Source organism: Lytechinus pictus, chromosome 6, assembly GCF_037042905.1.
Source record: "Lytechinus pictus isolate F3 Inbred chromosome 6, Lp3.0, whole genome shotgun sequence".
NCBI classification, from domain to species: Eukaryota; Metazoa; Echinodermata; class Echinoidea; order Temnopleuroida; family Toxopneustidae; genus Lytechinus; species Lytechinus pictus.
The window spans coordinates 856,229-1,000,407 of NC_087250.1; the positions used below are offsets into that span (position 1 = coordinate 856,229).

Genomic DNA, 144,179 nt, shown 5'->3' on the forward strand with positions numbered 1-144,179 from the left:
GCCAATATGAGCCCGGAATTTTTTTTCAGCCACACTCCCCGATCGGCCGCTCGACGTTGATTTTTGTTTGTATCTATGAAGGGGTAGTCATAGTCCCTTCTAAGCTTTATTCTTATAAATAAACATCAATGTATAATAATCTCATATTGTTTGAAGAGCGCGAAGCGCGAGCTATTTTTCGTGTATTTTATCCTAAAATTTAAACATTCTGGGCAATGTTTGTGATCCTAAACGAGATGTTTATCCAACTAAATAATCGCGCTCGCAGATATTTTAAATATACGTTTTGATCTGAAAAAAAAGATCTGTTAACGGCTTCTTGCAGTTAGCCATGAAGACGTTACATATTTCCAATAATCAAATAATGCGAGCGTGAAGCGCGAGCTGAAAATGTTGACATTTCTACCTGAAGAATGGAAATTCTAAGCACTTTTTGTAATCGAGAAAAGGATACGTATATAACTAATACGAACGCGAGCGCGAAGCGCGCGCGGAATAATTCGAGATTTACACCTAAAATTGGGACATTCTATTCATGTTTTGTAAATCACGAAAAGGATGAGTAATTGGAAATCTTCCTACATTACTAATGCGAGCGCAAAGCGCGAGCAGAAAATTTTTGATATTGTGATCTGAAACTGGATAATGATTTAAATAGAAAACAAGCTGTATGCGTATCTGAATAAACATGCTAGCGCGTGTTTATTCTGGGCATTCTAGACACCTTTTTTGTCATGAAAATCAATATAAAATATTCCGATCTGAAAAGGGTCAATGTCTGAATTTCAAGCACTTTGTAGGAAAATTGTGAGGTGGATATGGATCACAGTTGAAAAAGAGCTGATTTGGTTTATTATTATAAACGAGATTTGACATATTCAAATTCAAATTTATTTATTTCACTTCCATCAAACAAAAACAAATTGTATACCATATATAAACATAAATATTTGTATCCGTTGCAAAAAAAAATTAATAATAGTTGTGAAAAAAAAACACTTAGACAATTTTGGCAACACAATGTAGAATTATGTATACTATTTTTCAATAGAAATTAAATTAAGATGGAAATGGAGGGACCCACTAAAAAGCAATGCTTGTACAATGTTGGCCCCTCAAGAAATAGATAACACAACAAATAACAAAATAACAAAGTACAAATACAGATATATGTAATCAAATGAGAAAAAAAATGAGAGAGAAATAATACTCACAAAATAAATACGAAGTTATCAAAAAATTTATTTGATATAGGACAAAATAACCCTTCTTAAAATATATCCACCCTTTCCCACCCCACCCTCCCCCCCCCCCCCCCAGAAAAAGAGAAGAAAAAAGGGGAGAATGCCCTGAGAAGATGGATGGGTGCTGCTGAACGTAGGTAGAACATATGCCATCGTGGACTCAAGCAAACTGGATTCAATGATGTGTATAAAAGGAGAAAAAAATATACAAAATAACCTGGAAAGAATATAATGCACGAAAAATGTGATTGATGCCGTGAACAAATAACCGGTAAGAAGGCGGATAAGCGGACAGGAAAGAAAGAGAAAATAGAGGAGAGGATAGACACAATAATGTATGAGGTTCAATAACGAGCACATCTGAGAAGGACTTGTGTCAGATTTGTTTGTTTGTTTTTTCAATAAAAAAAGGATAATGATTATTTTATGTTTTAATTATAGTCTTTATAGTAATAATGATGACTTGACAGAAATGATGAATTAGACTTAATTTGGGAGTATATTATAAGATTTTAATAGAGATAATTTGAATTCAGTCTTAAAAGAGTTCAAAGATTTTGCAGTTGTTATATCATTATGAAGTGAGTTCCATAACTTCGGTCCATACTAGACCGGGACATTCTAAAAACATTATGTCATGAAAATGATGATTATCTTCCTTCGTTTTTCCCCTCTCTTCTCCGTTCTTTTTCTTTCCCCGGCTTTTTTTTTTTGCTCTCCAACTAGGAGGGGGGGGGGAGGGCGGGCCCCTCGGCCCCCCGTGATCCGCCTATGAGATGATTATATAACTTAAAAACTAAAACTAAAAAGTAAGGTCATGAATCATCGTAGGTCTATATAAAAAGCATGCTAATTAGACAGTAATAAGGCTAATTAAGGTCAAGTCCACTCCAGAAAATTTTTGATTTGAATCAACAGAGAAAAATCCAACAAGTATAATGCTAAAAAAATTCATCAAAATCGCATGTAAAATAAGAAAGTTATGATATTTTTAAGTCTCGTTTATTTTTCAAAAAATAGTTATATGAACAAATCAGTGACATGTAAATGAGAGAGTCGATGATGGCCCTCACTCACTATTTCTTTTGTTTTTTATTGTTTGAAATATACAATATTTTAATTTTTACAAATTTGACAGTTATATAGGGACCAACTTGGCTAAATCATAAAATGTTTTTAAAATGGTAATTCTGCATGTTCAGAGAGGAATAAAACTTTCTTTCACACGAAAATGAGGGGAAAATTTGAATATTTCATATTTCACAGTGGCGGATCCAGGGGGTGGCGCAGGGGGCGCGCCCCCCTAATATTTAGGCGCCGCTCAAAACAAAATAAAAGAAAAGTAAAAGAAAGAAAAGGCGCTGCTTGAAAAAATAAAAATAAAGGAAAGAAAAGAAAAAAAAAATACACTGATATAATATTAGCAACAGTAAGGAAAGACTATCCCCAGCAAAGTACAATCATATCATCTTCCTTATCTTTTCTTTTAACTTCCCTTTTCCCAACAACTTCGCCGGTTAAAAATAATCAGCAGTGCGCTGCCTGCATAAATTATAACTGGCGCCAATCAAGAATAATCGGCGCTGGACAAGAATAATCAGCGCCATTTGGTTATATAAATCGGCGCTAGTCGAGAAAAATCGGCACTGCCAGAGTCTTAACCGGCGCCGATCAAGGATAATCTGCGCCACCTTAATCTAACTCGGCACCAGATAAAAATAATCGGCGCCATCTGGTTATAAATCGGCGCCGGTGCAGAAAAATCGACGCTGCCTGAGTTCTTAACCGGCGCCGATCAAGGATAATCAGCGCCACCTATATCTAAATCGGGGCTGGTCAAGAATAATCAGCGCCATCTGGTTATAAATCGGCGCTGCCTGAGTCTTAACCGGCGCCGATCAAGAATAATCAGCTCCACCTAAATCTAAATCGGCGCCGGACAAGAATAATCAGCACCACCTGGTTAAAAATCGGCGCCAGTCAAGAATAATCGGCGCCTCCTGGTTCTAAATCGGCGCCAGTCAATAAATTATGAATTGCCGCTGCCTGAATCTCACGTGACGTCGGTAAAAATAATCAGCACTACTTGTTCTAAATCGGCGCCGGTCAAGAATAATCAGCGTCCCCTGGTTCCAATAAATAGGCGCCGGTATAGAATAATGAAGAAGGGCTATTGCCAACCAAATCTAGATCGGCGCCGGTCAAGAATGATCAGCGGCACCTGGTTATACATTTTATTGTTGAATGGTCATAACAAAGCTTATCGCATGCCCTTACAGAGTGGACTGGGGCGGGGCAGTTGCCCACAGAATGACAGATGTCATGAAATCTTTAATTTATTAAAAAAATCCTAGAATCATACAAAAGCGTATATATATAGAGCAAATCCTTTAATTTTGATCTTATTTTCCAATGCTTTAATAAAAAGAAGGTCAGTCACTTTTCTTCTTTACACATTGCACATTGTGCCACCTCTATGGCCTTTAGTTTAAGACAGATACTATAGTGTTTTACAGGGGCCGCGGAACGGTTTTCAAAGTGGGGGGGGGGGGGGGCTGACCATGCTAAAAATCACAATCATATGGTCAATTTTAAGTTTTTGTACACGGTTTTGGAAAAAAGTGGGGGGGGGGGGGCTGAAGCCCCCTCAGCCCCCCCCCCGGTTCCGCGGCCCCTGTTTTATGAAGATGATTCGATATTTTAGCCCAAAACTTTGCTAAAACCCGTTGCTAGTACCGGGAGTGTATAATTACGCAACCAGTCGTATATTGAGATTGAGCTACACAACTCGTTCTTTATTCATGCTATTTAATTAAAATCGTGCTTAAATTATCTGCTTCTCAGATTGGAATATAAAAAGTTTCAGCTCGCGCTTCGCGCTCGCATCATTTCTGTAGCAAAACCCCATACTTTTCATGATTAAATAGGTGAATAGAATGTCCCTTTTTCAGGACTAAACGTCAAAAGAACTCCCGCTTCGATTTGCAATAATCTTGTTCTTTATTACAAACGTCCATTAAATTGTCATTTTTTTCAGATCGAAATATCAAAATTTTAAGCTCGTGCTTCGTGCTCGCATCTATTGTTTTTTTTAGATACCCATCTTAATCATTGGTACCAAAAATGCATAAAATATCAAGCTTATTTCTGGTCAAAATATAAAGAAATTTCAGCTCGCCCTCGGCACTCGCATTATCTGTGTATATAGTGAGATATGTATCCTCCTCATGAGTTACTACACACAGTCCTAAACAGGCACCTTTTTCCTGTTTTCAGGTCAGTATACTAAAAAAATTCAGCTCGCGCTTCGCGCTCGCATTAATTTGTTGGTGAGATATGTGTTTCTATGTCATGAGTGATATAAATATATATTTATATATGCATATGTGTGTGTGTGTTTGTGTGAGTTTGTTTGTTTTGTGTGATATCGAGCGCCTTTGGAAAGTTGATTCATGATTTTGCCCCCCCCCCCAAATCTTAAAAAAGGATCGACGCCCCTGTGTATATGATATATATATACATATAGTAAAAAAAACTAGTATCTCTATTAATATACAAAAGTATTGGCCTCATCGCAATAAAAAGGGTTAATACACGAGATTTTGAAATCGCACATAACATGCATAATTTGTGTTACTTTTTGCTTGTTTATTTCTTTAATAAGTTTTTCAATCTCTCTCTATACATGTATATGTTTTAGAAAGATTATATGTTTAAATTGATGAATATTTTCTGTTATAATGAGATATGTTTAAGTGGACTTCATGGAATGGTCGTATACGCAGCAAGGGGGAAGGGGGGGGGGGGCACATTCGCGATCTGCTGTTGTGAAAAACTATTTTTTTCCCTTAACATTTCATGAAAACTATGAAAAATGTGCAAATGTGAGATGTGCACCAAATTTTCGAGTCTTGTGGTCATGCAAAATGGCATGACTAGAAATCCTACATTTGAAAAGAGCATTTGACAGGGTCAGACTTTACCCCTTTTTCAACATTTTTTTTACGGCGCCGGTGAAAATGTGTGCGCCGCTCGGCGGTGCGCCTCCCCTTTCGCCAGAAGCTGGATCCGCCTATGTTTCATGTAATAAAATACAAAATAAAAAGTGAGTGGATGATGTCATCAGTCCGATCATTATTTTGCATTATATACCAGGATGTGCATATAACTTTTTTGAGAAATTAAGCGAAATTTAAAACTGTCATAACTTTTTTATTTTACATCCGATTTTGATGAAATTTTCAGAGTCATACTTGTTGGATTTTTCTCATTCTGTTAAAAAGGGTCCTGCCCCCTACATTTGACGGACCCCCTAAAATTTCTGTTGTAACCCTTTTTTTTTTGCTTATAATTTTTTTTACCTGTGTCCAACCCTAAATTTCAGGTGGACCCCCTTAAATTTTTTGGCTTCCGCCGCATATGTTGACTTGCCCTTAAAAAAAAACAGCCCAATGTTGCTAAGGTGGCAACCTAGCTGCATGGAATTTACTTCAATACCCTTATAGAACATGAATAATAATTTTTTGAAAAAAGAATAATGGTTCCTGATGACTTATTTTGGTTTTCTTTCATGATTTGTCTATTTTTTTATATTTTCTGAGAAAATTTCATTTCATTGATAAATCAACATTCGCAATGTATGAATGCTGCTGGCTTTCGACGTCTAAAATCAAATTATTGAAATTCTAATAACTGTATTAATTAGATGGATTTTTCTCAAGCCTTCTGCAATTTTTCTGCTAGTATTAGACAGAATTACGGAGCTAGGCGCCAGAGGGCGTTTTCACTTGGCAAAATGGCTGTGAATGGCATGCTCGTGAAAGCTGACGACGTAGTCATACCGAAACTTGAAAAATTACTCGAAGTAGATCCTTATTTATCAAGTCACCAGAGAGAGTTAAGAAGGAGGTATGTAACTTGTCACCAACCAGTTAAGTCTTCGAGCTTAGGCCTTCTTATGTCATGGAATTCTGAATTTTCTTAGACTAACCGTGGTACTGGTTGCTGCAAAACTCGTACCATACAAACGAGTACGGGTGCAGCAACCGAGCTAACCAAGGGAGTTTCCGCTTCCCTGGGTTTACCGAGCGAGACCTCGACTCCCTCCCAGGCCAGCGCCAGCCCCCGGCCCGACCATCGCGTCGGCTAAGCCTTAGTCACTGGCGAGATAACACAGCACCGCACTGTATCATATCGTCGGCGGTCTTCCGAACAGTCGTATCACACATACGACGGTGCAAACCCATTTCAGAGAAAATCGACTTCAAAGTTTACTCTAAATTTCACATCTAGTTCCCCAGCCGTAGAACATATTCATTGCTCGAAAAATACATGGTTGGAAAGACCAAGACAATTACTTGACAATGGTATCCTTATTTTTACACAAAAGCAAGGATCAGAGAAAATATCGCAAATGAGCTACATGCTTGTAATTTCGGTTTGAGCGGTTTAGATTTCCCCCGTGCAAAAACGCCATAGGGAATTCAACAACCCTGACCGCGATTTCAATGCGCGCGGTCAGTCAAAACGTCGTATCGCTTTTCACGTGCAAAGTCAATGCAGTGCAGGTGGCCGATACGACAGTTTGACTGACCGCGCGCATTGAAATCGCGGTCAGTCAAAACGTCGTATCGCTCTGTCACGGTACACGTTTCCAATGGGATTTTCGCATTTTATTAAAAAAATGTATGGCATCGCCGTGAGAATCCTCTCATATCTCATAAAATAAAATAAATTGCTGCCTAGAAATTTAGTAATGAATAGAGTAGGACTTGTACTTTAATTTTCTGCAAAAATCTCAAAATCGATTATTTGACCAAAATTGACTGATACGACGGTTCGGATGACCGTCGACGATATGACTGCAATCCACAACCATGCCAGAACGTTGGTGATCATTTTGATTTTAAGTTGGGTTACTAACTTGGGTGTGCAAAATCATGGCATTCAATTTCACCGGGGTAAGGTTTTGGAGTGGTTCAAGAGCTACCTCTAGTCTCTGATAGAAAACAGTTTGTATTTTTAAATGGTGTTATTAGTCTTCTATGCCATAGGCCTACTATGCAGTCAATTACATGTGGAGTGCCACAAGGTTCACTCCTTGGACCTATCTTATTTCTCATTATTAAGGATTTCCCTCAGTCTTCAAAAATCCTTTCATTTATCCTGTTTGCAGATGACTCAAGCATATTTTTTTCTGAAAAGAACCCCTGCAATTTATTGCAAACTATCAATTCTGAATTGATTTCTGTTAACGAATGGATCATTGCTAACAGGCTTTCCTTAAATCTTGTTAAAACAAACTACATGTTATTCAGCAACACCCTAGCAACATTGCCAGATAATATTACAATCAGTGATGTTCAGATTACTGAAGTCTTGAGTACAAAATTCCTTGGGGTACACATTGATAGTAAGCTGAATTGGAAAGTTCACATATCTTATTTATGTAAACTTCTTTCCAGAAATTCAGGAGTCATTCATTGAAGAGTATATTCCCAAAAAATATTTTATGCATGTTGTACTCAACTCTCATTTTGCCTTACTTGAATTATTGCATCCTTGCCTGGGGTAACGCTGCTAAAGTTCATTTAGATGGGTTATTTAAAGTCCAGAAAAGGGTAATTAGACTAGTATGTGGAGTAAGTTCACGATCTCACACAAATATTTTGTTTTATGAAAACAAGTTCCTTAATTTACATGACATATTTGATCTCAACCTTGGTTGCATTATGTATCAATTAAATAAAAGAGAACTTCCACTTGCCCTTGATTCATTATGTGTTAGAAATGACCAAATCCATTCTTACTATACAAGACAAGTTTCTTTTCTCCACTTGCCATTGGTCAAAACTAGTTTTCGGCTAAATACATTCGTTTATACAGGGCCAAAATTATGGAACTCCCTTCCTTCTTCATTGAAGAAAACAGTTAGCCTTAGTGTTTTTAGAAACAAGTTAAAGACCGATTTACTGAAGAAATACTTAAATCAGTAAACGAATGCCTGCTTGTTATATCTCGTCTAACTTTATAAATTGTATTCTTCCCACAATTATCTATGCAAAAATAGAGCTCTGCCTATTTTCTTTATATTTTCGTCTTTTCTTTCTTCTTTTTGAATTTTAGATTCTTATACTTTAGGTCTAATAGAATGTTTGCATTCTGCATTTCACCTTTTTGTTACTTTTTAGTGTATCTTTTGTATTTGTATATCTGTACTTTGGTTATTTACTCAAATTTTTTGTTTGCTTGTTCTATGATGTTTTAAAATGATTGCTAATATAATTTTTTTAACATTCTGGTGGCCTATGGCCCACAAGCTAAGCTTCTTAGTAGGTCACCACGTTTCATTTCCGTCTGTTCTCATGGGTGTTATTAATGTTCCATAAAAAGTAGTGCATGTATTATGTATATTATCCTGTAATTATTTACTATTGTTCTTTGCTATTTACTTGTATCCCAATAATCTACTGTTGTTATTGTTGTTGCTTGATATTGGAATTGAAACGAAATAAAGATTCATTCATTCATTCATGCATGTAATCAGACAGTAACTTGAGTAAGGCCAAGAGAATGAAAGTTTTTAGATTTGCGTCCACCGCCCGCATGCTCCAAAAGTATAATTAAATTAAACCTCCCACATGAAAATTTCATTATTTAAAAAAAAAATTCATTTACTTGCTCTCCATCACGAAATTACAAGTTCCAAATCATCGCAGGGCAGTAAATACGCACTTACTACGTGCATACGGTATACCACTGCCACTGCAGCGCACCTTCGATCTTCGCACAGCTAGCTAGCTGTGGCAAATTGTCTAGACTATAGACTGTACAAAAAAAACTACAACAGATACTGTCTCGGCTCAGCGAATCAGAGATCGCTGATTGGCCAATCGCGCAGATCACGTCATGACTACGTGGTCGCCAAAATAATTCCTTCGGACTGCGTGCGAAAATATCGATAGCGATAACAATATCCGGTCACATTGTCTACGCGGGAAATGGTCTTGGTTCGTGATCGGATCGCTCCAGTATCGATCGAAAAATTATCGAGACTCGGCAATTCATGCATATTCACGAGACGCTCCGAAACCAGGAAATCAATTGACTTTGTACACGTTGCGATAGACTCTACAAACTCCAACGAACACGATGCCATATCGACGCTAATTCGTAAGATTTTGACCGAAAAGCAAGAAGTAATCGAAATTCACTTACCTGTGGCTGTGCGGTATCGGTGAGAAAATAGATCCTCCGAGAATACCTTTCATAATTCATATAAAATATAGGAAAGTGAAATTCTAGGTCGATTTTGGTACGAGGTGATAGAGAATTGCACACTTGTTTTGGTGGAATACTGTGTGGGGCAATGGAAGGCTTGCAATGCGCATGCTTACTATATTTTCATTCATAAATTGGCTCTCGGCAGTGGCTGGATGACATCATGTAATAAGCAAAATGTACACGCCCGCTAGATAATGAATAATGAAAAAAAGCCTCGTGTCATTTGAAAATTTTTCGAACGCATATCTAATACCTTACTTCTCATGGCCTAATGTATTCTGGGGAGGGGCGGGGCCCAGCCCCAGCCCCCCGGTAGGCAAAAGGGTTAAGGGGGGGAAGGAAGGAAAGTGTCAAGAGAGGCATTAGGCCTATAGAAAGAAAAGGGGAAACTGAGCTGGGAAAGAAAGACATGAAAGAGAAAAAAGAAGAGAAAGAAAACTCGGGAAGGGGGAGAAATAGAAAGGAAAGGAAAAAATAAGGGGGAGAATGAAGTAGATTACCAGTATTTTAAACTTAAATTCTTAAAATTTAAAGAGAAAGAAAGACAGAAAAGGGAGAGAAGAGGGGAAAAGAGAGGAAAAAAGGAAATAAAACATCAGGTGTGCCAATTTGATGCAATCGACCTGGGGGTGCCAAATTGATGTTCGACCTAGGGGGGCCAAATTGATGTTCGACTGAGGGGGCAGCAAATTTTTGTTGGCAGGGGGGGGTGCCGATTCGATGTTTGGCGGGGGTGCCGTATTGATGTGTGACCTGGTGAGGGGCGTTGAATTGATGTTTGACAGGGGGGGGGGGAGTGCGGAATTGATGTTTGACCACGGGGGCGCCAAATTGATGTTCGACCTAGGGGGTGCCGTATTGATGATCCAATGCATTAATATTTACATAATATTGACTGGCCTTGAGGGGAGCATCAAATATGTCGCCCGCAACAGAATCATATTGGCCCGAGTCTTTAGACGAGGGCAATATGGTTCTTTTAAGGGCGACATATTTGATGTTTCCCGAAAGAAGAGCCAGTCATTATTATTACCTAAGGCTGTACAATGTGTAATTCAACTTTCAAGCTACTATTTGGAACAATTTATATGCCTGTTTGCTTATCACTACTTCTGATTTCAGGTTATTCATGACCTTGGCAAAGTAATCATTAATAAGCAATTGTGACGTAATTGTTACCTTGCAGTCACGCATCATGCATGGCACACACATACACTTAACGCGTAGAAATCTACAATGCGTTGGTTCATAAACTGGTTCTAGCCAGATTTTTCAAATACTGAAATTAGCGATCAAATTCGGCTCCTACTGCGCAAGCGCATTGGTAGAAATATGGCCAATATTGCCCTCTGTTTTGTACAGGATTCGTATGGGCAATGCCCGGGGAGGGCAACATGGCAAATGTTTACCTCGTTGGTCTCGGATTGAAAGTAGCAAGCAAAATATGACTTTTATTTTTCTGCTAAAATGCCTTGTATAGGTAATATTGAGCCATATTTCTGTTGAAAACATTCATACACTGTAGGCGCAGGCTCATCCAATTAAGCTATTTACTACACATTGCTGAAATAAAACAATGTTTTATTAGGGAGGTCACATATCCTGGAGCTAAACCATGTTCATTAGAGTTTGTAGAATCTATCACAATGTTCACAAAGTCAATTGATTTCCGAGTTTGGAGCGTCGCATGAAATTGCAGAATCTCAATAATTTTTTATCGATGCTGGACCGATCCGATCACAAGCCAAGACCATTTCACGCATAGACAATGTGACTAGATATCGTTAACGCTAACTTCCGCATGCGGTCCAAATGAATTATTTTGGCGATCACTAGTCATGAAGTGATCTGCGTAATGAACCAATCAGTGGTCTCTAAATCACTGTGCGAAGCTGGGCTATCCATTGTGCACACTCAATGGGCGATTTACCACTGTGTTCAAATTTAGTCCTGACCGGAGTCACAAGGATAGCTCTATAATAATAATAATGATAAGATCTATTTACCCAGGTTAGCCACTTCAGTTTCGAAAACTGTTCTACCAGCGGGCCCTGCTCTATAGACTTTATTCTTGTTATTGTGAAAATTGAAGACTGGGACTGGCAGGAGTTTGTCTGGCAGTGCCAGTCCACCCAGTACCAGTCTACCCAGTGCCAGTCCGCCCAGTGCTAGTCCGCCCAGTGGTAGTCCACCCAGTGCCAGTCCCCCCAGTGGTAGTCCACCCAGTGCTAGTCCACCCAGTGGTAGTCCACCCAGTGGTAGTCCACCCAGTGCCAGTCCACCCAGTGCCAGTCCACCCAGTGGTAGTCCACCGGTAGTCCACCCAGTGCCAGTCCGCCCAGTGGTAGTCCACCCAGTGCCAGTCCCCCCAGTGGTAGTCCACCCAGTGCCAGTCCGCCCAGTGGTAGTCCACCCAGTGCCAGTCCCCCCAGTGGTAGTCCACCCAGTGGTAGTCCACCCAGTGGTAGTCCACCCAGTGGTAGTCCACCCAGTGGTAGTCCACCCAGTGCCAGTCTGCCCAGTGGTAGTCCACCCAGTGGTAGTCCACCCAGTGCCAGTCCGCCCAGTGGTAGTCCACCCAGTGGTAGTCCACCCAGTGGTAGTCCACCGGTAGTCCACCCAGTGCCAGTCCGCCCAGTGGTAGTCCACCCAGTGCCAGTCCCCCCAGTGGTAGTCCACCCAGTGCTAGTCCCCCCAGTGGTAGTCCACCCAGTGCCAGTATGCCCAGTGGCAATGTCAAGTTATAGACCGAGAAATCAGTCTATATCGGTCAGGGATATGCTTCGCAAAGACTTCATCTGGCTTAACGGCATCCCCCCTGTGCAATGGATGACAAAAAGGTCATAGGACTCGTAATGATGGAGGCTTCCTAACCCTCCTTGATTACTGCTTAATTCCCCATGTGATTAAACAAACAGGGTGTTCTTAACCCTAAATAGACTGGGCTATTTTGCTGCCTAGGAAGACTGGGGGGGGGGGGGGCTGATTCAGCTTTGTTCTTTGTTTTTCTACTTTTTGTTTTTTATTGTTTTTTTAATGGAAATTGTCCGCTACTTTATTTTGACCATAAACAAGATGAAATTAATTGAGTTTGATTAGTAAAATTGAAAATAATGATACATTTATGAATTTTGACTAAAAACACAATTTGCATTGGATTTGTACACAAATTCACGTTTTGAGCAATTTCGGGTCAACATGCACTTTCAAAATGTTGCGTAATTTCGGAACCACGTACCCGGGCGTCGCAAATTTGGTGTCAAAAGTTGCGCAAGACTTGAAAGAAAAAAGTCGTGGAATGGCGCGGCGCCAGCTTTTCCGCGTTACAGATTTATCGCGAAAAAAGTCGAGGGGGGGGGCTGAATCAGCCCCCCCCCCCCAGTCTTTTTAGGGTTAATATTATAATCAGCATACAAGCTTCGCGAAGTATGTGATATAAATTCTGAAATTTTTATTCCAAAGAGCTGTTGTCGGGTTTGTCGATCATTTGTCATGATTTTTCTATTGCAGCTTGAGCATACAAATCAGTGTTCACCTTTATCCATTTATGGTATAAAGATTTGATTGAAGAACCTGAAGTACATTGCAAGAAGTTAATCTAAAATTTTATTGGTAAAATGGAAGACCAACCTGCCTGGGCTCTGGCGCATGGGTCCTATGTGTTTAAAGACTGCTAAATCAATGGACCGCAACAAGTGATATAGGCCTATAGTCATTGAATCATTGCAATATCAAATGTATAAATTGTCATTATAGGCCTAATGCAAATGTTAAAAATCAATGTCATATGAAACAGAATTGATCAAGAAGTATGGTGAACATGAGTAAATAATGATACATGCTGTGGCTAGTCTACCCTGATCATTAAAATCTTAATCTTCCTGCTATACACAGGCGTCAGGGAAAAGAATTCCACGGGGGCTCGGGGCGATTTCTTTCTCCCCCAAAATGCTCAAAAGGGCCCAGATGGGGGACTTGGGGGTATGGCCCTCAAAATTTTCCCGACCAAGAAAAGCCGGAGAAAAAAGGAAAGGGAAAGGGATGCAGTATAATATTATTTTATGAAATTTAAATATCAAAATCTATCACAAAACTATATTTTTTTAATAAGGTCAACAATTTTGCTCTCTTGCTTCGCTCACTTGTAGCTTTTTAGAAATTTTTCCCCATGCGCAATGTCTGGTCCCCTCAAATTTCTTAGCTCATTACACTTACACTACTGCTGTTATACTACCCAATTCTTATTGCAGGTATGGCTGTTTTGAGCAGATCTTAGCTTCAATAGAGCAGAATGAAGGTGGCTTAGATGAGTTCACAGCTGGGTATAAGACACATGGCCTTCATAGGATGGATGATGGGGGAGTGAGGTGTAGGGAGTGGGCACCAGGAGCTGAAGCTGTCTATCTTAAAGGAGAATTCAGTGAGTACTTGATTCAAATAAGACAGGGAATTTTATATGATTGTATGTGTCTTGGAAGTAGTAGTATGTTTAAGTAGAAGAAGGAGGAGGAGGAAGAGAAGAAGAAAAGAAGAAGAGGGAGAAGAAGAAGAAGGAGGAGGAGGAAGAGAAGAAGAAGAAGAAAAGAAGAAGAGGGAGAAGAAGAAGAAAGAGGAGGAGGAAGAGAAGAAGAAGAAGAGAAGAAGAATAGGGAGAAGAAGAAGAAGGAGGAGGAGGAAGAGAAGAAAAAAAGAAGAAGAGGGAGAAGAAGAAGAAGGAGGAGGAGGAAGAGAAGAAGAAGAAGAAAAGAAGAAGAGGGAGAAGAAGGAGGAGGAGGAAGAGAAGAAGAAGAAGAAGAGAGAGAAGAAGAAGAAGGAGGAGGAGGAAGAGAAGAAGAAGAAGAAGAAAAGATGAAGGGGAAGAGGGAGAAGAAGAAGAAGAAGAAAAAAGAAAGAAATAAAGAGGAAAAAGGAGAAGGGGAGGAAGGAAAAGAAGGGAGGAAAAAATAAAAAATAATAGAACTCATTGCAGGGAATAAAAGAGCAAAAATTGCATTTAAAGAAGGAAAAGAAGAGAAAGAGGGAGCACGTTTAGTGTATTATTCATGGGATTTCAATTTTCATTTATCTTGATAGATGGTTGGTCCAGTACTGAGTATCCTCTTAAGAACACTGGTTTTGGTAAATGGGAAATAACTCTACCCAGTAAACCTGATGGTTCATCTCCTATTCCTCATAACACAATCGTCAAGGTAAGATTGGGGTTTGTGATAAAATGGTGATAGGGATCTTAATCAAATGAAATCTATCATGTGAACACAAAATTATTCTTAGTTAAAATTAAATATTTTTCTAATAATTAATTCTATTGACCGGTCTTAATTTTGAGGTAAGTAGAGTTTACTTTCAAAATAATACATTTTAACCATGTACTTTTGATCATCAAATTTCTTAAATCATTAATCAACACCTGGCGAACATTTGATTAGTGTAAAAAGTAGTACGGTTAATCACTGATTGGATGTACATTGTATCCATTGTTTGAGTTTTACTCCAAGGTCTAATGGGGATCTTAGCTAAACAGATATGAGAGCTATGATGATGATGATAATGATTATAATGATTTCTCTTCCTACTAACTTTATTATATATTTTATATTAATTATAGTTCTACATATTTAATAATAATAATAATAATAATAATAGCCAATTTTTATATAGCGCTTTTCCCAGAATGGCTCAAAGCGCGTTACAGCATATTATTACCCCGGTCATTGGATTCATTTCAATCCCGCACGAAAAGTGCACAATTTCCACTCCCTGGGGAGCATTCCTTGCATTCATCGCAGCCTCATAATGGCGCTGGCAAATTCAAACGTACAATATCTTTCGCATCCTACCGGATACCCATTTAGCACCTGGGTCGAGAATGGCAAAGTGTGGATTAACGCCTTGCCAAAGGACGCTAGACCGCGGTGGGATTCGAACACACGACCCTCTGTTTACAAGGCGAGAGTCAGAACCACTACACCACGGCTCTTCCACAGCTCTATTCCACCACGGCTCTATTCATATATTAATTTATTTATCTCTACATTGAGGGGATTGAAAACTACAAGCTCTACTTCTCAGCATTCCCCACCATCGTCAACATTTACTCACAAAGTCACTTTGATATCAAACGTATTGATTCTATGAGACTCGTGTATAATTATTATACAGTAGAAAAGAATAAATGAATAAATAAATAATGAAAATTACATTAAAAATATTAATTATAAGAAATAATTCTACTCATGTTATTATTATTATTATCAGTCTGGCAAAGTGCACCATTCACTGATGATAATGATGCTTGTCATTAATGTAGCCTTACATCTACTGTAATATTCATTATCAAAAAGGCATTTTTCATGACTGTTTATTTTTGTATTTCCTCCATAGCTTGGAATCAAAACAATGTCTGGTGAGATTGTGGACCGGAACCTAGCCTGGGCCAGTTATGCAGTCCAGGACCCTAAGACGTTGTTGTACCAGAGTGTATTCTGGGATCCACCTCAGGACCAGGTCTATCATACAAAGAACCCTAAACCTAAATGGACCGGTCAGGGTCTAAGAATCTATGAAGCTCATGTCGGTATCTCATCATGGGAAGGGAAAGTGTCATCATATGATCATTTCACTGATAATGTTCTACCAAGGATTAAAAGTCAAGGTATATATATATAGTAGGGAAGGTGTCATCATTTCACTGATAATGTTCTACCAAGGATTAAAAGTCAAGGTATATATATATAGTAGGGAAGGTGTCATCATTTCACTGATAATGTTCTACCTAGGATTAACCCTATCTAGGCCAGGGTATTTTTGGAGTTCATTTATTTTTGAGATCTCAGCCGTTGGCCGAAATGCCAAGAATTGGCACGCAGGTTCTGGGACATAATCTACAAAATTGCATAGTAATATATTTCATGCAAATTGCTATAATAATAATAATAATAAAGGTATATTTATCCAGGGTAGCCACTTCAGTTCCGAAAACTGTTCTCCCAGCAGGCCCTGCTATTAAGTGATTATGCTAATTTTTGCAAATTAGTTTGAGAAATCATAATTTTCCCTCTAACTCCCTAAATAAAGCTCCAAATCTTCTAATTTTTGGTATAAAAACTCTTTTTGGTGTTCTTAGCAAGTGTACATGAAAAAAATTGCGATATCAGACCAATTTCTTATGTATTGTTTTTTGCAATTTCTTATGCATTTCTTTGTTATTTGGACCTTTTGTTTTTCATTGTTTTTTCAATGAAATTTGTTGGGAACTCTTCTGAGATCGTAAGCAGCATAAAATAAATACATTTAGACCAGCAAAAGTAAAAATAATAATACATTTATGATCTTTGGTGGTAAACACAATTTGCATTGACTTCTCCACGAAATCACGTTTTTGAGCAATTTTTTGTCTGACATGCACTTACATAATGTTGTGTGATTTCAGAACTGCGTACCCGGATGACACAAAACTGGTCTAAAAAGTTGCGAAAGACTCAAAAGTAAAAAGTCAGTCCCCCCCCCTAGGGTTAAAGAGTCAAGATATAAGGATTAAGAGCTCTTACACATTACCAAGGACAAGGATTATCTGCTTGATCATATCATATGAAATTGGATTGTTCCAAGTTCCAGAGTGTTAATTCACTAAATACATGCCCAACTATAGTGTTGGGTTGGGCTCATGTACTTTCTTCGATTACAATATTAACATATTGAAGAAATTTTCAATTGCAATTACATTTTTTCAATTACAATTACCAATTACTTTCGTCAATTAGAATTTCAATCACTTTCCAGAAAAGTCGTAAATGAAATCAATTTAAATTGTGTGCATAGTACCACCTATTTCAACACAATTATAAGTTACAGAGATACTGACAAGATGAAGGTTTGGGTTAAAAAGCACAGATTCTGTTTGTTACTCTCTTTGATGCTGAAGCATTTGACATGAAAAAAAGGTTATTAAATTAAATCACAAATTCAGTAAGTTTGTTGTTAAAATATTGAATGATATCAAAAGTAATTGATAGTAATTTAATTCAATTTCATTTTTTTTTCCAATTACAATTTCCCTTTCAAAATTTCAATTACAATGACAATTACTAAAACTGTAATTAGTTACATAATTGATCAATTACCTTGTAATTGAGCCCAACCTTCTGTTGAACATAAATCAAATGATAATGTAAAAACAATATAAACATAAAGAATATTTTGCATGGAATGAACTGTTGGTTTTAACAAACTTATGGATGATACCAAAATTGAGTTATAGGGGAATTTAATTGATACATGTATGACAATTTTTTGGAGGGACTCTGTTTAATTGCAGTAATGCAACATTTGTCTTTGTGTCAAGCTTGCAGTCTATCGCTATTTGGAGGTAATACCATGAGAGAGAGTTGATTCCCATTCAGTATACATTCAAACTGGTGCTATAAAAAAAATACCCACACAAGGCATGTTAAAATTGTGTTTGAAATATAATATGTATTAAATTTGTTCTATGGCATGATAAAGTTGATTAAGATTAGATGAAGTTGCCCTAATTGGAGAGGATAGAATTTCAATGCTCTTTCAAATGTGCTTCTTGAAAAAAAAAAACTTGGGTGCATTACATTTTGAAACCTCAAAATCTCTTTTTTCCATAAAAATTTGCAAATTTTTATTCTCTTTTAACCTCTATTTCAGATACATAAACCTTAGAAGTATTTATTGCACAATAATAAAAATACTTGTTGTCAATTTGATGAAATATTTTGTTTTGCAGGTTACAATGCTATTCAATTAATGGCCGTTATGGAACATGCTTTTTATGCTAGCTTTGGTTATCAAGTTACTAGCTTCTTTGCTCCTTCAAGGTATGTACATTTTTCTACTCTTTCTTTACATTGGGTGACTTTAAGTTTGGTGCTAGGATTATGACTGTTTTTGGTTTTGCTTGTCAATTGTTCTTCACAGAATGCAACCAGGGGGGCGTTTCATCAACATTTTCGTCCGACAAGTTGTCAGATCTGACAACTTTCCTTGATAATGATTGGCTGAGAGTCACTGTTACAATAGTAACTGTCGGATAAAACAGGACTTGTCGGATAAAACGTCCGACAAGTCCTTTCATGAAACGCCCCCCGGGTCCTTTTGTTAGCAATGACAACATTTTTTTCCTTGCTTGTCAAGTAAAAAAAAACAATTACAATAGATCATATTATACAGTACCTCTTGCTAAGACTAATCACTGATTGGTCAAACTACATCATGTGATGTTGTTCTATTTCGTCTATCATCATCTCAGGGTTTTTACTTGCTTTTGATAAATCAAGAAAATCTAAACATGCGATACGTAAATTAAACAAAACAAAGATAATATTGATTTATTTTACAGTCAGAGATATCTTGAAAGTTTCTGCAGGAATTTGATTTTGCTTTTTTTTTATTATCCTTATATTACATGTCAAAGATTAGGATCTTTTTATGTGAGATTTTTATAATGTTAAATTAACTTCTTTTTTTATCTCTGACAGTCGCTGTGGAAACCCAGAGGGTTTGAAACGATTGGTTGATAGCGCCCATGGTATGGGAATCTATGTATTCTTAGATGTGGTTCACAGTCATGCTGCTAACAACGTCTTAGATGGTCTGAATAACTTTGATGGTACAGATAGCTGTTACTTTCATTCTGGAACTAGAGGACGTCATATGTTGTGGGATAGTAGACTCTTTGATTACAACAAGTAAGTAGAAGATATCAAATTATTTTTGGGGGCTCCATGATAAATGCAAGCGTTATGTGAAAAAAGGTTAGCTTTCAAACAATTCACAAACACTTAATTGTATATTGTAGTAAGGTAAGATTACTTTCTGAAATATTTGTATAATAATAGCCGCTTAATAATATGTAACAGTTATATTGTGCTTACTACAATGTTCCAATCACTGCATACTATTACCCCGGCTTTAGCTCGGCTATACTGATCAGATGCTCGAGCATTCAAGGAATTCCTTCATACCGGGTACCCATTTACTACCCTGGGTGGAGAGTGGCAAATGTAGATAAATGCTATGGTGGGATTCGAATCCCGGACCTTGTGGTTCAAAGTCCGGAGGCTAATCCACTGAGCCATAATACCACAATACCCCTACTAATTAACAATTAAGAAGACTGCTATATTCATGTATCCATTTTAATAAAAACACCTCTCCCTTCAATGAACACTTAAAGGTGGAAGAAATTTATGAACCATGGGGGGGGGGGATTTAATTGTACATTATTTGCAAGAGACTTAAAGGACAAGCCCTACCCAACAAAAAGTTTATTTGAATAAAAGGAGAAAAATCCAACAAGCATAACACTGACAATTTTATCAAAATCGGATTTAAGATAAGAAAGTTATGACATTTTACAGTTTCGCTTAATTTCACAAAACACAAAACGGTTAAATGCACATCCTTGTCGGTATGCAAATGAGCAGACTGATGACGTCACCCACTCACTATTTCTTTTGTATTATTAGGAGTGGGCTATAAATGGGTGATTTTTGGTTTTATTGTGGGAACAGTTTTTTTGTGTTCCTTTTACCTTATCTCAACATGAAATGACAATATTTTTTGTCTCGGGTCCGAGAAAAAAGTGTGCCAGGCCAAAATCCAAAATGGCCGCCAAAACCCCCCAAAATCACAGTTTTGGCCACAACTTTTTTATTTGGTGGTCATTTTCTCTGGTTTTGGTGTCTATTCATATGTTTTGGGGGGCAGGCAATTTGTTTTTCCTATAATTAGTACTTTTAAACCATTATTTGTAGAGTTAAAAGGTAATTATACCTAAATTTTCCAATTTTTGTAGCCTTTTTTCAGCCAAAAAATTGGGTTTTATCATCCTGGGGTTCTGGGATATTAGATGATACGAGGTCAACAATAGCAAGCAGCTTCATATAGCTATATTGCTTTTATTCCTCCACTTGGGTTTTACGCATATTTGCGAAATATATCTTATCAAATAAAAGAAAATGTAATTTATCCATAGGGGCTATACGGTGTACAATGCACTGTACATACTACACTGCATATATTAGTAGACCGGCCAAAACGATTTTTTATACTTTGGACGGCAAAATTTGTTAATGCTTGCTAATGCTTGGCATCCCAGCTAATAGTCTTGCAAAAATACCCAGGAATGGCGTACGGCCGGATGCCAAGCGCAATTTTGCGTGAACGTGTCATTTTAGCGTAAAATCTGAAAGAATGTCGAAAATCACGCATTTAGATATTTTGACGGATTATCATCATATTTTTTATTATCTTTGATATGAAATTATTTTTATTCAGAGTTTCAAATTATAAGTCTCATAAATATGCATTTCAAATTTGAATATTACACACACACACATGGCACAGGGAAAAATAAAACCGCGATTTCCTCAAAATATAAGTTTGTGAAAACTATCAATAGTTCAAAGTTTTTTACGCAAATTAAATTCTTCGATTTAAATGCGTTTCTCAATCGAATATATAGTAAATGTCCTAATGCCACAAATATTAAAAGAATTTTCAAGTAAGATGGAAGATATCTCACTTTATGTTATCCGAAAGGAGACAATGTGCATTTTACCAGGTGCGCATTTTGAAAGAAAAATTGAAAAAACCGTACATTATGTACATTATTACATGTATAAGTACATACTAAAGCGAGTTTTTAATTACATGTATATGTACACACTAAAGCGAGTTTTTAATTGAATAGCACAATTTGTCAATTCTTTGCATCCCAGCTCAAATTCTTGCGGAAATACTGAGGAATAACGTACGGGCGGATGCCAAGTGCACTTTTGCGTGAAAGTATCATTTTTAGCGTGAAATCTGAAAGACTGTCGAAAATCACGCATTTTGATATTTTGACGGATTATCATCATATTTTTGATTATCTTTGATATGGAATTATTCTTATTCAAAGTTTCAAATTATAAGTCTACTAAATATGCATTTAAATTTGGAATATTACACACACATATATGGCAATACGACATAAAAAATCGTGATTTACTCAAAATAGAAGTTTGTGAACACTATCAATAGTTCTAAGTTTTTTTACAACTTAAATTCTTCGATTTAAATTGGTTCATCTATTGAATATCGATCGTTTCTAATGTCACAAATATTAAAAGAATTTTCAAGTAAGATGGAAGAAATATTTTCCGAAAGGGGGTATGCAAAATTTAGCGGGGAGGGGGGGGGGGGCATTTTGAATGTAAAATTGAAGATACTGTAAATTATTAACATAATTACATGAATAAGTACATACTTAAAACGAGTTACAAAATTTATGACCGCAACTGCCTCTTCCCCCCCCCTCCCCCGCTGCCTAAGGTCATGTGTAGTGTCCGAAAGGATTACATGGAGCTGAAAGTATCCCGTTTTCAAGATAATATACCACTAGCGTAAAGGGGGGGGCAGACTGCCCCCCCCCCCCTGACGATTTTTTTTTTCTGGTACAAAATCCTTTATTTGTGGTTGAAAACCTTTTTTTTTGCTTGTAATTTTTTTTCGCGGACGAAATATCCTCCAAAAAATTGCCCCCCCCCCCCTTTGGAAAATCCTGGGTACGCCGCTGTAATATACCCAAAGTATTCTACTCGCGATTCGAGTGTATATTTTATTGTGGTTTAGTGAGATAGGCACCCTACACGAGATTACAAAAAGATGGCAAATAAATTTTTCAACTCGAGCTTCGCGCTGGCATTAATATATGAGATAAACAACTTGCTATCTGTTTAAAAAAAACCTTGCTTGAAGTGTCAACTTCTCAGAATCCAGTCGCATCCAGTTAATTATTAAATAAATGTGAATACTGTATGTCCAATCTTTAGCTCTTAGTCTCTCCCAATTTTAGCTCGCGCTTTTGCGCTAACGTTTTTGTTAAGTAAGATATTCATCTTTTTCTACATTAAAAACATGTTTAAAATCCTTCGTTTAATTCGACATTTTCAGTTCACGCTTCGCGCTCGCATCAAATGCTATAATTAGATACTGATCATTGTTCATGATTTGACGATTTTTGTTTTACCTCATTTGCTAAGAAAGCGTGAATGCTTCTAAGCAAGCAACCAGATGACCGATGGCTTAAGGTACTCTCCGAGGGACCTATAGGACTAAAATGCCTTACTACCATTTAAATGCCATACTTGGCACTAGCGCGCCAAGTGGGAATCGAACCCAGGCCACCGGAATCCGAAACCCCCTCACTACCGATTGAGCTATCGCGCCTTCGAATGTTTCGTTTCTAATTAAAAAAAAAGCAAGCTCGGCTTGTGCTGGATTTTTTAAAAAACAGATACATAACATTCTTTATTTCAAAACGTCATCAAAATGTCCAGTTTACGGATTGGAATATAAAAATCAGATTGCGTTTCGGGCTGGCATCAATAGCCTATATATCATTTTTTTTTAAATATGTATTAAATGCTCCGTTTTCACGTCAGAATATTAAAAATTACTGAAATTTTTAACATTACAATAATGTTCGTGATTACACTTACGAATTGTGTAACTTTCTAACTTTCAGCTCTAAATTTCATGGCATATTATAAAAATGCTTGCGCTTCGCGCTCGCATTATTCAAATGGGCCTTGTCAGATACTTAATCGTGCTTGTGAGAATAAAGCTAATATGTACTTAATAATAAATACTTGATGAATCAATCTATTTTGGTACCCCCTGCAAAATACCAAGCCCCGCCCCCGTGCTCCTCTGCTGACAAAATCCTAGCTACGCTGCTGGCGAGTGAGCTGACTGACCAAGTCTTTTAAGCAAAAGCCTTAATTTAGGGAAGAATTTGTGTTTATTAATTTAAAAAAAAAATGTTTAAAATTACAATATTTACATTCAATTGAGGTTATAATGAATAAATAAATATGTATAAATATATAAATAAAAGAATAAATAAATAAATAACTAAATGACCCCCTCCCTAACAAGCTTTCTATTATTTTGCTTCTGTTGTTTTATGCCTTTTCTTGATTTTTTTTGGGGGGGCAAGTTTCCCCTCCCCCTCACTTCCATGCATCTTCTTTCAAAAGGCTTATGTCAGTGTCCGTAGCTCATTTTCCCAATTTTAGAATGTAGAAGGCGTTGTTTCATGCAAGTGCGGTCTCTTTGATCAGTTAATAAATTGAACAGTTCATTAGACCAGAAATTAAAATAGATCGGTCAATAACAATTTGCATGAGCTAAGAGTTTTCATCTGTGGAGAATGATGTTTGAAATACTAAAAGAGTAGGTTCTTTAAGTTCACATTTTAATTCTTAAAGCTCATTTCATCACATGTATTGCCATGTTGGGAAATGCAGTCGCACGACCATTATGACAAACAAATCTAAAGGCTAATGACCAGCGTCCAGCGCAGATATTCTAATATATAGATTGCATTTCCCAAATTGGCATTGGCAATACATACATGTATGTCTAGGGCTGCCCAGGGTCGGGCTGTCCGGCCCCCGTCTTAGACTACGATATAACAGCATGGACCTATGATATTAGCAAACGCGAAAACTGTAATGAAGCAAAATGAATTGAATGGAAATTATAACTTGCAATGCAAAAGACCAAATAACATTTATTATTCATATTTTCACATAATAATTATAGCAGCAGAACTTTGGAAACAACTGAAACTAATAATTATTCACAAAAGCGCCATTCATGTGATAATAAAATAATAAGCTCATCGAACCTAAATGACGTATAACCTTGATCATGTGAACTGAAATTTGTGCAAAATGATCCATGATACTTTAATACCCTTATATTCAAGTTTAATCATGAACTGGATCAATAAAATTCAAAAGTTATGATGACATTAAGAAAAAATACCCCCATATGGCCAAAGTTCAGTGACTCTAAATGACCTTTGACCTTAATCATGTGATCCAAAACTTGTGCAAGACGATCAGTAATACCTGAATACTGTTATAAGTGTCATTAATTTTTTTCTATACGTTCAAAGTTGTATCGAAATTTCGAAAACGTAACCTTGGTTAAGATTTCAAGGTTAATATGACGCTGTTATATCAAAACTACCGTCGCCTCCGCCGGAAAAGTGGCTCCTTTAGTCCTGCTCTGCTATGCATGCAGGCGAGACAAAAAATAGGTATTGCCGTGGTAACGGCCATATTTTTTTAGACTTTGATAATCCAATAATTGAAGTAAAATGTAGATTGACAGAGTAGTTTAAAAATGCTAATTCGATCGTTTTATTCATACATGTATATTTTCTATGCACTAGCGTACCTACGGGGGGAGCAGAGGGGGCAGTCTGCCCCCCTGACGAGTCCCAACCCATGCAAAAGACGTATCCATGCCCCCCCCCCCCCCGACGAGCTTGAAGACCTTTTTTGCCCCCCCCCCCTGACGAGCTTGAAGACCTTTTTTTTTGCTTGTAAATTTTTTTGGCCGACGGTTTTGCCCCCCCCCCCCTGTGGAAAATCCTAGGTACGGCTACTGTTTCTATGGTTTTGGATATAGATATTCCTACAAAATTAATGTTACCATGGTAACGGCAAATTAAATATCAGACCTATTTATGAATATCGGCACAGGTAGATTTACGTTCAGCACCAATTAATTCGCGGAAATAGCAAGAAGATCGAACTCTACAAAAGTAAACATAATCCTATATAAGATCATGACGAGTATCGCACTGATTAATATTAGTATGTGCAATATATAATATAGATGTAATATTGTGCGCTGTTTGTATTTTATCAGAAATGCGCATCCGATAAATGTACATTGTTATCTTTCGCATATATAACATAAAATGATATATCTTGCATCTTATTTCAACATTTGTTTTCACTATATGTGCCATGACAACAATTATTATGTATTTATTCGGTTAGCGCTAAAATTGACGAAATTGAGATGCGGAACACAAACATTATACTATTGATAGTTTTCACAAACTATTACTTTTAGTAAATCACGATTTTATATTTCATATTGCCATATATGTGTGTGCAATATTCCAAATTGAAATGCATATTTACTAGACTATAATTTAAAACTCTGAATAAAAATAATTCCATATCAAAGATAACCAAAAATATGATGATAATCCGTCAAAATATCAAAATGCGTGATTTTCAACAGTCTTTCAAATTTTACGCAAAAAATGATACTTTCACGCAAAAGTGCACTTGGTATACGCCCGTACGTTATTCCTCAGGATTTCCGCAAGACTTTTAGCTGGGATGCAAAGAATTGACAAATTGTGCTATCCAATTAAAAACTCGCTTTAGAATACACTTATACATGTAATTAAAAACTCGCTTTAGTATGTACTTATACATGTAATTATGTACATAATGTACGGTATTTTCAATTTTTCTTTCAAAATGCGCACCTGGTAAAATGCACATTGTCTCCTTTCGGATAACATAAAGTGAGATATCTTCCATCTTACTTGAAAATTCTTTTAATATTTGTGACATTAGGACATTTACTATACATTTGATGGATAAACGCAGTTAAATCGAAGAATTTAAGCTGCGTAAAAAAACTTCAAACTATTGATAGTTTTCACAAACTGTTATTTTGAGGAAATCGCGGTTTTATGTTTCCCTGTGCCATATGTGTGTGTGTAATATTCAAATTTGAAATGCATATTTATGAGACTTATAATTTGAAACTCTGAATAAAAATAATTTCATATCAAAGATAATAAAAAATATGATGATAATCCGTCAAAATATCAAAATGCGTGATTTTCGACATTCTTTCAGTTTTTACGCTAAAAATGACACTTTCACGCAAAATTGCACTTGGCATCCGGCCGTACGCTATTCCTGGGTATTTTTGCAAGACTTTTAGCTGGGATGCCAAGCATTAACAAATTTTGCCGTCGAATCCTTATCTAGAGCACTTTTTTACTTTTGGCCGGTCTACTATATCCAGCCTTTTCCAGTTGCCTTGGAACAAGGCCGTTTCACTTGGCGCCACAACAATGTATTACATCATATCGTTGAGGTCGCCAAGTCGGGTATTGATGCGCACAGTGAATCTGTATCGGGTCCTGTCATCCAAAGTGATCTCGCAGGTGACGCGCGGTCTGTCCGGTCTACTGTACCTCTTGAATGCACCCAAACAGACTTAATCCCAGATATGTGCATATTTCGGAAACGGGATAAGAAACTTGCAATTATTGAACTCACGGTTCCTTTCGAAACAAATCTGATCAGGGCAAATGAACGAAAATCAAATAAATATGCACCTATGATTTCGGACATAGAAGCCAATGGTTTCGATGTGCTTTTCTTTCCTATAGAAATAGGTTCCAGGGGCTATATCAATAACGACAATTCACAAAAGCTGAAGAAATTTCTCTCGTTATGTGGGAAACCAGTGCCTTTTAAGACCTTTCGGGATAAACTTGCGTCACTTGCCATCACTTCTTCATTTGTAATATATTCGGCCAAGGAGGAACCCGTATGGGAATGTCATAACCCCACTAATGTAATAATGTAATAATAACCAAATACCGTAAGACAAAAAAATACACTCTCGGGGATATTTTGTTCAATGTATTGCCGTTGGTGGGCGTATGGGCCTTCCGACTGTTGATTGATAAAATGCATTCTTTTCGTGTGCAATTATCTTTGCCCAGCGGTTGGTGGATTCATGTGTTGACCAGCCCAATGCTTTTTCTTTCTTCTTTCTGAGAGTGTATGATGTGTGGAGGGAAACAAATATCCATTTATATGTATCCAAGGAAGACAGAAACGTAATCTGGTCATTTGCCTGTGTCGGGGTATAATTTTGTGCAATCATTTGAATTTATGTAATGCCTTGGAAGTCACATGTTGTTTTTCTTTCTCTTTCTCTCTCACACCCCCCCCCCCCTCTCTCTCCCACCAGCCCTCACCCTCTCACTCTCTCTCCTCTCTCTTTTACTCTCCCCCTTTCTCATTCCTTCTCTTCTATTTTTTATTTCACCTTTGTATGTACCATCTCTCCCTTCTTTTATTTCTACCTCTCTTTTCTCAACTGCTTTAGTTCCCGTTTTTCTTCTACATACTGTACTTCTTTATAATAATTTCATGCTTGTTTTAATACTTTGATTCGGGGTAATTATAGTAATGTATTGTATACGCTATTATGTTAATATAATCTATGTTATTTATGTATGCCCTGCTTGTTCTGTTACTCAGATATGTCCCTGGCGTTCCTTTCTTCTATGTTTGTATATATTTTATTCCTTTGTTTGAACGATTTGAATGTTAATAATGTGATGAATTACTATGCATTGACCACCATGGCATATGACAAGGCCTGTATATATACTTAAGTGTCAAAGAAATGAGCTTCAAAGGTTTAGAATTAGATTGTGAATTTGATTCCTTGTCAGCTGATGTACATGGTGAAACCAGCAACGTAAATTACACTTACATGTAAATATCACATACATGTATATATACGTACATCACATTTTTAGCCATATCCTATTATTTGGAGGCTTTTTTTAAACCTGGTTCTGGTGTCTAACTGGCCTATGTTTATGGGGTCAGGTAACTACCAGTATCATGGTAACGCTGATCAACAGCCAATCAGAATAAAGGATTGCATGCAAGTTACCATTAAGTTAAGTTAACATAATGGTAAATTTTTATATGCAACGGGGCCCAGAATAGCTACAGTGTAAATTACCTCTCTCCGCCCCCTAAATTAGCATATTTGACAAAACATGTCCTCAATTTCTGAGACAAAACATATCTTCAATTTCTGAGGCATCTAATTCTAAACATGAGAGCTCATTTCTATGACACTATTGTTTATACAAGCCTTGTTATCTGTCATGGTGGCCAATGCATTTATGCAGTGCAGTATGTATGTACAGTACATTGTACATATGTATACTGTTTAGCCCCAATGGATAATTGACATTTTTTTATTTAATAAGATATATTTCACAAATATCCGTAAAACCCAAAGTGGAGGAATAAAAGCAATATAGCTATATGAAGCTGCTTGCTATCGTTGACCTCGTACCATCTAATATCCCAGAACCCCAGGATGATAAAACCTACTTTTTGGCTGAAAAAAGGCTACTAAAATTGGAAAATTTAGGTATAATTACCTTTTAACTCTACAAATAATGGTTTAAAAGTACTAATTATAGGAAAAACAAATTGCCTGCCCCCCAAAACATATGAATAGACACCAAAACCAGAGAAATTGACCACCAAATAAAAAAGTTGTGGCCAAAATTGTGATTTAGGGGGTTTTGGCGGCCATTTTGGATTTTGGCCCGGCACACTTTTTTCTCGGACCTGAGACAAAAAATATTGTCATTTCATGTTGAGATACATTACAAGGAATAAAAAAAACTGTTGTCATATTGAAATTACAAAAAAAGTATTTTTGACCCATGTATAGCCCACTCCTAGTATTATATGAAATATGAAAAAAAAAAAAAATTCTCCTAATTGTCATGTGTAACAGAATTTTATTCCTCACAGGACATGTGGAGTTACCATCATTTAACAGTTTATGGTGAAGTCAAGTTGGGCATTATTGTCAAATTTTTAAAAATTTAAATATTGTATAATTCAAACAATAAAAAAAAGAAATAGTGAGTGAGGGACATCATCAAATCTCTCATTTGCATTTCACTGAGTTTTGTTAAAAATAAGCGAAAATAAAATCATAACTTTCTTATTTTACATCCAATGTTGATGAAATTTTCAGCATTATGCTTGGTTGATTTTTCTTTGTCGATCTCTTCATTGTGCAAGTCTGTCAGACTAATGAGATAAAAAAATCAGAAAGCACAAGTTTGACCAAACTCGGATCATTGCCAAAGTTCTCAATATTCCTTAGTATTATGATATTACTCTAATTGCCTCTGTAAGATTGTTGATTTCTTGCATATCATTCTAATTGCTTCTGTAATATTGTTGATTTCTTTCATATAGCTGGGAAGTATTAAGGTTCCTCCTCTCTAACCTTCGTTGGTGGGTTGAGCAGTTTAATTTTGATGGTTTTAGATTTGATGGTGTGAGTTCAATGATCTATCATCACCATGGAATCGGTAAGCATCCTTAAATTGGCAATACTACTAAGGGAGATGCCAACTGGTCTTTTTTGCAGTATTTTAATCGTAAAAGGACTGGGCTATTTGAGATTTATTGAGGACCGGGGGGGAGCAGGATGCCCCCCTTCTGATTGTGCCGAAATTCGGCACCCACATTCTTTACCATATAAACTACAAGCCTATACAAAAAAATTCTGAAAAATTATAATTTTTTTATTTATTATGAATGAAATTTGCAAATTTATTCATGAAAAACATTATTTGCAAATTTAACAACCAATTTCACTTCAAATTTTCTTATTTTTTCCAGATGTCATCTTTGTAATCTAATTTAAAGGTTTCCACAAAGAAAAAGCAAATTTTTTCCTTATATATTTCTTTTTTTTTTTTAATTTAAATGTATTTCTTATTTTTTTCATCTTTTCTTTTTCATTTTTTTTCCATGGAAATTATTACAGACCATTTAAAACCTAAATTAATTATTAGAATGAAAAATAATCACCCTTTTATGAATTTCATCTCCCATAGACTTTGTGCACAAAGTATAAAAATGAGCCATTTTCGGCAAGACATTGTCTCGTAAAAAGTCATGTGGCGTCGCGATGCTATACTCGTATGTCGCAAATTTGGTCTCAAAAGTTGCACGAGACTTCAAAGAAAAACGTCTTTAAATTTTGCAGTGCTATCTTTCTGCGATTTGGAAATATCGCGCAAAGCATGGGGGGTTACCCCTTGACATTTTTCGCGACCATTCTGCTGCAGGAATTTTTTGATCGCGCAGCTCGCTGACTTTTTACTTAGAAATCTTATGAGACCAAAGTTACAATGCTTGGGTATGCGGTTGAAAAATTACCCAACATTATGTGAGTGCATGTCAGACCCAAGATTGGTACTAAGTCAATGTAAATGGAGTTTTCTCATCTGATTTATAAATATATGATTATTTTTACTTTCATCAGCTGAAATTAATTGATTGTAGCATAATCATGCTTCAAAAAAGGTAATCTGCTATAAATTTGGCGGAAAAAACAACGCAAAACAAAAGGTCGAAAAACAAAGAAATACATAAGAAATTCATAAAACAGTAAAATTCATAAGAAATTTTTTTTTCAAAGCAGGATTTTGTAATTGTTAGCAATGGTATTCAGAATATTTACACCAAAAATTTGCTTCCTGGGAGCTTTTTTATAGTGAAATAAAAAGTATGATTTATGCATAAATTAGCATTATTAATTCATATAAACAAAAATCTAATTTTGGAGGAAGAATTAACCATACAGCCTTGTAGATTACATCCCACACTATTATCATGCCAATTTTCACGATGTTTGCGTGATTGGCAGCCGAGATCTCAAGGGGGAGTTGATTCAACCCTCCCCTGGTTTTCTAGCACCAAAAAAAGCCCGGTCTGGTTAAGGTTTAACTTCTTAGAAATACAAATACTGCAGGGTTTTTTTTTTCCTGAAAATTATGTTATACGTCGGTCGTAGAAAGTTGAAAATATTCTCTTCGGCAAAAATGCTTTTTCATCCGGTACAAAAACCCAATTCCTTTTACAGGGTTGGCATCCCTGATGATTCTCCCTTCAATGTTTTCTGTTTCATTCCTCCTGTCCAGTCTGTCATAAATTTTAAAAATATTTTTTGTGTTAATTGTGTTTCCTTTCTTTTCTCACATTTTGTCATTCCCAAAGCCTCATTTACTTCCTGTACAGCCAGTAATTATGTAGATTGAATTTTATTATCAATTTGTATATGCTCTCCAATCGCATTTTGACAATGTGTTCTTCTTTGCATCTATTTTTTCTTAGTACAATGACGTCTTGTTTATTGTAATTCATCATTACATGCCATATTTTACTTGTCTTGAGAATAATGTTCTATCATTTTCCTCTGTCAATGGTGTGGCTAGAAATGTGCAATAATTGTTTAAAACTAGATCAGTATATTTCTACCATGTCACTTTCCTCATTGAGTAACTATCTCCTTGTTATCCCCTCCCCTCAATCTCCCCATCCATCTCTCTCTCTCTCTGTCTGTTGATAGGTACTGGTTTCAGTGGTGATTACAGTGATTATTTTGGTCTTACTGTTGACACTGAAGCATTGACCTACCTTACCTTAGCCAATCACATGCTCCATACGTTCTACCCTGGGATCGTCACAATAGCTGAGGTAAAAAAAACAATTTTAACAATATTTCCTCTTCCAATTTCTTTTTTTAGTGTAGTAATTGTTTTCCTATGGATTTTGAGTGCCTGATTTATTGATATTGAAAATCATTTGAATGTAGACCATCTCAATGACTTTTTTACTTCTAGTAAACTAACATATGTGATGGGGATGGTAGACAAATGGGAGAAATTTATGAATAAATCCCCAACAGAGATTTTCTTGTCTAAATAGAGATTCTAAAATGCAATGATACTTTAATATTCAGTACCTGTCTGTTCCAATGCCAAAATGTTTGCTTGCTGCACTCAATTTTCTATTTATCAAAAAAAGACGAAGTTCTCTTTGTGATCCCAGTGAGGTACAGCTTGTATTCTTAGCACAAAATGTATTATAGACACAAAATATGTTGAGTTATTAACTAAAAGCTAAGCAGTACATGTATCTTGTGATATAGAAAATGTATTTTATTTTTGTGTAAAACACATTGCTCTGTTGGAATGGTATATCATTATGGTATGTTATTAAAATCAATAGCAAAATAAACCCTAAAAAGACTGGGGGGGGGGGCTGATTCAGCCCCCCCTCGACATTTTTCGTGATAAATCCGCTGCGCGAAATTTTTTGACCGTGTCGCTCGCTGACTTTTTACTTTCAAGTCTCGCGCAACTTTTGAGACCAAAATTGTGACCCCCGGGGACGCGGTTCCGAATTTACGCAACATTTTGTAAGTGCATGCAGACCTAAAATTGCTCAAAAACGTGAATTTGTGTACAAATTCAATGCAAATAGTGTTTTTAGCTAAAATTCATAAAATGTATCATTATTTTCCTTTTACTGCTTAAAATCAATTAATTCTATCTTGTTTATGGTCAAAATGAAGTCCCCAACAATTTCCATTGAAAAAACAATAAAAACCAAAAAGTCGAAAAACAAAGAAATACATAAGAAATTAAGAAAACATTAAAATACATAAGAAAATGAATGTGATATTGACATTTTTTTAAAATAAATTTGATCAGATGCCTATAAAGAGTATATGATACAAAAATTAGCATTTTAGGGGCATTATTTTGTTAATTAGAGCAAACTTATGATTTTACGCATAAATTAGCATAATAAATGAGAAATGAGATTTTTCGCAGAATTTGATATTAGATTTTTTTTGAAAATGCCATGGGTAATGCGCGTGCCAATTTTCGTCGCGATCGCGCGATCAACGGCCGAGATCAGCCCCCCCCCCCCCCCCCCCCAGTCTTCTTAGGCATCGAAATAGCCCAGTCTATTTAGGGTTAAGGCTGCCTTTTGGTAGATGAACTTAATTAATAATATAAGCATTCATAATGATGACCAGAAACCATGTTTCATATACTTAATTCTATTCATTTTTTATAGGAAGTGTCTGGAATGCCTGCGCTCTGTCGACCGGTTGAAGAAGGAGGAAATGGTTTTGATTTCAGATTAGCTATGGCTATACCCGATAAATGGATTAAGGTAATACCCCTTTCATAAACCCAATAAAACCTATCCTCCAATTAGCCGCCTAAGAGTAATGCGGATAATTCAATAAAAATTGCGTTCACAAACTCCGAATATTATCCGCATTATTTTTACGAGCGCCTGTCCTGAAAAAGGCGGATAATCGTCATGACAACTGGACACGCCCCCTCCGATGCGGTTGTGTTGGAAAAGGGTGACCTTGTGACTGCACCATGGCAATTATCCGCATTATTTGGAAATGTTCATAAACTCAAAATCTTGTCCCGATGCCGCTATTATGCGGATAATAGCAGCATCAGAATAATGCGGATAACTCTTGTCCTCCTCTGATTTTACGACCAAATTATGCTGCTATTAGCCGCATAATTGGGTTTTATTGGGTTTATGAAAGGGGTATAAGTCATTTGGAGATAACATTTCTTTAAACATTTGACCAGCCACCCCAAAGTAACCAGGAGAGTTTCTGTTTAAATCACCAAAATAGTTAGTTTGTCTGGGTGCTAATAATAAGCCATGACAGGATGATTAATTTCATCTTTTTTATTAAGATTCTCTAAGAAATTATATCTTTCAGACATTTGTAGAATATTTCTTGAATATTTGAAAATATTTTCTTACATTTCCACATAAAAAAAAAATTCACTTAAAAACGTTTCTTGAATATTGTAAAAACATTTTGGAAAATGGTTAGTTTGGGTAGGTGCTACAAATGAGATATTGAAGGATTAATAATTTTATCTTTTTTATTCAGATTCTTAAAGAAATAAGAGCATTTCTAGAAATAACAGTTCTTGAATGTTTTGAAAATGATTTTGTGTTGGCATGGGTGCTCAAAATGCATGTTCAGTCAAGTTATGTAAATCTATTTTGATTTTTTTTCCAGCTTCTGAAAGAAAGCAAAGATGAAGACTGGAATATAGGTGATATTGTCTGGACATTGATCAACCGTCGCCATGGTGAACGAACAATAGCTTATGCTGAGAGTCATGATCAAGCTCTTGTTGGTGATAAGACGATAGCATTCTGGTTGATGGATAAAGAGATGTATACAAACATGTCTGTCATGTCACCTCAAACAGACGTGATTGACCGTGGGATGGCTCTTCATAAATGTATAAGACTTATTACACATGCTCTAGGAGGAGAGGCATGGCTTAACTTCATTGGTAAGTCTGCTTTAGTTTTATATTATTGGGACAGTCCCCAGTTTTGCTGGAGAGCGGGCCACTACAACTACTGTGTCCTTATTCTTGTCATAAAAATCTGTCTGTACTATAATTAGAATGTCCCTATTTTTCATCATCTGTATTTCTAATTGTCCATCCTGCTCTACAGGTTGGTAGTTAGTTAGCATTCAGGCAAATCAAATTCCTTACTGTTCACTTGACCGGTTTCATTACTATGGTATCAATGCAGTTTGAGGCTAAACGAATAATTAATCAAGCTTAACAGTTAAATTCCATCAAATTCTAAAACTAGGGTAATAATATGACGGTCCTTTGGAAGCGCATAGGGACGTTATATCATAATGTGATGGGCGCTATATACAAGAACTGTGCTTTTATCATTTCCAGATTTATGAATCTCTGTTAACCAAAATCTGCATCTGTTTGAATCTGCATTCACATTCATTTACAATAGAGAAACATTACAAAGAACACAATAAAGAAATTTTATTAAGCCGTGATCTTGATTATGTAATTGAAATATCAAACTCTTCTTACACATCAATCCATACATTCTGTATAGGTACCACAATGAAGAAAAATAAACAAACTTTATAATGATGTATGTAAAATAAGAAAATTAATTGGAAACCTTGATTTCCATTTTTTCTGGAACGGACTGTAAAATATGGTAAAATTTACACATACCGTAATGAAACCTTTCTATGGCTACTTTTTGAGCTCACCAGCCATATATCATGGGCTCTGTTTTCTAGCCCTGAGTCCCTTGCTAATGTTTCCCAGGGACCGGTTGCATAAAAGTTACTATTATGGTACCTTTGCCATACAGAGGTAACTGTCATGGAATCCTTGATTCTGATTGGATGTTGAGCATTGTTACCATGGTAGTTACCATTGGATGGCAATATGCAATGGGTCCCTAGTATAATGTTTTATTGTTCTTTTTACAGGCAATGAGTTTGGTCATCCTGAATGGCTTGATTTCCCCAGGCCAGGTAACAATAATAGTTATCACTACGCTAGGAGACAATGGAATCTAATTGATGATAATCTACTCAGATACAGGTTTCTTAATAGCTTTGACAGAGCCATGAATCATCTTGATGACAAGTTTGATTGGTTAGCTAGTCCACAGGTTAGTAACTTTAGCCAGTTAATAAGTTATTAACAGTTTTAGTTGGTTAGCTAGTCCACAGGTTAGTAACTTTAGCCAGTTAATAAGTTATTTTGATTGGTTAGCTAGTCCACAGGTTAGTAACTTTAGTCAGTCAATAAGTTATTTTGATTGGTTAGCTAGTCCACAGGTTAGTAACTTAAGCCAGTTGATAAGTTATTAACAGTTTTAGTTGGTTAGCTAGTCCACATGTTAGTAACTTAAGCCAGTTAATAAGCTATTAACAGTTTTAGTTGGTTAGCTAGTCCACAGGTTAGTAACTTTAACCAGTTAATAAGTTATTAACAGTTTTGGTTGGTTAGCTAGTCCACAGGTTAGTAATTTGAGCCAGTTAATAAGTTATTTTGATTGGTTAGCTAGTCCACAGGTTAGTAACTTTAACCAGTTAATAAGTTATTAACAGTTTTAGTTGGTTAGCTAGTCCACAGGTTAGTAACTTGAGCCAGTTAATAAGTTATTAACAGTTTTAGTTGGTTAGCTAGTCCACAGGTTAGTAACTTGAGCCAGTTAATAAGTTATTAACAGTTTTAGTTGGTTAGCTAGTCCACAGGTTAGTAACTTGAGCCAGTTAATAAGTTATTAACAGTTTTAGTTGGTTAGCTAGTCCACAGGTTAGTAACTTGAGTCAGTTAATAAGTTATTTTGATTGGTTAGCTAGTCCACAGGTTAGTAACTTTAGTCAGTTAATAAGTTATTTTGATTGGTTAGCTAGTCCACAGGTTAGTAACTTGAGCCAGTTAATAAGTTATTAACAGTTTTAGTTGGTTAGCTAGTCCACATGTTATTAACTTGAGCCAGTTAATAAGTTATTAACAGTTTTAGTTGGTTAGCTAGTCTACAGGTTAGTAACTTGAGCCAGTTAATACGTTATTAACAGTTTTAGTTGGTTAGCTAGTTCACAGATTAGTAACTTAAGCCAGTTAATAAGTTATTAACAGTTTTAGTGGGTTAGCTAGTCCACAGGTTAGTAACTCTAGCCAGTTAATAAGTTATTTTGATTGGTTAGCTAGTCCACAGGTTAGTAACTTTAGTCAGTTAATAAGTTATTTTCATTGGTTAGCTAGTCCACAGGTTAGTAACTAGAGCCAGTTAATAAGTTATTAACAGTTTTAGTTGGTTAGCTAGTCCACAGATTAGTAACTTAAGCCAGTTAATAAGTTATTAACAGTTTTAGTGGGTTAGCTAGTCCACAGGTTAGTAACTCTAGCCAGTTAATAAGTTATTTTGATTGGTTAGCTAGTCCACAGGTTAGTAACTTTAGTCAGTTAATAAGTTATTTTCATTGGTTAGCTAGTCCACAGGTTAGTAACTAGAGCCAGTTAATAAGTTATTAACAGTTTTAGTTGGTTAGCTAGTCCACAGGTTAGTAACTTGAGCCAGTTAATACGTTATTAACAGTTTTAGTTGGTTAGCTAGTCCACAGGGTAGTAACTTTAGTCAGTTAATAAGTTATTTTCATTGGTTAGCTAGTCCACAGGTTAGTAACTTGAGCCAGTTAATAAGTTATTAACAGTTTTAGTTGGTTAGCTAGTCCACAGGTTATTAACATGAGCCAGTTAATAGGTTATTAACAGTTTTAGTTGGTTAGCTAGTCCACAGGTTAGTTACTTTAGCCAGTTAATAAGTTATTTTGATTTGTTAGCTAGTCCACAGGTTAGTAACTTTAGTCAGTTAATAAGTTATTTTGATTGGTTAGCTAGTCCACAGGTTAGTAACTTGAGCCATTTAATAAGTTATTAACAGTTTTAGTTGGTTAGCTAGTCCACAGGTTAGTTACTTGAGCCAGTTAATAAGTTATTAATTTTTCTATCTAATCTAGTAAAGAAGTTATGTGAGCTATTCACTAAAGAGAAAAAATCATTTAAACACATCATACATAATATTAGGAATTAAAAAGGTAGGTCTTAACCCTAAGGGGAGGGGGGGTCAATTTGACCCCCCTCGACAAATTTTGTCACTACGCCGTCGCGCAAATTTTGTTGACCATGCCGCTCTCTGACTTTTTACTTTTAAGTCTTGTGCATCTTTTGAGATCTAATTTGCGACCCCAGGTACGCGATTCGGAAATTACGCAACATTTCATAAGCGCATTTCAGACCCCAAATTGCTCAAAAACGTGATTTCGTGTACAAAGTCAATGCAAATTGTACGATTATTTTGAATTTGTTGGTTTAAATGGATTTATATTATGCTATTTATGATAAAAAAGGGTCCCCGACAAATTTCATTGAAAAAAACAATTAAAAACAAAAGGTTGAAAAAACATAGAAATACATAAGGATTAAAAAACAATAAAATACATAAGAAATTAATTTCATTTTGGCAATTTTTTAATCAATATTTGTTAGGAATGTAAAAATTGATACTCTCACCAAAGAGTAAGCATTCTACTAGTTATATAAAGTGAGTTAAAGGCAAAAAACATACACATAAAAACCGAAGTTAGAGGCAATTTCATATGCTTATTTGCATAATTAATTACAGTTTACATCCGCCTCTTAGCGCGTGCAAATTTTTGTGGCGATCGCGCAATCAGTGGCCGAGATCTGGGGGGGGGGTCAAATTGACCCGCCCCCTGTATATCCTGGGCTCTGTAAAACAAAGATTTGCGATTAATCGCTAATTTGAAAGAACGATTCTGATTGGTTCCTAGTCAGTCAACTGAGCAAAATGCGCATGCAACGAAGGTCTTGATAGGTCAGTTCATTTAGCGATTAATCGCTAATCTTTGTGTTACGGAGCCCTGGTCTGAAATAGCCTGGTCAAAATAGGGTTAAGAGAGCTCTTATGTCGAGAAAGGGAAGATATATTGCAGGTTAGGTAGACCTCAGATATGATAGCATTGTTTTCATGAACATTTTCTTTTGTTAAGTGTAAGGAGTGAGTCACTGATTTAGTTTTCTTTTATCACAGGCCTATGTAAGCTGGAAGCACGAGGATGATAAAGTAATTGTCTTTGAACGATCTCGGTTGCTATTTATCTTCAATTTTCATTGCTCTAAGAGTTTACCAGACTACAGGGTTGGTGTAGATCTACCTGGAAAGTATCCTTTACTAAACAATTCATTTCTCATGTTAATTAGAGTTTTTTCATGAGATATTAAAAAAGGATAAGAAAATCATGGGTTATGAATCATATTAATGATGATAAAGTTTTCAACAGTTTTAAAAAATTGCAGTCGTTTTACCAGAGGTACCCATACTCCTTTTTCAAGTAGTTTGTATTGTTATTTGTGATTTTCAAACAATTCCTTTTCCCCAAAAATCATATTATACACATGCTGATTGCAGAAAAGATAAAAATAGTTTTTTTTCCACACAAAGATAATTGTTATTATTCTATTCCTATTCTATTCATAAATGAATTTCTAGGCAAGCAATTTATTGACGTTTGTGAGATATGTGGGGATTGTCACGGCGATGCCATACAATTTGTTGATATAATATGCATATCCCATACAAAACGTGTACTGTAGCAAAGCAAACAACAGCTGCGTGCACTTACTATGCAAATATTTATATATTTAACGATATTTATTTATGCTTACCTATGATAATTTGTATTGTATAATATTGTCTGTATTGTATAATATTGTTTGTACTGAGTTGTTGATTTTGTTGAAAATGTGAGATGTTGTTGATATGAAATAAATAAACCTTGAAACCTTGAAACCTTGAAATGCCAGTCAGTCAAACCGTCGTATCGGCACTGCATCGACTTTGCACGTGAAAAAGCGATACAACGTTTTGACTGACCGCGTGCATATAAATTGTGGTCAGGGTTGTTGTATCGCCTAAGATTAGGCGTTTTTGTACAGGTAAAATCTAAACTGCTTAACCCGAAATTACAAGCATGTAGCTGTTTTGCGATATTTTCTCTGATCCTTGGTTTTGTGTAAAAATAAAGATACCAATGTCAAGCAATTGTCTTGGTCTTTCCAATCATGTATTTTTCTGGCAATGAATATGTTGTAAGGCTGGGGAACTAAGCGTGAAAATTATAGTAAACTTTGAAGTCGATTATCTCTGGAATGGTTTTGCACCGTCGTATTTGTGATACGATGGTTTGGATGACCTCCGATGATATGTAGGGTAGAGATAAGTCTTCCATTTGCTCTGAAAACTCAGATGTAAGCAATGTAGCATTGAAATGGGGTGATTTTCGGTATTTTCCATAATTTCATTTTTATATGCATGAAGGGGAAGGGGGTTGAATCGTTAAAGAATTTTGTCTACATCTATTTTGTATTATTTGTGTTATCTTTATAACTAGTTATAAAGCAACTAGTACCAAATTGGAACGTAAAAAAAAAATCATAATATCTTTTTTTTTGGCAAAACAGTGTTGAAAATTAATATGAGGGTTAAAGTGGCATAAACATATGTGCATACTTGATGTGATCTTTGACCTTGACATGATATTTGTAGATACAAGATGGTATTGAATTCTGATTGCTCAGAGTTTGGAGGTCACAACCGACTTGACCCTTCTGCTGTACACTTTACGTCAACTGATGGTTACGCTGGAAGAAGACACTCACTACAGGTATGCTTGTCATTCTTAACTTCTATCTTTCCTTTCAAACACAGGTTTATTCCATCAAAAACTGCACCTCATGAATATTCATGGCAAAAATAGTTACATTGACTGGTTGCCAAATAATGAGAACCCCTCCCCCCCCCTATCACAGTCACTAATCGTAAAGCTATAGAGTAATTTGCAATGATTGGATCATAATGAAATCATGATGTTATCCTTGCTCTTACAATTGCAAAGTTGCGGGTTCAAATCCCAGTATGGGTCAAACTTAATGTGTAGATTTTCTTCCTTTGAGGTAAGACTTGAAAATATACAAGAATTGTGGTCTGATTCAAAGACTTCAAAATAGGTTATGTGTGGTACAGAATAAAAAATTGAAAAAAAGTTGGAAGAAAAAAAATGTAGCCACCTGAATAAATGTTTATTGCATGGTCTGTGTACATGAGGTGATTCTTACTTGATTAGAGTACTAGTCTATAGAGGTACATAAAAGTACATAAGAAGTACATAGAAGTACATAAGAAGTAGGGGAAGGCGGGGTAAGTTGTGACACTTTTTGCTTTTTGCATGTTAGAATTGATATAATTAATGATCTTGTAGAAATAAGTACCTTGCCTTAAAATCTAATTCTTCTGAAATATTTTTCACCTACATATAACTTTCTACCCCCACACTGAAAGTCACTGTCACCTTTGAAAAAATAGATGTCAAATGGCTCAACTTGCCCCATCTGTGGGGTAAGTTGAGCCACCTTCTGGGGTAAGTTGAGCCACAAAAATTATGTACAAAATGTATGGGGGAAGAACCAGCATGTCAATTATTTAATGTCTTTTCACTCGCTTATTCTCTATAAATACCAACATCCTCTAAAAGGGAAAGAACAGTCATGTAAATTTGCTCCTTTCTGCATGCATATCGAAGGCTTTTTAAGGTTTGTTTGTTTGTTATATGCATTACCATAAGAATTACCATGGCTCAACTTGCCCCATGTTGGTTTGCTCAACTTACCCCAGTCCTAACTTAATGCGATAATTTCGCATCCACACATTTCTTATTCATCCATCATGTAAAAAAACTACGACAAGAATGAAGATCCATACCTGGACTAACAATGTTGCTCTTATGTCTTTATTATATTTGAAGCCGTGTGCGTGTAAAAAGCACTTATCTATTTCACACCCTTTTTTTACTTTTTTGGCTGAAATTTGTATTTTTCCCTCTAAAAAGTACTTTTTGTTTCAAAGTTGAAAAAATGTGGTGGGGTTAGGGGTTATGCAATGGGTCATCAATACATGGCACCACCACGATGTCCAACTCATTCATTATTGGAATGAGGGTGGTGGCTCAACTTGCCCCTATGCTCAACTTACCCCGCCAACCCCTACATAAGAAGTACATAGAAGTACATAAGAAGTACATAGAAGTACATAAGAAGTACATAAGAAGTACATAAGAAGTACATAAGAAGTACATAAGAAGTACATAAGAAGTACATAAGAAGTACATAGAAGTACATAAGAAGTACGTAGAAGTACATGAGAAGTACGTAGAAGTACATAAGAAGTACGTAGAAGTACATAAGAAGTACATAGAAGTACATAAGAAGTACATAAGAAGTACATAGAAGTACATAGAAGTACATAAGAAGTACGTAGAAGTACATAAGAAGTACGTAGAAGTACATAAGAAGTACGTAGAAGTACATAAGAAGTACATAGAAGTACATAAGAAGTACATAAGAAGTACATAAGAAGTACATAAGAAGTACATAGAAGTACATAAAATATGTTGATATTTTATGTAAAATGTTAAAGGTCCCAGCAGACTTGAACGTTTTGTCATTTATCTTTTGTTTTATTAGGTGTACATCCCAAGCAGGGTTTGTATAGTACTTGCATCGGAGGATGATATCATCAAACATGGATTATAATCTTAACCCACTTACTACTGCAACTCACTCATTGTGTATCAAGGCTATGGGCTTTACACAAATCAGTATTCAAGGGAATAGTTGATGTAAAGTTTAGGGTTTTAGTGTTGTGTTTAGTGTTAATCAAGCTGTGTAACAATTCTACACTGAACTGACCATCGCTGTTATAAGGCTATGTGCTTTATATTTCTCAGTGTTAAATGGATTAACACCCTGGGTGTTGGTGTAGGTGTTAGATTTTCAATGTTCGTGCATGTAGTGTACATAAGAGAGAAATATTATATCATATTATTGGGACCATGATTGTCAAATGAATAGACCACTCAATTAGATCCAATAAACCTGATTGCTAGACTTAATTGCTGTTCATCTTTGTGTAATAGGATCCAGTTTTCAATAATCCTTGATGTTTTCTATTCTGAACAAATATGAAAAAAATTTCATCTTCCAGTTACATGTACATGTATATTACATAAAGAAAGAAATTGCTTTGAAGTGAATTATCAACTTGCTCATTTCTTATCGTTAAGAAAAACTATGAAATATTATTTACATTGAATGTATTATTAATCATGTACTTTATATCTCCAAGTTATACAATTTGTTTTAGATACATTTTGAACATTCAGCGTATATTATTCAGAGTGTTTTTAGAGTGATTTTTAAAGTAAAGTCTGTTTTACTCTTGTGTAAATCAAGACCTCCATAGTGATGATAAGTTCATATTCAGAGTGCTCTTAGAAGTTCACATTGTTATTCATTTCTCTTAACCCTATTTCATCTGGGTTATTTCAGACCAGGATATATGGGGGTCAATTTGACCCCCCTTCAGATCTTGGCCATTGATTGCGTGATCGCCGCAAAAATTTGCACCCGCGTAGACCCGAATGTAAACTACAAGGCTGTTTAGGCGAATAAGTGTATGAAATTGGCCCTAAATTTTTGTATATGCATTTTCCTTTAACTCACTTTATATAGCTAGTAGAATTTTTGGTGAGAGTATCAATTTTTACATTTCTAACAAATATCTACAAAACAATTGCCAAAATATTATTCTCATGTATTTTATTGTTTTTTAAATTGTTATTTCTTTATTTTTATTTATCTATGTTTTTTATTGTTTTCTTCTGTTGAAGTTTGTCGGGGACCCTTTTGCGATCATGAATAATATAAAATAGATCCATTTAAACCAACAAAAGTAAACATAATCACACATTTATGATTTTTGGTTGAAAAATACAATTTGCATCGACTTTGTACATTTTGGGTCTGATATGCACTTACAAAATGTTGCATAATTTTGGACCGTGTACCCGGGCATCGCAAATTTGATCTCAAAAGATGCACAAGACTTGAAAGTTAGCGAGCGATGCAGTAAAAAAATTCACATGGCGGAGTAGTGACAAAATTTGCGGGGAGGGGGGTCAATTTGTCCTCCCCCCAGTTAAAAAAGGGTTAAGATAGATATGAAAGTAGACGTCCATGAAATAGCCACAAAGTCTTCCACATTATCAGAGAAATTGCCTATTATTATTTTTATGACAGCTTTGCATGAAAACTATAACACATACTTCCTAATGTTTCTTACATGTAGGTATAGTGTGTTTAAAGCAGTCAGACCCAAACATGTTTATGTTTCTGATATGATGTCATTGGGAATAGCTCAAAGTTCATTAGGGGAAAACATATTTAATTTTCAGAGGTTATTTTTCACTACCTACTACAACATTGGATTAGCTATAACATTGAAGTGAATGGGGATTCTCCAGGGCTATTTCAAGCATTTCGGGGGAGAATTCGCCCCCAGCCCCCGTGTAATTCTCTCCCTGCATTACACCATGTGGTGAGTTCTACAAGTGAATAGAGGTTGACTGTTCGTCTGACACAGGCTAGCTTCAATAATGTTTACTAAGCACATGTCAATAATTAAAAGATTGGTTCAATAACAAACAGGCTGTAGCCCTCAAATCATTTTTTCCCGGAAAAGTCACAAAATGGAAGAAGAAAGATCAGTGAAAATGTGATGGGATAAAACAAACTTACCAGTTTATTATTCACAGTATGACCATCAGCATGTTTAATTGATTGCCTCAATAACTAAGAAGTTACAGGGAAATGAAATGAACATTTTAAACACACCTATTGAGGTCAAAGAAGCATAATGTATGAATGAACTCAATAGCAGTCAAGAAAAAAATGGCCATGTGGTGTAATCCCATTTTCCTTGGGTGTTTCTTTTGCCATTTTGTGACTTTGGATTTCAGAACCAATTCATTTGAGGAGCTACAGCCTCTTAGCAATTAAACCAATCTCTTAATTATTGACATGTGCTTAGTAAAGATTATGGAAGCTACATGTAGCATGTGTCAAAAATTTTGTTTATTTTGACTGAGTGAAATTTGTGTAGTGTGCTTGTGAAGTTTGATAAGTTTCTTTTGTAACCCAGTTTAGTTATGCTGAAATGTCACAATTTATGCCCAAAGTTTGTGGAAAGGCCCATGTATATGCAGGCTCATTCACTAATTGATAAAGTACATGTAGGCTGTAAAAATGTGTCATTTAATCATGAAATGATCAAATTACTGAAATAATACAACTTATTCATGCAGTCCATGGGACCATGTAGTTAGGCTTGAATTCTCCTGACCCCCCCCCCCTAACTATTGTGAATGAACAAAACATTTGCAACTTATTTGCTCTGATTCTTAGATGTGTCAACGAATTTCTCTCTGTTCCTCAAACTCTTCCAGTCAGTCGGCAAGCCCTGAAAAAGTAGCTTCTTTTATCCAAGTGATATTCATGACTAGAGGGTTTTTGCATAGTTAATGAGCTTGGTGCGAACCAAAACTCCTCTTTTTATTCGGCCATTGCTGCTCTAAATATTGACCAAATTTCATGTTTTTGGTATCTTTGTAAAGAAGAAGAATCATTCTTTCAGGTCATGTGTTTGGATTTTTAAAAGGATGTTGTAATATAGGGAAAACTTTTGATCTAAAACATGAAACAAAATAATTTTTTCATGCAACAAAAGTTGTTTTCACACTTAATTTCTGTTTGAGCACAAATGATTTTTAAATCATGATAAAGCTGAATATCTAAGCTTTAATATATAATTTTTATAAGAAGATGTATTTTAGATGGGTCAGCAGCCAGCTTTTCATAGGCCAAGTACATTTAGCAGCTCAAAAACAAGAATACTGCGCTCTGATTGGTCATAGAGACCACACACCCACGCAAATTCCAATGTTCCCCTCACTGGGCCTCTGCAAGGTCACACTCACCATGTGGTAATCTCTTCAAATTACCCGCGCCTGTTGTGTTGAAAACATTTTTCAGCCAATCAGAACTCTGGATTTTATGTTACTCAGAAATTACAGAAATCTCATCTTGCATCTTGATGGAAAAAGCTGGCTGCTGACCCATCTAAAAATGCCACATATCAAGAGTGACATTGTAAGAAAGTATAGAGTTTGAGCTTTCTGATGATATAAGTAATGTTGGTGCCTAAAACACAAAATGTTGCACAATTTGCAAGTGAAAACAGAAGAAGAAAATTCTGTTTGATGCATCTTTTCAGGTAAAAAATTAACTTATTTATCAAAATATTTCATTCAAAAGAAATGACCAATATAAAAGAGTGACATTTACTCTTGCCCATGGTACAAAAATAATCAATATTACTCAAGGAGAAAGTGGTTAAATTCTTTGAGAAAGAAAGTCTCACAATTCACGAGATTTTGCAGGGACATGAATTCAGCCACGAGAGGACTTGGATAAATCTTGCTCATTAACACAGGGGCTTGCCGACTGACTGCTTCTACATTGCCTACCAAAGTTCCCTTATATTGTATTGACAATCTTCCAATATAAAAGGAAATTTTTTATGTTATATGTTTATTGATAATGTGCTCATTGAGCATTTTCTCAGTGAGGTCATTTATAGCCTTCCTTGAGGTTCAAGACCCTACATGCACACACTATAAATGCCAGTCCTAATAAGAGAAGACATAGGCCATGCATGCAAATGAAGTGAATATGGTAATTTGATATATTCTTGTATCAATGTTTGATGAGTTTTTAGCTGTAATGTTCGGCATGGAGATATGAAATTTGCTGCAATTATCTAAATTTTTTATCCTGCCAATTGTGTTAACTATTGATAAATGAGATATTGTGTGTCAGATTCAGCATTCAAAATGATGAATCATTATATTGTTTGAAATCATGTATTTTATCAAGATGATATCATGAAATGATTTGTTGTGATGTCAATAATAAAGCAGTTGACAGTACATTATTATGTAGTTACATTATGTTTGTTATATGTGAATTCCAGTATTTTCAGGAATAACAAATACACTAGCCCCTATTTCCAAATTAAGTTCCAAAATGGTATTCCTTTGATTAAATTCAAATTAACAATTTATTGATCTGCATTCAATTGCAACTAAACTTTTGTGCACTCCACACTACATCTTGGTTGAATGACGGAGGGGAGAGATAACACCTCTCAGAAACACTGCCCAGTGATTGATTCATCATCCCCCTTTATTCGTTGGGTATGCAAGGTCATTCAAGGCAAGATTTTCCAGTAGAAACAAAATGTTGGGTCTACCGAAAGGATCGAATTTTAGCTGAAATTGTTCCAAATGGAGCAGTGTTTACAAGCCCTAAATTTGTGACCTTATTTAGCAATAAACAACAGTTCTTGTATAGTGCGTATCACATGATTATAACGTCTCTATGCGCTTCCAAAGGACTATGATATTATTAACCCAGCTTTAGCTTGGCGGCTGTAATTACAGCAAAAAAATATATGTGTGTAAATTTCAAGGAATCCTTTCCTACCAGCTACCCGTATACATCACCTGGGTCAAGTTTTTTTATTTTCATGAAAAACTTTCTTTGAACATTGCATGACCTTGCATTTTTTGGTAGAAACACATGTATTCACAAAGGAGGTTTAGTTAGTGCATGGTCTATTTTTGTTTTAAAACCTAATGTTTAAACCATGTTTTAGTTTGACCATCTTTTGTGAAACACTCTGAGGCTTAGACCATGGTCTAAAACTTAGCCAGTGCTAATTAAATTAAACCATGGTTTAAGTTTTATCTAGGGCTAACTAAACCTCCTTTGTTAATACAGGCCATGGGTTGTAGTGAAATAAGAGTATGATGCAGGATACAAACTAGTGAAAGAAAGTAGGAATATGAGCGTAGGAAGAGGGAGTACAGGAATGAGTTGATCAGGGTGAGGAAATAGAGGAATGAGGTGATTAGGATGAAGGAATAGAGGAATGAGGTGATTAGGATGAAGAAATAGAGGAATGAGGTGATTAGGATGAAGGAATAGAGGAATGAGGTGATTAGGATGAAGGAATAGAGGAATGAGGTGATTAGGATGAGGGAGTAGAGGAATGAGGTGATTAGGGAGTAGAGGAATGAGATGATTAGGATGAGGGAGTAGAGGAATGAGGTGATTAGGATGAGGGCGAGATGAGGGAGTAGAGGAATGAGGTGATTAGGATTAGGGAATAGGGGAATGAGGTGATTAGGATGAGGGAGTAGAGGAATGAGGTGATTAGGATTAGGGAGTAGAGGAATGAGGTGATTAGGATTAGGGAGTAGAGGAATGAGGTGATTAGGATGAGGGAATAGAGGAATGAGGTGATTAGGATGAGGGAGTAGAGGAATGAGGTGATTAGGATGAGGGAGTAGAGGAATGAGGTGATTAGGATGAGGGAGTAGAGGAATGAGGTGATTATGATTACGGAGTAGAGGAATGAGGTGATTAGGATTAGGGAGTAGAGGAATGAGGTGATTAGGATTAGGGAGTAGAGGAATGAGGTGATTAGGATGAGGGAGTAGAGGAATGAGGTGATTAGGATTAGAGGAATGAGGTGATTAGGATGAGGGAGTACAAAAATGAGCTGATCAGGGTGAGGGAATACAGGAATGAGGTGATTAGGATGAGGGAGTAGAGGAATGAGGTGATTAGGATGAGGGAGTAGAGGAATGAGGTGATTAGGATTAGGGAGCAGAGGAATGAGGTGATTAGGATGAGGGAATAGAGGAATGAGGTGATTAGGATGAGGGAGTAGAGGAATGAGGTGATTAGGATTAGGGAGCAGAGGAATGAGGTGATTAGGATGAGGGAATAGAGGAATGAGGTGATTAGGATGAGGGAATAGAGGAATGAGGTGATAAGGATTAGGGAGTACAAAAATGAGCTGATCAGGGTGAGGGAATAGAGGAATGAGGTGATTAGGGTGAGGGAATAGAGGAATGAGGTGATTAGGATGAGGGAGTAGAGGAATGAGGTGATTAGGATGAGGGAGTAGAGGAATGAGGTGATTAGGATGAGGGAGTAGAGGAATGAGGTGATTAGGATGAGGGAGTAGAGGAATGAGGTGATTAGGATGAGGGAATAGAGGAATGAGGTGATTAGGATGAGGGAGTAGAGGAATGAGGTGATTAGGAGTAGGGAGTAGAGGAATGAGGTGATTAGGATTAGGGAGTAGAGGAATGAGGTGATTAGGATGAGTAGAGGAATGAGGTGATTAGGATGAGGGAGTAGAGGAATGAGGTGATTATGATTAGGGAGTACAGGAATGAGCTGATCAAGGTGAGGGAATAGAGGAATGAGGTGATTAGGACTAGGGAGTAGAGGAATGAGGTGATTAGGATGAGGGAGTAGAGGAATGAGGTGATTAGGATGAGGGAATAGAGGAATGACGTGATTAGGATGAGGGAGTAGAGGAATGAGGTGATTAGGAGTAGGGAGTAGAGGAATGAGGTGATTAGGATGAGGGAGTAGAGGAATGAGGTTATTATGATTAGGGAGTACAGGAATGAGCTTATCAGGGTGAGGGAATAGAGGAATGAGGCGATCAGGGTGAGGGAATAGAGGAATGAGGTGTTTAGGATGAGGGAGTAGAGGAATGAGGTAATTAGGATGAGGGAGTAGAGGAATGAGGTGATTAGGATGAGGGAGTACAGGAATGAGCTGATCAGGGTGAGGGAATAGAGGAATGAGGTGATTAGGATGAGGGAATAGAGGAATGAGGTGATTAGGATGAGGGAGTAGAGGAATGAGGTGATTAGGATTAGGGAGCAGAGGAATGAGGTGATTAGGATGAGGGAATAGAGGAATGAGGTGATTAGGATGAGGGAGTAGAGGAATGAGTTGATTAGGATTAGGGAGTAGAGGAATGAGGTGATTAGGATGAGGGAATAGAGGAATGGGGTGATTAAGTTTAGGGAGTAGAGGAATGAGGTGATTAGGATTAGGGAGTAGAGGAATGAGGTGATTAGGATTAGAGGAATGAGGTGATTAGGATGAAGGAATAGAGGAATGAGGTGATTAGGATGAGGGAGTAGAGGAATGAGGTGATTAGGATGAGGGAATAGAGGAATGAGGTGATTAGGATTAGGGAGTAGAGGAATGTGGTGATTAGGATGAGGGAATAGAGGAATGGGTGACTATGAGGGAGTAGAGGAAAGAGGTGATTAGGATTAGGGAGTAGAGGAATGAGGTGATTGGGATGAGGGAAAAGAGGAATGAGGTGATTAGGATTAGGGAGTAGAGGAATGTGGTGATTAGGATGAGGGAATATAGGAATGAGGTGATTAGGATGAGGGAGTAGAGGAATGAGGTGATTAGGATGGAGTAGAGGAATGAGGTGATTAGGATTAGGGAGTAGAGGAATGAGGTGATTAGGATGAGGGAATAGAGGAATGAGGTGATTAGGATTAGAGGAATGAGGTGATTAGGATGAGGGAGTAGAGGAATGAGGTGATTAGGAAGAGGGAGTAGAGGAATGAGCTGATCAGGGTGAGGGAGTACAGGAATGAGGTGATTAGGATGAGGGAGTAGAGGAATGAGGTGATTAGGATTAGGGAGTAGAGGAATGAGGTGATTAGGATTAGGGAGTAGAGGAATGAGGTGATTAGGATGAGGGAATAGAGGAATGAGGTGATTAGGATTAGAGGAATGAGGTGATTAGGATGAGGGAATAGAGGAATGAGGTGATTAGGATTAGAGGAATGAGGTGATTAGGATGAGGGAATAGAGGAATGAGGTGATTAGGATGAGGGAGTAGAGGAATGAGGTGATTAGGATTAGAGGAATGAGGTGATTAGGATGAGGGAATAGAGGAATGAGGTGATTAGGATGAGGGAATAGAGGAATGAGGTGATTTGGATGAGGGAATAGAGGAATGAGGTGATTAGGATGAGGGAGTAGAGGAATGAGGTGATTAGGATGAGGGAGTAGAGGAATGAGGTGATTAGGAAGAGGGAGTAGAGGAATGAGCTGATCAGGGTGAGGGAGTAGAGGAATGAGGTGATTAGGATGAGGGAGTAGAGGAATGTGGTGATTAGGATTAGGGAGTAGAGGAATGAGGTGATTAGGATTAGGGAGTAGAGGAATGAGGTGATTAGGATGAGGGAATAGAGGAATGAGGTGATTAGGATTAGAGGAATGAGGTGATTAGGATGAGGGAATAGAGGAATGAGGTGATTAGGATGAGGGAGTAGAGGAATGAGGTGATTAGGATTAGGGAGTAGAGGAATGAGGTGATTAAGATGAGGGAATAGAGGAATGAGGTGATTAGGATGAGGGAATGGAGGAATGAGGTGATTAGGATGGAGGAGTAGAGGAATGAGGTGATTAGGATTAGGGAGTAGAGGAATGAGGTGATTAGGATGAGCGAATAGAGGAATGAGGTGATTAGGATGAGGGAGTAGAGGAATGAGGTGATAAGGGTGAGGGCGAGATGAGGGAGTACAGGAATGAGGTGATTAGGAGGGAGTAGAAGAATGAGGTGATTAGGATGAGGGAGTAGAGGAATAAGGTGATTAAGATGAGGGAGTAGAGGAATGAGGTGATTAGGATGAGGGAGTAGAGGAATAAGGTGATTAATAGCAGGTAATAATAGCAGGGCCCGCTGGGAGAACAGTTTTCGGAACTGAAGCGGATACCCTGGGTAAATATACCGCTATTATTATTATTATTATTATTAAGATGAGGGAGTAGAGGAATGAGGTGATTAGGATGAGGGCGAGATGAGGGAGTAGAGGAATGAGGTGATTAGGATGAGGGAGTAGAGGAATGAAGTGATTAGGATGAGGGAGGGATTGCTGGGCTTCATATACATATATATTTTTCCATATGCGTGGCAATTATGTTATCAGTTAATTCTGATTCGTATTTTGCTATTCCCCCCAATTCACGCCTCAATTTTTTGACAACTTATTTGCAGCGGGATAAGAATATTTAATTGATGAATGAGTTGACAACTGGCATTCCGTAAAAGTGTGATTTAAGTTAACCCAGATTTAAGCAAACCATGGTTATTAGAATAAAAGGCTAGAAATTCCAGGTGTTGCAAGAAAATATTTGCAATCAATTGCAAATTGCTGTTGCTCATTTGCAATCACTAGATCAATGCAATCATAGTGAATGAATTTCATCATCTTGTTTCAAATTGTACCCGGGAATTAAATTTCAATACTTTACGTTTAATTTGTCATTTGTTACCTCTGCCAATTATTGCTCCTACCATTTTTACACCAGATGTTGGGACCCCAAAGTGACATGAAATTCCTTGCAACACTCCACAATACTTGTAAGGTGAGCATTAGCAGTGAAAGGGCAAAGATGAAAGTGGAGAGAAAAGCTTGGAAGTCGATTTTCATAAAGCTGTTTGTAAGACTTAAATTACAAGTTATTTCTTCAAACAAAATCACGTTCACTCCCATTTTGATTACCATTGACTATTTAAAATCCAATTTTTTAGATTAAAATTCTCGTGCAACATTTAGATGCCAAGTTTATCATTTATAAAAACTTGACAAAGATTGTAGATCTAGTTCCACACAAGAGAAATTTGATCTGACTTTTCTAGCACAAGAACATGTTCCAGTAGGTTTTTCCAGCACATTTGAACAGAATTTAAAAATATAAGCGCAAGGTTTATGTTTACTTGGTACATGGCTATCTCAGTTGACCTACACAACTATGGTGTATAACCTGCCTAATCTAATACTCATAACAGGGAATGAAACCTTTGGAATAAGTAGGCTTGTGTCGAAACAGAAAAATCAAAGAATAAGAACAAAGAAAGTTTGAGAAAAATCTGACAAATAATAAGAAAGTTATGAGCATTTGAATATTGCAATCACTAATGCTATGGAGATCCTCCCATTGGCAATGCGACAAGGATGTGTGATGTCACATGTGAACACCTTTCCCTTTGATGGACTATAAAATACCCTCAAAGTGTCTCTTTTTGCTTTTTCTTATGGTGATACAAACTCTTTACATTCTTTAAAAATCTTTATTACATGCCCTCCTATGGAAAGAACACATGATCTACTGATAGATGTAATAAAAGAGGCAATTTAAGTGAAATATATACTCAAGTTATGGGGAGAGTTGTTCACAAGTGACATCACACATCTTTGTCGCATTGCCAATTTGAGGATCTCCATAGCATTAGTGATCGCAATATTCAAATCTACTTTCTCATTATTTGTCCCATTTTTCTCAAACTTTTGTTGATCTGTTTCTTTGATTTTTCTGTTTTCACACAAGCTATCTTGTTCCAAAGGTTTCATTCTCCTTTAAGATGTCTTTGTGATTTTGTATCAACAAAGTGTGATTTGACCTGGTCTGGGGGATCAAGTTTTGACATGGTTGATGGTCAAGTTTTGTCGAACTGGTTTGGTTCTCATCGCTAGCATTCAGTAATTGGGCCATGAAGCTTGGCGCTCGCACCCCCGTTCTCATGCTCGATACTCTGGGATCAGGCACACTTCTTTGAAATACGTAACCTCTCATATTTTTATTACTCAAAACTTGATCTTCTATATTTTATTTTTTGTAAATGTTTTTTATATTGTGATTCATTTTCTCTGTAATTTATCTCTGTTGCCCTGCATGTAATTTATTAGTTCATGACCTGGGCTTATTTCCTTTTAAAATTGTGTAGACACCTATGGCTTATGCTCCTTTGATTTTGAATATTGAATAAAGTGATGATTGAAAAAAAAAAAAAAAAAAATCACTTTTAAGCAATCTCACACACACCATGTTCATAAGCCATTCTTCTGTTTCCAATAAACAATACACATTGACTTTATATGTGTGTGATCATTCCATGGCTATGCAATTATATGTGATAATAGTGTGACATCAATTTTCACGTTTTGCATATCAGCAGCGTTTTTGATACTATATTTTGTTAGAGCATGTTGAAATAATTCCACAACCAAAACTTGGTGGGAATTGGTTCTCTGAGGCCTTAGATATCAACTCATGAATTAGCCCTATTGAAGAAAATGTATTATTGACCTGGTTTTAGATATTAGGAACCAGGCCAATAATACATTTATTTCACTTTTGTAACGATTCGCAGCTCTGGTGCTGATCTCGTAAAGGGATACAACTACAATGGTAAGAGGGCTCAGCAGCCAATCAGTTAAGGATCCAGGGTAGTTACAAAAGTTGTAAGTCTATGAAACTGGCCCCTCTTCAAGTTTTATGGTATATGGCTTGATCAACACAGACAATGATGACACTAAGAAGAGTATATACCATGATTCCTGTATTTTATTGGGGCTGTACTTATACCAGTATGAACTTATCAAAACCAAGAGTTCTATCATTGTCAGTTTTGGTAAGTCCTCTGTTTATACCATGGGTTCTCGTGAACCGAGTCATTCCAATTCCGATTGACAGAAGTGAGTGAGGAAACAACTTGATCTGCATGATACATTGATGTCTTGATCTAATAATAAATCGCTATCCAGGGTGTGATTGAGAGACGTGCAGACAAAGTTCAGATAACTTTTGAAATGAGTTTGAAGATTGATGAGGTGTCTAACGATATCTTCTGAGACGGAGAAGGTTTCTTCGTTTCCAGGAAGCCTTCCTGGATCCACCAGATGTTTGCTTGTAGAGATGACCTTTGCCAAGACCACGACTCTTCTTGCCTGGGTGAAACAAACACAAAAAGACAATTGTAATCAGACAATGACAAAGTTTGTTGTTAGACAAGAAGGAAAGGGAAATGAAACTCTTGTTGTTCAATGAATATCACAGGGTCCCACCATCTTAACCCTAACTAGGCCGGGCTTTTTTGGCTGCTCTGTGGCCGGGGGGGGGTTGATTCAACCCCCCCCTGAGATCTCGGCCGCCGATCGCGCGAGCGCCGCAAAAATTTGCACGCTGGTAGTGTGCGATGTAATCTACAAGGCTGTATGGTAAAATTTTCAAAAATGAAGAGATTTTATTTTATATGAATTAATTATGCTAATTTATGCATAAATCATACTTTTTGCTCTAATTCACTAAATAAAGCTCCTAGAATGATGATTTTTGGTAAAAATATTCTTTGTAGCATTCTTAACAATGGCAATTGAAAAAAACTTCGGTTTGGAAATCAATTTCTTATGTATTTTATTGTTTTATGAATTTCTTATGTATTTCCTTGTTTTTCAACCTTTTGTTTTTCTTTGTTTTTTTCACCAGATTTATTGCACAACCTTTTTAAAGCATAATTATGCTAAAATCAATTGCTTTCAGCTGTTTAAAGTAAAAATAATCATACCTTTATGAATGAGATGAGAAAACTCAATTTGCATTGACTTTGTACACAAAATCACGTTTTGGAGCAATTTTTGGTCTGACATGCACTTACAAAATGTTGCGTAATTTCAGAACCGCGTACCCGGGCGTCGTAAATTTGGTCTCAAAAGATGCGCAAGACTTAAAAGTATAAACTCGGCCAGTGGCGCGGTAAAAAAATTTTGCGCGGCGGAATGATCGCAGAAAATGTTGAGGGGGGGGTTGATTCAACCCCCCCCCGGCCATTTTAGGGTTAAGAACACAGAATTCCCTGATGAAATCTCAAAATTATATGATTATTTCAACTCGTTTCCAGTTTGTTTTCTAAGTTGTTGCAGGGAACTATTTGTAATATAAAACACTATGGATCTATCGAAACTGGGTTCCAAAACACACTGATCAAATTTTACAAGGACACTGTATAAAGTCAAAATGAAAAATATTTTTACAAAGGCTAGATTCAATAATCTACTAAAATACGTGTCAATGATTAAGAGATTGGTTCAATTACAGAGAGGCTATAGCCCCTCACCTCAAAGTCACAAAATGGCAACAAAAAAAGACCACTGGAAATGAGATGGGATTAAACAAACTTCCCACTTTATCACAAATGTCTTTCAGTGATTGGCTCGATCACAAAGAAGCTACAGTAAGTTGAAATCAAAATTATAAATGAATGGATCACACAGCCACACACAGATCCTGGGAGTGTCTTGGTAATCTGAATACTGTGTTATCTGTGTGTGGCTGAGTGAAATACACACAGACACGGTGTTCAAATTATCCCACCGCTTACTAGAACATCCCCAGGACCTGTGTGTGGCTGTGTGATCCAGTCATTTATACTTTTGATGTTAATTTCCTGTACCAATCATTAAACATCCCAGTGAAGGACATGTGCAATAAATTGGGAAGTTTGTTAAATCCCATCTTATTTTTATTGGTCTTTCTTTTGCCATTTTGTGACTTTGGGTTCTGAAACCAACTGATATGAGGGGATATCACCTCTCTGTGATTGAACCAATCTCTTAATCACTGACATGTGCTCAGTAAAGATTATTGAGTGGAATTTGTGTAGTGCCCTTGTAAATTTTGATCAGTTTCATTACTTTCAATTTTTGGCCAATCAAAATTCCAGACTATTCCCTGATTTGAGGCATTTTCATCAAATTCTCTTAATTTTCCTATACTGGATAAAGAAGTGAAATAAATTCCCCTGATTGGATGGGAACTCAAGATTTGAGCCATGAATGTGAAGGTTTACGAGAACCCTCCCCACTGAATATTTTGCAATAAATCTGTAAAGAGAAAAGCTTCCAATGCTTTATCCTTTGAAGATTTGCGCAACATTTCAGAACTGGGAAGTCAAAGTCTATGAAAAAACTATGCTCACAGCAAAGAAACTGCTATTCTGAACAAAAAAACATCCAAACAATTCTCATTTACACTCTTCCTAGAATTTTGATCAAGAAAAAACAAGAAATTTGGTTATCTAGTTTTCTTTTAGATTCACCATGGTATCTCTTGGTGATAAATGGAGAATTCCATCTAAACACTGTCACTATAGAGGGTACATCTATTATCAAATTACAATCCAATAATGGAATTTCAAATTGAAGTTTGAAATCTTGATAGTCAATGTAGCCAGTTCAAGATAAATAATATCAACATTTGAAATGTGTCAGTATCCATCATGAGATGATGAACATGGAAGACAAGAAAGGAAATGGAAAGAAATTTGTTTACTAGAAAGCTTGTCTGAATAACCAGGCTTTACTTAGCTTTTGAAGGTGCAAAGAACTTAGGAAAAACTTACTTGCAGATGTAAGTCCACGGCATTCACGATGCTTGTGAACAGACTTTGTAATCCATTGTGTGTCTGGATTACGTCTGATAGCTTTGTGCATTGGATCAACAAGAATCACCTGTATAAATAAATGAATCAATTAATATCATCTTAGGGGAAGCAAACTATACAGGTCTCTTATTGACTGTGTGTTATCTTAAAATATACATTTTGAGATATCTATCAAGAATACACAGAATAAATTAGCCTACAATTTCATTTGTAGAGAGAAAGTAAATTGTTTTGAAAGGACAATGTTCACCTGCTAGGTAACAATTATTACAATATTACAAGTCTACACTGCTCATAATATAGCATTATGATTACGGGTAAGCAACCTGGCCAGATGTGCATAGTTTATGAGGACTTAAGAAGGCTGCCAAAGGGCAAACTTAACATTTTTTCAATGTTCAACCACTATTATTCTCCATTCTTCATACTCTTCATGATCTATTCAAGCCATAATTATTTCAGGTACTCACTTATCAAGGCATTAAAACTTTTCATACAAACTATAAAAACAGACAAATAAATTCACGATGGTCAAAAATGTTGGGGTCGATGTACAAACCACATATTATGGTCAATAATATAAACCAAAAAGAAAATAAGGGCAGCTGTCATTACTGAAATTTGCAAGTATATGATCTCTGCATCATGAAATAAGTTCAGTAGAATGCAATGCTAAGATACACCACTTTGAAGTCAATTTCGTTTTTTTTTGGGGGGGGGGGGGAGCGTGGGACAAGGTTCAGTAAGTTAGGGTTTTGAGAAGCATCTACAGGGGTCATTTCAGAAAAATAAAATCTAGCTTTATATAACCCTACTGAAAATAATTTTCTTGGAATACATACAAGGCGATGCTTTGAAAAATATTTCCTACTTTGATAATAAAAACCCTGTTATCCATCCTCAGAAGTTACAATTGGTAAAGTCTAAGACGGTTCATTTTGAGTATATCAAGTAAGAAATATTGAGTTCATCCAACAAGGATTTTGGTTATGTTTTTCAGCCCTGTTAATCTTTAATGGCTTCAATATAATTTGTTAATTAAAAGCAGCACATTTTTCCCCTAAATCATCTTGGCTTTGGTGCAACAGAATCCAAATGAAGACAGTGGGGTTCTTTTTATTTGGCAACCATTCAATTTGACCATTTTTGCGATACGTAGCCCAGTGTAGTCTCTTGACTGTCAGTGGGTTGCAGGTTCCTAGCCATGGTCCTTCAGCCAAGAACTTGGTTCACATCGTGCTGAACTCAACCCATGTGAGGTTAATAGGTTACCCAGCAGGATTAATTCCTTTAAAGAACCTAGCACCTTTAGCAGCTGGAGCTAAAGCCATGGTTATATTGAATCGAATAGGCAACTATGTAATTGGTGCCTCATAAATGCTTATAGTGGGTTATGTGCGAGAGGGTCCAGATGAAGATACATCTTACCTCAAAGTACTTGTAGGTAGAGTCTTCACAGATCCAGTAGCTATTGAGAACTCTTAGAGCACCACATCTACGACCAACACGTTCCTCAGCAGTAGACTGCAGAGACTTCTGGTATTTGAGCTGGTTCACTCCCTGGTTGGTTGGCTTGCCATAGGTGGCGCCCTTTGGCACAGGCCTCTTTCGTCCTCCGCGACGAAGACGGATGCGATAGATCACGTAACCTACAAGGCAAAGAAATTCATTAAACTTCTGAAACAAGGTAGATCTTATCAGTGGATCTGTAGAATGAAATAACGCTTGAAGTCAGTTCAAAAGTACAAAACTTTTCCAAGGTCTAAAACCTCAGTCACATTTTCCAACGGCGCGTGTACAGCGAGTAAAAAACAGCCACCTATATGGACAGTGGTACAAAAAAAATGTTACAATGGCTGTTTTCAACTGACCGTATGGCCACCATAGGGGGAATAGGACTAAGGTCTTAAATATGAATCAGTCTTGTGCTCAAATTGGCAAGAATTAACATTCCACATTCCCAAGTAACATAAATTAGTTAAAGTGATTGACAATACCAGATTATAATTAAAAACTGTGAATTTTTATTTTCAATAAGGTTATTATTTTGCAAACTTAGAAAGTGAAATGATTAGTTTAATTCAGGAATGGAAAAAAAACTTACTGCACTACCAGAGACATAATAATGTATTTCAACATTTGTCTCTTGATCATATTCAGGAGGAAGATAAAAACTGTAAAAGAAGAGCCACTGGGCCTCTACAGGTAAATCATCAGTCATAAGAAGAACTATTTTCATAGCTCTTTATTATTCGATATATCAAAATCTTGAAATTCGTTTTGGCCCATTCATCTTGGGTTTTGAGCTATGTGAACCCAAAGCAGATAGTTCATTTTTCATTTTCTGGGGCTATTCACAAACTATTGCCGAACACAGCAACATAAGACAAGCTTTATCATAACAGTCACATGAATTTTAGGGCTTCTTTTGTATTTTCCAGCATTTCAATGTAGAAATGAACCCTAGCCCCTGACAATACTGACCTTGTTTAGCTCTGTACCCCATACTACGAGCCTTGTCAGGTCTCATTGGTTTGGTAGCTCTGTGAATAGAAGAGAGCTGACGAAATTGCCATGTCCTTACACGGATGAGAAACCTCATCACATCACTCTGTTTCTTGCGCCATACTTCTTGCATATACTTGTAAGCCCCCATGGTGTATTATGTTCAGAGAGTGGACCTGCCAAAGAAAGACAATATTCTTCAATTCACTTGGACACACACACACAAAAATTACACCAGATTTCAATCAAATCAAGTGTTAACTTCTTTGAGATTCTTTTTAGCATTGAGGTTAAGATTGTCTTTCTTATAATTGATCTTGCACCACTTGTGATATTGATGACCTCTATAACGTGTCATACATTTATGTAGCTAGGCTACAATTACATAGAGACATAAACTGTGGCGAGTACATGGGCTTTTATCAGGGGTGAAAGTTTCATTTAGGCCCAAATGCTTCGGTCTTGATATAGACCCACGCCCTGGCTGCGGCGGCCGTGGCTATACATGAACTTGTGATGAATGCGATGTTTTATAATCGGCAGTGTATTTATAACGAAATAGTGGAGTACATCTTATAGATTCCTGGTAATTTAATTTTTTTGCATTAATTAGTCTAGAGTAATCTGCCTGAAGTTTGACATTAAGCTTTTCTGCAATATCCTTTGTTCTAGACCCTAAATGTCTTTTCACAAAATGAAGTTTGCTTCAATGTTTGTTAAAGTGCCCAAATATTGGACGGAAATGACTTCAACTCCCTCCCCACAACTAAAAGGACCCGCAAAGGGGGGGGGGGGGACTTGCATGTATGTCATATATGAACATAACTGCTATTGAACTGCGCAGTCTCGGTTGTTGCTAAAAAAAAAATCTCAGGAGTTAAATCCAGGGGTAAAATCCATGATTTTGACTTCCAAAGATTCTTATGGACTCCGAAAGATCGATGACTGAACAAAATCTTGTGGGGGGGGGGGGGGGAGTGATTTTTGCCGGAAATATCGCCACCGAGACTGCACATATTCGATTTATCACAAAAAAATCTGCAATGGCCACCTTCGGGAACACCCGCGGCGGCCATTGCGCCCTTCCATATGGCATTCTCCCAAACATCGGATAATATTGGCCGACTGAATTGGATATGCATGCTGTTGACACGTAGTAGACTTGTTAAGAGGTTGAACGCTGCATTTTTGAGTACAAATGTCCCACTTGGCACAAATGTTCCTTGAGTCAAAAGAAAAGGATTCATCCAAAGAGACACGCTGTATCTATGCAAATAAGCAAGTAATTTGCATAAATTTGCATATTATGTCGATATAGTAAAAACAAGTATTTCAGAATATATTTTTAAGCAGAACTGCCCTAAAATTGGAAATAAAGACTTAGGGTAAGAAAGGGAAGAAAATTGTCATAAAATAATTGGGATATTCTTGTTTATTATTACCTAATTTACATAAATTAAGCAAATTATAATTCAAAACAGAGTATTTTTTCATGAATCCTGAACTGCTTTTAAAAAACAGCAACTAATACACAATGTCAACATTCTACATGAAAGAGAATATATTAGCGAAAACATCGATATGCTTCATGACAGTATTAGTGTCTTAATTTGCTTAGAAAGAGGGCAAATATGTCAAAATGTATGACGTGATATTGCGCTAAAACGAGACCAAAACAAACTCTATGTCACAGTCACACTCACGAATCGGACAATAAAGCGATCAATGGTATGTCATTCGAGATAACACAATCTCAACACAATAGCTTCCATCGGCTTCTCGTATCGCTTTTGTTGGTGTGTCTGCCACACCGTAATCTATGATACATACGGACAAAATGCATTTCGGTATCGGTAAAACACGATTAATTTTGTTTTATTTGTTTCTAATTTGTTTCTCTTGGAAAATTTACAGGAGACATTGCTTTGCAGGTTACTGCTTTAATGAAACTCTGGCACATGAATCATGACGAATGTATCCTACCTCAATCCATATTTAAACTTTATTAAAATATATATCTTTTTGGAGACCCCGAGGTGGCAAAACTGCATCCCCCTGCATTCCCGCCACTTTACAAAACCAGTTTGACTTGTATAGTCGACTTGGAAAAGACAGATGTATGAGACATCAGTCAACATGTTTCCTGAAGAAATTGTTTTATCTTTTTATTTAAGCCTACGCCAACGGTAGTCCTCCGAATTTACCCCATCCCCTCTCCGTATTTCGACTTTAAATAAAAAAATAGCGTGTTTTAAAACCATCGGCAAGGCAAATTGCGTTTTTTGGTATAATAAAGCAACTTTTATATCTATATTTTTATATTTACATTCATCATTATTGATATTATTATGATTATTATTAATATTATTATTATTATTATTATTACTGTTATTATTATTATTATTATTGTTCTGCCATTTGTAATAGTGCTCTCGCACAGTAAAGGCTATAACCCAACAAAAGCATGCCTAGGATACACTCTCCCTTTTTGGTTTTATGTATTCAAACATAGTTTATTGTCTTTAGAACTCTTAAAAGATTACTTTTGTTTGTATTTATATCTTGGAATAGATTGAGGAGAAAAGACAGATGTATGAGACATCAGTTAACATGTTTCCAGAAGATAGTTTTGTTTTTTGTTTTTTAAGCCTACGTCCATGGGAGCCCTCCGAATTTACCCCATCCCCTCTCTGTATTTCGACACTAAATAAAAAAAAATATCGTGTTTTAAAGCCACCGGCAAGGCAAATTGCGTTTTTGGTATAATAAAGCAACTTTTATATCTATATTTCATATTTATCTATATTAATATTATTATTATCATTAATATTATTATTATTATTATTATTATTGTTATTATTATTATTATTGTTGTTGTTTTGCAGTTTGTAATAATGCTCTAGCACAGTAAAGGCTATAACCCAACAGGAGCATGCCTAGGATACCCTTTCCCCTTTTGGTTTTATGTATTCAAAAATATTTTATTGTCTTTAGAACTCATATCTTGGAATAGATTGAGGTGAAAATACTCTACAATTGACATGTAGAAGAGCTGTGGTACATTGAAGAAAATCCACACGTAAGCTCTAAAATACCCCTTTATTGATTCCACTCTATGTTAAATTTAAATTCGGAAGAAATATACATTTCTACTACACACAGTAAAGCCTCTTTACTCTCTCCTCTTGAAAAAAAAACATAGAAGGCATTGTTTTATATCGCATAAAATAAGTTCGTGTACATGACGGTGGCCTGTCGAAGTTGCCCAACCCTTTATTTTGTTTTGACAATATATATTTAGAATATCGTCTAAATGAAGCCCTCATCTGGAAAAGGGCACTTATTAAAGGCAGCATCTACATTATATAGAGGAGGCCCTGGCACTGGGAAGAGGGGGCTGAAGCTTGTTAAATTTCTTCGGACCAAAGTTTTATATTGAAACTTTTTTGCTTTTCAAATTTACATCAAGAAATTTAACAAGCAAATAAACAAAATGGATTGCACTATAAAATGAAGGGTTTTTTTTTTTGGTAACGTTTCTTTTTTTCGTTTTGTCACATCTGCCGGAATTCCAGGGGGTGCTGTCTATGGAGAATAACACACGCAGCACAGCCCCCCCCCTTCAGAAAAATCTTGCGGGTGCTTCAGCCCCCGCTTCCAAGTACCAGGGTCTCCTCTATATAATGTAGATGCTGCCTTTAATAAGTGCCCTTTTCCAGATGAGGGCTTCATTTAGACGATATTCTAAATATATATTGTCAAAACAAAATAAAGGGTTGGGCAACTTCGACAGGCCACCGTCATGTACACGAACTTATTTTATGCGATATAAAACAATGCCTTCTATGTTTTTTTTCAAGAGGAGAGAGTAAAGAGGCTTTACTGTGTGTAGTAGAAATGTATATTTCTTCCGAATTTAAATTTAACATAGAGTGGAATCAATAAAGGGGTATTTTAGAGCTTACGTGTGGATTTTCTTCAATGTACCACAGCTCTTCTACATGTCAATTGTAGAGTATTTTCACCTCAATCTATTCCAAGATATGAGTTCTAAAGACAATAAAATATTTTTGAATACATAAAACCAAAAGGGGAAAGGGTATCCTAGGCATGCTCCTGTTGGGTTATAGCCTTTACTGTGCTAGAGCATTATTACAAACTGCAAAACAACAACAATAATAATAATAATAACAATAATAATAATAATAATAATAATATTAATGATAATAATAATATTAATATAGATAAATATGAAATATAGATATAAAAGTTGCTTTATTATACCAAAAACGCAATTTGCCTTGCCGGTGGCTTTAAAACACGATATTTTTTTTTATTTAGTGTCGAAATACAGAAAGGGGATGGGGGTAAATTCGGAGGGCTCCCATGGACGTAGGCTTAAAAAAAAAAAAAAAACTATCTTCTGGAAACATGTTAACTGATGTCTCATACATCTGTCTTTTCCAAGTCGATAATACAAGTCAAACTGGTTTTGTAAAGTAGCGGGAATGCCGCGGGGAATGCAGTTTTGCCACTTCGGGGTCTCCAAAAGATATATATTTTAATAAAGTTAAAATATGGATTAAGGTGGGGTACATTCGTCATGATTCATGTGCCAGAGCTTCATTAAAGCAGTAACCTGCAAAGCAATGTCTCCTGTAAATCTTCCAAGAGAAACAAATTAGAAACAAATAAAACAAAATTAATAGTGTTTTACCGATACCGAAATGCATTTTGCCCGTATATACCATAGATTACGTTGTGGCAGACACACCAACAAAAGCGATACGAGAAGCCGATGGAAGCTATTGTGTTGAGATTGTGTTATCTCGAATGACATACCATTGATCGCTTTATTGTCCGATTCGTGAGTGTGACTGTGACATAGAGGTTGTTTTGGTCTCGTTTTAGCGCAATATCACGTCATACATTTTGACATATTTGCCCTCTTTCTAAGCAAATTAAGACACTAATACTGTCATGAAGCATATCGATGTTTTCGCTAATATATTCTCTTCCATGTAGAATGTTGACATTGTGTATTAATTGCTGTTATTTATAAAACAGTTCAGGATTCATGAAAAAATACTTTGTTTTAAATTATAATTTGCATAATTTATGTAAATTAGGTAATAATAAACAAGGATATCCCAATTATTTTATGACAATTTTCTTCCCTTTCTTACCCTAAGTCTTTATTTCCAATTTTAGGGCAGTTCTGCTTAAAATATATTCTGAAATACTTGTTTTTACTATATCGACATAATATGCAAATTTATGCAAATTACTTGCTTATTTGCATAGATACAGCGTGTCTCTTTGGATGAATCCTTTTCTTTTGACTCAAGGAACATTTGTGCCAAGTGGGACATTTGTACTAAAAAATGCAGCGTTCACCCCTTTTTTTGCAGTTAACAAGTCTACTAACGCATCGTTTTCAGAATGAAGTCGCTCGAAGCTGAGCGAAGACATCTGATGCTTAGAGCCGAAAGAGGTCCATTTGGTATGTAAATAATCATCATTTACCAATTTCTATATCAAAATAATTGATAGCAATAATTAAAATCGGCACTTGTGCAGCTGAAATAAGTTATTTTCACATCAAGCCACTATTTTGGGGTTTGAGGCGATATTTAAATTGGCGAAATTGACCGCGGCGCACAACTCTCAATGTTATGCGTCCGATATTTGGCAAAAAAAAAAAAAAAAAAGCTTCTGGTAGTAAGTAAATAAATTCCGTGTAGACTCTACCATATTTTTTTCAAAATTTTCTAATTTTTTACAACAGAAAATGGCACTATAGTCTTCACTCTAACTTTAGGCTTTTCAAAAAATCTTAACAAAATAGGCCCAGATTTTGGGCGACATTATTACACATTCAGGCTCTCGCACTGTACTACTACCGTTGGTGAATGGGGATGATAGTAAAATGTCAGAAATTGTAAACAAATAAATCCCCAGACATTCCAGAAACGACGGTTATTATTCCTGTCAAACGAATGACATGATCAGTTCAGGTTTCAGCCCCCCCCCCCCATAACACTGTACAATCAGTCGCCCATTCAGTTTCACCCTGCACTTGCAATGCAAACAAAATAGGATTAGGAAAACCAAGTTTTTAACTTGGCATGTTTAGCTAGGAGGCTCATACCACTGATGTGCTTTTAAAATCTCAATGGAGCCAGGAACAGGATGCCATTGTGCTACACGTAACGAGTATTTTGCCAACAATTAAGCTGCTCAATAAGAAACACATTTTCTTTAGGGTTTTGAGCCCAAACTTATGTAAATGGGCTACAATATCATTTGGCCAAAAAGTAGGTGTGTGCCGCGGGCGAGACAAAAAACGGGGGCCTTGGAGCGGGCTTATTGCAAAAAGGCAGTTTTTCACCAAAATTGCGACCGGAACGGCGTAGGCCTAACAGAAAATATGTGAAGCTTTGGAGCGGATTTCTTCCTTCTTTTTTTCTCGCTAAGAAAATGCTACGCTTTGGAGCGGCTTTCTTTGTTCTTTTTCTCAAGAAGACAAAAATGCTATGCCTTGGAACGGAAATGTGAGTGTAAAAATGAGGGTACCCTCCGCGGCACATACCCACTACTATTAATGCTAGGCACTAGCCTATATACTGTCTGAGACTGAGTGCCTCTTCTTGGCAAACAAAAGTTAAAAAAACACATGGCAAATTTTAAAAAAATTTTATCCTAAATCATTTAGAAATTGTTAAAATTTTTCATGTGTTTTTTCAACTTTTGTTTGCCAAGAAGAGGCACTCAGTATATATTATTTTATAAAATAGCTGTATTATTTCAAGCATCGCGATTGGTCAATACGCGTCACATGACATCCAACTTTTTTTGTGCACTGCACGGTAGTGCAAAAGGTGTGCAACGAAAATTGACATTGCACGCTCGAGCAAACCAGTGCGGTAAAGTCCAACAAAACTGTACTGTAACTTTTTAAAAAATTGTTTCTGTGTTGCTATTTTATAAAACAAATAATGCACTTGATCTGTCGTGCGTAAAAGTAAATGCAGAGAAAGCTCGGTTTCTTCAGAAGTTCAGATGGAGCACATGGGCACTCGCCGCAAGCGTCTCGTGCACAGTGCGACTCCTATCTAAAGAAACCTCGCGTGCTCTGCATTTCCACTAACGCACTCGGCTGCATGCATTATTTGTATAATAATGCATAGTGCCGTGGGTATGTGCAGCGGAGCCGGAGAGGACCCTCATTTTTAAATTTTAGTATTTTTACACTCAAATTTCCATTCCAGTAATATGGCAAAGCAATTGAATTAGCATTTTGACAAAGCGAAGGCGTAAAACTAAAAATAAAAATATTATTTCTAGGCCTAAAGAATCCAATTTCATGATGAAGTTACACAAGACTAATCGTCAATTGTTCTACCCTGCTAAACTCCTCAGTTTCAAGGTACGGTCGGGATTCCTTTTTAATTAGAACATTAAAAGGTTAGTTTTCACATTTTGTGCAATCAGTCTCGGGTCTAACGTGAGATCTACATCATAACTATGCAGTGGATGGAGCACGTAGTGCGGTAACGTACGGTACATAGCCATTAGCACAGGCAGACTTGATATGAACCGAATCCCGACAGGGTTACCAAATAATGTCATGTAATTCAGCTTTAAAATACAAAATACATAAATACAATTCAGTTTATTATAATCTTGTACTATTATTATACAATCATATCGACATCTTCAGTTTTCATTGAAGGATTGCGAAAATTTATGCAGATTTCATTTCCCATTTCTCACCAATTTTAGACCCCTCTACTGATGTTTCGAAAGAGGCCGTAAGAGGGCGTAATTAGTCTCGATGAAAATCGCTAAATATATAGGACTCTAGTGACATTTGCAAGTAGATGTCTGATTTCAATGAATTTTTCTAAATAAAATTCAAATAAAAATATTATTCTATTATGATAAGTGTATATATTGAAAATATCAAAGATTTATAGATATAAGGTAGTGAAAAAGCAAGGTTGGAAGTCAAACTCTTTCCAGTGTTTTGACAAACGTCTCAAATTTTAGACTACGTTTCATAGCATACAAAGCTAAGTACCCTATACCCCTTGAAGAACATACTACGAATTACGTGGCATAATTTACGTTGATAAACTTGATATAATTCTTTTAAGCTTTATCAAATACCAAGTTCATCTAAGTATTATTATTCCATAAATACTGCTCTCGTAGATGTACGAATTTGGGCGTTTAGCTGTAAAATTTAGGGAAGACGATTTACCAGGATCGGGATTGGCGAGTCTCGACTCGAATCACCACGGCACAGCCGGACTTGACCGGACCTCGGAGAGACAGGATCGCAAGACTGTCGGCGGGGCTGGGGCCGCCTCGTTGGCTGGGTGCTGCATGCTGCCGGCATAGCCCATGCCATGCCAGGTAGGTACGACAAAAAAAAAACGAAACGGCGTTTCTACTAAAAAGCATTACCTTAATATATTCTTTATTACAATATTAGCATTATTAGGGAAGAGTTCCATATGCTCCCCCCACCAAAAAAAAAAAAAAAAAAAAAAAATTGTTGAGAATGAGAGTTTGACTTTGAGACTTCCGAAGTTCTGGTTCATTCACCTCAGAATAGTTAGTAATTAAAATACTAATTAGTATGTTGATACAGATAGAAAAAATCTGATTACATACTGTTCTAGTGTTCATAATCATAGATCAATCTAGTCTTAGTACTAGTAGGCCTATATTACCGAGGTTTTTTACCTGACTGCTAAGAAAGCACGAATGCCTGTGAGTGTGAGTGTCGAGTGTGTGAGTAATCAACTAGCAGTAGAGGCGCACGGCCAATATGGGAGACTCTCTCCAATAGGGGAGACAATCTCCCACATTGGAGACTTGCTTTGCAAAAGGACAAAAGAAACAACACCAACAAAAGCATGATTTCTTTCACCCAAAATTTTGTCTCACTGAGGTCAGAAGCCCATTTGTTTTGTGTGTGATTGACAACAAAAATCCTTATCAAAACAAAAGTAGGCCTAGACGGTGAATTTTTAAAGTAGACGGTGAAAAGGGGTAATTTTTAGTGCATGAGTGATGTCATAAGTCCCCTCATTTGCATACCGACTAGGATGCGAATATTTTCTGTTTTGTGAAATTATGCAAAACATTTTTAAAATGTCATCACTTTCTTATTTTACATGTGATATTGATGAAACTTTCAGTGTTAATATGCTTGTTAGATCATTCTCTTTTTATTCAAATCAACTTTATGTTGGGGTCGACTTGTCCTTTAAAGTTTTTCTCTTTTTTTTATGATACTGTATATTTTAGAATTTTCAAACAACATAAACATCACAATGTGAATACATACCTGATACCATCACATGTTTTCTCAATTTTTTTCATCTCTCACAGTATGTTATCGGGATAATCATCAGATGCTGAAACACACATTCTACCATTGACTGTGCGAGTGGTTAATAATCATGCCTCAGGTGGCAGGTTTGATCTACATTGTGTATGGGACCTTCTCTGGTCTTGTGACAGCATGTGTGCTGCTGACATTAATTTCTAAGAGGCTGAGCGGTCAGCAGCATAGCACGGGTAACAATCCAACATTTGTGCAATTCCAGAGGAAATATTTCTTGGCATACTTCCTTGCCCTTGCGGCTGATTGGCTTCAAGGACCTTATCTTTATAAACTCTACAGCTACTATGGTTTCCTGGAGTCACAGATCACTGTGCTTTATGTCTGTGGATTTGCTGCAAGTGTAGTCTTTGGGAGTCTAACCAGCACCTTGGCTGATCGATTTGGTCGCAAGAGATTGTGTATAACCTTCTGTATAGTGTACTCTGTATCATGCTTCATGAAGCTTTCAAGAAGCTATGGACTTCTTATCATTGGTAGGATTCTTGGAGGTGTGTCAACATCTCTTCTCTTCACAGCGTTTGAGGCATGGTATGCGCATGAACACCTTGAGACGCATGACTTCCCAAAGGAGTGGCTCTCTGTTACCTTCTCAAAGGCAACCGTTTGGAATGGAGCTCTTGCTGTCGGTGCAGGAATCGTTGCAAACATCATCGCTGGGCCGTTCGGCTTGGGCCCAGTCTCGCCATTTCTTCTAGCCATCCCTCTTCTCGTTGCTTCGGGACTGATCGTGGCTACTTCATGGAAGGAGAATTACAGCGAGCAACGTGTCAACTGCTCTAAAACCTGCGGTGAAGGAATGCGACACATCGTGAGTAGCCGACGGATGATGCTGATTGGTGCAATGCAATCACTCTATGAGAGTGTCATGTATATCTTCATTTTTATTTGGACACCAGTCCTTGACCCCTACCAACTTCCACTAGGTCTTATCTTCTCTAATTTCATGTTGTGTATCATGATTGGATCATCCGTCTATCAAATCCTCACCAGCTTCAGACATTCTCCTGTAGTTCTTGTCAATGCAGCTATCATTATAGCACTCGTATCAACTCTTATTTGTGTAGGTTCTACTAAACCTCTTCAGGAGCATCCAACGGTGTCCTACTTTGCCTTCCTCCTGCTAGAGCTGGCTTGTGGGATTTATTTCCCTGCGATGGGTTTCCTTCGAGGCAAGATCCTTCCCGAGTCCCATCGAGCTGGAATAATGAACTGGTTCCGTGTTCCACTCAACTTAATAGCTTGTATTGGTCTCATGGTACTTCATGATGAACCTACTAAGGCTGGTACAAGACATATCTTTATTATCTGTTCAGCATTATTAGGTGTTGCTCTGTGTTGTGGAGTGCAGTTTGGTTCAATTACAAAGAATGACTCAACTCTTACAGAGGATGGTGAAAATAGTGATATCGCATAGAGAGGCATTGAACTTTGTTATTCCATTTTGTGTTTTCTATTACTAATAAAGGGGAATCGAACCCAAATAAACTGTTCTTTTTATCAGAAGAAAAAAATTCAGACAAGTACATGGGTGAAAGTGTGGACAAAATCGGACAAACTTTGAGAAAGTCATGAATTTTTAAAAGTTGTAAAAATCAGCTGCATTGGTGATGTCATAGTGATAAAGGCAAGGACTGCTCTCCCATATACTCCATAAAATTCTTATATTGTCGGGGGAGGGGGGGGGGGTTAAGTTTTATTTCAAAAATTAAAACTATGAATTTTTTTCATTACAATATAAAGCATTATACTACATCAGTTATATTTGGATTACTGCCCCAAGGGAATAGGTCTTGAGAGAAAACCACAAATCCTTTTGTACATGGCCTATGACTATTGAATAGTTGTCATTCACACTTGTGATTTACTTACCCAGTTGCCAATTTGAAAGTTACATAGTTTTAGGGATCTCAATTTTAAAACAGTCATAACTTTCTTTATCCCAATTTTTTTTTCTCAATCTTTAACCATTCTGTTTTTTCCTATTTTTCCTCCTTTTCCATGCAACATTTTATGAGATTGGATTCCCCTTTCAGTATGATATGAAGTACGAAAATTCAACATTTTAAGATTGATGAAACACTCCCCCCTCATTCCTGCTCTTAAATAATAATGAAATTATAAAAGGAAATATTTATGTGTACCCATTTGCATGTAGTAATTTAAAATAGATTTTTGAAATTTGTTTACAATGTATATTTGCAGTTTTTATGTATATATATATCTAAAGGTCTAAAGGAACTGTTGTTGGGCTAGTCCCACGAGTATATTTGATGCGCTTAATAAGATATCACCGTCATTATTATACCCCCGCCAAACAAAGTTTGAAGGGGAATATAAGAATCGGTGTACGGTTGGGCAGGCGGTTGGTCCGTCTGTTGCAAATCTTGCGCATCGAACTACTTCCTCAGTTTTTAACCAATTCTCATGAAACTTGGTACAGATATTGGTGTTGGGGTAAAGATGTGCAAGACACTTTTTTGTATGTGTCAGAAATTGTGTTGCCATTGTAACAGTATATTATGGCAAAAAATGAAGTAACAATCTAGCAGTTCGAATAACATGTACTTCCTCAACTTTTAACCAAATCTCATGAAATTTGGCACACACATTGTTCTTGAGGTAAAGATGTGCAAGACATACATGTATATAATGTGTGTGTCAGAAATCATGTTGCCATGGTAATTACATATTTTATATTATGGCGAAAATCTTGTGGTTTGAATTACTTCATCAATTTCCACTAATTCTCACGAAATTTTGCTGACGCATGAATTTCAAGGTAAAGATGTCCGAGACGCATATTTTTTGTGTGTCAGAAATCAAGTTCATATGGTAACAACATATTATATGCCCAAAATTAGGTAATTAAGTAATATACTTCCTCAGTTTCCAAACAATTCTCGTGAAATTTGGCTCACACATTGATCTCGAGGTGCAGAGCATATTTTTCCATGTGTTAGAAATCATGTTGCCATGATAACAACATAGTGTCAAAAAAGTAGGCAAAATCTTGCAGTTTGAACTACTTCATCTGTTTTTAACCAGTTCTCATGATATTTAGCTCACATATTTTTCTTGGGGTAATACTAGGCAAGACATATTTTTTCCATGTGTTGTAAACTGTTGTCATGGTAATGGCGGGGGTATTAATCACCATCAGTGATGGTTCTAGTTTCTTCTGATTCTTGTAACTTTAAAATTTGTGTAAATAAATGGGAGTATAATATGAACGACCTAATGATCTTAAAATAAACTGAATATTTGCTCTTTTTTAGTTTATTGTACTCGATAAACTAACCCTAACCCTAGTTTTTTTTACAAAAAGAGAAGATATCATCTGGATTAAGTATTTGGTCTCTGTGGTGTACACAAATATTGGTGGTACAGGGATATGCCGCTTTGATGACCCTTTTCAGTTCTCTAGATACCGTACTCCCGTTATGAGACATCTCAGTTCCCGAGCCCTGCCAAATTTGCAAAGCGCGAGCACGGCATGCGAGAGATGCATGTACGGCTTCGCAACTCCCTACACAACTAGTAGGCGCTACATGCATGGCTAGTGCATGCACAGCGCTATGGTGCAACGTACCTACAGTGCCGTGATCCCGTTCCGCCGACCCTGTTTTTCACACCACACAGAATAGTCAGTTCCTTAGACCCCCATTTCAGAGTTTTGTGAGGCACACCCCTATCAAAAAATCATTTGAGTGCCCCCCCCCCCCCCCCCCCCGGGGTACATGTACCTGTAAAAAGTTAATAATCTGGGCAAGTTATATATTTTTATGTTTTGGTTTGTTCGTATAAGTTTGTCTGATGCTTTCTTCTTGGTTTTCTGTTCAAATGATGAAAAGTATACTAATGAAATAGTAGTTATATTCTTAAGGCCTTTATTTTGATGTAAGCTTTGATATTTGGGTTATTCTATCGGGTTAGGGTCACAAAGTGTACAAGATGTTCATGTATCAAATCAACTATTTTATTTCACAAAAAATGGACCAAACCCGATGGATGATGTTTTGATGTAGTCAGACAGATCATAACTTACAATTAGAATTTTCATCTACATGTACATATTGAAGGGAGAGGAACCCCCCCCCCCCCCATGGCTACAAGGTGATTTACATTTGAGACAGTGTTTTCTTGTAAACAGGATTCATTTGAAAGGATATTGCTTTGTTACCTGAAGTCTTAGATTAAATAAGTCTGTCATTCAGAACAAGTAATTTTTTACAAAGGCCTACAAGGTCAATAATTTATCTCACATTATTGGATTAATAAAACAGAAAGATTCCATGTATATTGTAGATACTCCATGAATATTTTTACTTGTCAAATATCATGAAGCTTTTACTTCTTCAGAATTACCAGTGCTTCCTGTATAAATTACGCTTATTTTACCGCGTATAATAACAAATTTTCAATACTGATGCGCGCTTTTGTCACAGTGCGCCAAATTGACGCCTGTTAGCGTGGTTATCCACGCTATTTTATTCACGAGTCCACTCTTCAAACAATGGACTCGTGAATAAAATAGCGTATCTAACCATGGTAACAGGCATCTATTTAGCGCACTGTGACAAAAGCGCACATCAACATAGGACTTTCTTTATTCACGCGCCTGATACGCGCTAAATTAAGCGTAATTTATACAGGAAATCTGCATAAACCATGGATTCAACCGTGGGTTTTCAAACCCACCTTTTTAAATTCGGGCCATAAAGTTTCCATGTACATGTATACTATAGATCTTTAGATACACCGTGAATATTTTTACTTGTCAATTATCATGAAGCTTTTACTTCTTCAGAATTACCAGACCACATGAATTGGTCTACATATACACATGAAGATTAGACCTTAATACTAGTCAGAAATATATTATGTATTTTATTGCTAAACATGATTGCTAAACATGATTGATATGAATAAATACAAATAACATCACATTCTTGTTTGTATAGTACTTTGTTCTTGTGTCAAAGCAGCTTTTAACTAAATACTGTACATTGGATTTCTATAGCTCCATTTTCCATTTTGATTAATGGGTTATTGTAAAGATTCTCTGAGTCTAATCTAGATGGAGGCTGCTATTACGAGTCTGATGTGGCAAGGTCATTGTCTCTTCTCTTACAAGACTACAAATTATGCTCTGGTTGTTAAGTGTACAAAGACATCTGCACCGAATCATCGATAAAAGAAAACTAAAATGACGAAGGAAGAGAGTGTATGCATCAGACCAGACCTGCCAACCTCTGGGAATGAAAAACTGTATTCTGTGATACAAAAAACTGTATTTTCCCCTAAAAAAGTGTATTTCATAATAAAATGCTTGGCGCATTCGCCCATCACGGCGCTCAAGCTGCATGCAAGCTAAAATGGGCACTGCTCTTGCAGATGAAAAAAAAAACCATTGAAACTTGTGTATATCTCGCCCTGGTTTTTACAAAATGATTGAAAAAAAAGTTACCTGAAATTACATTGATCTAATAACCATATTTGTGTACGTTTTATGAAATAGAGACATATAGAGATGATTTTTCTCAATAAATTATGATTTTGTTTTAAAAAAAACAAAAAAAAAACGTATTTTTAAAAGAAAAAACGTACTGCCGTATTTTGGTTGCAAAAATGTACTAAATACGGCTAAAACGTACTGGTTGGCAGGTCTGTCAGACATAGTTGCAGCCTCCATCTATATTTTAGGTTGTTCTAGTATGCATGAATCAATGTCATTGGCCCATATTCTGAACTTTAATTTTAATAATATAAACTGTAATTTTGACATGTTTGGCTTCCCATTAACACAGAGTTAAGCCACAGCCTAAGTTAACCCTAAAACTCCTGGGGTATTTCAAAGCTTGTGTTTAATGGGGAGGGGCCATTATACCCCCCCCCCCTGAGATCTCGGCCATGGGTCACCCGATTGCCTCAAAATTTTGCATCAAGAATTGTCATCTACAAAGTTGTATAGCTATATTTACCAAAGTCATTTTTTTTTTTTTTAATTAATTCATGGTAATTTACAATGTATGCAAGAAATCATAGATTGTGGTAATTCTCACTAAATAAAGCCTCAGCTAATAGCAATTTTTTGTACAAATGTCTTTCATAACTCCCTAATCAGTTCCTGAAAGAAAAAAGATAGGTTGTGGTAATTATTTCTTATGTATTGTAATGTTTATCAATTTTCTTATGTATTTCTTTGTTTTTTGTCAAGCCTTTTCAGATGTGTGGGTGTTTGGTAATCATTTACACTATTTGAAACAATGATGATACTTAATAGAAAAGTATTTACATAAAGTGAAAAAACTCCTGATTTTGCCCATAGGGTTATACAGTCATATAGAGAAATAGCGAAATTTCAGTGACGTGTTCAGTAAACGCAATCTGACACCCGCACGGTTGGTCCATTTGCCATAAATTTGGTATCAAAATGTGCAGGAAGGATCAGAGAAAAATGTCATGAAATTTTGTTTCGAAATATAATAGGAAGTACTGACAAATCTTCGACAGGGTGGGGGCATAATCCCCCCCCCCTGGAGTATTAGGGTTAATCCGGGCTTGACTTCAGAAGACTGGGTCATTTAGTTAGGTTCAATCAGTTTCTTGTCAGACACACAAAAGGAAGGGACCAGTGTATTTGGAATGCTGTATTGTACGTGTTTGTGTTACGATCATGACTTTAATTAAAAATATAAGGAGAATATACATTACAACCAAACGTTCCTAGTGAAACTCGGCTCATTTTGTATTGGAAATAACCTCTTTGAAAAACATATACGGTACCCCCTCAATAAAATAAAATGATAATTCTCATTCATTTGTTTTCAACCTCAATATTTCCTTCTCTAGTTCATTTCCAACACTCCTACATTCTTCCCCATTCATTTCTTTTCAAACCTCTTTTTTTTCTCCCACTCTTGTTAGTCGGAAAATTGCCAATTCGTCTATTGCCAACTCATATCACATGGTCTACTTTCATTTAGTCTAATGATATTACCTCCATCAATATTTCATCTCCCTCTTACGTCCCTGTTTCATCTAACAACCATTTGGTCCAACAATCACTTCGTCTATGACCATTTCGTTTCATAACCAGTTGGTCTAATACCTATTTTCTTTTCATTCATTTCCAGTCCAACTAGACCAAATGGTATAGAACTAAAAAGCTATTGAACCAACTACATGTAGTTATTAGACGAAACGGTGAGTGAACGAAATGGCAATTAGACTATGTGGATAATGGACAAACTGATGGTAGACCAAATAATAGACGAGTTGGTAATTGGACGAATTGGTTTTAGACCAATTGAAAATAAACCATTCACTTCATCCAACCACTCTATCTTTCTTAATCCCTCCTCACTCATTCATACACTCTCTCACATAGATGTACACACACATTCTATCTCCTCTCTCCTCTCTGTTCATTTCGCGCCCCCTCCCTTCATTTTACTCTCACTTCTTTCACCCGATGAACATGCAACCCTAGTCTAGTTCTAGATGATTTCAATTTACTTTTATTCTCTGTCGTATCGTACTATCCTGTGCGTATGTCCAAGCCGAGTGAGCGCGCAAATCCGACAACCTGTCCGCCACCAAAAAATTTGGGCAGACGGGTTCCCGGATTTATGGCTTGGACGTATGCATGGGATAGTACGATACGACAGAGAATAAAAGTAAATTGAAATCGTCTAGAACTAGACTAATGCAACCCTGAACCAGTTCCTAATAAATTATAATGCACCTTGCTGTAAGTTTTATACTCTATATCATTCTTTTGACAGGGCGGCTCTGCAGTCCTTTATAAACCCTTTTTATGTACATCATAATTGCAATAGATTGGCTGAGCACAGCTTACTATTTATTACAAGTTTTCTGAAATACAGTCCAGTCTATTTTCTCATTTGGTATAGAATCAGAACCCCTAATATAACCTGTTTCATTGGCTTTCTACCTGAATTTAGACCAATCGAACGAATACAAACAGAATCTATTTACACTGATCAAGCATTCAGTCTTGAAATCATATGTTTTTTGCCTGAGCATCTTTTCAGAGTATTGTGAACTAATTGATTGTGTGTTTAAAGTGATTGGTTAACATTGGTTTGACTTTTAAAAAATCTGAGCTAGAAGGTCACACTTGTCACCTGTGTCTGTGATATGTTACAAAAATGAGGCCCAGAAAAAATTGCGTTCGAAAATAATTATTTAGTGCTTCAAAAATTGAAATATAAAGTGACCGAAAACACCATCTTAATTTCATCCCATACACTTATGTGTACTATTTAGGCGTCTATAAGACGCCTATTTACAAATCGGGGTTTGCCTTGTAGTTTTAGCTTTTCATTCTCAATAATGGTTGTTTTCAGGGTTTATTAGTTCTAATACATGCACTTGTACACATGTTTCATCTTGGTTTGAGAATTTTTTAAATCGGCTGCTCACAAAGTTAAACAATACCTTTATATACCACGCTAAACCCCTATAGGTCCTCATACAAGAGAAGTGACCAAAATATGGAGAACAAAAATCATACTTTTGTTATTCTTGATTAACAGGTTTTTTTTTTTTAAACTGTCCAACAGTAACATCATCACCTAGACATGTTAAAGATTAAAAGAAAAATATGACGGGGGGAATGGTAAGCTTCATTTTTTTTTATTATACTTAAAAATATACGTATTAATTTAAGATATACAGTCCAACCTCACTTATCCGGACACGTTGGGACCAGCACCAATCCGGATAAGGGAGTTATCCGGACCTGGGAGACCCAATATTAAATACACGCAGCTGCCTCCCTTATGGTAGCTACACGTAATCTATTGTAGTGGGCGTACACAGACAGTATTCACTGCAGTGTCAGGTGCAAATTATAGACATTTTTTTACAGAAATTAAATCAATTGGTTGCCAAAACTCTTGGATAATTTATCTGCTGAAAGGGTTGAGTTATACATCAAGCATACCTCAAGAGAAAGAGAATGACTCGATGAAACTAAGTTATAAAATTGGATCATCACGGCGAGCATCACAGCTTCGCCATGTCAGCCATTGTTATGACTGTAGGCTCAAACATGATAGATGGCGCCGTCCGTATCGAGGCCGAGCGCTAGCTAGTGAGACATGTGTTGTTTTTTCTCGGAAAAAATAGAACGTGATAAAATGGTTGCGCTGTGCCCTGATTTACTGGAAAATTATCCTGTCTAAGTTCTTTCGATGATTTGGGCAAGATAATTTCATAAAAAATAATGTGGTTGTAGGTAGACTATATTGGAAAATGGATGTAATAAAAGTGAGTATGCATAGGAATTTTGAATTTACATTGAAATCTCATTTCCACACGTACTAGGCTGAAAAAAAATCTCAGCAAGTGTGTTCCCGGATAATAGAGAGATCCGGATAAGGGGAGACCGGATATTGAGAGAGGTCGGACTGTATCTTTTCTTCTTCTTCAATCCCATCCAATAACTAATACAGATGTATAAAAAAGAACAGCTGAAATATTTGAATTGTCCACTTTCATGTAATTTCCTATTATTTTTGGTAATTACCAAACCTATATGGTATTTCAAACCTTCCCAATTACTTTAAAGCAGGTTTGTGTACCCTCCACTTCTTGGGGGTTATTGAAGCCTACTGCTAATTTAGAGGATAAAATATCACTTTCCAGTCATTGGAAGTTATATCCTCTGCAAGATGTATTTGCATTGTCCTTTCCAAGTCTCAATATCATAGTTGATGTGCCTTTTCTTCCTGTAGAAAGAAAAAAGGATAAAGGTTGAAAATGAATAATAACTAGATTTTAATTCGTCATGCGGACGAATTAGGTGGTCTGTCATGATTTTTCATTCATTGTCGGCTAATGTTGTATAAAATGAATCCCGGGAATGAATCATTCAGATATGATTGATAATCTTGATCATAGACATCAAAGGAATAAATTTTGACCATTGCTAAATGTGATTATAAATGTAGTGATGACAATCGTGATGATTATAATGATGGTGGTGATAATGCAATATGTTAAATACGAAATAAAGTTAGGAGCACGTAAAATGCCGGCTTAAAAACTCTCCAAAAATCTCAGACGATTTTACCGAAATTGGCTTTCCAAAATTGCGCAATGAAAGGCGCCTTAATTTTCACAGCAGCTAATTTTTAATCGACAGTTTGATGTTTTTTATGCAAATTCTTGTTAAAAATTCTTTGTACTTTGAGCATTTTTTTTTTAATTTCACCCACTGACATTTCACAATGTCAGTGGGTATTAATTTCACAGAATACTTGAAAATTCATAGGTGATACTTTTTAAAAGCTAAAATATCTTAAATATTTTTGTTCAAATTTTCTGCTACATTTCAATAGATTTTAATGAGAAGTTTCATAATGCTATAATTTCACAGCATTCACCTCAAAACTCATGAGTGATGTATTTGATAAAAGAACCAGATTTTTTTGTAAATGTTTGCCAAATTTCTGAAAATTTTTAAACATTTCAAATAATATTTTCCGTCAAAAATTTTCAATATCCATTTATTAATTGTGTATGACTTTGACATTTACTTGAAAATTCTTTCTTGATGATTTTTACTGAAAAAAAGTCAGGTAAAAGATTCAAATACTGGCAATTTTCCCGCAAAATTTCGGGAACATGTGTAATTAACTAAATTGCACAATTTTTTCATTTCACAGAAGGTACCTGAAAATTTGTTATATGTTATATTAAGTAAAAATGAACAAACAGAAAAAAATCCAGGAATTTCCGCAAAATGTCCGGAATGAAAATTTTCAACCCAATAGCGTTTAAATATTGCAGCGTTTACTAAAAAATACATATATGATGTTTTACAATGTTAAAATTGCCCCTTAAAAAGTTCCGGCAAAATTACAAAAATTGTCCTACATAAAAAAATGCAAGGCAAGTGGGCTTGAAATTTTCAGGAAGACTGTACAATTGGTTAATAAAACATTTCTCTAAAGAATTTCTCAAAAATTACGTCCAGAAAAAATTTGCAAAAATTTCAACACATCATAACACATTGATGCTGTGGTCAAAAGTCAAAATTATTCACACGTTATTTGTAGAGAATTGTCTTCACTATACGATATCAAAATTTGGAAGAAAACTGACCAGTAAAAACGAAGATACGGTCAAGTCATTGACGTTTGTTGCGGAAATATGTAATTTTCACTAATAACTTAAAATTGACGTAATTACAAAATCTCCAAATGAAATATTGAATATATAAAAGAGTGAGAAAAAATTTGGGGTCAACGGACTCCCTGAAGAGCTACAGTGAATTTTATATAGGCATATTTTAGCCCATTTACGCGCGCGTAATGCAAATTTGAATGGACGCGCATTCCCGTATTATTGGTCGTAAGAGGCTGAATGAGGTATCAAATTAATCAGAAGATAATGAACAATGGAAAGACATGAAAGAAATGATGACTCGAAGATGCATAACGATGGTAGGTGCAAGAACGCGCACGCATACCTGTGCGCGCGCAAATTCTTGACATGCTCAAAATGACCAGAAACGTACCCAAACTTGACCACGGTCGATTTGGGGAAATTTAAAATTTTGACGCGCGCGTACGTGCGCGTCGTGACCTTTGCATGACCTCTGATGATATGTCCTGATGACCTGTCACCTGAACTTGATATGATGCAAATATGGATGATTTTTTATGATTAGTTGCGATGATATGATCAATCATTTAATTTTACAAAATGGCGCCTAGATGACGTCATCATGATTTGATAACCTTGAAAAGTTTCCATTCCCATGTCCATAATGATGCCCATACATGACATGAAAATCAAGGAAATTGACATGCCCGATTTTGAGATAGAGGTGGACAAAGATTTGGCAATAAAAATAAAGAAAATTCTGACGAATATAATAGGTGATCTGTCATCTTAATGACAGACCACCTAAAAAGGACCAAAAAAAAAAAAAAAAAAAAAAAAAGGGGGTCCAGCGAGGTTTGAACCACCGAACCCTGGTATACCAGTCAGGTGTGTTATCCAGTCGGCCACAGTGTGTTCGACAAGCACAGAGAGCAAAATAGGAAACATATTGTCAACTTGACATTGAATGTACATTCTTGCAATTCCAAATTGGCATGATGACAAAACTCTACAAATTCTAGTTTTGAGAATAGTACAAGCTTTAAAATGAAACAGTGGAGATATTGTCTAAAGGATACATTCTAAGCTAAAACATATTGAAAATTTTGCGAGAACAGACCAAGATTTACGGAATTAAAATCAATTTAAATGACTGTGGTGACATCATGAAACAGAAAACACTTGTTCTTAGTTCCGACGCCATTTTGATGACGTCACGATGTAATTAAGAGTCAAATGTGGCATGAAATCATATCTCCTATTCATACTCTATTCGAATATGAAAAGAAAAATTGGGGTCAACGGACTCCCTGAAGAGCTACAGTGAATTTTATATAGGCATATTTTAGCCCATTTACGCGCGCGTAATGCAAATTTGAATGGACGCGCATTCCCGTATTATTGGTCGTAAGAGGCTGAATGAGGTATCAAATTAATCAGAAGATAATGAACAATGGAAAGACATGAAAGAAATGATGACTCGAAGATGCATAACGATGGTAGGTGCAAGAACGCGCACGCATACCTGTGCGCGCGCAAATTCTTGACATGCTCAAAATGACCAGAAACGTACCCAAACTTGACCACGGTCGATTTGGGGAAATTTAAAATTTTGACGCGCGCGTACGTGCGCGTCGTGACCTTTGCATGACCTCTGATGATATGTCCTGATGACCTGTCACCTGAACTTGATATGATGCAAATATGGATGATTTTTTATGATTAGTTGCGATGATATGATCAATCATTTAATTTTACAAAATGGCGCCTAGATGACGTCATCATGATTTGATAACCTTGAAAAGTTTCCATTCCCATGTCCATAATGATGCCCATACATGACATGAAAATCAAGGAAATTGACATGCCCGATTTTGAGATAGAGGTGGACAAAGATTTGGCAATAAAAATAAAGAAAATTCTGACGAATATAATAGGTGATCTGTCATCTTAATGACAGACCACCTAAAAAGGACCAAAAAAAAAAAAAAAAAAAAAAAAAGGGGGTCCAGCGAGGTTTGAACCACTGAACCCTGGTATACCAGTCAGGTGTGTTATCCAGTCGGCCACAGTGTGTTCGACAAGCACAGAGAGCAAAATAGGAAACATATTGTCAACTTGACATTGAATGTACATTCTTGCAATTCCAAATTGGCATGATGACAAAACTCTACAAATTCTAGTTTTGAGAATAGTACAAGCTTTAAAATGAAACAGTGGAGATATTGTCTAAAGGATACATTCTAAGCTAAAACATATTGAAAATTTTGCGAGAACAGACCAAGATTTACGGAATTAAAATCAATTTAAATGACTGTGGTGACATCATGAAACAGAAAACACTTGTTCTTAGTTCCGACGCCATTTTGATGACGTCACGATGTAATTAAGAGTCAAATGTGGCATGAAATCATATCTCCTATTCATACTCTATTCGAATATGAAAAGAAAAATTGGGGTCAACGGACTCCCTGAAGAGCTACAGTGAATTTTATATAGGCATATTTTAGCCCATTTACGCGCGCGTAATGCAAATTTGAATGGACGCGCATTCCCGTATTATTGGTCGTAAGAGGCTGAATGAGGTATCAAATTAATCAGAAGATAATGAACAATGGAAAGACATGCAAGAAATGATGACTCGAAGATGCATAACGATGGTAGGTGCAAGAACGCGCACGCATACCTGTGCGCGCGCAAATTCTTGACATGCTCAAAATGACCAGAAACGTACCCAAACTTGACCACGGTCGATTTGGGGAAATTTAAAATTTTGACGCGCGCGTACGTGCGCGTCGTGACCTTTGCATGACCTCTGATGATATGTCCTGATGACCTGTCACCTGAACTTGATATGATGCAAATATGGATGATTTTTTATGATTAGTTGCGATGATATGATCAATCATTTAATTTTACAAAATGGCGCCTAGATGACGTCATCATGATTTGATAACCTTGAAAAGTTTCCATTCCCATGTCCATAATGATGCCCATACATGACATGAAAATCAAGGAAATTGACATGCCCGATTTTGAGATAGAGGTGGACAAAGATTTGGCAATAAAAATAAAGAAAATTCTGACGAATATAATAGGTGATCTGTCATCTTAATGACAGACCACCTAAAAAGGACCAAAAAAAAAAAAAAAAAAAAAAAAAGGGGGTCCAGCGAGGTTTGAACCACCGAACCCTGGTATACCAGTCAGGTGTGTTATCCAGTCGGCCACAGTGTGTTCGACAAGCACAGAGAGCAAAATAGGAAACATATTGTCAACTTGACATTGAATGTACATTCTTGCAATTCCAAATTGGCATGATGACAAAACTCTACAAATTCTAGTTTTGAGAATAGTACAAGCTTTAAAATGAAACAGTGGAGATATTGTCTAAAGGATACATTCTAAGCTAAAACATATTGAAAATTTTGCGAGAACAGACCAAGATTTACGGAATTAAAATCAATTTAAATGACTGTGGTGACATCATGAAACAGAAAACACTTGTTCTTAGTTCCGACGCCATTTTGATGACGTCACGATGTAATTAAGAGTCAAATGTGGCATGAAATCATATCTCCTATTCATACTCTATTCGAATATGAAAAGAAAAATTGGGGTCAACGGACTCCCTGAAGAGCTACAGTGAATTTTATATAGGCATATTTTAGCCCATTTACGCGCGCGTAATGCAAATTTGAATGGACGCGCATTCCCGTATTATTGGTCGTAAGAGGCTGAATGAGGTATCAAATTAATCAGAAGATAATGAACAATGGAAAGACATGAAAGAAATGATGACTCGAAGATGCATAACGATGGTAGGTGCAAGAACGCGCACGCATACCTGTGCGCGCGCAAATTCTTGACATGCTCAAAATGACCAGAAACGTACCCAAACTTGACCACGGTCGATTTGGGGAAATTTAAAATTTTGACGCGCGCGTACGTGCGCGTCGTGACCTTTGCATGACCTCTGATGATATGTCCTGATGACCTGTCACCTGAACTTGATATGATGCAAATATGGATGATTTTTTATGATTAGTTGCGATGATATGATCAATCATTTAATTTTACAAAATGGCGCCTAGATGACGTCATCATGATTTGATAACCTTGAAAAGTTTCCATTCCCATGTCCATAATGATGCCCATACATGACATGAAAATCAAGGAAATTGACATGCCCGATTTTGAGATAGAGGTGGACAAAGATTTGGCAATAAAAATAAAGAAAATTCTGACGAATATAATAGGTGATCTGTCATCTTAATGACAGACCACCTAAAAAGGACCAAAAAAAAAAAAAAAAAAAAAAAAGGGGGTCCAGCGAGGTTTGAACCACCGAACCCTGGTATACCAGTCAGGTGTGTTATCCAGTCGGCCACAGTGTGTTCGACAAGCACAGAGAGCAAAATAGGAAACATATTGTCAACTTGACATTGAATGTACATTCTTGCAATTCCAAATTGGCATGATGACAAAACTCTACAAATTCTAGTTTTGAGAATAGTACAAGCTTTAAAATGAAACAGTGGAGATATTGTCTAAAGGATACATTCTAAGCTAAAACATATTGAAAATTTTGCGAGAACAGACCAAGATTTACGGAATTAAAATCAATTTAAATGACTGTGGTGACATCATGAAACAGAAAACACTTGTTCTTAGTTCCGACGCCATTTTGATGACGTCACGATGTAATTAAGAGTCAAATGTGGCATGAAATCATATCTCCTATTCATACTCTATTCGAATATGAAAAGAAAAATTGGGGTCAACGGACTCCCTGAAGAGCTACAGTGAATTTTATATAGGCATATTTTAGCCCATTTACGCGCGCGTAATGCAAATTTGAATGGACGCGCATTCCCGTATTATTGGTCGTAAGAGGCTGAATGAGGTATCAAATTAATCAGAAGATAATGAACAATGGAAAGACATGAAAGAAATGATGACTCGAAGATGCATAACGATGGTAGGTGCAAGAACGCGCACGCATACCTGTGCGCGCGCAAATTCTTGACATGCTCAAAATGACCAGAAACGTACCCAAACTTGACCACGGTCGATTTGGGGAAATTTAAAATTTTGACGCGCGCGTACGTGCGCGTCGTGACCTTTGCATGACCTCTGATGATATGTCCTGATGACCTGTCACCTGAACTTGATATGATGCAAATATGGATGATTTTTTATGATTAGTTGCGATGATATGATCAATCATTTAATTTTACAAAATGGCGCCTAGATGACGTCATCATGATTTGATAACCTTGAAAAGTTTCCATTCCCATGTCCATAATGATGCCCATACATGACATGAAAATCAAGGAAATTGACATGCCCGATTTTGAGATAGAGGTGGACAAAGATTTGGCAATAAAAATAAAGAAAATTCTGACGAATATAATAGGTGATCTGTCATCTTAATGACAGACCACCTAAAAAGGACCAAAAAAAAAAAAAAAAAAAAAAAAAGGGGGTCCAGCGAGGTTTGAACCACCGAACCCTGGTATACCAGTCAGGTGTGTTATCCAGTCGGCCACAGTGTGTTCGACAAGCACAGAGAGCAAAATAGGAAACATATTGTCAACTTGACATTGAATGTACATTCTTGCAATTCCAAATTGGCATGATGACAAAACTCTACAAATTCTAGTTTTGAGAATAGTACAAGCTTTAAAATGAAACAGTGGAGATATTGTCTAAAGGATACATTCTAAGCTAAAACATATTGAAAATTTTGCGAGAACAGACCAAGATTTACGGAATTAAAATCAATTTAAATGACTGTGGTGACATCATGAAACAGAAAACACTTGTTCTTAGTTCCGACGCCATTTTGATGACGTCACGATGTAATTAAGAGTCAAATGTGGCATGAAATCATATCTCCTATTCATACTCTATTCGAATATGAAAAGAAAAATTGGGGTCAACGGACTCCCTGAAGAGCTACAGTGAATTTTATATAGGCATATTTTAGCCCATTTACGCGCGCGTAATGCAAATTTGAATGGACGCGCATTCCCGTATTATTGGTCGTAAGAGGCTGAATGAGGTATCAAATTAATCAGAAGATAATGAACAATGGAAAGACATGCAAGAAATGATGACTCGAAGATGCATAACGATGGTAGGTGCAAGAACGCGCACGCATACCTGTGCGCGCGCAAATTCTTGACATGCTCAAAATGACCAGAAACGTACCCAAACTTGACCACGGTCGATTTGGGGAAATTTAAAATTTTGACGCGCGCGTACGTGCGCGTCGTGACCTTTGCATGACCTCTGATGATATGTCCTGATGACCTGTCACCTGAACTTGATATGATGCAAATATGGATGATTTTTTATGATTAGTTGCGATGATATGATCAATCATTTAATTTTACAAAATGGCGCCTAGATGACGTCATCATGATTTGATAACCTTGAAAAGTTTCCATTCCCATGTCCATAATGATGCCCATACATGACATGAAAATCAAGGAAATTGACATGCCCGATTTTGAGATAGAGGTGGACAAAGATTTGGCAATAAAAATAAAGAAAATTCTGACGAATATAATAGGTGATCTGTCATCTTAATGACAGACCACCTAAAAAGGACCAAAAAAAAAAAAAAAAAAAAAAAAAGGGGGTCCAGCGAGGTTTGAACCACCGAACCCTGGTATACCAGTCAGGTGTGTTATCCAGTCGGCCACAGTGTGTTCGACAAGCACAGAGAGCAAAATAGGAAACATATTGTCAACTTGACATTGAATGTACATTCTTGCAATTCCAAATTGGCATGATGACAAAACTCTACAAATTCTAGTTTTGAGAATAGTACAAGCTTTAAAATGAAACAGTGGAGATATTGTCTAAAGGATACATTCTAAGCTAAAACATATTGAAAATTTTGCGAGAACAGACCAAGATTTACGGAATTAAAATCAATTTAAATGACTGTGGTGACATCATGAAACAGAAAACACTTGTTCTTAGTTCCGACGCCATTTTGATGACGTCACGATGTAATTAAGAGTCAAATGTGGCATGAAATCATATCTCCTATTCATACTCTATTCGAATATGAAAAGAAAAATTGGGGTCAACGGACTCCCTGAAGAGCTACAGTGAATTTTATATAGGCATATTTTAGCCCATTTACGCGCGCGTAATGCAAATTTGAATGGACGCGCATTCCCGTATTATTGGTCGTAAGAGGCTGAATGAGGTATCAAATTAATCAGAAGATAATGAACAATGGAAAGACATGAAAGAAATGATGACTCGAAGATGCATAACGATGGTAGGTGCAAGAACGCGCACGCATACCTGTGCGCGCGCAAATTCTTGACATGCTCAAAATGACCAGAAACGTACCCAAACTTGACCACGGTCGATTTGGGGAAATTTAAAATTTTGACGCGCGCGTACGTGCGCGTCGTGACCTTTGCATGACCTCTGATGATATGTCCTGATGACCTGTCACCTGAACTTGATATGATGCAAATATGGATGATTTTTTATGATTAGTTGCGATGATATGATCAATCATTTAATTTTACAAAATGGCGCCTAGATGACGTCATCATGATTTGATAACCTTGAAAAGTTTCCATTCCCATGTCCATAATGATGCCCATACATGACATGAAAATCAAGGAAATTGACATGCCCGATTTTGAGATAGAGGTGGACAAAGATTTGGCAATAAAAATAAAGAAAATTCTGACGAATATAATAGGTGATCTGTCATCTTAATGACAGACCACCTAAAAAGGACCAAAAAAAAAAAAAAAAAAAAAAAAAGGGGGTCCAGCGAGGTTTGAACCACCGAACCCTGGTATACCAGTCAGGTGTGTTATCCAGTCGGCCACAGTGTGTTCGACAAGCACAGAGAGCAAAATAGGAAACATATTGTCAACTTGACATTGAATGTACATTCTTGCAATTCCAAATTGGCATGATGACAAAACTCTACAAATTCTAGTTTTGAGAATAGTACAAGCTTTAAAATGAAACAGTGGAGATATTGTCTAAAGGATACATTCTAAGCTAAAACATATTGAAAATTTTGCGAGAACAGACCAAGATTTACGGAATTAAAATCAATTTAAATGACTGTGGTGACATCATGAAACAGAAAACACTTGTTCTTAGTTCCGACGCCATTTTGATGACGTCACGATGTAATTAAGAGTCAAATGTGGCATGAAATCATATCTCCTATTCATACTCTATTCGAATATGAAAAGAAAAATTGGGGTCAACGGACTCCCTGAAGAGCTACAGTGAATTTTATATAGGCATATTTTAGCCCATTTACGCGCGCGTAATGCAAATTTGAATGGACGCGCATTCCCGTATTATTGGTCGTAAGAGGCTGAATGAGGTATCAAATTAATCAGAAGATAATGAACAATGGAAAGACATGAAAGAAATGATGACTCGAAGATGCATAACGATGGTAGGTGCAAGAACGCGCACGCATACCTGTGCGCGCGCAAATTCTTGACATGCTCAAAATGACCAGAAACGTACCCAAACTTGACCACGGTCGATTTGGGGAAATTTAAAATTTTGACGCGCGCGTACGTGCGCGTCGTGACCTTTGCATGACCTCTGATGATATGTCCTGATGACCTGTCACCTGAACTTGATATGATGCAAATATGGATGATTTTTTATGATTAGTTGCGATGATATGATCAATCATTTAATTTTACAAAATGGCGCCTAGATGACGTCATCATGATTTGATAACCTTGAAAAGTTTCCATTCCCATGTCCATAATGATGCCCATACATGACATGAAAATCAAGGAAATTGACATGCCCGATTTTGAGATAGAGGTGGACAAAGATTTGGCAATAAAAATAAAGAAAATTCTGACGAATATAATAGGTGATCTGTCATCTTAATGACAGACCACCTAAAAAGGACCAAAAAAAAAAAAAAAAAAAAAAAAGGGGGTCCAGCGAGGTTTGAACCACCGAACCCTGGTATACCAGTCAGGTGTGTTATCCAGTCGGCCACAGTGTGTTCGACAAGCACAGAGAGCAAAATAGGAAACATATTGTCAACTTGACATTGAATGTACATTCTTGCAATTCCAAATTGGCATGATGACAAAACTCTACAAATTCTAGTTTTGAGAATAGTACAAGCTTTAAAATGAAACAGTGGAGATATTGTCTAAAGGATACATTCTAAGCTAAAACATATTGAAAATTTTGCGAGAACAGACCAAGATTTACGGAATTAAAATCAATTTAAATGACTGTGGTGACATCATGAAACAGAAAACACTTGTTCTTAGTTCCGACGCCATTTTGATGACGTCACGATGTAATTAAGAGTCAAATGTGGCATGAAATCATATCTCCTATTCATACTCTATTCGAATATGAAAAGAAAAATTGGGGTCAACGGACTCCCTGAAGAGCTACAGTGAATTTTATATAGGCATATTTTAGCCCATTTACGCGCGCGTAATGCAAATTTGAATGGACGCGCATTCCCGTATTATTGGTCGTAAGAGGCTGAATGAGGTATCAAATTAATCAGAAGATAATGAACAATGGAAAGACATGAAAGAAATGATGACTCGAAGATGCATAACGATGGTAGGTGCAAGAACGCGCACGCATACCTGTGCGCGCGCAAATTCTTGACATGCTCAAAATGACCAGAAACGTACCCAAACTTGACCACGGTCGATTTGGGGAAATTTAAAATTTTGACGCGCGCGTACGTGCGCGTCGTGACCTTTGCATGACCTCTGATGATATGTCCTGATGACCTGTCACCTGAACTTGATATGATGCAAATATGGATGATTTTTTATGATTAGTTGCGATGATATGATCAATCATTTAATTTTACAAAATGGCGCCTAGATGACGTCATCATGATTTGATAACCTTGAAAAGTTTCCATTCCCATGTCCATAATGATGCCCATACATGACATGAAAATCAAGGAAATTGACATGCCCGATTTTGAGATAGAGGTGGACAAAGATTTGGCAATAAAAATAAAGAAAATTCTGACGAATATAATAGGTGATCTGTCATCTTAATGACAGACCACCTAAAAAGGACCAAAAAAAAAAAAAAAAAAAAAAAAAGGGGGTCCAGCGAGGTTTGAACCACCGAACCCTGGTATACCAGTCAGGTGTGTTATCCAGTCGGCCACAGTGTGTTCGACAAGCACAGAGAGCAAAATAGGAAACATATTGTCAACTTGACATTGAATGTACATTCTTGCAATTCCAAATTGGCATGATGACAAAACTCTACAAATTCTAGTTTTGAGAATAGTACAAGCTTTAAAATGAAACAGTGGAGATATTGTCTAAAGGATACATTCTAAGCTAAAACATATTGAAAATTTTGCGAGAACAGACCAAGATTTACGGAATTAAAATCAATTTAAATGACTGTGGTGACATCATGAAACAGAAAACACTTGTTCTTAGTTCCGACGCCATTTTGATGACGTCACGATGTAATTAAGAGTCAAATGTGGCATGAAATCATATCTCCTATTCATACTCTATTCGAATATGAAAAGAAAAATTGGGGTCAACGGACTCCCTGAAGAGCTACAGTGAATTTTATATAGGCATATTTTAGCCCATTTACGCGCGCGTAATGCAAATTTGAATGGACGCGCATTCCCGTATTATTGGTCGTAAGAGGCTGAATGAGGTATCAAATTAATCAGAAGATAATGAACAATGGAAAGACATGCAAGAAATGATGACTCGAAGATGCATAACGATGGTAGGTGCAAGAACGCGCACGCATACCTGTGCGCGCGCAAATTCTTGACATGCTCAAAATGACCAGAAACGTACCCAAACTTGACCACGGTCGATTTGGGGAAATTTAAAATTTTGACGCGCGCGTACGTGCGCGTCGTGACCTTTGCATGACCTCTGATGATATGTCCTGATGACCTGTCACCTGAACTTGATATGATGCAAATATGGATGATTTTTTATGATTAGTTGCGATGATATGATCAATCATTTAATTTTACAAAATGGCGCCTAGATGACGTCATCATGATTTGATAACCTTGAAAAGTTTCCATTCCCATGTCCATAATGATGCCCATACATGACATGAAAATCAAGGAAATTGACATGCCCGATTTTGAGATAGAGGTGGACAAAGATTTGGCAATAAAAATAAAGAAAATTCTGACGAATATAATAGGTGATCTGTCATCTTAATGACAGACCACCTAAAAAGGACCAAAAAAAAAAAAAAAAAAAAAAAAAGGGGGTCCAGCGAGGTTTGAACCACCGAACCCTGGTATACCAGTCAGGTGTGTTATCCAGTCGGCCACAGTGTGTTCGACAAGCACAGAGAGCAAAATAGGAAACATATTGTCAACTTGACATTGAATGTACATTCTTGCAATTCCAAATTGGCATGATGACAAAACTCTACAAATTCTAGTTTTGAGAATAGTACAAGCTTTAAAATGAAACAGTGGAGATATTGTCTAAAGGATACATTCTAAGCTAAAACATATTGAAAATTTTGCGAGAACAGACCAAGATTTACGGAATTAAAATCAATTTAAATGACTGTGGTGACATCATGAAACAGAAAACACTTGTTCTTAGTTCCGACGCCATTTTGATGACGTCACGATGTAATTAAGAGTCAAATGTGGCATGAAATCATATCTCCTATTCATACTCTATTCGAATATGAAAAGAAAAATTGGGGTCAACGGACTCCCTGAAGAGCTACAGTGAATTTTATATAGGCATATTTTAGCCCATTTACGCGCGCGTAATGCAAATTTGAATGGACGCGCATTCCCGTATTATTGGTCGTAAGAGGCTGAATGAGGTATCAAATTAATCAGAAGATAATGAACAATGGAAAGACATGAAAGAAATGATGACTCGAAGATGCATAACGATGGTAGGTGCAAGAACGCGCACGCATACCTGTGCGCGCGCAAATTCTTGACATGCTCAAAATGACCAGAAACGTACCCAAACTTGACCACGGTCGATTTGGGGAAATTTAAAATTTTGACGCGCGCGTACGTGCGCGTCGTGACCTTTGCATGACCTCTGATGATATGTCCTGATGACCTGTCACCTGAACTTGATATGATGCAAATATGGATGATTTTTTATGATTAGTTGCGATGATATGATCAATCATTTAATTTTACAAAATGGCGCCTAGATGACGTCATCATGATTTGATAACCTTGAAAAGTTTCCATTCCCATGTCCATAATGATGCCCATACATGACATGAAAATCAAGGAAATTGACATGCCCGATTTTGAGATAGAGGTGGACAAAGATTTGGCAATAAAAATAAAGAAAATTCTGACGAATATAATAGGTGATCTGTCATCTTAATGACAGACCACCTAAAAAGGACCAAAAAAAAAAAAAAAAAAAAAAAAGGGGGTCCAGCGAGGTTTGAACCACCGAACCCTGGTATACCAGTCAGGTGTGTTATCCAGTCGGCCACAGTGTGTTCGACAAGCACAGAGAGCAAAATAGGAAACATATTGTCAACTTGACATTGAATGTACATTCTTGCAATTCCAAATTGGCATGATGACAAAACTCTACAAATTCTAGTTTTGAGAATAGTACAAGCTTTAAAATGAAACAGTGGAGATATTGTCTAAAGGATACATTCTAAGCTAAAACATATTGAAAATTTTGCGAGAACAGACCAAGATTTACGGAATTAAAATCAATTTAAATGACTGTGGTGACATCATGAAACAGAAAACACTTGTTCTTAGTTCCGACGCCATTTTGATGACGTCACGATGTAATTAAGAGTCAAATGTGGCATGAAATCATATCTCCTATTCATACTCTATTCGAATATGAAAAGAAAAATTGGGGTCAACGGACTCCCTGAAGAGCTACAGTGAATTTTATATAGGCATATTTTAGCCCATTTACGCGCGCGTAATGCAAATTTGAATGGACGCGCATTCCCGTATTATTGGTCGTAAGAGGCTGAATGAGGTATCAAATTAATCAGAAGATAATGAACAATGGAAAGACATGAAAGAAATGATGACTCGAAGATGCATAACGATGGTAGGTGCAAGAACGCGCACGCATACCTGTGCGCGCGCAAATTCTTGACATGCTCAAAATGACCAGAAACGTACCCAAACTTGACCACGGTCGATTTGGGGAAATTTAAAATTTTGACGCGCGCGTACGTGCGCGTCGTGACCTTTGCATGACCTCTGATGATATGTCCTGATGACCTGTCACCTGAACTTGATATGATGCAAATATGGATGATTTTTTATGATTAGTTGCGATGATATGATCAATCATTTAATTTTACAAAATGGCGCCTAGATGACGTCATCATGATTTGATAACCTTGAAAAGTTTCCATTCCCATGTCCATAATGATGCCCATACATGACATGAAAATCAAGGAAATTGACATGCCCGATTTTGAGATAGAGGTGGACAAAGATTTGGCAATAAAAATAAAGAAAATTCTGACGAATATAATAGGTGATCTGTCATCTTAATGACAGACCACCTAAAAAGGACCAAAAAAAAAAAAAAAAAAAAAAAAAGGGGGTCCAGCGAGGTTTGAACCACCGAACCCTGGTATACCAGTCAGGTGTGTTATCCAGTCGGCCACAGTGTGTTCGACAAGCACAGAGAGCAAAATAGGAAACATATTGTCAACTTGACATTGAATGTACATTCTTGCAATTCCAAATTGGCATGATGACAAAACTCTACAAATTCTAGTTTTGAGAATAGTACAAGCTTTAAAATGAAACAGTGGAGATATTGTCTAAAGGATACATTCTAAGCTAAAACATATTGAAAATTTTGCGAGAACAGACCAAGATTTACGGAATTAAAATCAATTTAAATGACTGTGGTGACATCATGAAACAGAAAACACTTGTTCTTAGTTCCGACGCCATTTTGATGACGTCACGATGTAATTAAGAGTCAAATGTGGCATGAAATCATATCTCCTATTCATACTCTATTCGAATATGAAAAGAAAAATTGGGGTCAACGGACTCCCTGAAGAGCTACAGTGAATTTTATATAGGCATATTTTAGCCCATTTACGCGCGCGTAATGCAAATTTGAATGGACGCGCATTCCCGTATTATTGGTCGTAAGAGGCTGAATGAGGTATCAAATTAATCAGAAGATAATGAACAATGGAAAGACATGAAAGAAATGATGACTCGAAGATGCATAACGATGGTAGGTGCAAGAACGCGCACGCATACCTGTGCGCGCGCAAATTCTTGACATGCTCAAAATGACCAGAAACGTACCCAAACTTGACCACGGTCGATTTGGGGAAATTTAAAATTTTGACGCGCGCGTACGTGCGCGTCGTGACCTTTGCATGACCTCTGATGATATGTCCTGATGACCTGTCACCTGAACTTGATATGATGCAAATATGGATGATTTTTTATGATTAGTTGCGATGATATGATCAATCATTTAATTTTACAAAATGGCGCCTAGATGACGTCATCATGATTTGATAACCTTGAAAAGTTTCCATTCCCATGTCCATAATGATGCCCATACATGACATGAAAATCAAGGAAATTGACATGCCCGATTTTGAGATAGAGGTGGACAAAGATTTGGCAATAAAAATAAAGAAAATTCTGACGAATATAATAGGTGATCTGTCATCTTAATGACAGACCACCTAATTATCAATACTTATATTACACTTTCCCCATAAGACCCAAAGTGCTGATAATCAATTCATGGAATGGAATCATATCATCTTTAAAGCTACAAACTACAAATAGAGATGGATATTTCATGCTTTTCTGAAAATTGCTAGTGATGGAGATGTGGTGTTTATTCTCGTATTTTGAAGCTAACACAGTAAAAGTTCTATCACCGGATACTGTACAAGTTAATGAATATGTGAGACGAATTGTCAGCTATCTACATACACTGTCAAGGGGGGGAGGTCTAGAATTTAAAAAAAAATAGATGATTACTTATACATACTCTGAGTAGGGTGGATAGCTTGGAAAGTGCTTCACTGTAAGATGGTGTGAGAGCTTCAAGCTGATTGGATGAAACTGTGTGTCGTTGGATGCCATCCTTCCCAGCATTCCTCAGCATATGCTTGAATTTGTTGACCTTTAGGATAAATTACATGAGTGAAAGCAACATGTTATATATTATATGTATGTGATGATTGTGATGGTGATGATGATGATGGTATATATATATATATATATATATATATATATATATATATATATATACTTCGGGCATTCTATCCTTGTATAGAGTGCTCGATGTCCTTCACAGGAAGAGCTTTGAATAATAAACACAAGTTCACAAGGTTGACTGGAGGTTCATCAAATTTAGTTGCAACTCTGAGTTTCACGCAACCTACGTGAGGTGCGATCTTCAGGCAACTGATAAAACTTTTCAATACCATTGAACAATGCATTATATATATATATATATATATATATATAAAACATGTTTCTGTGACAATGATTTTTCTCAAAACAGAGAAAACTCATTGTCATAAACCAAATGATGCCACTAATATGACTATCATCACCTTCGGCATCATCATCAATATCATCACCATCAACATTATAATCACCACCATCGTCACCACCATCATCATCTTCATCATTGTCATCAAAATCATCACCATCAACATTATAATCATCATCATCACCATTATCTTCACCATCACCATCATTATTACCATCATCATCATCAAAATCATCACCATAAACATTATAATCATCATCACCATCATCATCACCCTCATCAATCATCATCCATCATCATCATCACCATGACAAACCTAGCAACCATAACTTACTTCCTTTTTCCTGACAAATGAGAAGGCAGTGCCCCCTCGTCCAGCCCTGGCTGTTCGTCCAACCCTGTGTATATATGTCTTAAGGTGAGGTGGTAGATCGTATGAGATAACACATCGAACATTCTCAATGTCCATTCCTCGAGCCATGGCATCAGAACAGATCAGGCTGAAAAGATTTAGTAATAATAATAATGAATCGTTTTTGTATAGCGCAAAATACATAGGCAAAATTGCATACGTCTCTAAGAGCTTTTTCTAAGTGGAGATGGAGTGGAGAGCACTGAGTTCCTAATTGTTCCTCTTTTCCTGATTTATGAAATGCAGAGTTTTGGTCTGAAGAATATATTTGATAAGCTGGAAGATGAGCAAGAATACATATTTTTATTTGTAAGACTTTGAATGTTAGAATGAAAGTCTAGTATAATGAAATTCATTATTGAATATAGGTGTAGATAGGCTTTACTAAGCAAATTAAGAGGTGATTAAAGGCTTTATATTACGCATCAGCAACCACTATAAAAGAACAAACCAATATCAATACGTCTCTATAAGAAGAATTTTAATTTTTTTTAAATCAAGGTTTCCTTTGAAAAAAAACCCCATTGAAACGATTATGCTTGTTTTAACGCGTATGCAACCTGTGCGCAAGTATCCAAAATCTTGCCCATGTAAGATTGATTGTGACATCACAATGGAATTTTACCGTAACTACATAACGAATGAGGGGCAACGCACTTTTATTTTATGCAAAGTTTTACTGCTGGCACGTATGTACACTGGGCACGCGCATCTAGATCTTGCGCGATCATCACTGCAGGTGATGGAAAATGATGGAACAAAAAAAATTGAGCGGCAATGACCTCTTCATTTTGTGCATACTCAAACTAAATCATAACGCATTATAACCCTCTGGACAAAAGTTTCATCACTGCGAGTGATGATTGATGGGAAAATAATCCTTTATCACATGACTGACTTCTGACCAATCCTATAGCAACATTCTGCAGAACATAATAATACTTACATCTGTATTTTACCAGCTTTGAATTGTTTGAGGATGTTTTGTCTTTGAGCTTGACTGAGATTAGATGAGAATTCTGCTACATCAACACCACCCATCAACTTCAAGAGAAGATATAACCTGAAAAAACAATATATATAATTCTTTTTTTCTTCCATCACAAAACATTGCCAATCCTCTATCTTCTAAATATTTGTATCATCAATATATACCAACCTCTATTCTTCCTCTTAAATGATAGTAATATTTGTCTCCAAATTACCCCACCCCCTCACAAATCATCCATGATCTCTACTCTTGAGGCTTTTATTACATCCAAGTTCAAGCAAACCACAAAGTGAGATACATTCCTAAACAAAGAAATTACCCCAGAGAAGTTGACACGAGGTTTCTTATTCATTTACTATGTTGATTTAACACTAATAATCCCGGGGTATATTAGTCTCACTACTTTCTGGAAGAGGGGGGCGGGCTGGGGTATTTTAGATATCAGCTGCAGATGTCATGGTCTCAAAAAAACTAATGATGGATGACAGGACAAAATATAAGGGGTTGCATAGCTACATCTTAAAGATATCTTGTCACTTTATTTTCTATGAATTCTGATAATTAAATATGATAGAGCGTAATGCCCCAATGTTATAAGGGGAAAGAGTGCACCTATTTTCAGAAAAATTTGAATGACAATGACATACAATGCTCACCTATGAGTAGTCTGAACACTATTTGTGAAGCAGAGTACTTGCTTGAAGTAAAGATTGATGAGGAAATGCTTCAGAACCAATGGCTTCTCACCCGCTGTACACTGGACATAATATTCCTAGTATATCAATTAAAAAATGAAACAGTTTTATTGAAGGTTAAATTTCACAAGACCAGAAAAAAATATTAAAAACAATTGAACACTACACAACAAGCCTGCAACTAGATTTAGAAAAAATTGATAAATGACAAACTTCAAACCACACTGCAGGAATGATATCAAGTTTATCATTGATATATGAATTTTGATTTAAACAATTCAATTCCTTATAACAACATCAATATAGTTTACTATCACCTCTAATTTTTACACTACTCAACAAGTCTTGGACCAGATTAACTTATTTGATGTCGATTCAGCTTCTAAGGGTGTTTTCCATGTCTATTTTCAAATTTTCAACAACACAAATAATGATTCAAAACACAATTACAAAACAGACATAAAAAGAAACAAAGGGTGTGTTCAATGTCCCCCATTCCCAGTCATAAAACTAAACATATTTCAGATCACAATTTGGAGAAAATTTTTAAGATGGAAGCTCTTAAGGACAATCAGCATCAAGAATGCTACAAAATACGATACTGAACACAATTAAATTTTCAAGCATGTGATCGCAGTGGAAACCTACACAAGGGTGCACCAGAGTTGACCTTGTGATGAGAGCTTTGTGTTTACGATCATGAACGGTGCACTGCTGGCGCATTTGTGTTCTGTAATTGCATTTTGAATCATGATTCATGTTGCTGTTTAAACTTGAAAATCAAGTTTAAACACACTTATACTACTTTTTAAAAGTTGGTAGGTCAATCAAAATTCAGTTGTAGTTATCCTTTATTGAGTCTGAAACTAAAATCTTTACGCAAGATTAAGATTAAGATATTTTACATCTGATTTTGATTTTTTTTAAATTACACCCAGGTATTCTGGAAGTTGAGTCAAAATGTAACCAAAAAACTTTTTTTTCTTGATTTTTAAAATTTCTCGGGACCAATTTGATCTCATTTACTTCAGCACCCCACTCAAAAAATCATTCCAAGGGCACTGGAAATACAAATGTCACAAGGAAATTCTCAAATGTTTCATAAAAAAGTTAATATGGAATTTTTACAAAGTATCAGAGAAAGTGCAAACAACATTTTAAAACTTAAGCATAAAAAATAGCTTTTTAAAACTTTCTGGTAAGAACTGTGCCATGGGTATTCAAGTTGCAAATATGGTACAGTATTTGGTAGAATATCTACGCAAGAAAAGCCTCGAGGCAATGTAGGAATACATACCGATAAACCAACAGGAGTTGTATACTTTCCAACAAAATCAGTTCTTCCTTCATCTATTTCCTCTCCTTCCTCATCTAATCTATCCTTCTCTCTATCCAGATTCCATCCTGATGTGGGTGGGGCCTTACTACTGGTTGCCGTGGTGATAAGATGAGGTTGGAATAATCTTAGCTGGGTTAATTTCTCAGGGTTCTGAGAGAGAGTAGCTGAGAAAAGCAGCTTTTGAAGCTGTATAAAAAAAAAATCATTAATGACTGGATTTTAAAATGTTTTTCTACAGAATACAAAGCAAAATGATAAAATGGTGATACTAATCCTAATCAAATGTAAGCTAGTGAACACTTTTTGCGAGAGTGATCACAAATTTCCTAGAAAGCCAGTGAACACTTTTTGCGAGAGTGATCACGAATTTCCTTGTTGACCATAGTAGATTGCGAGACAAATGAATACCCTCTAGCGATTATTTCAATCCGCAATAATGAACCTATTTAGTATTATTGAACGAACATATGCGCGCCCCGCCCTAAAGTTGACTCGAAGATACGAACGATGTAGTAAAAAGATAGCTCGATTTTCCAACCACTTGACCTTTCTTGTGCGTTGCATTAAAGCGTCAGTGGTTCCCAAAGACCTGCGGGTCAAGCCTCCTATGAACACCAAGGAGCAAGAAAGGTAGCAGAAACGGCCGCCCTCTGTTTTCTGAAAGAACGCATCTTTCTCACTAGATGCACGATTGATTCGGCTAAGACGGAATACGAAACTTTAAAAGCCGATATCAAAGAGACTAAGCAAGCCCAACATAGTACAGACATTCTGAAGGTTAATGAAAATATCTACGCAGATGTTTTCGCTAAATGCAAGAAAAGGCAACAGGCTAAATTTGAAAAGTTGATACAACCCAAATCGAAGAAGGTCACCGCCTCATTAGCGAATGAGGATAAATGGGTTGTTAACCTATCCTCGAGACAGATCACCTCCACCGAGGAGCAATTGCTTAAGAAAGGCCTCGCCTTTGCCGTGTCGCCCCCAAAATTGCCCATTACCAAGATTGTAGCTAAGGTTGAAACCGCGGTCAAGTATATTGATCCAGTTTCGGCCGATGCCGCACGAAAAGATGTAGATTCCATTCTACAGAGAGCACGTCCTCCGAAACCGAATACCACAAGAGAGATGCGTGATGCTCTTAAGACACTCAAGAATGATGATAGCATTACAATCCTCCCTGCGGATAAGGGTAGTGCCACAATCATTTTAGATAGTACCGCCTACGAAGACAAAATGACCGAGCTTCTGAGCTCTGGTCCGTATAAAATGCTAAAGAAAGACCCCACAGATCGAATGTGTCGCAAACTGACCAGTACGTTACTGGCACTAAAGAAAGACAAAGTTCTAGATGAGGCTACATACAAAAAGATAAAGCCCACACAGAAACAGCCACCTAGAATATACGGGTTGCCCAAAATACACAAACCCGGGATACCCCTCAGACCAATAGTATCATGCATAGGTTCATTTGCCTATAACCTATCAAAGTACCTGGCGGACATCCTGTCCCCTCTCACTAACTGCTCAGAACACACGGTTTCCAACTCCAGTGAATTCGCTGAATTCACATCGGAGCAGACAGTTAACGAACAGGAATCCATGATCTCTTTTGATGTAGTCTCCCTCTTCACTAATGTACCGATAGAGGGCGCATGCAGGACGGCCCTGCAACGCATGCAATCCGATCCCACATTATCAGAACGTACCACACTTATGCCCGAACAAATAGCCGAACTCCTGGAGTTCGTCCTCAGGTCCACATATTTTCTGTACAGAGGCTCTTTCTATGAGCAAACAGAAGGAGCAGCAATGGGTAGCCCAGTCTCAGCGGTTGTGGCTAACCTATATATGGAAGGTTTTGAACAGAACGCTTTGCCCAAGTGTCCTTCCACATGCCACCCTCGGGTGTGGAAGAGATACGTCGATGACACTTTCATAATCGTAAATAGATCCGAAACAGACAGCCTACTCTCATACATGAATAGCCAGCAACCGTCCATCCAGTTCACTCTGGAGACTGAGCAAGGAGGGAAATTAGCATTCCTTGACACGCTAGTCCAAAGACACGAGGGCGGGAAACTCTCCACCTCTGTCTACCGCAAGCCCACTCATACAGACCAATACATACCATATGATTCTCATCACGACAAATCGGTCAAGAAGGGTCTTGTTAAATGCCTGTTCGACAGAGCAGCACGTATCATAACTCACCCACCTGAACTCCCTAAAGAAAGAGCACACATACGTGGCGCCTTGTACAGCAACGGCTACCCACGCCGTTTTATCAAGAACACTTTCAAGAAAAAACAACCACCAAGGGATCAGAAGGTTTTCAAGACTTGCACAGTCTTGCCATACATAGATGGCCTCTCACAACAACTTAAACGCCGATTAGAAGGTCACGGTATCCGAACGGTTTTCCGCTCGGACACCACCTTACACAAACAGCTTGTACACCCCAAAGACCCTATCCCTGATCACAGACGTGATGGCGTAGTATACAACATTCCTTGCCAGGGATGTGACGGGTCTTACATCGGAGAAACAGCCCGACCGATAGTTGAACGCATTTCTGAACACAAGCGCGATGTTCGGTTACAGCGAACCGACACATCCGCGGTGGCAGAACATGCTTGGGAGAAGCAACACCACCCAGATTGGGAGGGTGTACATTGCATTGCCAAAGAGAGACATTGGTATACACGCAGGATTAAGGAGGCTATTAGTATACGTCTTTGTCCTAACAACTTCAACAGAGACAGCGGGATCGACATCCCCGACTTCTGGATGCGAACCATCCGACAGCACAATACCCCCTTACCTGGCAGTGCACGCCGACCCGATCGTCCCCGGCCCCGAACGAGGGACCGCTCAGCTAGTCAGCCCCCGCCCACGGGAAACTAGCGAGCCCGCCAATTTTGTCTAATTTGCATATTGCCGACCCACGGCGTATTTGCATATACCCCCGGCTTATTTGCATATACGGATTACCGGCCGCACCGTATCCCACGCAACGGATCAATGCCCACCTATTGTTCTCGCGTTCGTGCGTACGGTCCTGGAGATTAGTATAAATAGAGTACGTCATCAGATAATTTTCGTCACTTGATAAAGAGTTGCAGCGGCACTCGAAAGCTCGTGAACTTGTAAGCTAGTGAACACTTTTTGCGAGAGTGATCACGAATTTCCTAGAAAGCCAGTGAACACTTTTTGCGAGAGTGATCACGAATTTCCTTGTTGACCATAGTAGATTGCGAGACAAATGAATACCCTCTAGCGATTATTTCAATCCGCAATAATGAACCTATTTAGTATGGTCTAAGTTCATTGACCCTAAATGACCTTTGACCTTAGTCATGTGACCTGAAACTCAAGAAGGATGTTCAGTAATACTTGATTAACCTTATGTCCAAGTTTCATGAACTAGGTCCATATACTTTCTAAGTTATGATGTCATTTCAAAAACTTAACCTTAGGTTAAGATTTGATGTTGACGCCGCCGCCGGAAAAGCGGCGCCTATAGTCTCGCTCTGCTATGCAGGCGAGACAAAAAAAAAAAGATCACACATTTCTTCAGTGACAAAATATGACTGAGACGCTAAACAAAAGCTACTTCTGAAGACAGTCACAAAAATGCAAATGTACATTTGAACTTCAAAAACAATATGAACTGTTTCATGTGTATGGATCAAGTCAGTTTTCTCTCAAGATGTAAAGCTGGTCAAGCATTTTATTGTACGAGCAAGATACTTAACATCTGTGGTACTTACCGGTAGTTGATGTGCTGATGACCTGAAGAAAAAAAAAAAAAAAAAAAAGACAAAAGATAACAAAAGCTTCAACAATTGTGTTCAGGCAAAATGCTGAATACACCTAAACTAGTAAAAACCTTTTGTGATTATTTTGGCAGATATTGGTGGAACAATTAAAAAAAGATATGAATTTTAAAAAATATTGTCACCAAAGAATTTGTAAATGAACCAATAAAAGAAACAAACTTCTTCATTTATATCAAAGTCACATACCGGTATTGCAATCTAATATCATACAAAACATTTAGTTCTTAAACTGGTTATGTTACGTAATGACACATTGCAAATAAAAGGGTTACCTCCTGACTGTCAATGGACCAGGCCGTTGTCTAATTGAAGTGAATGATGGTGGGGTTATTCCATCATCAGACTGAGGGGTGTAAGCTGATTTTTCAACTTGAGCAATCCAATCTTGTGAGATATGTTCCATCAACCGATCTGCTTCATCAATCACCTGAAGATATGAAAATATGTGGTCATCAATATTTCTCCACAATATAAGGTAATATGTGATTATAAATAGTGGTGATGGGAGGGGATAGGAGAGCTAGTGGAGGACCTACAAACAATGATTTTATATATGTGGAGGTTATTGGTCTTTTCTACATTGGGTGGGTGGGTGGTGGCACTACCTATTCGAATGCTTACACATGATCATTCCTCAACTCGAAAAATACCCCCTTTTTGGCATTGTTTAGAGTACATTTTGAGCCATTTTTTACATTAAAACTGAAAACCTTTAAAAACGACCCTTTTTTGCATTTAACCCTTTCTAGGCGCTAACTTTTTACTTTCAAGTCTTGCGCAAGTTTTAAGATCAATTTTGCGTCACCCGGGTACGTGGTTCCGAAATTATGCAACATTATGTAAGTGCATGTCAGACCAAAAATTGCTCAATAACGTGATTTTGTGTACAAAGTCAATGCAAATTGTGTTTTCTACCAAAAATCATAATTGTATGATTATTTTTAGTTTTGCTGGTCTAAATGGATTTATTTTATGCTTTTTATGATTTCAGTAGAGTCCCCAACAAATTCCATTGAAAAAAAACAATGAAAAACAAAAGGTCGAAAAACAAGGAAATACATAAGAAATTGCAAAAAACAATACATAAGAAAATGATTTGATATCGCGATTTTGTTCATGTACACCAAAAAGAGTGTATATACCCAAAATTAGAATATTTGGAGCTTTATTTAAGGAGTTAGAGGTAAAAGTATGATTTTGCATACTAATTATGCATAAATTAGCATAAATCACTTAGCCCCCCCCCCCCCCCCATATGAACTCCCAAAATACCCCAGCCTAGATAGGGTTGAAGTACACTTTTACAAAATCACCCCCTTTAAAGAAGAACTACATTTGTAATCATGGCAGCCAACATAGCTGTCCTGTGAACATTTGTAAGATAACAGCAAAACATGACTCGAACAAATATGAGAGAAATTGGTATAATTCTAGAATTTCACATTTTCGTGTTGACAAAAAAAATATATACCCTGTTTTAAGAAATCGAGTACATCGTCGACAAAAATTGACCTTTTTTTTAAATTCGCGTACATTTGTGTTCTTGAATTTACTTATAACCGGGCTAAAAAAGCACCTTTTTTCGCGAAAAAAGGAACGATCATGTGTACACATCGACAACAGGAAGTGCCACCACAAGCTCCCTTCTTAATGCTTTACACAAGCTTTGATCGCAAAACAAATTTGCTACAACATGAAACGACTTTCTTCAAGAATGTATCACCCATATTTTTAGATCAAATTCACGACATAAGTGCATGCAATTTTAATTTTGAAGTTATGCTTAATCAAATAAACTCTCTGGACCCAAATGGCTAAAAAAAACATTATTCAGTGTAAAATCGTAATACAGTATTTTAAAGCGAAGATTCATTAATGAACGATTATATCACATAAAAAGTTCCAGAATTTAAACTTGATCAATTTGTAATTGAAAATAAGAATCGATAGATTCAGATTGAGAAATCAAAATTGTTTAGGAAACTTTAGCATTTTCCATTAATTTGTTACATTTCTGAATATGCTTTTTTAGGCCAACATGTGATTATAAATTTAACATTCTATCTATTGTCTAATTCTCATCAACTTTTAAAAAATGTGTGAAAGTTGATAGAAAACCTTGTTGTGTAAGAGTGTGCCATGACTTGAAGTGTTTGTGCAGCAATAAATAATGGAGAAGATGATGAAGAGCATTATTTTTATTATTTGTTTGGCATCACCTGTGCCTGGGAGGCGAAAAGTGAACTAAATCACTATGACCCGCAGGTCTCTCCTCCCGATATAACTGATTGGGGGGAGTGGAGGTGGACAACTACACCGGGGTTTCCCCCTACTCTTTATATACAAATAGTGCAGTGGGTTCTTAACGTGCAAAGGTGGTGACTCTCCTCTACACGGGGCCTCCATTTAACATCCTATCCGATGGATGGAGTGTTTTACATTGTAACATAGCCTGCATCTATGAAACATGGGAGAGACATTTACACACAATGCACTGGCTTCAGTCATCCACCCGGGGTGGACTCGAACCCACAATCTTTGGTTCGACGGGCAGACGCGTTACCGACTGAGCCTACAACGCTCTCAATGAGGGAGTGAGGGAGGAAGGGGTACTAACCAGAAAGCGAAGATGATGAAGATTGAATCCAACAGTCTTACAGAGATTATCAACAAGTCTTCCGGGCGTTGCTATGACGATATCAGCAAGGGAGTGAAATTCTCCATCACTAAAAATGAACCAAACAAACTCAAACATGAAGTATGTGCTGCTGTGAAAAGGAAATATACTGAAAAATGTAAAGCAATCAAATATATCTATAGAACAGAGTTCAATAAATATGTTTAATCCTTATTGTTAATGTCTAAATAAATGCTTTAAAATACAAAATAAATTGGCTAGAAAAAGAAAATCATCTGATAGGCATTAGCCATTAAGGTATGTTGGTTTAGTCTGCTCTCATCTTCAATTGCCAAGGAGCAGAAAAAAAATAAAAATAGGTTATTATGTGACCAGATAATGAAAAATACAACCAGATACCATTATATTGCGTATTTTTTGTTTATCACTTTTTTTAAAACAGGCAGACATGTTTTTAATAACATACATGACGTTAATATTTACTAGTCAGTTTTCAGTGTCAAAAAATTAAATGGTCCATAGTTGAAACAGTAGTTTAATCATTCACTGACTCCCTACAATGCTGGGCACAGAGCAGATTCAGTTCACTAAATCTTATGTTCTCTAATACGGTAGTGAGTTAGAGAGTGCTGAAGGGTAGTGAAAGACTATATGAAAGTTTTACATTTATTTTTATTATTCATGCCTACAATGGGTTTGTATAAATTTGATATTATGTAGAATATTTTTTCATTTATGCTTGTGTATGTTCCAGTGAAGGCTAGACTTGTGTTTAAAGATAATAATACATTGAATCTAATAATTGACATACATCTCTTTTACAAGTCCACTCTGTTCCTGAGAGAATTTCTTGATTCCTCCAATCAGAACAGGTCTAAGGGGCGTGGCCTTGCAGAGCGAGCTGACAATCTTATAAACCTGGGTCGCAAGGTCACGTGTCGGGAGAACGATGAGAGCTCGCACTTGACAAACTACTCTATCAATCAGAGCCTAAATTAGAGAGAAGATTAGAAATTATCAGTGCTGAACAAGTTATGTACCTACTAACGTAAGAAAATAACTGTCCTGTTTTCCCTTAACTTGTAGAATTAATTGTAAGTTTTCTTTAAGTTCTGACATCTATGCAGATCATCTGTGTGACACAAACAAATGAAAAAATATAAGGCCAAACATACATGTACATGTAAATATCATTAACTGGATTTATTTTCCCCCTTGACCCCTATGGCATATTTGATGGTCTAACATGCTATTTTGCAAATGATTCAAATAGCACATGTAGAAAAGCATGGAAGACAATATTAGCAAAATAACTTGCGCATTGGTTCAAAAGTGTTACCATTAGTTTACTATTTTACAAAGTTTTGCCATTTACCTTATGTCTTACCAATAGGAGTTGAGAATGTTTGATCATACATTTAGCATGGCTGACAGGAATAAAGGTAGTCCCACAAGGATCTTACTACTCACCTGTATTATAGGTATAGCATATGCAAGCGTCTTACCGCTACCAGTAGGGGCTGATATACAGAGATCACTAGGTCTATAACCAGCATGACCGGTATGTATGCCGTACTGAAGAGACTTTAGTAGTATAGGAATTATATGCTGCTGAACTGTGTAGAGATACATTTTAAAAAAGAAAGAACAAACAATCATTATAAAAGTGATAACTATGGCACAAACATGATTGGTCTCTTACCAATTCATTTAATAAAGAAATAATTCTGGCCTAATTTTATTCTGTCTACTACAAACTTACCATTTCATCTTAATTCCACTTTAGTCTGGTCTGTTAGCGGAATTATGTGGACACGGTGGACAAAAGCATGATTTTTTCTCCAGACCTTTGTTTATGTATGAGAATTAAAAATGGGGTATGCTCCAAAAAATCTGGCTGCAGGAACAGTGAAAAAATGGGTGAAAATGTCAAAATTTATGAGTTTAGATTGGTCTGATATATAGACTAGCGCTAGTGCAAAACTCAATAGCAGTGCATTATTTTGCATTGGTTTAGTTCTTGAATTCAGACCCTTTTTGAACAAATATTCTGTTTGTCCTCACATCTCGATGCACTAAATATCTGAATGCAGATGCTAAACAAGCCGAAGGGTGGTGATGGAGGGGGTTGAATGTTGGTGTGTATGTACATATTTTGGTCTTGGGGTAAAGATGTGCAAGACACATTTTTTGCATGTGTTGGAAATTGTGTTGCCATGGTAACAGTGTATTATGGCAAAAATAAGGTACAAATCTTGCAGTTAGAACAACTTCCTCTGTTGTCATCCGATTCTCATGATATTTGGCACACACATTGGTCTTGAGGTGAAGATGTCTAAGACACATTTTGTGTGTCTTTCAAAAATCTTGTTGCCATGGTAACAACATATTATTTGGTGAAAATTGGGGGAAAAATTACAATTCAAACTGCTTCATCAGTTTTAAATCAATTCTCATGAAATTTGACACACACATTGGTTTTAGAGTAAAGATGTACAAGGCACTTTTTGTATGTGTTTCAGAAATTGTGTTGCCATGGTAACAACATATTATATGGCAAAATTTAGGTAAAAACCTTGCAATTTGAACAACTTCATCAGTTTTGAACCATTTCTCATGAAATTTGGCTCATACATTTGCCTTGAGGTAAAGATGTGCAGGAACCATTTTTTGTGTGCATTTGTCAGAGAGTATATTGCCATGGTAACCACATATGATAGCCAGAAATGCAGGAAAACTCATTGTGGATCAAACGACTTCCCCTTTTTTTAGTCAGTGCTCATAAAAGTTGGAAGAAATATTCATCTTTGGGTAAAGATTCATATTAAATTCTAAACTGCATTAAAATATATGAGTCACCTTCAGTAATATTTCTAGGTTTTGGGGGAGGAGCGGGATCGGTCCTTAAAATCTGACATCAAAATAAAGGTTAAAGGCGGTGTCCATTAACACTCTTGAAATAAGCATCCCCTCAAGGGCATAGGCTGGGGGTACACTGGGTGAATGTGAAACCTTCCGCTGTGGCAAAGGAGTTCCAAAACTGGCAAGCAAAACAAAATGTGTACCCCTTCTACTTTCAACGGCTAATTTTCCAAACCTTAGTTCCACCTCCCCAAGATGTGCACCCCTCCCCATACCACTTCTATCTCCCCATGCTCAACCAGTCTACGCCTTTGCCCCTCAGGGGTCTTTGTATTTTAAAGCGAGACATTACTCCCTTTTTTTTTGGGGGGGGGAGGGGGGGGGGTCTTTAGAAAATGACCTCATAAAAGTTAAAGTTAAAGGATTATGACTAGGAACTTAACCCCCCCCCTGAAAAAATAGGGGGCTGATATATTTTTTTGAGCAGAAAAAGGCCCCCCCCCCCATTAAAAGGTAAGAAGAGTCATTTGCACTTCAGAGTTCAGACCATTCATTTGATGTTTAATGCATTCTGCTTTGGTAAAAAATTGTTTACAGTAGCCAATTAATCATTGTTTATTTATATTCTCCTACTCAGTCTTTTATTCATATTCCATTCCTACTCTTTCTTTTTAACTATATCACATCACTCTTGATTTTGAGCTTCACCATACCATCTAATGTTTCCTCTCTCCTTTTTTTACCCTCTATCTCTCCAAGTATATTTTCTCTGACATATTATAAAGTGTACCTTTAATCATGCAACTAATCATAGAAATATATATATACAAAAATCTCTGCACTTGTTTTAGAAATTCACTTGCAAATCCATGACTCAATAACATACCATATCAAAAATATGCATATGTGCACAATAAATTTTTGCCTTCTATTTTCTTTCATTTAATTTTTTCAGTATATTTCTGTGACAGCCCCTGCTTTATACATCCTACATCTCCAATTGTCAAAAAATGAATATTATGTTTCAGTAGCAAAATTGTTGGATGCAAGATCTGACTGTCACAAAAAATGCAAATAATTTTCCATTGGAGTAAGGACGAACGTATTCACTGTTCATTGAGCAAATGATTACTTTTATTTCTCTACATATATTCTAGTCATATCCCTTTCAGATGGTGGTAACTGCAGGAATGGGAAAACTCAGTGATATAACTAAAATTTTCACAGAGGATTTTCGGAAAACAACTAAATCCATTTTTTTTTAAGCAACAGTTATTCCATTCTGAATGCTGCAACTATGAATTTGATGCACCTTTACCAAAATATAATATCATGACAGCCATTTCTTAAATTCTTTAAACTAGACATTAAATATAGCTAATAGTATTATTTAGGACAGAGTGTAGCCAAAATAGAGTTTAAAAGATTATGAAGAAAATAATAAATGTCATGGTATTATATTTCAGTGTAGGTGTAAGCATTCAAAATGGAATAATTGTTGCTAGATAATAATGAATTAAAATAGCAAAGAAAAATGTACTTAGAGAGGGAGAAAAGAGGGGGGGGGGGAGAGGAAACAAAACAAGAAGGTATGGTAAAGCTCTAAAGTGCAAGAAGTGCAAAAAGTGATGTATGAAAGTCAGAGTAAGAACTGAAATGAACAAATACTGAGTAGGAGATAAATAAAACGTTGATTAATTGGGCACCGGAAATGATCTTTTATCAAAACCAGAATGTTTTAGGCTTTAAATTAATACGCTGACGTGTAAAGGATTCCCCCCCTTTTTTTTTTTTGGGGGGGGTCAGTTCCTAGTTGTAATTATTTCCTTTTACTCTTTATGTGGCAATTTTCTAAAGCCCCCCCCCCAAAAAAAAAAAAAAAAATGGAAGGGGTGCTTTCTTTAAGAGTGTTTAAGTTCCTAATGGCCATGGCCTTTAACCTTCTATATTTTTATGTTGTCAGTTTTTAAGGACCTCCTCCGCCCCCCCCCAAAAAAAACCCTATAAATATTATTGAAGGTGATTAATACCATGAATACCCTGCGCTATCTTATGATGTTAAAGGGGAATCCAACCCAAATAAACATTTGTTTTTAGAGGAAAAGGAAAAATCAGACAATAGGTCAAAGTTTGAACAATATCGGACAAACCATAAGAAAGTTGTGAATATATAAAAGTTGTAAACATTGGTAATCACTATATAACCCATGAAGACTTCAAATTGGCCGCATATGTGATGTCATAATGATGTAAGGGAAGGACCACTCTTCCATGTACAGAAATAATTAATGGACTAAAATGTATTTTTCAAAAGTTTTACTTCAAATTGTATCTTTCTTTCATGAGGACATAAAACATTATACTAACAGGTTTATATTACGGCCCCAATGGAATTTAGGAGAAAACCAAAAATCAAAGTACAAGGCCAATGGGAAAGTTGTCCTTGCAGCCTCTTCCCTTGTCATAATTTACTTACCCATTGTCAATTTGAAATCTACATACTAGTAGCCTTATGGATCTTAATTTTAAAGCAGCCATAACTTTATTTTGCTTATCCGATTGCTTTCAAACTTTCAACATTCTTATTTTTCTCCTTTTCCACACAACATTTTATGACCAAGGCTGGATTCCCCTTTAACACGGAATATGAATCTTTACCCAAAATTAATATTTGTGTAAACTTTTCTGAGCACAGGCTGAAAACAGAAGTAGATTGATCCACAATTGGTGAGTTTTCCCTGCATTTCTGGCTATATGCATTTCTGGCTATATGTGGTTATCAAGGCAATGCACTCTCTGACAAATGCAAGAAAAAAAAGGTTCTTGCACATCTTTATCTCAAGGCCAATGTGTGAGCCATATTTCATGCATGAGAATTGGTTTGAAACTGATGAAGTAGTTCAAATTGTAAGGTTTTTACCTAAATTTTGTCATATAATATGTTGTTACCATGGCAACACAATTTCTGAAACACACACAAAAAATGCCTTGTACATCTTTACTTTAATACGAATGTGTGTGCCAAATTTCATGTGAATTGATTGAAAACTGATGAAGCAGTTTGAAATGTAAGGTTTTTTTCCCAATTTTCACCAAATGTTTTGTTGTTACCATGGCAACAAAATTTCCGAAAGACACACAAAAATGTGTCTTAGACATCTTCACCTCAAGACCAATGTGTGTGCCAAATTTCATGAGAATCTGATGAAAACAGAGGAAGTAGTTCTAACTGCAAGATTTGTACCTTATTTTTGCCATAATACACTGTTACCATGGCAACACAATTTCCAACACATGCAAAAAATGTGTATTGCACATCGTTACTCCAAGACCAAAATATGTACATACACACCAACATTCAACCCCCTCCACCACCACCCTTCGGCTTGTTTAGCATCTGCATTCAGATATTTAGTGCATTGAGATGTGAGGACAAACAGAATATCTGTTAAAAAAGGGTCTGAATTCAAGAACTAAACCAATGCAAAATAATGCACTGCTATTGAGTTTTGCACTAGGATTAGTCTATATATCAGACCAATCTAAACTCATAAATTCTGACATTTTCACCCATTTTTTTCACTGTTCCTGCAGCCAGATTTTTTGGAGCATACCCCATTTTTAATTCTCATACATAAACAAAGGTCTGGAGAAAAAATCATGCTTTTGTCCACCGTGTCCACAAGTAGGGTGTTTTTGACGCTAACAGACCGGACTACTTGGTCTACTAACCAGTTCATGTAATGCTATTTGGCAGACTGACCATAGTCTTACATGCTTGGGAAAATGTCTCATCTGCTATTAGACGAAATGGTATTTTGGATCAAATGATAAATAAACAGTTATCGGTACACCTTACAAAGTACAAAAAAAGCTATGTAGACATAGCATCCTAACGAATATTCAAACTTGAACTAAATGCTGGAATGAAATAGATTGGACCATAATTTTGCTATCAAATGATTGTACATTTTGACAAGTCAATGGCTGTTACATTTGAGGTTCAGTCATAAAATAGATCAAACATTCATCCGTCATATTGCTTCTTTTTAAAAGTAGAAATGCATAGTCAGTCTAAGCTTAGAGCTTTATATAGCAGGGCCTTTGCATGTTCTATTGATAATTAAATTTATTCTATGTAATATATCCAATAATCATGTGTCATTCTATTCTTATGTTTGTGATGGCAAAGATGCTTTAATACACAACATTCAATAAAAAGATAATGTAAAAGAACGAAAGAAGGAGGGAGGGAGGGAGGGAGGGAGGGAGGGAGGGAGGGAGGGAGGGAGGGAGGGAGGGAGGGAGGGAGGGAGGGAGGGAGGGAGGGAGGGAGGGAGGGAGGGAGGGAGGGAGGGAGGGAGGGAGGGAGGGAGGGAGGGAGGGAGGGAGGGAGGGAGGGAGGGAGGGAGGGAGGGAGGGAGGGAGGGAGGGAGGGAGGGAGGGAGGGAGGGAGGGAGGGAGGGAGGGAGGGAGGGAGGGAGGGAGGGAGGGAGGGAGGGAGGGAGGGAGGGAGGGAGGGAGGGAGGGAGGGAGGGAGGGAGGGAGGGAGGGAGGGAGGGAGGGAGGGAGGGAGGGAGGGAGGGAGGGAGGGAGGGAGGGAGGGAGGGAGGGAGGGAGGGAGGGAGGGAGGGAGGGAGGGAGGGAGGGAGGGAGGGAGGGAGGGAGGGAGGGAGGGAGGGAGGGAGGGAGGGAGGGAGGGAGGGAGGGAGGGAGGGAGGGAAGAAAGAAAGAAAGAAAGAAAAAATAGAAATAAATAACTACTGTTCTAACAAGTATAGTTCAGGTTACTGTCATAATGTCTTTTGTAACATTAAGCTTTGTATATTTTTTACTCAACCCACGCTATGGAAACAAAAAAGTTTGCTGAACAAATCTTATAATCACTGTTGAGCAACATAGTTGAAATATTATTAATTATTGAATTCATTCATCATTTTTTTTTACCTGGAAAGAGATTATCCACTCCCATCTCTGTCAATGCTGTGACTAGTCTCTCATCCAGACCTTTGACTGAAGTGACTGATTGTAAATCATTTGTCAGACTTTGTTTGATAACAGAAGGTCTAGCCAACCAATCAGGTAGAGCCTCATAAACCTGTTCAATGAAATGTAATCAAACAATCACAGACAGCCTTGTAAACCTACTCCATGAAATTGTATTGTTTATCAACTAATTACATGTAGATATTGTCAGCATATTAATGTTGGCCCTCAAAGATATGAATACAAATCTGAGTACACTATCATCTATTATATACCTCATACTAAAATTGTTATCACAGATATGTCAAAACTGCAACATGTGACGCGGTGCTATTCCGCCTATTATCATCTCATCAGGGTTTGGCTTATTTTCAATTTCTTCTATCAAACCCTCTGATAGTACTCGTAACCACTGAGGGAGGGGCCACAAGTTGTGTTGCTATGCGCATATCTACAGCTGGTTCAAGCAAACTGACTGCACACTGCTGCAGCTTGGTCATGTGGATGTATCATGCATCAGTTGCCCAGACCAGGAGTAGAGCTAGCAGCTCATTTAAGATTACAAAGTGATTGAGCAAATCATATTAGAAAATAGAGTTATGTGATTAATGATAAAATATGGACTGCTATGTATTCGGATGACAGTGGAAATCATCACTCCCTCGGTGCTTCTCATACCAGCCTGTCTATCACTCCTTGGCCAAGGCATTGAGGTGATAGAAGAACCAGTATGATTACTCAGATTCAGATATTTTTATTGTCCATTATGCAATCAGGTACAAATGGAAATTAAATTTGTTTGCACAAAATGATTTAGATTGTCTTATGATAGACACAAAGATTACACGATACATATAGTAAACATAATACAAATCAACAAGCAAAGATAAGAGAAATTAAGATAAAGACAGGAAAGAGGGTAATATAGTTTCAAATATGGCTATTAAATGTACAGATTGAAACAGGAACAAAAGAATTTACAAAGCGTGAGGTTCTACAGGGAAGAGATCTTAGATGTTTGCCTAAGGCTAATCTCATCAATTTTTTTTATGGAGGGCATGGTTCTCATTGGTCAGGATCTCTTTGGCTTTTTCTAAGACTCTAACATCATTCTTGTCCAGAAAGCAACCTCTTTCCTTTGTTAAGCACCTCAGGAATAACAGTTTACAGTCATCCTCATGTGCAGTCAATAATTGTGGGATTCAACACCACCCTACAGAAATCCTAACAATGATACTATCCATCTGGAAAATAAGGAAAAGAAAAATGTTTTGGAAACAAATAGCAAATAGTTTACCAACATGCTTTTTTATAATTTCTTGTTTTTTTCTCTTTTTGAAAAAAGATTGTTCTTATATATCCCTGTAAATTATGCCTATAGTTTTCTTATGTCATAGTCATATTGGCTGAACAGACTCCAGACTGATCAAAGCTTATTAGTATTACAATACTTCTATAAAACCAATTGAAGTGATTGGTCCTTTTGGAGTCTGTTTCGTTCATTTGACTGAAGTGATTGGTCCTTTTGGAGTCTGTTTCGTTCATTTGACTGTGGCATTAAATTCTATGCAGGTTTAATGTTCTAGTTTAGACTTTGAGAGTGGTAAAAGAGATTTTTATTTGGGAATGTCAGTGTTACCTTTTTCTTGTGTTTCCTTTCAAAGTCACCGAGTACTACAAAATCATGATGTTCCTCTATCTCTCCTTCGATCATACTTCCATCATCATCTACATCTTCTTCTTCATCATCCTTTGTAACAACTTCCATTTGTTTGTTCTCTTCATCTTCATCAGAAGTTTGATTTTCATCTTTCTTTTTGATTTCCCTTAGCCTCTTTTTCTTTTTCAAGGATTTGAAAGTTTCTTTCTTTCTCTTAATATGTGATGGAGAAGAAGCCTGTAATTCACCATCTTCTTCTTTTCCTTCATCTGTAAGTCTTGCATTCTCTGATGTTTCTTTCATGTCCTCCTCCTCTTCTTTTTTGTTCTCAGCATCATGTTTCCTTTTAACTTTCTTCTTTTTTGTTTTCTCTGAAGCCTTTCCATCATGGAGGAATGTCTCCTTTGGGATAACCATTGCATTGTTTGTAATCTCCATGGAAATGACACCATCCTTCCCATCATGCCTTTCACTTTCCTGTCCCACATCCCCTGTCGATACCTCTCCCTCACCTTGTCCATTCCTCCCACAATCCTTTTCTATCAAAGATCTCCTCTTTTTCTTCCTTTGTAAACCAGAATCTGCGCTAGGGGTTGGTTCATCTTTCTCTGTTCTCCTTTGTGTTTGACCTTTGACCTTTAACCTCTTAGTGGGAGAGGTTTCCTTACAAGGCGTCTGTTTTCTTTGCTCCTCTCTTTCCTTAGCCTTGGCATTGATCTTATCAAGAATGCTTGACTTTGAACTCTGACCCAACTCCAATGGCGATTCCCCTAAATATCTGGATCGTATAGGAAGATAAGAAAATTATTTTGATAAAAGTTAGACAAAAACGATCATCAAAATCAGATTTTTCTTTTCAAAATTTCTGACCTAAGATTACTAGAAATAACACAACAGAAAAATTAACAGATGTTTAATGGCCATCTTTAAATTGATAATGCAAGACAAATGACTCATCAACAGTGTAGCACAGGGAATAATTTTGCTTTACAAATTTGAATAGCATTTTTGGTCATAAGAGAAAAGCTCTCAACTAAGTAATGTACAGTCCTATGTAAAAATATGCTATACAAAAGACTTAATGCATCGCAGTCTTTTGAAAATGTGGAGCAAATTGTGATGCGATACCAGGAAAATTATTCCCTGTATCAGCTACGTACAATGGTCAAGCCCAACACGCACAAATAATTTCTTATCACAGCTCATCATGATAAATACTGAGCATTTGCTAATAATTTCAAATGAAGCTTTCCAAACATAACACCCTGCAAAGAAGTGTTGTACTTGGTCTTTAATCTAAAACTAATTGTGAAATTTGTCATTATATATTGTCACTGTGATATTGGTCAATGTAATACTTGCATCGCATCATTTTCAACCAATTTATGAAATACTGATGGCAACGTTCTGTAATTGTTGTCTTGTCCAAACAAAAGACCTGCCAGATATCTAGATCAGTCTACATAACCTTGTCTGTGTTCAGTTAAGCACTTCACACTCCTAAAAAATCTTTAAAAATCTTTTTTGTAGTTACAAAAAATACATTTAAAAAATTATGATGAGAAAAAAGTAATCAAAGATATAAATGAAATATAAATTTTAGACCAGCTGACCAGGCAAACTTTGCAGATTATTATAATCACGTATTAACCTTTGGTATTTGTGAAATAATAATTTTTATCTTTAAATTGTTTTTCAAAACGGCATCGCTAATCGGAAGTACGTCATAACTAAGCGGTTCAAGGGTCAGGCTGTATTGTATTTGCTTTGTTGACAAACGGATGGAGGGATCTACAGGAGATTAGTCTAGTAAGAAGTCTCATTTTTACCATTTATAGTGAAATAATGTTTATCCCTTTATACGCATTAGGCGCATCAAGGTTCATAGATAAATAAAATTCGACCCTACAAACCGATTTCACCCTCTAACTATGGATTTCCTAGGGAAATCCATCTTTGTTTACATGTGTCTCTTATACATATATGGCCGGCGGTTCAAGACTCCATGATGAAGAAGTATAGACCCTAAGTCAAAATATTAAAAAAACATCATCTTGGAGTCCTCAAGACTATGTCTAGTCACGGTCATGTTTAGACCAAAAGTTTCGGTCTCTGTTATGTTGGTTATTCCACTGAACTCTGTTGGCTCCACTCACCAAATACAGAGACCGAAGTTCTAGCTAGATCTGTCCAGGGACTCAATGGCCATATGTTTACTGTATGTATTAAGTTTGGATAAAACCAGGGTGACAAGATGTCCCATATTTCCCGAGAAACCCTTCCCGGGACGCCCATTTGTCCCGTATTTCAAAATATTGAACAAAATGTAGTTAATACATTTAAAAGTGATAGATTTTCATCAAATAACCAACAGATGACGAAGCAGAGACAGCAATAAAATCGATAAACTGTAAACTTTTGTAAGTACTGCGGTGATTTTCTTGCTAACACAATACATTGCAAACGACCTGGCCTCCTGTGTGTGCATGGCAAGCTACTAGCTAAGCATGTATATAGGTTTGGAGCAGATTGTCAGTGGTGCAAACAATGACATGATAAACAGTTTTTCCACCAAAATAATCACAAAAAATCGGCGGTAAATTTTTATAAATTCTCAGATTGCTGATTTGGAGATGTACATAATCGGAGGAAAAAGTTATTGAGATCTAAGTTGTTTCAGCTTTCGTTTTGACTTTTGAGTCTTCATCATCATCGTTGTACGGAAGAAGTAGGTATATAGTCCTGTAGTGCTTCCGATCATTCCTTCGAGATTACTTAACTGGTCTTTAAAACAACTAAACGTGTGTGGAGGGCGGATATTTATGAAAGAAGTTGGTGCATGGAGGACCAGTGTTTGTGTATGATGCCGCGATGTTTCATCTAATTTTCAATTTTGACAATATTTCACTTTGAAATTTTATTAATTTCTAAAACATTTTAGTTTGTTAAAATTTTAAAAAATATATTTAAAAAAACACCAAATATCATGATTTTTGATAGATGATTGGATTGTTTGCTTGAAGTTTGTACTTTTTTTCTCTTTCTTTCTTTTCTATCCTTCTTTCTTCATCCTTCTATCCTTCCTGCTTGCCCTTTTTTGTTCCATCTATCTTTATTTCCTATCTTTCTTTCCACATCCTTTCTCTCTGTGTTTTTTTTTTCTTTTCCTTCTTTATTTTACTTGCCTTCTTTATAAAATGTCCTTTTTTTATTTCCTTCCTTCTTTCTTTCCTTAAACTTTTCTTTGCTTCCTTCTCCCTTAATTCCTCTCCTTCCATTATTTTCTTCTTTTTTTATTCTTTCCTCCCTCTTTTTCCTCCTTTCTTTCATTCTTTATTTTATTTTTCCCTTATTCTTCATTTCCCTCCCTCCCTTCCTTTCCTCCTTCCTCCTCCTTTTTTTCTTTCTCTTTTATTTTGTCTTTCACAGATTTATTCATCTTCCCTACATTTCTTTTTCTTTTTTTCTATATTCAATTCAAAGAATGACTGAAAGTGAAACCATTTTTTCTTTCTTTCATCCTTTTATTCTTTCTATTTATACTTTTTTTTCATATTTTCTTTCTTTCTTCTCAATTCATCCATTTTCTTTCGTCTTTTCCTCCTCTCCTTCACCATCCCTTCCAATTCTTTATACTTTTTCACAAGCCTTCTTTGTTGATCTTTTTTTGTCGATTGTCCCATATTTCATATTGTGAAATCTGGTCACCCTGGATAAAACAGGGAAGTGAAGTTGCGCGACAGCCCAAGTGAGTCACTGGTTTTTCCCTTTTATTTTAAGTTGATTTTCTCTGTTTTGGTGCATTGCATTTCAGGCTAAAACGGAATAATAATCTGTATTTTGGTAATTCTTTTTAATTTGATAATTTTATGAACGATGAAATAAAGACAAAAATCGATGTGCCCCGTCGGCGTCGCCGTGATTTTGCATTGTTCATGTTAACCCCCTTGGCTGCACGATAGCGAGCAGTCTGTGTAAGAGAAATTTATTGAAAATTTTAATGAAAACTCCTCGAAACAGACGGCTGCCAGCTGTCTAGGTAATGTTTGACTTTTGTGAAATTAACATAGGGCCTACATGTACATCAAACTACATGATTAAGTGAAATCTTATTCTTAATAATAACGACTTTTGTCATAACTTTCTTATTTCACATTTTTACATCCGATTTTGATGAAATTTTGCCGAAATATTGGCATGCCGAAATATTCAGTTATCAGTAGGCCTAGATGCTTGTTGGATTTTTCTCTTTTTATTCAAATCAACTTTTTGTTGGGGTGGACTTGTCCTTTCAGTAATGATTAAGCAAACAAGAGAAAAAATGCACAAAATTCAATGGATCGGACTGTGTAACATGTGTGTATTTGAGTTTTGTCAGACGTGTATCAATCAGATATGATTATTTACGTCTGGGACCGACCTTTAACGTCACCATCCGAAAGACGTGACCAGGGCTCGAACCTCTGCATCAATTTGTAACTTCCCCACAGCTTGGATTACAGGCGCACGCCACAACGCCCAGTATACAATATTACTAACTGTCTAACATACTAACAGCAACAGAAAAAAGAACACGTGTTTGCCTGCACTCGACAGTCGATTTCTTTGTACATTAAATGAAAAAAAAACAGGCCTATACTTTGGTTCGTGTAATCATTGGAACTTACTCACCTATTCACTGTAAATAACGCCATTATATTCAGCTCAACATATGAATGAGATCATTAAAATTCAATGAAAATACTTTTTTACTTCTCAACCATGGGCGCAGCCATCTTGTTTATGACGTCTATTACTTTCATCCAATCAGAAGTTGCCAAATCTATATTCTCTCGAGCTGTCATCGACATCGTCAGCTGATTGCATCATATTATTCGACATGACAATTCTGGTGGACCAAAATCATGGAAAAGGGGGACAACAGATCGCGAAACGACACTGTTCTGACGATCAACATTTCATCAAGCGTATTTAGTGCCTTGTTATTTTTATTGGGTGGAGTGGTGAGCGCGATACTCGTATCAAACCTTGGAATATTTTTACCCACGCGAAAATCAATTAGTGGGACCGGAACAACCGAATTGTCAACACTCCCAAACACTGAAGTGCAAAAGTTTGATTATGGCCTGCGAAATTGGCCAGTATCTGCATCGCAGAAGTCATCTGTTTCGCCAGGTATTGCATGTTAGACTCCAATATTTAGGCTTCTCAGTATACTAGTACAGAGGGCCAAGGGGGATAGTGGAAACTGGAAAACTGGAAAATGACTAAAAAGTTAAATCTAAAAATAAAATAGGCTACACTAGAGACACCATGGACACAGTTTACTTTTAAATGTCAAGTCCACCCCAGAAAAATGTTGATTTGAATAAATAGAGAAAGATCAAGGAAGTATTATGCTGAAAATTTCATCAAGATCAGATGTAAAATAAGAAAGTTATGACATTTTTAATTTGTGCTTATTTTTCACAAAATGATATTTTTGTTTTTTAATATTGTTTGAATTATACAATATTTCATTTTTTACAGATTTTGACAATAAGGACCAACTTGATTGAACCATATAGTATTAAACAATGCTATATTGCACATGTTCAGGGAGGAATAAATCGTTTCATACGATAATAAGGAACAAATCAGAATGTTTCATATTTCACATACTTAAACAGTTAAAAATCCCAACTATGGCGTATCGAAGAGTTAGGGGTGACATGATTGAAACATATAAACACTTTAATAATTATGATCTATGTACAAAACTTAATTTAGAAGAAAAATATAGTGAACATACCAGAGGTCACAGTAAAAAATTGTTCATACCAAGGACAAAGACCCAGAAATATAGGAATTCTTTTTATGTTAGAATACGTAAGACATGGAATAGCCTAAATAATGAAGTTGTCACTGCCCCAAGTGTGCACAGTTTTGAAGCTGCCCTGGATAGATGCTGGAAAAATGAGCCAATAAAATATGACTACGAAAGGTCTGTTCCCGGAAGACGGAAGTGAGCCAGCCATCTTGAGGAGGAAAAACCTAGAACTGAATACAGAGGCATAACATGCCTACATTCAGAAACTTCCCTAGGTATCCCTAGGTATAAAATACAAAAGAAATAGTGAGTGAGTGATGTCATCAGTCTCCTCATTTGCATACTGACAAGGATGTGAATATAACTTTACTGTGAAATTAAGCGAAACTTTAAAATATCATAACTTTCTTATTTTACATCCAATTTTGATGAAATTTTCAGTGTTATGCTTGTTGGATTTTTCTCTTTTTATTCGAATCAACTTTTTGTTGGGGTGGACTTGTCCTTTAATTTACTGACGGTATCTAATCTAGTCTTAAAGGGGAATGAAACCTTTGGAACAATCAAAATTATCGAATTGTGTGTAAAGAAAATAAGTGCTCAGACATGTGGCATCATTTTCGTTAGACGGGAATACCCGTCGTTTCTGGGGATTTATTTAACATTTTTTAACAATGCCAACGCAGTTCAGCGGAACAACCAAAATACAGAGACTGAAGCTAAAAAAGTATTGGTCTACATTTTTGTGTTCAATCTGAAAAAGTGACTGGCCAAGGTTTTTCCAAGAAAACCACATATTTCTCTCAAATTTTTTAATGAGATTTTTGGCACTTTTAAAACTTTTATAAGAAAAAGGAAGATTATCTCAAAAAAATTTGTGGAGGAAAAAGGCATTTTTGGAAGTTGATTTCTTAGTTGCACAGACCTGCCCCCCCCCCTTTCATGCATATTTTACTGATATGCACAAGGTCAAATGTCATCAAACTTCACAGCAATATTATTGTATTAAGTATTTTTCATACTATGATAACACAGCAAAATCCAAATGCTTTTTAAATGTTTTTCATAGGTTTATAAAAATATCTTGGAACGTGCTGTACCTAAAGTATGCTATATCTTTATTTAAAGTATGCTATATCTTGGACAGTTTGCATTTATATAACTCAAACGAAGATTCTTGCCATCTGATTGGTTGAAAGGTGTTCAATATTTGGTCCATTCTTTACTGCGTGCATTTTGTAATTTTCCATTGCACGGTGACCATGCATTTTTTATTTTTCCATTGCACGGTACGCGCGCTAGCGCTCCCTCAATATAATCATGTGTATGTCTACTTACCTTTTTGTGTATGTGTGTGTGTGTTTGCACGCATGAAGTTAGCGCAGATCAAACTGACTGCGCACTCGACTCAGATCATGAAGCAATGCGCGTCACAAACATGAAGGCTGATGAGCTGTCGATACATGGTGTAATCCACCGACTAACAATTATCAGAGAAATAGGCCAACCTGATCTTTATCTTTTTTATTCCTTTTTAACATTTTAAAAAACTTTGTAACTTATATGAGTTATATAAAACAAATAATGAATGTAAATATTTGTGCAATGGAAAGAATATTTACATTCAATGAAAGATTAAAAGTTCCATTCAACTCGGCTAACGCCTCGTTGAATGGAACTTTACATCTTTCATCTCATGAAAATATTGTTCCCATTGCACGCATACACATTCATTATTTGTATAATACTTTATAGGTTGAGCCCTCAATACCTCCCGCACAGGACTAATGACTTACATTTTGATTGTCTTGTAGATGTTGCTGGTGAGGTACAGGCCGCTGTCAATCAAGCCTTAGATGCACAATCCATTGGGAGGAAAGAGAAAGCTCATAAACTCTTCCAACATGCCTTAGCATTAGATCCATCACATGCAGATACACTCAATGCTTATGGAGAGTTTATAGAAGAAGAAGATATCATCAAAGCAAATCATTTCTACTCCTGTGCTCTCATCTCAAATGATTCTCATTCTAAAGCTCTTATGAATCGGTAAGTAGCGTCTTAAAACAGAGTGAACCAGTTCTCTCTATCTGTCCATCCATCCATCCATGTATTGATCCATCTATCCTATTTGTTCATCTATCCTATCCAGCCAGCCATCTATCCTTCCTTTCATCCATCTTTCCATCTATTAAATCCCTTCCATTCATGTCGTCTTCTTTGTACTCATCCATCTCTTTATTCATAGCTTTTTTCATTCACCCGTGACCCATCTATTCAACCATTCATCTATTTATCCTTCCATCTATCAATCTACAGGATCTATCTATCCCCCATTTTCCATCCGTCTTTCCTTCCTTCCATCAATCTATCCACCATCCATTTATCCATCCATCCATGCATGATCCATGCATCTATCTCAATATCTCTCTATATATCTTTCTCTCTATCCATCCACAGAGCTGCCAAGTAGTACGATTTTTCCGTATTTAGTACGTTTTTGCAACCAAAATACGGCAGTACGTTTTTTCTTTAAAAAATACGTTTTTTTTTTTTTTTTTTTTTTTTTTTTTTTTTTTTTTTACAAAATCGAAATTTATTGAGAAAAATCATCTCTATATGTCTCTATTTCATAAAACGTACACAAATATGGTTATTAGATCAATGTAATTTCAGGTGACTTGTTTTTTTTTTCAATCATTTTGTAAAAACCATGGTGAGATATACACAAGTTTCAATTTTTTTTTTTTAAATCTGCAAGAGCAGTGCACATTTTAGCTTGCATGCAGCTTGAGCGCCGTGATGGGCGAGTGCGCCAAGCATTTTATTATGAAATACACTTTTTCGGGGAAAAATACCAAATATTTATCTCACACGGTAAAAATACTGATTTTTTTGTCAAAATACTGATTTTGGGGGATAAGAATACTGAAAATGCAAAATACAACTTGGCAGCTCTGCATCCATCTTCCTGTATCATATTGAACTTTTATTCTCATTTGTCTGTAGGGAAAGAACATCAGCAGCAGTGGCTGAGAAAGATAAGAGAATGTTTGCTAAGGTTGATGAGAAGAGAGAACAACTAGGTCTCCAGATCCCTGAGAATAATGGTGCTCTTCAAAGAGCTCAAGAAGAGTTCTACTATCTTCAGATCTATCACACTACTGCTATAGAAGGCAACACCCTCTCATTGGAACAGATGAGGTCTATTATGGAGACCGGATTAGCTGTTGGTGGGAAGAGCGTCATGGAACACAACGAGGTACTTGGTCTAAACCTTGCGCTACAGTTTATCAACAACACTCTCATGCATCGCTTTGGGAAGATCACCGTTGATGACATCCTTCAGATACACAAACGTGTTCTTGGTCACGTTGACCCCTTAGGGGCAGGGAGTCTACGCACCACACAGGTGTTTGTTGGAGGTTATATCCCGCCCCCTTCAGTTGAGATCATTGACCTAATGGATGATTTTGTTGGTTGGATTAATTCAGAGGAAGCCTTGTCTCTACATCCTGTTGAATTTGCTGCATTAGCACATTATAAATTTGTTTATATTCATCCTTTTATGGATGGTAATGGAAGGACGTCACGTCTCTTAATGAATCTAATCCTGCTACGAGCTGGGTATCCACCAGTCATTGTTAAGTTATCTCAGAGACAGCAATATTATGAAACAATAAAACAAGCTAATGCTGGTGATATCAGACCATTTATTAGGTTTATATGTAATTGCCTTGATGATATGCTGGATGCTTATCTATGGTTAACTTCAGACTCTCCGAATAGCCTTCCAGAAATAGAAGAAGGGAAACGGTTGGTCACCGATTTGTGACGAGTATTATATTTTGGTATCCACAGGGTTTGTAGTGGTCAGGAATATCGACAGTACCTTTTTCAATCTAAAGTCAGTTGAAAATCAGGGAATTAGGAATTTGCTAATTATTTATTTGTGATATTTTGAAATTATTTGTGGTATGGTCATCTGCAATCCTTATGATATTGATCTTTTTTAATTGTAGAAATTTTTTGATATTTCTTCTGCTGTGCCATAGTAATGAAAAGTTTAGGTAACTTTTAACATTTGTGATTTACAATTTCCTTGTAATTGTAATTCATAGATTTTAAAAGACATTGATAGAAACTTGCTAGTTATAGCCCAGCACACATAACACCATCCATTGCAATCCAATTTTCACAGAAATCGTAATAGTACTTGATATCGTAACATTCCAACATGCATAGGTTTCACAATCAACATTTTGAATAGCGATATCAAATACAAAAAGTTTAAATTCAAAGTCTACATGTATTTCGATTCTCTCAGTAGGAAATAGAATAAAAGCAAAGTTGATCGATTTCAATTGTAATGGGGTTGTAGTCTTCTGGACCCCTCAGAAGAACAGCCTGTGGCTGAAGAGGGTCATCCAGCCCACGAGTGGAAAATAAATTAATTAAATAGTCGGCTGTGACTTGAAGCCGATTTGGATTTTACTTTGAACACAAGGTTTGCAGAATTCTGTTTTTATTATTCCTAATATTCTGAAAATCCAATGGAATAATACAATTCCTCAGAGAATAGAAATGAAATATGCAATTTGTTCAAATATTGTGTCCATCACAGTGAGATTGTGTAGTGTGCAACGGGCTTAATTCAATGATGCAGTACTTCCAACCCTCTGTTTTTATGGATCTCTCTTTCTCTATCTCTCTCAAACCTACCCTGCTATTGTGGTTAACAAAATAGTTCTATGGAGTGGGATTTTACTCAATTAGCTGCTCATTGGCTTTAAATGGTTTAATGCTAAAAACGCAACATGACAAAGATACATGTAGGCTGATAACAATATAACATTTTAAAAATATAATATTCATTGATGTTATTGAATGCAGTACTTTCTCTCTCTCCCCTCTCCACTTTGTTTCAGCCTGTCTTGTTCTCTGTGATTTTCTTCTTTCACATTTTTTGCCTTTGAGCTTCAAATAATTTTTTTTCTATATTGTTTGGTTCTGGCGTTCTATTCATTCATGTGGTTTTACTCTAATGAGTGCATGCTGGAAAGCTTCAGTATGTTTGTTTTTAATGCTTCCAATTCTGCAGTACCAAGCAATTAATCAAATGATTTCTTGCTGTTTTCTTGTAGATAGTATGGTATTACATTATCTTGCCTTATGTCATTTGAGTGGACAATTTTTTTTTTCTTGTCATAATTTATTCTAAAGGTCATTGAGGTCATGGTCAAGGATGCCCTTGTCTGATTGACCCTATCTATGTCCTTGGAGATTAATTCTGTCCATCATAATTTTCTTATTTGTTCTGTAATATAGAATGTTCCCTCTAGTAATGTGGCTTTGTTTAAAAAATAATGACATTTGAGGCATGGTATGAATGGGGAAACTAAAGGTGTAAGTGAATCAATTGTAACTGTAATAGGACAACAGGGTTTCAGAATAGGTTCATCATGTAACAGGTTTCTGGGATCAATCTAAAGGTGTTGTGTAAACTTCCTAGTGTAAACTCAGCTTGTGGATGGCATTAATCACCTTTACACTACACCTTAGGTTTATGTGATCAATCTAAAGGTGCGGTGTAAACTACTTAGTGTAAACCCAGCTTGTGGATGGCATTAATCACCTTTACACTACACCTTAGGTTTATGTGATCAATCTAAAGGTGTTGTGTAAACTTCCTAGTGTAAACTCAGCTTGTGGATGGCATTAATCACCTTTACACTACACCTTAGGTTTATGTGATTAATCTAAAGGTGCGGTGTAAACTAATTAGTGTAAACTCAGCTTGTGGATGGCATTAATCACCTTGACACTACACCTTAGGTTTATGTGATCAATCTAAAGGTGCGGTGTAAACTACTTAGTGTAAACCCAGCTTGTGGATGGCATTAATCACCTTTACACTACACCTTCGGTTTATGTGATCAATCTAAAGGTGCGGTGTAAACTACTTAGTGTAAACCCAGCTTGTGGATGGCATTAATCACCTTTACACTACACCTTTGGTTTATGTGATCAATCTAAAGGTGCGGTGTAAACTAATTAGTGTAAACCCAGCTTGTGGATGGCATTAATCACCTTTACACTACACCTTAGGCTTATGTGATCAATATAAAGGTACAGTGTATAAAAGTAACCCAGCTTGTGGATGGCATTAAGACAATTTTACACTACACCTGTATTCAAACAATTTATGTGTTTTATAAATATATGTGCCACCAACATAATGAGGGACCTTGTTCAATCTACTTATTTTCCCTGTATTGACTAGTTGCCTTTCATGTATCAGAGGAAAAATATACAGAGGCTTAGGGCAATACAGCCCCCAAAATGATCAAAAGAAACTTAGAAACTATAAAAGGCTCTCGAAAATCCCCATTCATTGCAATGTTAAAACTTATCAAATGCCGCAAAATTAGGCTTCTTTTTTTTTTTTGCCTGACATGTATATCAAGCAATGTTTGTGAGAATTGAAAATTATTCAGAAATATTCAACTAAATGATGGCTCCTAAGCATGAGGTAGACTAAGGAATATCAATATACCTACAAGTGAGATCACAGGAAATCTGTAACAAAATGAGCCTGATGATTAATGCATGGCGATCAGGATGAAAGGAGAAGTTCACCCTGACAAAAACCTGCAAAAAATTGCAGAAAAAGGGATAAAAGATAGTGGTGAAGTTTTGAGGAAAATTCAATAAATATTAAGAAAGTTATTAGAATTTTAAGTTTTTGATTTGTGACGTCATATATACAAGCAGCTGCCCCCTATATGTTATGTAATATAAAATGCATAAATTTCAATGTTTTAATGGTTCATAATGAATAACTTTGTTCTTTTGGGAGCAGGTGTAATATAATTTGTCTGTTGATATACTGAAGACCTGTACAATAAAAAACATTTTCAATTTTTGAGAAAATGAAATTTCATTGATTTTTTAAATTCATGATACTTGGGAAGCTGCTCGCATATGACGTCACAAATATAAAATAATTGAAATTCAAATAACTTTAAGATCACTGATGGATTTCCCTCAAATCTTCAACAATATTTTTTTATTATTGTTTAGATTTTTACAATAAACCTTTTTGTCAGGATAAATGGTAATGGTAGTGATTGTTACCTGATTGCTGAGAAAGCATCAATGCTTGTAAGCAAAAACCAGAGGACCGATGACGTAAGGTCCTCTCTGAGGGACCTGGTAATGGGGATTGATGCCTTACCAAAGAGTACTAGCACACCAATTGGGAATCGAACCCCGGTCACCGAACCCCGCTCTACGGACTGAGCTATCGCGAGCTAACGTGAAAGCATGATATCACAATTGGGGCGCAATTTGTGAGCGTGACCGGCTAGGATTCTTTATACAAATCACTCTTGTAATTCCTATATTATAGATGGGGATCTGTGTTATTGAAAGAATTAACCTAAATTATTTATTTTTGTATTATGTGCTATAAGTCTTGTACATCAAATATTTTATAGATTTATTCACATATTTATTTCCATATATTGAAGTATTTCCATATTTATTATTTGTGATATTTGTCCACATGTCTGTTCAATTTTTTAATAAATGTATTCAATATGTCAAAAAAATGAACTTCCATATTGAATGTTAATTTATATGGATTTGACAACAAACATGCATGGTGCTTGTGAATTGACTACAACCAAACAAAGAGAAGTGTTTGCTTTAAAACCAAGCATCTCATTGAGAATATATTTTATTGTGATTTTTCACAATACAGCATGTTCCCCTAAAAATGTTAATGTCACTCTAGATGGGTATAATTTTAAAATTACAACATTATATTGTTTATATCTTTACACCTCTAAACTACAATTCATTTCCCAAAAGTGGATGATTTTTTTTCAGGGGCCGCGGAAGCTGATTGTGATTTTTTGTATGGTCAGCCCCCCCCCCCCCCCCCCTCACTTTGAAAACCGTTCCACGGCCCCTGTTTTTGTGATATGGTCCAATGATCACAAATATATGAGCATTTATTCATTAAACATCAGGAAACCTCTTCATCCAAGTTTTATATCAAGTAGTAAGTTTCAGCTAACAAGATTTTTGTGGTTCAAATTATGTCTATTCACGTTCAGCCACGGGTGTGAATCTGCAAGGATATTCTTTTGTTCAAGACTTTGTGATGACCTATTCATTCATCCCTTCTAATGAATAGATGAGATCAAGATAAGATCATGGATTACAAAATTTGTTGTTTTTTCTTTTAGGCCTATAATCAATCAATCAATTTTCATGTTTGATAAAAGATATCGTGCCAAGTTTCTCAAACCTCCATTAAAAAATAAATATAGGCCCGGAAGTTCTGCCCCAAATATCTATAAAAAACAGAGTGAATGAAGATATGATTGGACTACATACTTTTCTGAAAGAAGGCTCATATCTCTGTGTTCGATGGATCATATCACATAAAATTTAAGCCAGTTGCATATAACAAATGCCAATTTACGATTGTAGAATTATATACAAATATGACTTTGTAATTTTCACATTATACTCATTTAAAGTGTCATTAATATTTTTGTGGGACACGCTGTATATCTTGCAAGCTTTATCTTTTGCTTAGTGTGGAAACCATTAAGCTATATAACAAGAACAGGACAACAAAAGATTTTTAATGTGTGAGTTTGTCAAGAAGAAATTAACCTTCTTCTTCTTCTTCTGTTGATTTCCTCCAGTCCTGGAGAACTGCGAGATCCAGTGGATACGCAGAAAAAGTGGTTTGATAAATACATATAGAAACAAAAGAGCAAGGCTCAGGAGGAGATTGGAATAAAGTGTATCACCAGACTGTCTAGTTGTTGTTCACCAACAGAGAACGTTTAACATGAAGCTCATGCAAGAAATGAAGTTGGGGAGCTGAGGCAACAGATATACTAGTTCCATTAGTGTCCAATCCAAGAAGTACAACATTCGTAACAGCTGCTGCGACTTGCCATTGCAAGTAAAATCTGAGTTTGCTTGAACACAGCACACTTTTTTTTAATGAAAATATTATTTTGAAATTATATTTTAAGGCTTTTAACACATGACATTTGAAAATAAAATCTAGCTGCCTTTGATTTTGCTTGCATTTAAAATATATAAATGAGTGAATATTCATTCAATTTCCACAAAAAAAGAACGAATAAAAACCTGTAATGATTAAGAAAGGAATGTAATACCTACATTTATGTGTTATCATGATTTTAGACTATAGAAACTCACTCGATGCGCAAGAGAGGCAGATATAAGAGAGAATGGAGGGGGTTGGTCAAGAGAGAGAATGGAGATAAAGAGAACAGAGGGAGAGAAGTCCGCATGTGCATAAAATGCTTTCCCATCAAAGAATATAACACTTATGATGAAAAGAGTTATTTTGCATCACTTGCCAATGGTGGCACATAATGATATATGCATTTTGGTTAAAAAACAAAAGCAAAGAAATCTTGTCGTAGGCCTACGGATAGTCAAAGTAATATGTTTCAAATGAAATACCTCTTTTTCATTCAAATCCTGGATCCGCCGCTGATGTTTGGTTTTTTTTTTCCGTTCTTCTTTCTTTTTCCATTTTGACCTTTCGGCGACACGGTTTTGTCGGTACGGATAATATCGGAGGAGGCGAGATTTGTTATTTGGAGTCACTTTTATTAGTCTTTATTGTCAGCTTTCAGTCTGAAAGTATTCTAAAGGTAAGCCCATTGATTCCTCCTGTAATTTTTGCCTACGTTTAAGTTTATACCCCTTTCTGCAAGGCAGAGATCCCGCTGTAAGACTGGAGTGACGCATGACGATATTCCGATTATCTTACACAACAGTCCCATTCATTACAATTGCTGTTTGTAAATAAAAGAAACCACGTCTAAGTTTCTTGGGCTTGGCCACCCAAGTGTACATCATTACATGCCGCCGCGCACGGAAAAATTAAGCCATAGAAGTTGTGTGTTGTGTTAGTATACTACTAATAGTAATACTAACCTCGCAATACGTGTGAGTGGGGCTTGGCTTGCCTCATGCACTCACACTCGTGACACTATTCTCGTATCTGTCACCGACACCGTGTAGTGCAGTGTTAAATTGGCGAGATCAATATTAACAATTTCTACAAATACAATCAAACTTTTTATAAAATAAAAAAGACATGCACGGGAAAATCATATTATTGTGCCATACAAAATTATTACATTTGATTTTAAAACTTACATCGTGTACTTTGAGGTCCATAATTAATAATCCATTTTACAGAGACGATCTTGTCACTCGACACTCGTACATCCCCGAAAGAGTTGCCATCTTGAAAATATCGAGTTTCGTGAGATTTGACTTCCAGGTTTTATTTTCTCTCTCATTTCATCGCCATTCGATGAAACATCAAATTTCTTTCTTTGCGAACATGATTTCGAGTTCGAAAAGTTGTTTTGATGCTGGAAATACGAAACGGGTAAGCAAAATTGTGTTTTTTAAAGTGATTTTTTGTTTACATAATTCATGAGTATTTTCAATTTTTGTTCGGCCTTTATTTATCTTTTATTTCTCAGGCGACGTTTTCTTGACGCCAATTAAAGTATGAACTATGGAAGGTTTTTTCTTCGGGCGATGGTAATTTTCCGACTTCACAAATGTGTCGCATATCGCCCTCAAATCTTAAACGCAAGGTGATGTCGGACTAATGAGTCGTAATTTTTCTTGAGTTTGAGCGAGGATGAACTGGCATTAATAATGACCCTTTTGAAATTGTTTGATATGAATAACAATTCGTACCCCTAATGAATAAGAAATGTCGCATTGAACTTGTGCAATGATGAGGTGAATTGAAATAAATGGACCGCACGGATCGCCTATCGCGATCGAGCTCTGTGACTGTGTCGCTAGCTAGTGCATATGGGCAGCCAAAAGGGCCAAAATTAACAATCTCAAAAATTAAGAAACTCTCAGAAATAAATGTAGTATCCCAGTCTTTCAGAAATAAATGCAGCCTCTCAGACTCTCTCAGAAATGAATTATTTTTGTTATATCCCCGCAAAACTGTGATTGTGTTTATTTCCAAGAATTGTTTTTATTCCGTGAAAACATGATTCTGCAGTTGTCTTTATTTCTGTAGTTATCTTTACTTCTAGAGTTTTCTTATTTTTGACATTGTTTTATTTGCGAGGTCATCTTTATCTGAACGATGACATTTATTTGTAAAATATACTGCTATTTCAATTACAATATTTTTTTCTGAATGTGTCCTATAATTCTAAATCTTTATCTATGACTGACAAGATTTATTTCGGAGTTGTCTTTTATTTCTCAATTATATCCATTTCTGGTTAAATACATTTATTTCTGACTTATGTACTAGTCGTCCAAAGTAATGTATTAATTTCTGAATAATATATTTCTGAGATACTACATTTATTTCCGAGAGTTTCTTTATTTTTGAGATTGTTAATTTTGGCCCTTTTGGCTGCCCATAAGTGCAGTGGTCATGGCGCCAGTAGAACACGTAATCTACACGTGGCGTGTGTGTGTGCATGTACATGTGCACTCATCAGGTGTTAAGCCAAAGGAGACAAAGGGGGTATGTTAGCCCCCTCTTCAAATACAGTATATATTTTTTTTCAGCAAATGGGTTACATCAGGGATGGAAGGGGTATACCTCTTTTCAAACATAGTATTGACACGGGTGGATCTAGGATTTTCCAAGGGTGGGGGGGGCACATTTTCCCGAGGAAAAATTTGACCAAAAAAAGAAGAAATGTTTTCAACCAAAAATGAAGTACATTTCTTCTACAAAAAATCTGACAACCAAATAAAAGTCCTCACTTTCAAAGGGGGGGAGGGCACACTTGTGTTTTAAGTTTTAATAGCATTTTTACATATACAAATTTTAATTGTGCCTCTCAAGGGGGGGGGGGAGGGGCACGGGCTGGCTGCCCCCTTGACACCAGAGGTTAGTTACATGTACACCCCCCCACCCAATTTAAATGCATGCCCTGTACATGACCAGTGGAGGATCCAAAGGGGGGGGGGGCACATACTACCCACTCCTTGAGAGCCATTATCAAAAATTTTAATGTAAATAAATTCTGCTTTTACACGTGTAGCCTCCCCCCTTTCATTGGTGGCGGAAGCCAAAATATTTTTTTTTGGGGGGTCCACCTGAAAAAAAAAAAAGGTTATCAACCAAAATTTTAGGGAGCCACAAAAATGTTAGGGGGGGTCCACCTGAATCTAGGGGGGACCCAAGGAAAAAAATTGACAAGCAAAAAAAAAAAATGGTTATCAACAGAAAATTTAGGGGGGTCCGTTTTTTTTACTCCTCCCCCTTCATGCAGGTATATGTTGGACCCGCCTCTACTGCAGCCTTTGAACAAAAAAACTTACACAGTCATACAAATTCAAATTTTTCAAATTTAAGCTTATTGATATAAAATCCTGACATTGAAGGATCATCATCAAAAACAAAGAAACATAAGAAGAAAGAAAATAATAGAGTATTTATAAGCACAACATAGAACAACGAGGTACACACAACATACACAAAACCATATTTCATATTTTGCTCCGCCCCCCCCCCCCCCTCCTCACGCAGATACCTGAATCTCCCCACTTTGTACTTGCAGCAATTCAGCCACTCTCGTGATCACATGACACATATACACACAGCATATCCACATATCATTCAGCATTGCTGGAGTCATAGAGGTACATGTACAATGCAACATGCAAATGAGTGTTGGCAGCCAAAAACATAATCTCATGAATAAATTAGCATGAATATATATGCTCCCCCATTTCTCTGCAAAAGATTATGATATGGCAACAAAAAATTTTAAAGATTGTAGAAAAATGACATGAACTACTTGATTGTAGAGCTAAACTTTACTGAATGTATTTACAACATGTTTTATATGCTAATTTATTCATAAAATCATATATTCTGTTCTAATTCAGTAATTAAAGCTTGTAAAGTGCTAATTTTTGCTGTACGTATTCTTCATGGCATTTCTAACAATTTTTTTTTTAAACAACTGATACTGAAGACGTTTTCTTACATATTTTTTTGCTTTTGAAAATTAAATCACGTATTTCAGCGTTTTGGGGGCTGACTTATACTACTAAATGTTGCGTAATTTTAAAACCGCATGCCCGAGCATCATAACTTTGGACTAAAAAGTTGCGCAAGACTTGAGGGAAAATATTCTTGGAATGACGTGGAGCAATTTTCAAACATGAAATGTTTATCACAAAAAATGTTGAGGCATCACATTATGCAGCAGAATGGGTTTTAAAAATTTGATCTTTAATAACCCATAACTCCCTAACGAATGACCAAATTTTCTTAATTTCTTTTTTGTTGCATTTCTTATGCAAAGACCTTTCATTTGATGTATATCATTCGCCAATATTTATTATTATCTTAATATTTGGGTAATATAGCTACCTCATGCAACATCATGACTAGCCAGGAGGCTCCTAGAGAGTAAAAATCATTTACTATAAACGTATGCTTACTCTCAACGGAGCCAGGGATTCCTTCCCATTCATCTGCGTGTACCGCCAAAAAACCTGAAACTTTCGCCCCCGAGATTTATACTTTCCTTCTATAGCCTAACCCTAAATCATGTATATCAACTATATGGGATATTCATTTCCGACATTTCTATGAAGTATGATATTGATTTCATTTTTAAACAAGAATTCATTCAAAAAACAAGAAAAATGTTATGAAAAGACGGGGAAAACTTGCCACCGTGTTTACGTCGCCATCTTGACTTGATTTCATTGTCTTTCGCTTTGCGACAGCACCGACAGCGGGGTAATAATAGAATGCAGCGCAGCTTAAAAACATTAATGTATTAAGTGCTATATAAATGTTGCATATTATTATTAAATGTCTGTTTTCTTCTCGTTGACGAACGTGGAGCTTACTCGGCGATTACAAATATTTTGTTTAAAGAGCTGAAGAGGGTGTGTGATTTGTCAAAGACACTACAAGGGAAAGACACCTAAACTACACGCAAATCGATGCAAAGCATTACGCATTTCGGTGAAGTGTCAATCTTTTCACAGACTTCGGTAGACCATTTGTTGACAAATGAACAAAGGCTCGCACTGCTGGCTTCGTTCAAGGCACGTAGAATTTTTTGTCATCGCTTTAAATGATTTTAAGAAAGTGTTATCGCCATAATAAACCTAGAGTATGTGTTTGTAGGTATTGCATTTATTGGTGTCCAAATTTTATCAAACAATCAAAGGAATTGCGCATACAAATGAATTTAGACACAGTTATAAAACTACCAACTAGCTGAATTAAGTTTGTGACTTTTATTAGCGCCACCATTGAGCTCCCTTTTTTTCTGAGGAAGAAACATGCGAAGCGGCAAAATTTTGCTATTTTGTCTGGGTTTGTTATTTATAAAAATTGTAAAAGTTTTGAAATGATAGCCAGTCACCGGGAAGAGCCTGATGAGTAGTGAAAAGAAGTTTCGGCAAAGATTATTTCTGTTATGAAGCGATGTTTACCGACTTCTAAAAGATCCACTGTGTAATCCTATTTGCAGTGCGAGGTTAGTATAGCTAACCCCGCACAAGTGTGAGTGGCGCTACAGCACCCTTTTTTCGATTACTCCTTAAAGGAGAATGAAACTCTTGGAGCAAGTAAGCTTTTGTGAAAGCAGAAAAATCAAAGAATAAGATCAACAAAAGTTTGAGTAAAATAGGACTAGCAATAGAAGAGTTATGAGCATTTGAATGTCGAGATCACTAATGCTATGGAGATCCTCCCATTGGCAATGCGACCAAGATCTTTGATGTCACAGATGAACAACTCTCCGCTTTTGGACACTGAAAATATACCCCAAAACATCTCTTTTTGCTCATTCTAATCATATGACAAACGATTCATCAATGATATAATGTTGTGAAACCTCTGTACTTGTCCTCTCATAAAGAAAACACCTCACCTTGTGATAGACTCTATAAAAGTGAGAATATAAGTGAAATAAGTACTTAAGTAATGAGGGAGTTGTACGTGTGTGACATCACAGATCTTGGTCGCATTGCCAATAGGAGGATCTACATGGCATTAGTGATCTCAATATTCAAATGCTCATAACTTTCTTATTATTCATTCAATCTTCCTCAAACTTTCAACAATGTGTTTCTTTGATTTTTCTCTTTGATATGGATTCAGCTGGTTTCGAGGGTTTCATTCTCCTTTAATTACCTCTTTGTAACAGGGAAAACAAAGTGTGTGAATGCAAAATTAATATTTTAAGGAAACAATCAGCTTTCCAGTTTCTGGAAATACATGTAAGTGATATAAAAGTTAAATTCCAAAGAGCCGGTGTTGGGTTCCAACGATCAATCGTCGTTATGTTTCTTTGCAGCTTGAGCATACAAACGTGCCAGCCAATCATGTTCGTGTTACCATATTCTGTTTTTTAACTTCTAATCTTTTTTCTATTTGAGTCAATTCTGTCACAACATTTGGCTGTTTTAGTTGTGTTGTATGGGTCGCCAGATGTTCCCTTCCGTACAGTTCAAACTTTTAAAATTTTGTGACAGTGTTTCAAAACCCACTTTTGTAATTGTTACAAAATAAAATGCTACAGGCAGTTTTGTAAGGAAATTCCTTACACCAGCAAATATATATTAGTCACAAAATAAGTAGATGGTAGTCTATTTTGTTACAAAGTTAACTCCAATTTTTTTTTTCAAATTAAATTATATTATTGGGGGGGGGGCATATTTGACCTACATGTACCAAGTACATGTACTAATTCTAAATGCACAGGTTGGTTAAAAAATGAAATGGATTTTATGATAACTGAAAAGTAATTTTTAAAATGACCCTCTTTCATAATTTCAGGAGGAGACATGACGTCAACAGATAATTCACAGCTTACAGCTTCACACAGGAGGGCGCTTTTTGTTTCTGTGGCAGCTACATGTAGCGAAGCAGGATTCTCAACAGGAGATAAGGATTGCTTAGAAACACTCACTGAAATCATTCAAAGCTGTAAGTCATAACCCCTAACCCATATACCATAACCCTTATCCCTAACCCTTTTCCTAACCCTTACCCCTAACCCTTCACCCTTACCCTTACCCCTAACCTTAACCCCTAACCCTTAGCCGTTAACCCGTTAACCGTAACCCTAGGTTGTTTTTTGTCTCGCCTGCATAGCAGAGGGAGACTATAGGCGCCGCATTGCCGACAGCGGCGTCGGCGGCATCGTCAACATTGAAATCTAAACCAAGAAAGTGTAGAGGAGATTGTTCCTGTGAGGTTGGGTTTATTACTATTTTTACCAAGGGCTGAAGGCCTGGGGAAAAATATTAATATTGCCAGTCCAACCTGGTTTTATCCTTCTAATAAGTTTAACGATGGATAAATCTAGGGATAGAAGGAAGAAAAAGAAGGAGGTAGAATTAAATGGAGGAGGAGTAAATGAATAACAATTGATGAGATGTGGGAGAACAAGGAGAATATCAATGTAATGTCAAATCTTTAGTTTTCATTTAATTTGTTTAACACCCCAATGTCTTTTTTTTTTTCTTCCAGTTATCACAGAATTAGGACAAAGCAGTAGGGCATACTGTGAGCTTGCTTGTCGTTCGTTGCCTATGGTTACAGATATTGCCATGGCGATGTCTCAGATGGGAGTTGACGGCTCAGATCTCAAGCAATTTGCACGTAGAAAACATAAGATAGTCATTCCTAAGCGTAAGTCATTTTTAGTCAAGATTTTAAAACTTGATAGAATGTGTTTGCTGCTTGACAGCTAAACTTTGGCAATATGGATTATAAAAGGAATACAGTGAAACTTGGATAAATAGGTTAGAAGTGTTATATAATGATGGGGGAAGAGAGAGAGAGAAAAAAGGGATGTGTGGTGTGTGTGATAGGGGAAAAGTGAAAAACTTGCGGAAGTATTAAAGGCAGATTATTTTGGTACCATACAACTCAAAATGAATTGTGCATTCCGGCGAGGAGGGGAGTGTTTGGAACCTTGACGATCCCAGAGTGGTAAAAGAAATATAAAAATAGTTGATAAAGTTACTTGGATTTAATACCAGCTACCTCACTGTCTTGTTTAATGTATGTATTATTTGAATGACCCCAGCCTAGATCAAACAGTGTAATCCCAAATGAAATTCATCTCTAAATATAAAATTAATGTGTGTTCAGAAGATATGTATGTAGAAAGTTGCCTCAAAATCTTGGAATAATGTGCATGTATATTTTGGGAATCATAAGAAAAAAATCATAAGAAATTGAAGTGTAGTCATATGCACATATACATGATTGAATGGGACTAAGCACTGCTGATTCATCGAAACATTTCAGCTGTTTTTCATCAAATCTTGAATGTCAGGCCATACGTGAAGCAAAACATGCATTGGATATTTATAATACTCTGCCTAAATAACAGAACTCACTATTGTTACTATCCTAATACCAAGCTTAATTTCTTTGTGTTTTGTTTTTCAGAGGACAGATTGCGACCAACCACTGACCCATCTGGTTTACAAGTCGGTCAACGTAACAAACATCCATCCTATATTTATGATCATCTACCAGCCTTTCCTGATGCTCATACATACATACAAACACCAGTAAGTCGTAATTGCTCAAGGCAAATCCGTAGAATAAATGGACCGTTTTGTATGTCCAACTAGTCTACTTCCAAACCCATTTTATTCCCATTTTTACCTTTTCACAAACTGCTCTGTCTGATAATTTGAGAGCATTTCAACCTTTTCATATGAACTATAAAACAGTCATTTCAAGATGGTCACATATATCAAAGATTTGTTAACATTGAATTGCCCTTTATCTTTCTTCAAGATAGAGATCTTGGTTCTCTTTTCCTATTTTGGGGTTATTTATTTTATTAAATACCTTCTCATGGTATCACTTTTTGCTGCAACTACTTTTCTTTAGCAGATACTAACTGAGATCTTCCAATGTTTTTTTAATGCGGTGTAATGTCAATCTTTGGATAACCAATTTTATTATGTATTCTCTTTTAAAATATTGCAAAATTCAATAACATTGTATATCAATATTTCATTTAAATATTTATTACCTGAACACGCGACTCTTGTGACATTGATTTTTATCATGTGAATACATTGCAACCGTTGCAATTCAGTCTCTGGACCGCAAGGATTGATTCACTAAAATCCTTTAATCAATCAATCAATTTAGCTTTAAGCAATTATCTTTTATTTCTACCAGACTTTCAAACCTCAGGATAATGATTACAAGACCGTACGGGAGAAGGCTGCTTCACAAAGACGTGATGTAGAAAGAGCTTTGACTAGATTCATTGCAAAAACAGGAGATAATCAGACACTATTCCCTGGGGATAGTAATCTCTTCCCATGTAAGTAGATGGTATGATATTATTAACTGATGATAGTAATCTCTTCCCATGTAAGTAGATGGTATGATATTATTAAGTGATGATAGTAATCTCTTCCCATGTAAGTAGATGGTATGATATTATTAAGTGATGATAGTAATCTCTTTCCATGTAAGTAGATGGTATAATATTATTAAGTGATGATAGTAATCTCTTCCCATGTAAGTAGATGGTATGATATTATTAAGTGATGATAGTAATCTCTTTCCATGTAAGTAGATGGTATGATATTATTAAGTGATGATAGTAATCTCTTTCCATGTAAGTAGATGGTATGATATTATTAACTGATGATAGTAATCTCTTCCCATGTAAGTAGATAGTATGATATTATTAACTGATGATAGTAATCTCTTCCCATGTAAGTAGATAGTATGATATTATTAACTGATGATAGTAATCTCTTCCCTTGTAAGTAGATGGTATGATATTATTAACTGATGATAGTAATCTCTTCCCATGTAAGTAGATGGTATGATATTATTAACTGATGATAGTAATCTCTTCCCATGTAAGTAGATAGTATGATATTATTAACTGATGATAGTAATCTCTTTCCATGTAAGTAGATGGTATGATATTATTAACTGATGATAGTAATCTCTTCCCATGTAAGTAGATAGTATGATATTATTAACTGATGATAGTAATCTCTTCCCATGTAAGTAGATGGTATGATATTATTAACTGATGATAGTAATCTCTTCCCATGTAAGTAGATGGTATGATATTATTAACTGATGATAGTAATCTCTTCCCATGTAAGTAGATAGTATGATATTATTAACTGATGATAGTAATCTCTTTCCATGTAAGTAGATGGTATGATATTATTAACTGATGATAGTAATCTCTTTCCATGTAAGTAGATGGTATGATATTATTAACTGATGATAGTAATCTCTTTCCATGTAAGTAGATGGTATGATATTATTAACTGATGATAGTAATCTCTTTCCATGTAAGTAGATGGTATGATATTATTAACTGATGATAGTAATCTCTTCCCATGTAAGTAGATGGAATGATATTATTAACTGATGATAGTAATCTCTTCCCATGTAAGTAGATGGAATGATATTATTAACTGATGATAGTAATCTCTTCCCATGTAAGTAGATGGTATAATTTTATTAACTGATGATAGTAATCTCTTTCCATGTAAGTAGATGGTATGATATTATTAACTGATGATAGTAATCTCTTTCCATGTAAGTAGATGGTATAATATTATTAACTGATGATAGTAATCTCTTTCCATGTAAGTAGATGGTATGATATTATTAACTGATGATAGTAATCTCTTTCCATGTAAGTAGATAGTATGATATTATTAACTGATGATAGTAATCTCTTCCCATGTAAGTATATGGTATAATATTATTAACTGATGATAGTAATCTCTTTCCATGTAAGTAGATGGTATAATATTATTAACTGATGATAGTAATCTCTTTCCATGTAAGTAGATGGTATGATATTATCAACTGATGATAGTAATCTCTTTCCATGTATTAAAGTAGATGGCATGATATTATTAATCGACTATAGTAATCTCTTCCCTTTCAAATCAATGGCATGACAATATCGACTGGGATATACTATTAACTGGTCAATAGTAACCTCTTTCCATATACATAGATGTTTGATATTATTGACTGGTATGTACTATTAACCGGGGATAGTAAACTAGAAAATACAAAACTCATGATGATATTTTATTGATATTTGTCAAACATTTATTAAACTTGATATAAATACCAAATTTTTCTCAGAGTGAACTTCTCCTTTAATGCTGTAGGAAAGTAGTTGCAGCAAGCAATGAATACATGAGAAAGTCTTTAAAATCAAGGTTTATTGTCACCATAGATCTGAGTATTGTTTATTTACATAAATCTATATCTGTGAAATCAAGAAATCTATTTCAGCTCAAAACATTCAAACTGAAGATGACCAACACAGATATACACATGTGGGACAGTATAATTCTATTCCATAGAAAAGGGAATGCCATGCTTCTTTTGCTAATTTCACAGCAATTCCTCAAATCTTCCATAATCCTTTGGCACATATTCTTTTATTTATACATACAGATTGGTGGTCATATTATTAGATACAGTACAAACCTCATCTTGAAATTATTTACAACTGGCATGTAAGTCTAATATATTCAAAACAAAATTATATTTTTATTTGTTGTTTTTTGCTGCAGTGATAGCATGTACCCCTTCACCTGTACCGTACCTAGATGCTCTTATACCTCAGGAACATGATATCTTACAAGAAAGTGATGATGAACAAACACAAGAGGGCGACATTAAATCAGCGGACGAGAGCGAGGAGAAGAGGGATTCCCAAGATACGGAAGGGAAGGTGAAAGGAGCGGAAGATGAGGGCGCTCAGTCGACACCGGCGAAGAGACGACATGATCCTGAGATCATTGATAATCCATTCCTAAGACAACCGAAACGGCCACGGTACAAGAAGAAGAAGTGATTGAGATGAACTCTATTCCTGTATAATATTCTGTTGTGCAGTCACATAGTTGACTGAACGACATATAAGTCAACCTGACTCAGAAAATTATTTCAGCTACTCGTAGTTGTACGATCGATTTTTATCTTTGGTAATCCTTTCCTATGACAACCACAGCTTTTTGGATCAAGAGAAAGTGACATGAGAAGAAGTTAGGTAATACATTTGAGGATTAGCTGTTCACTTATCGATGTAGCTAGTTCTTCTTCATGGATATACACTATACATTATTGTGGGGGGCGTCGTGGTCTAGTGGTTGTGTCTCTCAATCTGAGGGATGTGGGTTCCAGCCATGGCATGGTTTCCTTCAGCAAGATATTAACCCACTGTGCTGCACTCAACCCAGGTGAGGTGAATTGGTACCCAGTAGGAAGACATTCCTCGAATGCTTGAGTGCCTAAATGGGCAGTGCAGCTAAAGCCGGGGTAATAATAGCAGCGCTTTGTATCCTCAGGCAAAAAGCGTTTTATAAATCTAGCTATTATTATTATTATAATGAGGCTGGTTGTCCATGTAAAACACAGGAACTGAAAAACATGGTCATGTGCTAAAGCATTCTTATATGAATATCAAAAGTATGGGATCTAACGGTATCCATTGGTCCAAACTTTTGCATATACGAAAGAAAAAGTAGAATTTGAAGAAGTTTGTCCTGTTTTATCTGTTGATTATTGCTGATTGTCGATCTACAAGATCTGGTAATGTTAGGGGATGCTAGGGACTTTGGGATAGTGGATTGATTGTAAGAATGGGCCTTGCAGATTAAGGTCTGTGTTCCAGCAAGTTCTGGACTTGGGCCTGTTTCATAAAGATCAATGAATGTACTGTTCATGTTAAGTATTTAAAATAAACTGGGAGTCCCATTAATTCAAAACAATAGGCTGCAACAAGTCATTTCAATGCTGGTGATAAAAGCGCAAATCCATCTTTGGATGCTTTCTTTGTGAATTTGGGCTACAAAGAATGTAACCATATTGGCCCGAATTCACAAAGGTGGTTTTGAAAACCCACGGTTGAGTCCATGGTTTATGCAGATTTCCTGTATAAATTACGCTTAATTTAGCGCGTATCGGGCGCGTGTGTAAAAAATGTCCAATGCTGATGCGCGCTTTTGTCACAGTGCGCCAAATCGATGCCTGTTGCCGTGGATATCCACGCTATTTTATTCATGAGTCTACTGTTTTCATTAATGAGTCCACTCTTCAAACAGTGGACTCATAAATAAAATAGCATATCTAACCATGGTAACAGGCATCGATTTGGCGCACTGTGACAAAAATGCCCATTAGCATTGGACATTTTTACACACGCGCCCGATGCGCGCTAAATTAAGCGTAATTTATACAGGAAATCTGCATAAACCATGGACTCAACCGTGGGTTTTCAAAACCACCTTTGTGAATTCGGGCCATTGTGTTTAATCATGTGTCATCTGATAATTTGAACACTGATTATCAAGTAACAAATAAAACTTTGATGTCAATAACAGCAAAGCCTTAAATGATCTGTAGAAATCTGAATCCTGTGGAGAGATTTGAATGCATTAGATACGAGTATGTCAGAGTGATAGCCAAGTGTTCCACAAAATGTATTTACATCAGAAACAATTGATTTTATTTTTTTTTCATTCTGCAAGTGATACCTCAATTTCATATTTAGCTGATAAATTTTAATAGAAGAAGCAGACTAGCAATCATTGGTTAGTTTGCAATTAATAACTTGATTGGTTGGTTGATTGATGGTTGGATGGATGGTTGGATATGATGGTGGACACTGAAGAAGAGGGAATAGAGAGATGACTGAAGAATAACCAAATACAAGAGGAAGGTGCAAGCAGAAAATGAGAGGGGAGGGGAGTGTATACAATAGAGAATGAGAGGGGAGGGGAGTGTATACAATAGAGAATGAGAGGGGAGGGGAGTGTATACAATAGAGAATGAGAGGGGAGGGGAGTGTATACAATAGAGAATGAGAGGGGAGGGGAGTGTATACAATAGAGAATGAGAGGGGAGGGGAGTGTATACAATAGAGAATGAGAGGGAGGGGAGTGTATACAATAGAGAATGAGAGGGGAGGGGAGTGTATACAATAGAGAATGAGAGGGGAGGGGAGTGTATACAATAGAGAATGAGAGGGGAGGGGAGTGTATACAATAGAGAATGAGAGGGGAGGGGAGTGTATACAATAGAGAATGAGAGGGGAGGGGAGTGTATACAATAGAGAATGAGAGGGGAGGGGAGTGTATACAATAGAGAATGAGAGGGGAGGGGAGTGTATACAATAGAGAATGAGAGGGGAGGGGAGTGTATACAATAGAGAATGAGAGGGGAGGGGAGTGTATACAATAGAGAATGAGAGGGAGGGGAGTGTATACAATAGAGAATGAGAGGGGAGGGGAGTGTATACAATAGAGAATGAGAGGGGAGGGGAGTGTATACAATAGAGAATGAGAGGGGAGGGGAGTGTATACAATAGAGAATGAGAGGGAGGGGAGTGTATACAATAGAGAATGAGAGGGGAGGGGAGTGTATACAATAGAGAATGAGAGGGGAGGGGAGTGTATACAATAGAGAATGAGAGGGGAGGGGAGTGTATACAATAGAGAATGAGAGGGGAGGGGAGTGTATACAATAGAGAATGAGAGGGGAGGGGAGTGTATACAATAGAGAATGAGAGGGGAGGGGAGTGTATACAATAGAGAATGAGAGGGGAGGGGAGTGTATACAATAGAGAATGAGAGGGGAGGGGAGTGTATACAATAGAG

The 144,179-nt window shown here is 36.5% G+C and overlaps 7 protein-coding genes across 10 annotated transcripts; 4 read left to right on the forward strand and 3 right to left on the reverse strand.

Moving 5' to 3' along the window:
* The first annotated feature begins 6,029 nt into the window (after positions 1-6,029).
* LOC129263617 (1,4-alpha-glucan-branching enzyme-like) lies at positions 6,030-46,398 on the forward strand. Its single transcript, XM_064100640.1, has 14 exons — positions 6,030-6,152; positions 13,778-13,947; positions 14,601-14,716; positions 15,909-16,179; positions 18,280-18,370; positions 19,031-19,240; positions 29,471-29,586; positions 31,635-31,762; positions 33,155-33,253; positions 34,143-34,425; positions 35,397-35,581; positions 38,534-38,664; positions 40,049-40,166; positions 42,022-46,398. Exons 1-14 carry the CDS (start codon positions 6,040-6,042, stop codon positions 42,088-42,090), a joined length of 2,100 nt encoding a protein of 699 aa, XP_063956710.1. The 5' UTR covers positions 6,030-6,039; the 3' UTR covers positions 42,091-46,398.
* Positions 46,399-47,976: 1,578 nt separating this feature from the next.
* Positions 47,977-53,184, reverse strand: LOC135154464 (uncharacterized). Its single transcript, XM_064100609.1, has 2 exons — positions 53,176-53,184; positions 47,977-49,095 (listed from the first exon to the last, which is right to left on the reverse strand). Exons 1-2 carry the CDS (start codon positions 53,182-53,184, stop codon positions 47,977-47,979), a joined length of 1,128 nt encoding a protein of 375 aa, XP_063956679.1.
* Positions 53,185-53,685: 501 nt separating this feature from the next.
* LOC129263922 (large ribosomal subunit protein eL15-like) lies at positions 53,686-66,912 on the reverse strand. Of its 2 annotated transcripts, none has more exons than XM_054901839.2 (5): positions 66,860-66,912; positions 59,063-59,259; positions 58,007-58,227; positions 56,537-56,645; positions 53,686-54,086 (listed from the first exon to the last, which is right to left on the reverse strand). In XM_054901839.2, the coding sequence occupies exons 2-5, from the start codon at positions 59,232-59,234 to the stop codon at positions 53,974-53,976; spliced, it is 615 nt and encodes a 204-aa protein (XP_054757814.1). In that variant the 5' UTR covers positions 59,235-59,259; positions 66,860-66,912; the 3' UTR covers positions 53,686-53,973. The 2 variants fall into 2 exon arrangements, with proteins under 2 accessions (XP_054757814.1, XP_063956711.1); XM_064100641.1 differs by lacking the exon at positions 66,860-66,912 and adding an exon at positions 64,867-65,796 and having other exon boundaries at positions 59,063-59,697.
* Positions 66,913-67,126: 214 nt separating this feature from the next.
* Positions 67,127-73,448, forward strand: LOC129263615 (molybdate-anion transporter-like). Of its 2 annotated transcripts, XR_010293842.1 has the most exons (3): positions 67,127-67,504; positions 68,489-72,211; positions 72,590-72,880. XR_010293842.1 is itself a non-coding variant. In XM_064100642.1 (2 exons), the coding sequence occupies exon 2, from the start codon at positions 68,560-68,562 to the stop codon at positions 69,916-69,918; it is 1,359 nt and encodes a 452-aa protein (XP_063956712.1). In that variant the 5' UTR covers positions 67,139-67,504; positions 68,489-68,559; the 3' UTR covers positions 69,919-73,448. The 2 variants fall into 2 exon arrangements, 1 of the variants encoding a protein (XP_063956712.1); XM_064100642.1 differs by having other exon boundaries at positions 67,139-67,504; positions 68,489-73,448.
* Positions 73,449-94,651: 21,203 nt separating this feature from the next.
* On the reverse strand, positions 94,652-119,451 carry LOC129263921 (ATP-dependent RNA helicase DDX51-like). The gene is made up of 13 exons (XM_064100610.1): positions 119,297-119,451; positions 114,605-115,403; positions 112,927-113,077; positions 106,588-106,733; positions 105,929-106,107; positions 105,097-105,205; positions 102,752-102,906; positions 102,411-102,432; positions 98,596-98,823; positions 97,260-97,375; positions 96,559-96,675; positions 95,535-95,700; positions 94,652-94,825 (listed from the first exon to the last, which is right to left on the reverse strand). Exons 1-13 carry the CDS (start codon positions 119,317-119,319, stop codon positions 94,652-94,654), a joined length of 2,385 nt encoding a protein of 794 aa, XP_063956680.1. The 5' UTR covers positions 119,320-119,451.
* On the forward strand, positions 119,447-128,047 carry LOC129263920 (protein adenylyltransferase FICD-like). The gene is made up of 3 exons (XM_054901837.2): positions 119,447-119,800; positions 122,249-122,483; positions 123,444-128,047. The coding sequence occupies exons 1-3, from the start codon at positions 119,530-119,532 to the stop codon at positions 124,267-124,269; spliced, it is 1,332 nt and encodes a 443-aa protein (XP_054757812.2). The 5' UTR covers positions 119,447-119,529; the 3' UTR covers positions 124,270-128,047.
* A 1,977-nt stretch (positions 128,048-130,024) lies between these two features.
* On the forward strand, positions 130,025-142,908 carry LOC135154473 (transcription initiation factor TFIID subunit 8-like). 2 transcript variants are annotated; one of them, XM_064100643.1, is made up of 6 exons: positions 130,025-130,150; positions 136,318-136,467; positions 137,014-137,175; positions 137,944-138,068; positions 138,694-138,841; positions 141,093-142,908. In XM_064100643.1, exons 2-6 carry the CDS (start codon positions 136,326-136,328, stop codon positions 141,374-141,376), a joined length of 861 nt encoding a protein of 286 aa, XP_063956713.1. In that variant the 5' UTR covers positions 130,025-130,150; positions 136,318-136,325; the 3' UTR covers positions 141,377-142,908. The 2 variants fall into 2 exon arrangements, with proteins under 2 accessions (XP_063956713.1, XP_063956714.1); XM_064100644.1 differs by lacking the exon at positions 130,025-130,150 and adding an exon at positions 130,507-130,899.
* Positions 142,909-144,179: the final 1,271 nt, after the last annotated feature.

Bases quoted from the DNA above. Each gene is read 5' to 3' on its own strand.
- LOC129263617 (XM_064100640.1), top strand. From the start codon at position 6,040: ATGGCTGTGAATGGCATGCTCGTGAAAGCTGACGACGTAGTCATACCG. The intron at 14,717-15,908 runs GTAAGATTGGGG...TTTCCTCCATAG, and splicing joins CTCATAACACAATCGTCAAG to CTTGGAATCAAAACAATGTC. The intron at 34,426-35,396 runs GTAAGTCTGCTT...TTCTTTTTACAG, and splicing joins GGCATGGCTTAACTTCATTG to GCAATGAGTTTGGTCATCCT.
- LOC129263922 (XM_054901839.2), bottom strand. From the start codon at position 59,234: ATGGGGGCTTACAAGTATATGCAAGAAGTATGGCGCAAGAAACAGAGT. The intron at 56,646-58,006 runs GTAAGATGTATC...TTATTTATACAG, and splicing joins CTACCTACAAGTACTTTGAG to GTGATTCTTGTTGATCCAAT. The intron at 54,087-56,536 runs GTAAGTTTTTCC...TGTTTCACCCAG, and splicing joins CCGTGGACTTACATCTGCAA to GCAAGAAGAGTCGTGGTCTT.
- LOC129263615 (XM_064100642.1), top strand. From the start codon at position 68,560: ATGCCTCAGGTGGCAGGTTTGATCTACATTGTGTATGGGACCTTCTCT.
- LOC129263921 (XM_064100610.1), bottom strand. From the start codon at position 119,319: ATGGCGTTATTTACAGTGAATAG. The intron at 98,824-102,410 runs GTAAGTACCACA...TTTTTTATACAG, and splicing joins CATCAGCACATCAACTACCG to CTTCAAAAGCTGCTTTTCTC. The intron at 97,376-98,595 runs GTATGTATTCCT...TTGATATACTAG, and splicing joins CAACTCCTGTTGGTTTATCG to GAATATTATGTCCAGTGTAC.
- LOC129263920 (XM_054901837.2), top strand. From the start codon at position 119,530: ATGGAAAAGGGGGACAACAGATCGCGAAACGACACTGTTCTGACGATC. The intron at 119,801-122,248 runs GTATTGCATGTT...ATTGTCTTGTAG, and splicing joins GAAGTCATCTGTTTCGCCAG to ATGTTGCTGGTGAGGTACAG. The intron at 122,484-123,443 runs GTAAGTAGCGTC...ATTTGTCTGTAG, and splicing joins TCTAAAGCTCTTATGAATCG to GGAAAGAACATCAGCAGCAG.
- LOC135154473 (XM_064100643.1), top strand. From the start codon at position 136,326: ATGACGTCAACAGATAATTCACAGCTTACAGCTTCACACAGGAGGGCG. The intron at 138,069-138,693 runs GTAAGTCGTAAT...TATTTCTACCAG, and splicing joins ATACATACATACAAACACCA to ACTTTCAAACCTCAGGATAA. The intron at 138,842-141,092 runs GTAAGTAGATGG...TTTTTGCTGCAG, and splicing joins GGATAGTAATCTCTTCCCAT to TGATAGCATGTACCCCTTCA.